Below are 124,657 nucleotides of genomic sequence, written 5' to 3' on the forward strand. Positions count from 1 at the left end.
AAATTTTAATGCCCGAAATCTAGACACTACTTTTAGAAAAAGGTCATTTTCATTTAATAATCTACCAAAATTGTTTCACAAATAACTCATATATTCGCAGTTTTTCAAGAAACACTGGATTTTGATCAATTGTTCCAGTGCTAGTCTGGTCCCTGTGTTTCTATCTTAAATAGAGTAAAATATATTTGGTATTAGAGTTTTTTTCATTAATATTACTTTAGTATCTCACTAATTTGCAAATGATTCAATTGTCTTTATTGATGTTACTTTGTTACCTGAATAATTACAAATGACTTAATTAGTATTCGAATTTTATCATTAATATTATTTTAATACCCAATTCATTTTTTTGAGATAATTACACTCCCTCCCCTGAGATTTGATGTAATTACATATAAATTCTTTATAGTTTGCAAATTTACATCTAGCACTCTTGAAATTTGCTTTCGTCTAACAATGAGTCCTCCCGCTAGTCAAAATTTATCGAGTTTACTGATATTAATAAAAAAATTGAATGAAAATTTATATTTACCCTTGATTGACTCATTACTGATTTATTGAATGTTAAACGAATTTTTTCGGACCAAATTACTCTTATATACATCTTCAAATGCTTTACTGAGTGAAGGCGTATAAGGTTAATTTGATCATAAAAATTTACATGATCTGCAATAAGTCAATCAAGGGTGTTATATGTAATTTCTCAAATTACAGTGGGTGTATGTATAATTACACCAAACCTCAGAAGAGAAGAGTGTAATTATCCCTTTTTTTATTTTAATTTTGATATTATATTTTTAGGTAATAGTCATTTTACCCTTAGGTATTAGAATAAAAAATAAAAAATATTAAGAAATAGAATTTGCATAAACTTCTGTGAACGCATGTTGTCTTTATTTAAATTAATTGACTTTCATTTCATATTTGATTACCAAAATTATTATATTTTAGTATTAACTATTTTTTTATACTTTCTACTATCTTTATTTTTTAATTTATATAGAAAAACTCATTATTGAATAATTTATATATATTAATGGTCAGATCCTAAATATAATTTTTCAACGTCAAAGGTTGCGTTTAATTTGGACATTGGAATTTGATTGCAAAACTTATTTAGATTCAAAAGTTTTAATTTTGGATTATAAATTTTTAAAATGTAGAACGCGAAATCAATTTCTCTATGGTTGAATGTGTTTTGAACTTCACTTTTGATATAATTAATTATTAAGTACTGAGCTTTCTCATAAAAGTACAATACTCAAATGTAAAATCTGAATGTCAAATGCTTCAAATTTATTAACTTTTTATTCAAAGTATGCTATAATTGTTATTTAATGTTAAAATGATCATTACATAAAAAAGATAGTATTAAAAAAAATTAATTGAATATTAAAATGATATTAATAATGAATTGTGGATATCAAATGAATGATTTATAATTATTATATAGCAACATGGTATAAATAATAAAATTTGAATGCTAATTGGGTCATTTATAATTCCTTGAGTATAAATACGAAATTTATTCCATCCTAATATGACCGATCAGTCTCTGAAATGAGCTGTTTAGAAATTGGAAGTGAAGTTGGTTTCACATTTCAAAATTTAAGTTACCAAAGTCTGCAATTATTATAAATATTTTAAAAACATTAGAGTTTGATTATGTAGGTTACTAATTAATTTTATTTTTGAAAAACAAAATTGAGATATTATTGACAAAGATTAATAAGTATATACCACTTCCACAAATTTAAATAATTATTTCATATGTTAAATAATAGAGAAATAAAAAATGTGAATATTGTGGGGCCCAAAGCGGACATTCCCGGCCGGCGGGTTTTGTCGGTAATGAGAGGCAGAATGGGGGGGTTGGGTCTGAGAAGGGCGTTTTAGTAATTGAATGCAGTTGAGAAATATAATTAAAATATTTTTGGAAGGTAGTAAAAAGGTAAGGTGTGTCCTTGTCGTTGAGTGTTGTGAAGCAGAGCAGAAGAAGCTTGCATGTTATAGTTAAACCTCGGTACTCACCACACGACGACGTTCTGACTTTGCATTTACTGCTTCTGATCCCCCCCTCTGTCACTGTCCCTGGTCCCTGTCCCTTCCCCCACCACCCAATCCACCTCTCTCTCATTTAATCACAGACATCATTACGCAATTAATTAATTAATTAGGATTTGGGTGAAATTATTTGACGCTAATTACTCTTTGCACTTATTGGAAGCAATGAAGAAATGAAAATTTCACTGTTTCAACTTTTACTGTGGGATGGAGCGTAACAACAATTTTACACTCCATCAGGGGGCGGTGCTGCAGACGGTAAGTTTTTGCAATTTCCCAGGAGGAGGGAATTTTGCTTTGGACTTTACTCAATAAATTAAAATCAGTATTTTCTTTTTTGTTAATTATAAATAGTGTTAATTATATCTACTTGATATATGATTTATTTGTCACAAATTAATTTTTTTATAAATTATTATACTATCCTCTTCTGAAATTTGGTGTAATTATGCGTAAATCTCTATAATTTGATAAATTATATCTAACGTTCCTGATGTTTGCTTTTGTCTAACAAATAAGTCCCCCGTTAGTTAAAATTCACTAAATTTGCTGATATTAACAAAAAACTGAATAAAAATTGATATTTACCCTTGATTGACTTAAAACTGACTTAGTGCAAGTTAAATAATATTTTTCGAACTAAGTTACCCTGATAACGATGAAATACCTCCTCACATGCATTAACGTGTGAAGACGTATGAGGATAATTTGATCATAAAAATACTTATTTGGTCTGCTATAAATCAGTAATAAGTGAATTGTGGCTAAATATAGATTAATTTTTTTTTTGCTAATATCAATAAATTTCGTAAATGTTGGCTAACGGAAAAACTTATTTGTTAGATGGAAACAAACCTCAAGAGTGCTATATGTAATTTTTCAAATTATAGGGTATTTATGTGTAATTACATAAAATCTCAGGGTAAGAGAGTGTAATTATCCTTTATATATATATATATATCTATATTGATATTTTAGGAAGTATATGTTTGATTCTTTAAAAAACTACACACGCATTTATCAGAAATGCCAATATTACTAATTGTTGTGAAAATTATATTATCCATGTTGTATATCGGTATATTATTAATGTGGGTGTAGATTATAAGTTTTGAAATTATTGTCCATCTTTTCATATTAATATAAGTAATTATATTCTTGGGGCGCTTATAAAATGTTAAATTTTATTTAAAATATAAAATATTGAAATAAAATAAAGTTATAAAATATATAATATGGATGAGGTTGTTAAAATTTTAACAATAAATTCAGTACTCTTTATTTTTTTTAAAAAAATAGCTTATATGCTCTTACCATGTTATCTTAAAATTCATGAGTGTTATTATTTATCTAAAATAACTTATCGAATATGTTATAAAATATTTAAAGAAATTATAAAGTTGTCCGAACAACTTTTTAATATGAAAGTGTCTTTAATATCTTCTATATAAAATAAGTATACTGAATTACAAATTGATAAATGTATATTAATATATTTATTTGGTCAGCATCACGTGTACGTGTACTGCTAATTTTATTAAAAGGAAAAATAATAAAAGTATTGATAACTCACAATTATTTGTAGATAATAAATTCTACATGAATTTTACCACACCAATAATTTTGATCGTGAAGAAGACGGTGGAGAAAATAAAATAGGAGTACTAAACGGAGGGTAACGGCGTGAAGGATGGGAATGTGGAGGAGTAAAGAAGCTGAACAACACGTGAGTACGCATACAGCCTACTGACACTGTCAAAACACACTCTGTTATTGTTAATTGTCAAATCGGGCCAGGGTGGGACTGAAGGGGCAGGGTCCGTGAATTGCATTTTTGTAACGTCCTTCACTCCTACTGTGAATGGGCGCCTTTTTCTCTCCATTTTAAAAATACATCCCATTTTCATATTTCGATATTTTTTTAAAAAATTTTATTTTATTTTCACCACAAATAATTAAATTTGATATAAATTATTTTGTGGACCTACTTAATTGTCCTTAAAGTCATAAATGAAAACATTGAATTTAATAATTCATGCCTTCCGGTGCATTAAAATGTGTACACATATGTATTTTAATTTGAGTATTCTCGAATTGACTAATTAAAATATATTATTTTCAACACATTAGTCAAGTAAAAATAAATTCAACTATGAAAATGTTGAAAATAATAATAGATTTTTAACTATAAAAAAGACAACAAGTAATACATGTAAAACTTTGTCATTTTCTATTATTTCTACATAAACAATGAGTTCTTTTTAATAATTTGACCAACTTGAAGTGGAATTTGGGTAAATGTACTAAAAATGAAATAATAGCAATAGTAATAGGAAAAAATAATTTATTGGGATTGGAGAGAGGAATTGATAGGGGGAGGGGGTGGGGCAAGAAGGTGTAGGGTGGTAGAGGTGTGAGACTGACTGGCACACGATGGAGACTAATTAAGGCTGAAAAGATTCTCAAAATATTTTTGGTTTCTTCTCTATTATCACCTCATCAATCTTTTCTCACCCACTTTCTAATTTTTACTTTTCTTCAAATACAAATATGTTGGGGTTGATTGAGATAGCTGTATTTTTTACAATCATCTGTTACATACATTAATATATTATCACAACTATATACTTTTATTTACTATATTATTGATTTTATTTTTTTATATGTCATGAATGTACCTAACATTACATTTCAACACTTAATCTTCAATAGAATTGGAACATTACAATAACCACTAGTTACTTATTGTTATCTTTTTGCTCTATTTTTATGATAATATATATTTTGTCTCTAACTTGCATGATTTTTATGGTTGAAAATGACTAAATCTCCAACACCATACTGCATCAATTCTAGAGTGATTTTGTCAAATTTTCACCATTGACGCGCCCAATCACTTTATTAAATAGGCAAATATTATAATATCGAATTTTAAAAAGTTATCTTAATTTTTTCCCTTTAAACATTTGTGTCGTGAATATAGGTCTTGCACTGTCACATAATTCTATATTTTCTTCTTCTCTATTACTCTACCTAGGGTTTTGATACTTGACATAGTAAAAAAGAGAAAAAAAAAAAAAAAAGAGAAAGAATGATAAAGACTATGGCCTACCGCGCTCTTTTGGCCTCGTGTGTGTACCATATCTGGCGTGAGCGTAACATTAGGCGATTTGATGGATTACAAAGAGATACACACATTGTGGGTGCCTGATGGTTCGAGATGTGCAGTAGAGGATTCTTAGTGTAGAATTACCTATTGCTATTAGCACTTGTGTGCTTTACCACTTATGATGGATTCCTTGGCGTGTCGAAGAAACCGCTTAAATTAAGTAAGTTGTATTGTACTATTATACTTTTTTTTACTTAATAAAAATTATCTTTACTGGAAAAAAAAATGATAAAAATGAAAACATTGTGAGAGTAATTTCAATTAAAAAAACTATAAAAACAAACATATTTTCGAATGATGAAAGATTAATATTGCATTTGAATCAATAGATTTAAAATTATGAATTTCAAATCTATGAAAGTGTTATTGGATTTTAACTTTCTTCATATAAAATTATTTAAATTCAAATCGTAATGTTCCAATATAAACTAGTCTAATTAAAAGTTAAGAATAAATACAAAAACTAAATAGTACAAATTGTTTGGCATAGAGTACTTTTTGATTTTGTCTATTCCTTGACCAATCAAAACATTATTTTATTGATCAAGAATTTAAATTATATATATATATATATATATATATATATATAAGAAGATAATGGGCGGTGGAGCATTGAATGCATCGGCCATAATCTCTTCTCCATGATTACAAGTTAATGCCTAAAGGACTAAAATTGGTTCTGCAATCTACATACGGTCATGGAATTTATTTTCAACAGCTTCCCGACTTCACCAAACACGTTTTTTATTATATAAAATATTAATGCTGAAATTAATGAAGACATAAATAATTAAGTCGTGTGAGTGTAGAATTATTGGTCACTCATCATCATGCCCATAATCATATCTGCAGAGGAAAAGGAAACCGCCATCGTTGATATGAAGAAACTTATATACATACACTCAGGAAATAACTGTTGCTAACTAACTACGCCACTTTGGGGATGTCAACTTGATAACAAAACCAAAACACGACTATTGCTAAAACGTTTAAATAAAAGGTGTGAGCACGCTCTGTTTCTGCATCATCCTCTTCCATGGGTTGCTTCTACAGGACTACCCCTCTTCACAATTAGAATACATGTAAAAAATCATTACAACTCTGACCTTCTACCATCTAATTTTATGTAACATAGACTATAGACTGTGTGGGTTTTTTTTCTGAATTTTATGCCTCTTAGGTGATTGATATGAAATATACTGCTAGCATTGGCAGAGAATTGAAATAAGTACCACCTTATTTCAGTTCCATGATCATAAGATTATAAGTTCCAACTTCATCAATGTGTGATATTATTCTACTTTAATTATAGTTGTTGATTAAATATAATTATTTGATATTCATTATTACTATATAATTGTTATAAGTGTTGATAGTTGTCAAATATAAATATTTAATTTTGATAATTGTGATCGATTTACTTAAAAATAAGAGTTTAATTTAAGTTTTTCTTTTGTTGAAATAAAAGGAAAAACTCTTCTTTTTAAGAAAACAATAGGAAAAAAAATCTATAATATTTGATTAAATATTTTTGTAATGTGGAAAAAAATTAAGGGGTTTTAGTTTTTTCGTTCTGAAATAATTTCATGTCTGCCAATTATTTTACCATCCGAAAAGAGAAAAAAGAAAAAAAAGAATCTTTATCTAAAAAAACGCCTCACTCGATCTAAGTTTTTATTTAAGGCTTATTAATTTCTCAAAGAATGACATAAGTGAAAGGTACAAAATTGGTATCAACAGCGTGACGGCTGCAGCATATTTTGTTCCCCAAATTAAGTGTATGTTTGTGTTATTTGATTAATGAATTTAATTATTCTTTTCAAATTGATAGTGGGAATATAATGGAACAAAAGCAAAAACCCACCTTACTTTGCTGCTCCTTCTCCCATTGGATGTTGAAATTTTTTGGGAGACTTAGCTCTAAAACCATATCCAATATTAATTTAAATTACTTAACCCCTTGTTAATTTTTTCAAGTAATAATACCTAATTTCAACGTCTGCCTCAAAATTTTACTGTTATATTTAAGTCACACAATCATTTTATGTTGATATTAGGATAGTAATCATTACCCATATCTCAAATTTACCTTAACTCTTACATAACAATCACTCAAACCAAATACTCATTGTGTTTTAGGAGATTCACTCAGATTGGATTTGGGTAGATTTGAATTAATTATATAATAAGTATAATTTATTTATTGTGTAATTAATATACAAAAAGTGATTAATTATATAATAAATTTATGTGATTAGTCTAAAATTAGGTAAAAATTTTGACAGTGGTTTCTATTTCTCAAAAAGTTATTTAACCTCTTCACACCAAACAAAAAGTCGCTGATTTTCACTCTATCTGCCACAACTTATATACAAAACAGTAAATCACGTGGCTCGAGCAAGTAAAAAGAAAATAATAACACGGTAAAAAAAGAGAAGAAAAATCAGAAAATGGCAGAAGAGAATTTCCGAAAAAGAAGCAGAAAGTGGTAAGGTGGCGAAGCTTAAGGCGAAAGTGCAGATCAGAGGGTGGCGTTCTATTCAATGTCTCTGCCTCTGGATATCTCTTTGCAGGTTGACTTCAATTAAAACCTCCACCTGCCGGTCATTTTTCTATTACCCAAAAACCCACCCCCCCATAAATTTTTATATTTTTCCCTCGTAGAAAACAACAGATTCCTATAATTAAATAAGGTTGGAGGAGGTGAGTGAGAGAGAGTGATTTCACATATGATAGTTTTTGGAGCTTTTTGCAGTGATCTTTTTGGGTTAATTATGCCTCCCTTCCTCTCTCTCTTCTCCTTCCTACTCATACATGTATTTTTTTCTTAATAGAGGGGAATTGAGATTGTGAAGAGAGGGCATAGTAGTAGGTGTGTGTGTGTGTGTTTTGTTTCGCTTTGTCTTGTTTGCTATTTCTATTTTTCTACTTGGATATGTCTTTCTTTTTTCCTCTGTTACCTCTCTCTTCTATCTTCTCCACCTCCTCACTCCCTTTGTCTCCTCCAATACCAAATCCAATTCCACTAAACATCTTTTACTCCTCATCATCATCCTCGTAGCAGCTTTCAGCTTAAAGAAATCAACAACCCTTCAAGCTTCTGTCTCGAATCAGAGTTCAAGATATAAAAAAAACATAGTTTACTTGCAGAAATAGAAGCGACGCTGCTGACAATATGGTTTTGGGTTGGCGACGAGCATTTTGCACTTCAATCCCCAAGGATAAAGACCCGGACTCCCCAATCATCAAAGACAAATCGGATCCCAGTCCCAGGCTGGCCTCCAGATTTGGTGGGTTTTTCTCCAACCCCTCTACGCCGCGCCTCCAGTCTCAGCCTGTGTCTGGCCTGGCCCTCCGCTGTAGAACCAACTCTGAGTCAGTGGTGGCGCAGCCTAATGCCGCAGTGCCCAGCCAGTCGGAGCCACATAGCCCAAGACTTCAATGCAAAACCAGAAATAGTCCTAGACTCTTTCACCACCGCTCCGCTCCTTCTTCACCTCGCTCTCCCTCCACCTTTTCTTTGATCAAAACCAGCCTGCGCCTCTCAAAGGTATAGTCTTTATGATATGGATGTTGTGGAAAGCTGAAGCTGTTTGGTTTTCAGTTTTGAACAGTGGATTTTAGTTGTAAGTTTTTTGACTAGTTGCATTTTTCATCATTCGCTAATTATTTTACCTGGAAAACTCTACTGCTAGCAGAGTAGGTGTGGGATATGCTTACAGAGCGTGAAAACAGGACAAGGGACGGCCATATTCACGGCGGAGTGCAGCCACAGCTTCCATTTTCCATGTATCGCGGCGCACGTGAAGAAGCAGGGATCCCTCTCGTGCCCCGTTTGCAACTTCACATGGAAGGAAATGCATCTTTTCAGTGATGATCATCACCAGAAACCCTTGCACCAGCAAGGCCAAAAGAGAGGCGATACACCGGCGAGAGATTCCAACTCCAAGAACGATAAAAGAAGCGTTTTGAAGGTCTATAATGATGATGAGCCACTGTCTTCTCCCACTTCGGGTGCCCGCTTCAATCCTATACCCGAATCAGATGAGACCGAAGAGGAAAGTGAGGAATTCCCCGGTTTCTTCGTGGCAAACAATGTTGTTCCAGCTGAGATGACGAAGACAACAAGGAATGTGGAGGTCTCTCTGTTGTCGGAAACGGCGGTGGTTTCAGTTGGGAAGACGAGCGAGACTTACGCTGTCGTTTTAAAACTCAAAGCCCCGGCGGCGCCTCTGCGTAGAGCTCCTATCGATTTGGTTACAGTACTCAACGTTAGCAGGAATGTCACCTGTGATAAGCTACAGCTGATGAAGAGAGTGATGAGAACGGTGGTCTCATCTCTTTCCGCCGCCGACCGCTTGTCCATCGTGGCCTTCTCCACGACGTCGAAACGGCTGTTGCCGCTGCGTAGAATGACCACTGCTGGCAGGAGATCCGCTCGTAGAATTATTGATGCAATCGTCTCGTTGGACGGTGGAGCCACCTGCGCCACCGACTCGCTTAAGAAGGCTGCTAAGGTTATCGAGGACCGTCGTGAGAGAAACCCCGCCGCAAGCATCCTGCTTTTCTCCGATGGTCACCGCAGTGGCCCTCGCGTCACTTCCTCACGCTTCTCCCACTTGGAAATCCCTGTGCATTCCGTCAACTTAAGTGCGTGCCTGAACGCGCCGCCCGACGACACTTTCGCAAAATGCATTACTGGTTTATTCAGCGTGGTAATGCAAGATCTGAAAGTTCAGCTGGGTTTCGTAACCGGGTCGGCTCCGGCGGAGATCTCGGCCGTGTACTCATACACGGGTAAACCATCATTTGTTGGGTCCGGGTCAAGCTGGTGCCGGGTCGGGGACTTCTACTCGGAAGAGGAGAGAGAATTGTTGATAGAGTTGAAGGTCCCATCATCATTGGGAGGGGCCCATCGGCATCTGTCCGTTCGTTGCTCCTACAAAGACCCGTCAACTCAAGAAACCATATACGACAAGGAACGCCCCCTCTTGATTCCCCGGCCACGCGCCGTCGGCTCCTCCACTAGGGACATTCAACGCCTCAGATGCCTCTTCGTAACAACACGCGCCGTCGCCGAGAGCAGGAGACTGGCCGAAAGGAACGACGCAGCCGGCGCTCACCACATGTTGGCCTCAGCCCGGGCTCTCGTTCTACAATCGGGTTCGGGTTGCGGGGAGGAGTTTGTGCGGGGACTGGAAGCCGAGCTGGCGGAGTTGAATTGGAAGAGGCAGGATGCGCAGTTTCCACCGAGGAGGAGGTACAACCACGAAAGAGAAACAGCCTTTCCGGACGAGAAAGCCGAGCCACTCACGCCAACATCGGCATGGAGGGCGGCTGAGCGGCTGGCTAAAGTAGCCATCATGAGAAAGTCCTTGAATAGAGTCAGCGACTTACATGGCTTTGAGAATGCAAGATTTTAAGTTTCTTTTTACTTTTTTTGTATTAAAATAAAATTTCAAAAGTATAAATGTATAAATATTAAAACCCAAAAAAAAAAAAAGGAAAATAGAGAGTGGAGAAAGCCCACACAGTATTATTTGATGGTGGGGTAGGATTGATGGAGGGGTCTCTCAGCTTTTTGTCTTTATTTTACTTTGCTCTATTATTTTTTATTATTATTATTTTAGTGTTTTCCGCTTTTTCTATTTAAGTTATGAAACTAAAATAAATGGAGATGGAGAATGTATGATATGATATGACATGTGATGTCTAATAGATATATAATTATTGTGCAGGTGTCTTTTAATGTAAATTTAAGTCCATGATCATATGATATGATGTGTTTGTGTTGAAATAAAGCTTGTCTTTAGTATTTTGATTAGGGTTTAGGTGCAACCTGTAGTTCTAGCATGGGGCCTAAAGTCAATTGCCAATTCAAATGTAACATTTATTTTAGATTTTCCTTTTTATATATTTGGTTCCTTTACTGAACATTTAATATTTATAGACTCATTTTGGTAAAAATGAATTACATTCAATTATATGATTGTAGGTTTTTTTTTTTTTTAATACGAGTTGTTTCATTGATAAGTAATTTGTAAATATTTCTAAGAGCAGGTATTATCTTTGAGAATGCTTTGGGTTGGTGCAGTGATTGAAATTGAAACAATTCCATTTGTTTTTCCTTTTTACAAAAGAATAAGAGTTGGTATTAGAAAAAAAAGTAATTTCTGGCTGAATTGCTTTACAGCAAACTTGGTTGATTTAGTACCCATTCCACGACTACTCTATTGATACATGGACCTGGATAGATTTTGTCACATATATATCTATTAATACATAATGGGTTCATTCTACAGTTATGCATTTATTACTGTAAGATCGCATTATGTGACCCCTATTACCTTAAACTCTGAACTGATTTAAATTTTAAAAGATTTTAGCTGAGGTGATCCTTAGCTAGCCTAATGATTTGTGTGCAAGCCGATTTTATTAAATCTGCTCGAGATAAACCTGAACTCTGAATCACCACCATGTCATCGCCAAATCAGCTCTAGGTCACCAAAGACCTCATCCAAGATTAATAAGTATAATTACATCTAGTATATAATTAATCGTTCTTCTTAAACTACATAATAATAATTGTAATAAGATTTATTTAAAATTGGTGGAATTTCAATCCAGCTAAACTGGTTGTAGAAAGCAAGGGACAAGACACATGAATCCGCAGTGGACGTACAAAAACTTTGTGAAACAAGTACTCATCAGTAATAAGGGGGGCCTTTTCCCACATACGTTAAAATTGATTGAGATATGGCAATAGACATATTTCCAATTATTGATGAAGGAAGGAACCAACAACATTATTATGGGTTTGCTGCCATTTTCGTTCTGCAAAAACGGATCTCATTTCAGATCATCACTCACTTGCTGTGGATGGAATTTCAGGCAACATTAATCTTCCCAAATCTTGTGGTTGCCACCTCAATTACCCGATACTCACCAATATCATTACCAATTCTTACACTGCTTCATGCATCATTTTCTCTTCAAACATTTCATGATTGAACATTTTTTCTAGTACCATTATAAATTTTTTAACACATCTTTTAAGAAATGTGTAACGTGATTGATATTTTTTTCTTTTTTTTCTCAAATGGGTTTATAAGATTCGAAATTAAGATGTTAAGAGCTTGTGAGCTCCTAACAAATAAGAAAGAATTTTCTGTACTTTTTGAAACTTTAACAAACTTTTTCAGTTTTATTTATGTTGATTATTAAATTACCAGTACTAATATTTTTATAGACTTATTAAATACTTCAAAACTTTAACAATATTATATATATGGGGCAAAATATTTTTTTAGTCTCATAGAATAAGAGTAGAATTTTTTTTGGTATCACAACTATGACAGATAACGCTCTTAGTTCTATAAAACTCAAAATCACGCCTTTTTAGTTTAAAAAAATGTGATTTTGGAACTTTTTTTAGTTCCAAATCACAACGTCTTTTTAATCCCGAACCACGCCTTTTTAGTTTCAAAATCACAACGCACATGACTTTTTGGAATTAAAAATGCGTGATTATGAGTTTTATGGAACTAAAAGCGATATCTATCATAGTTATGATACCAAACAAATTTACCCTTATTTTATGGGATTAAAAAAGCATTTAGCAATATATATATATATATATATATATATATGTCAACCGGATTCAAACAAATACTTAAAGAGAGAAGTGAGTCGTTTTCAATTGGTTGTGCAAATTGAAAGATGAGAGTAGCTAGGCCATGTTGCTCCTGCTCCACGAATAATTGGGTCTCTCTTCACTGCCCTATCACACTCCAAATTAGGATTGTATTATCACATATGTTTTGATTGGTGGACCATCATATCAAATCATGATTCCATGCAATTGCGCCTACACACACACACACAGAGCTTTGGGAAATCCCAAGAAAATGAGAAACAAGAATATGTTAAGTTTAATGAATGTTAGAAAATTACAGGTTAGAGATAGCATGACTTTAGCCACACGTTTGTGAAAATTAAGGAAAAGGGGTTGGGGCAACTTTTTGCAAACACCAAACACCTGAATGAGAGTGAGTGGAAGAGATCCGGAAAAGGTTGAGCAGTGCAATGACAAGTAAAAAGCTAAAAAAGAGTAGTGGTACCGAAAGCAGCTCTTTTCATGCGCTGCTCACAATATTGGATTTTTCATTGCTTTTTGAATCCTGAAATTGCGCACCTCTAAAAGTTTTTGAGTGCAACTCATGAACTCGCTGCTTTATTGGGGTGTTGCAGTGATGTGAAATTTCGAGTACCAAATGCCACCAATGTCCATGTCCATGTGGCTTCTATTATATTTTATATGCTATACATCCCTTGTCTTTTTTTTTCCCCCCCTATTGGAGGGGTTATTTTGCACTGTCGGTTCACTATAAGACATTGAATTGTGGGGATACTGCCCTTTAATTTTTATGTACTCTCTTATCAGCTATTGTTCCGATAGGTGCTCTTAACATTTTATGGACCATAAGGATAGATCTATAGGAACAACCAGTTAAAACTAAAATCATGAAACCGAAGGATTTGATAACTGAAAACCGAGCGAGGAAAGAGAACCCTGATGGTGAAATCAGTTCAATAGTATTTCTCACGCATTGGATGCATTTCATGTTGATTCCATGGGGATAAATGTGCGGGCAAATAGAAGAACTTCATGCATAGTTATTGCAGTATCCACTCTGACCCTGGATTTCACCCTTGGGCATTGCCTTTGAGAGGCTCACCGTTAATGTGGTGTGGCCTTAGATGGCATGCTTGTACGTACGCTTCACAAACCTTCCATAAGATGGAGATGTTGAAATCCCACATGAACTAAGAAACTGGATACCAACTCCCATTTTGACCCTCCCCACCCAAATGTAACGACATGCAAGTGCTTGGTGTTTCATGTGGAAAGAATATTTATTTACAATCATCCACCAGTAAACCTTCCAAGTCCAGTCCAGAACACATTAAGCAACCATACCATCACAACAAGATCTAATCTAAATGATACAGTTTACCTACGTTCATGAAGTATGTTCAATGGAGGAGCATCTCCCTTATGATCTGTTATCCGAGTGGAGGTAGGGAGGATAATCAAAGAGGTAAAAAGCTTCAATACAACCATTTTACATTTTCCAGTGGGATCAGAGATACAACTGCCTACACTGACCTGCTTCGACTTCAGAGGGACAATAAGGGCACTTGAACGGCCTTGTGCTGTTATTTTTGGACAACTTGGTGATGGATTGCTTGCACAATACATGTCCACATGACAACAGCATGGGAGGATTCTCTTCACTTGCTTGGTCTCTACTAACTGGACACACAAATACGGAATGGAACTGAAACTCCCTATCCAAATCAACTGGCACGGGTAATTGTTTCATGGACTGCCATTCCTGTTTTTTCCCAGTCATCACGTTCATCAGCTTTAAAAGGGTAGGTAATCCTTGAACTCCAGCGGCAATTGTCACGCTCAATGGGCTCTCATAGGATTGCCCAATAAGATTGCAGAACTGCCGTGTGAATTCCTCAGCCAGTTTGTCCCAATGTATGGAGGATAACAACTCTGCATATGGTGAGGAATCAAGCCTACCGGCCCACAACAGACAAGCCATAAGCTTTTGGATTTCAGCCATATGTTTGGCAGCAAATGGAGCCAAAAAGGCTCTAGCATACTTGAGAGCTTCATCTCTGCCCTTGTTCTGCAAGATTTCCACAAACTGAAGGCGGTGGAGTTTCAATTCAATGTCGGACCCATTTCGTGACAGTTGCTCGTGATTAATTGTTGCCCAATTCAGAGCAGGCTCCAGATTCCGAGATTTCATGGCTTCCAGTATTTGAAACATTTCCAAGAAAGGGGCTTTCTTTTCTGCAGCCTCTGGTTCGTTGCACTCATCCACGAAACAGTCACCAAGGTCAAATTGGCCCTGGCGGTAGAAGTGGCTTGCAATTATTTGATTAACAGTGTGGATATCAAAATCAATATTACGGTAAGCCTTCGAAATGTCAGGATTGAAAGATTTATCCAGAAGCTTCGGATACTTGCTCAACGCAATATTTAAATCCTTCTGTGTCCCTTCCAGCTGGCTGAGTGGAGCCATTTCTTTCAACTTGGCTTTTAGTTCGTTCAGGATCAATTTATGATCAGATGGAGATGCAGAATCTTTTCCAGATTGTATTCTTGATAAAGCTTGTTCTATTTCTTGCCCAATCTGTTCAATTATTTCTTGAGATTTCGAGGATGATAGTTTTTGCTTCTTTGTAACACGGTCAAAGGCATCTTTGATGGAATTCAACTCCATTTTTAAGTTGCTCAAGCACCTCAGTGTAATAGTTGTTTACACAATTGATAACCACCTAAAAATGAGAGAGAAAAATTGAGTCAACATCATCGGAAATGACTCTTGGAGGTATCTGCAAGAACAGAAACATGGGCACACTGCCTCCGATGCAATGGAGAAGAAATAGACAAAAAGGTTTCCAATCAATCTCAGCATATTAAGCAGCAGTAAATAGTGTCTTGCACTAATAAGAACTCATAAGAATTATTTGTTAGTATCTCTTGACCTTCCAGATGAACAACATCTAACTACATCACCAACAGAGCACGGAATAAGCTTCTTACATGGAGGAACGACCTAGTATAATATACAGCACTTCCCACAGTATCGCCACTACAATAAGCATTCATCATGGCTCAATCTTATTCTAGAATCCCCAAAGGGACTAGTAATAGGTGCTAAGCATACAAATCATGAACTCACCAACACAAACTCCTTCAGCTCGGCTTGAAAAGTCATACCAAACCAAGCTTAAGCTGAAGGTCAAGTCTTGAAGTTAGAGTCCTACCAAGCATGAGAAAAGGTGGGGCTGCTTATATTAGTCTTAGACTCGAACCAGTACAATAAGTACTAAGTCATGAAATTTCTGTGGAACTATCAGAAAGGGCCCTGACTCTAGGCCAGCCCCACATTTTAAGAAAATGTTCTTGGCTGCAAATGATCGATGAGATCCTTGTGTGATATCGGTCCTTTAGGATAATGTGTTCATGTCATATTCTTGTGTAGTTCCTTTTATTTATGTGAATTGCATTTGGTAATTGTTCTCCCGCTAAAAGACAAGGTGAATAATGTTGTTATTCATGGCATCATATGTAAGAGTAGCTCTACAGGGACCAAGTACTCATCCTCTCGTGTTGCCTTCTGAATCTGTTTATAAACATGATTAGCAATATTGCAAATTGCAAGGAAGTCACTAAAGAGACCAGGTCCTGCAGAAGATGAAAGGGTCAACAATTAAATCTAGAGACTCAGTTTGCAAAACTAATCTCTTTCAAATATAGTCTCGCTCAAATGGCACACACAATTATTAATATGGTTTTCTTGTTAATCTCAACCAAAGGTATTCCAGGACCTCTTATTACTGCAGAATATTTTTTGAAATTCAGGCTGGAGATTTTTATTCTAAATCCTGTTTTTTTGGTGCAGGTGTCTAATCTATAAGGATTAGCTTGTTTTCCTAATAGAAGCAATCACAGCTGGAGTTGTATATCTTAAGTCCTAAGGCCTAAAGGATAGGCTGTAATTTTCAAGATGAAGTATGGATACTTAATGAACATATGAAATACTTCAGAGGTTCCGTGAACCTTTCTTTGTGATGCAAACTAAGTATCGATGATGGTAAATATAATAGGAACTATTCCTAGAATTTTCACCAAGATCTTGATCTTTTCTTTTGATCTACTGCAAGGTCACTGTTCACACAGCACAGATCAGCTTACAGCAATTTAGTTCCTTCACAACCTTCAAAATCCAACCGTTTGAACCATTCAAACAGTTTTCATTAGTTTAGAGTTCTAGCAACAAGATCAAGCCTATGATCTCTTGTTCCATCTAAAATGAACTTATAGCAGGCCAGAGATAGCATTGACTTAAGAACATTGACAAAGTTGATGAATAACTAAGTTAATTACATTCCCTTCTTTTCTTCCATTTATTTTCATGAAAGATACATCACGAAATACAAAGAAAGCTAACTTATTTTCCTGCAAAGCATTCATCTTCAGAACATGCCCAAACACTACCAACCACCATTCATTTACACAACATCTATAGACCCTGATCCAATCAGATTAGAAATCAGGTCGTTTAAGATGGATAATCGGTCACAAGGCACATAAAAATGCCATTTGAACCCAGAATACTCATAATTCATAAAGATTCAAAACCATAGAGCCAAAGAAACCAAGGAGGTGCTTAAACAAATGCATAAAAATACATAAACACAAACAGCAAATAAACAAGAACTCGTGTTAGCGCAGAAAACAATCTTATTTTGTCTCCACAGCTAATAATTTTTGCAGTTCATCAAGAAAATGCAAGCGATTCATACTCGCCTAAACAGATTGATTTCGGTCAATCACCCATTAAAATTAAAGAAAAGTTCCACACAAATAAAAATCAAGCTAAAATGACGGAACAGATATAAGTAATACATACAAATAATTATTCAGATCGAGAAAGCAAAAGCTGGAAAGGTGAAATTGGGGAAAGAAATCAAAATCGCATGTAATTGATAGACACAAACTAGAAACGTAAACTCAAAAGACAAGAGGCAGAGGTATACCCACCAGAAGATAGCTGAGGAAGAGTGTAGAGAACGGAAAACCGAATGATGATTGATTGGGGGCACTTCTGGCAAGTTTTTGTACAGAAGTTGAAGGTGAGAAGAGGCCAGATTCCGACTTCATTTCGCTTAAAATTTGGGAATTTTTTATTCTTATTGACTATTCTACCCCTACAGCAGGAGGCCTAAGTGGGCCGAATCTGAGAAAGTTTGGTCCATTGGGCCTGAGCTCTTACAACTATTGGATTTCTGGGTGTCCAATTACTGGCCCTGTTATTGAATATGTCAAATTTGTATTTCAATTTTTTTATGTCGTTTGACCCATTTTTTAATAATCAATTTTAGAATAAAAAATTCATCGAAACTTGTTTGGATCTTGCTTTTGTAAATGCTACAACTTATAATTTTTAATCACTTTACAATTATTTTACATGTAGTTACTTATTGTGTACATTAAATAATTTTTAATTCTCCCAATTATTTCAAAATCACCATAATATTTTTGTCTAATCAACTGTAAAATTATTGATCTAAACAGCATAATACTTTTTCCAAAATCAATTATTTCAAAATCATTTCTCTCATAATCAATTATCGAAGCAAACTGGGTTTCAATATCTTCTAAGTTGGAACAGAACGAAGTCTTTTCGCTCTTGTAATTGTTATAAAACGGACCTTAATAGAAGTTCTTCATCCTTATGAGACATTCGATTCAAGTCGAGCACTATCCAATTTGTGAAACCATCATCCAACCCAAGATGGGTAATAGTTCGTCATCACTCGTAATCAAATTATTACTCTTATTTTACGATTGATTTTGCATTTAAATCGATTTGATCCATGACATATCTTTTGAGAAGTCACATTTGAATTCTGGAAAGAAATAAAGTAGTTTAATTCAAATGCTAAAGAAGGAAAAATGGTAGCTGGCCAGACTGGGATACAAAATGATTTGGAAAGAATCTCACTTTAAACCTATCTTCATGCACAAATCTTGTACAACTTGGACATTCTTGATTATGCACCGAGAACCAGCAAATGGAGTTAAAAACTCCTTGAAATGGATGAAAACCTCAACCATCACTAGCACAGACGGATATACATGTGTTGAATCTGCCCAAGTAAATGCAGCCGTCTCTCTCGTTAAGATTATATCCAAGAATCAATAGGCTTCAAGTCTCAATTATAGTCACAATAGCTTTTGCTATCCATGAATTATGATCACAAAAGATGAGGAAACACAAACAATTAGATATAGTCACCCGAACATAAGACAATTCCAAGAAGGTGATACAGCAATCTTTCAGTATAATAGATCTTTACGGCTGGCCTGACGATTGGACAATAAAACAAAATCCAAGTGAGTAATCAGATAAATGAATTTGCACAACAAAGTGGATCCCGATGTTGTCAGATGCATAATCAGCATTCATTTCCAACAGAAATCCTCAAGGGTTCAGCGTCAAGCTGTTTGTGCAAAATACATCAGGGTACACTTGAAAACTTAACTGATAATATACATATAGTACAACACACTGTTCATTGTTCCATCCAAAAGAATCACAAAATCCAAGTTGGACGAAAGAAGGTACTACTAGGAATTGATCATGCATATTCTGGTGCACATTGACTGCCTCCAACTGCAAATTGGCCATAAAACTTACCAATTTGCAGCATCATAAGTTTAACAGAAATGTGGCTATAGTAATGTAACTATGAAAAAATCAACTAAGATGGACTAATACAACATCACAGCTCTCAGCAGTTTCTGGATCAAATTGCATGGGAACTGTCATCATGAGTTTAAGCCAATTGAAATATTTGCACCATGGGTCAGAACAACCTGCACCAAAAGAGTTGTAGCATCTGTGGTTTCAGCATTAATTGCATTTAAGATGCCACAAGATGATTTATTAACTTATAGTCGCACAAATAAAGGCCTGCTGATTGACAATAGTGTAAAAACCAGCACAAGGTGGAATCCACCTCAAAGAATAGATTTAAGCAAATATTAGACAAGGACTTTTAGATGCCAAAGCTTCATGTATCTCAAAATCTGCACATTGAATTCAATTACTCAAGTTAAATCTGCCAGTCAACCTTAGGGGAATTTCTTTCTTAGGAGCATCCACAGTAGTAACATCTCATATTTAAATCAGTGCTTGAATTTCATATCTACAAAATAGAGCACACAATGGGAACCAATATCATAAGAGCACAAAATTACCTGCCACTCGGGGAGAATATTAAAATGATGTCATCTACTACCTCGAAAGGATGACCGACTTTTATTGATGAGCTCGTAGTAATTATCTTCTCCATAATGTCGTCTGAAACATAAAACAAGGCAACTCAACACATAGTGGAATGAAATAAGGACTTGCATTCTGTTAATAAAGTTCAACAAAGTGGGCACGTTCTGGCCGGTAAAGGAAATCCTAACCTTTTCAAGTTCTAAACTTTTCCTATTGTTTGAAAATGCCTGGAATAAAAATAAGTTTTTCTTAGATTCATCTGATAGCATGATAATGGTCAACATACAAGTTTCAGGATTTCTGTACTCCATTTTAACTTAAGATCCCCACCATCCTTCAGTGGTAATGGTGTTTTTTTCGTATTTTCTTGTGGAGTGTGCAGGGTGGGGGGAGGAAATCAACTTAAAAGAGGATTATACAATGCCCTTAGCACTGCCACCAACAAAACTATCGTAAAAAGGGAGAATAACAGGATGTAAAGTTCAGCGCTTTTCATGCTAATTTCCAACACCGAAGGTCCATGTTTAAGTTCTTAACAAAAAAGATGTGTGCATAATCAAATACAACACAATTTCCACTCCAAACGACTTCCAAGTGCAAAAGATGCTAATCGATACTTCCTACAAGTAAAACTGAAATGCATGTTGAGGATTGCTCACAAACTGTGGAAAGTAACACTTACGCCAGATCTGCCAGGGTGTCCGACTTTATTACAGCCTTCCCCTCTGGGAGTTCAAGACAAGAATAGTGCATTATCATTTCCTTCAACGTGTGTTTAGTGCTCTTGATATCATTATCCCATAAGATACTCTGAGATTACAAAAATATAGCTCAGTAAGTCCACCTACGTCTAGTGATCCATCAACACCTAGGAAACAAACCCAACATATTTGGATGATGAATTTAAGATGATGTAGAAACCAACCTTACTAACATACTCTCTTTTCACGTCTTCCCAGGGTAATTTTCCTTTTGGAGAGAATATAGAGGCATTCCAAAGGGCACCTCTGGCAACCATCACAGATGAAGCACCTGTGGCAGAAAAAGATTGCATAGGGAAACTTTCATCACTCAAAAGAAATAACAAAAGTGCATGATTAATGAAAAGAGAGATCTGTCTCAAGGGCCTCCACGATCAAAAGAAAATATTTTAGAGTTAAAAGTTTCAAATGCTACCTAAGCAAAACAAAACATACTGCAACATATAATGCGACTTAAACACCTGTTGGCTGAGGACATCACACCATGCATGTAACAACTCAAAGTTGACCAGCTTAAAGAAAATGTGCAGCTCCAGGTTCACAAGACTGGCGATGTTACAGTAGAAGTATGGCAAGCAAGACACAAAGTAAGGCAGATTTTTTTAATATATGCAATAAACATACCTTATTCCCCATGCTTACACTTGAAGACTTACTATGTATATCTGTATCTTTGCGGAGCAAGAAAAAAATTTCATAAATTATCCATCTAAATCTTATAAGAAGAGCCTGTCCAATCAAGGGCAAATAAAGTTCGAGCCTGTCCTGACATGCACCTGTTTTGTAGCATGCACATACACAGAAATGTTTACAAGAAATCTAAATCCACTTATGAGAAACCATGGATGTGAATGTAGACATAGTATCTAGTCAAACCCTCCAAATGCTCCAAATCTATGAACCAGAACAACTAAAGAAAAATATCATCAGGCCATCATGAATGACAGTGGATAGGAATCATAGCAGATGTAAAAGATTCTGTACAACCAAAAAAGAGGATAAAGGAATCCTAGGGATTGCATATGAGCATCCAAGTAACCCCAACCAATGACAAGATTTTGGATTTGAATACTCTACATCCATGCTTTAGTCAAATAAACAAATAATTTGCAGCTCTCAGGAGACAAGACTCATGACGCAAGAAAAACCAACTGGTTGTCAACTTGTGAGACAATTAAAATACATGAAAGTCTTAATAGAAGAAGTTAATCTATGAAAAATAGCCATCAAATGACGAAGGTTATCCCGGATTGTCGTAAAATATTTTATCAAATGAATACTACCTTCCAAAATGACAACATATTCTCTAACTTTGCAGGAAAAGTATGGCAAAATAATTAACTGGGAATGTAACCAAGCAAAACACTAATATGCCTAATCTCTAAACAACAAAGCATGCAATCATCAATTACATGAAATAGCACAACGAGAAACATCAAGAACAATATGCACGACTTCTTCGAATGTGAAAATCGCACAAGTTTTTAAAGCACAACAGATAATAGAAGAGAGCATAATCCTGTTTCTGAGAAACAAGAAAAATACCAATTTTCTGGATCAAAGAAAAATACCAGAACAAAATTTTCTCAGTGTTTACAATTACAGAAAACACACATAACCTATTCCCATGAGCATATCGACTTGTAAATAAGAACTACCGGGCACATTGTATTACTGCAAAAGATACCTGTAGCGACTTTGATGCGTTCAAAATCTTCATACTCAAATACATCGCCATTGGCAATAACTGGGATGGAAACTGCAGCTACAACATCAGCAATCTCACTCCACTTAGCTGGATCTCTTGGCCTATCAGCAACTTTCCTGTGAATATTTTTAAGGAAGAAGTATCATCAGAGCAACGATTTGGTATCAACTGAATGGTTCAAATTGAATGTAAAAACTAGCAAAAAACCCTCATACATATAGGATAAATTTGACATAAGCTCTCCAACCAGCTTTTCATACTCACATATTTGAAAGAGCTTGTGGCAATTGATACAACTACTTGAAAAGCAGAACATAAAAAATGGATACAACTAATACTTTTAAGTATCAAATAGATACATGGACATAAAGGAGACTTAAAACAAAAACTCTGTGCCAGAACTGTTTGCGATCATTCAAAATCAGAAAATTGGTGAAGATACCTTCCATGGACAGCTAGAGCAGATACACCAGTTTTCTCAATTCTTCGTGCTAATTCCACAGTGTCTTGAGTTGATTTTAATAGACGGATCTTGCATGTCACAGGTGTATTAAGGTTTCTTTTCAATGTTGTCAAAATCTAGATTTGAAAAGGAAAAAAGAATAAGACCAACAGCCTACGCAGTCACCCAAAAAGAAGTGAAATCAAATTAAGTGCAAAAATGTTCACATACATCATGAATGAGATCGGGTTTTGTCAACAGCGCAGCACCCATTCCACCACTAATAGAGAAAGACTTGGGGCAACCCATATTTATATCCACAGCAGCAACATCCATGCACCTAAAGAAAAGATGGCTTCAGAATAATGTCAAAGGACACATCATAAAGGAGTCCTTGCCACCTAACATGAATGGATCACTTATGCATCTGGTAAGTTGTGGATAGGGAGGGAGAACTTAATCCTACCAACCTATATCATCTACTCTTCTCAGAAATAAGAAGAAACAGGACAACAAACAAATACATAAATAAATAAGGAGTAAGAGGCCGTTTGAACCAGATACTCCAGTCATTTTTATCTATCAAAGTCAAAGTTCCAGTCTTCATACACAATCCCAATATATGGATTGTATATTAGTAGTCCTACATAACACTTCTGCGTCAAATTTTTAGTGGCACACTCAAGATGCACTAAAGCCTCGAATCATCAAATGCTAAGCCCTCTATCATGCTCCAACAAATAGGTAATCAAATCCCATTATGACTGTATTTTGGTACTGAATAAAACCAAAGATAAGAAAGTAACTCACACATTTTGGGCAGCACGGAGAGCTCTTACTGCATCTGAAGTTCCCATCTGGAAAACAACTCGATTTTTTTCTTCAGAGCATGTTCTGAAAACAACACTGTCTGTTCCTTTCTCCACCACATCGATAGTTCCAAGTACATCTAAATAACAAACAATAATTACCTAAGTTCCACATATGGATGAAGATGAAAGAGTTTCCATCTATAATCTATTGGGTAACTTGACAGCTGAATTTATGGCTTTAAAGCTCACAACAAAATTGAATTCCACAGGAAAGCAAAGAGAAACCACAACATAAATGCAAACAAACAAACAAGGCATACACCATTGATTCGGCGCTCGCACTTGAGGAGTTTGTGATCAATAATCTCCTCCCCATATGTGATATCAGCACCATATTCAGCAGCAAGCAGCCTGAAAGGCAGTGTGCCCTAAAACTCAAATAAAAAGCTCAGGCATCAAGAAGAAACATCAGCCGATTCTTATGACAATCAGCAAAAGGAGCAACAAGTATCCTAATTACACAAAATAATAAAACGAAGACAATAATAAATCAGCAGCTTTAAACAAGTGGCGACAGCACTCACAACTCGAACCATAGGTGCAAGGACAAGCTTGTTCCTATAATCTATCTCCATCCCGGCAATGGCGGAACCGAAGACTGATTAACCCAACAGAAAAGTGAGAGAGAGGGAAAGTACTAACTGGGTTTGATCGTGGTCCAAGTAACCCACTGTTTACAAATCAATAACCACCTAAAAGTAAGAGGCAAAATTAAGTTAACATCATAGGAAATGACTCTGGAGGTATCTGCCAGAACAGAAACATGGGCACACTGCCTCCAATGCAACGGAGAAGAAATGGAGAAGAAACAGTCAGACAAGGTTTTCCAGTCAATTTCAGCATATTAAGCAGCAGTAAATAGTGCCTTGCACTAATAAGAACTCACAACAATTATTTCTTAGCATTTATTGACCTGCCAGATGAACAATATCCAAATGCTTAAGCAACAGGCACAGAATAAGCTTCTTACATGGAGAAGAAACCTAGTATAATATATAGAATTTCCCACAGTATAGCCACTAGATAAGCATTCATCACTGGCCAATCTTATTCTAGAATCCTCAAAGGGGACTGCTAGCAGAGTGGATATATTAGGTGCTAAGCATACAAATCATGAACTCATCAGCAAACTCCTTCAGCCCAGCTTGAATAGTCATACCAACCCAAGCTTAACCTCTGTCAAGCCTTGAAGTTAGAGTCCTAGCCAAGCATGAGGAAAGGTGGGGTTGCTAAGATTAGTCTTAGACTCGAACCAGTATAATAAGTAATAAGTTACGAACTCTCTGTGGAACTATCAAAAGGCCATGACTCTAGATCAGCTCCACAATATAAAAAAATGGTTCCTGGCAGCGTGTAATCAATGAGATCCTTCTGTGATAAAGGTCCTCTAGGATAATGTGTTCATGCCGTATTCTAGTGTAGTTTCTTTTATTTATGTGAATTGCATTTGGCAGATGTTCTCCACCTCATAAACAAGGTGAATGATGTTATTCCTGACATCCTATCTAAGGGTACCCCATCAGCGACCAAGTACTTATCCTCTCATGCTGTCTTTTGAATCTGTTTTAAAAATAATTAACCATATTACAAATTGCAAGTCACTAAAGAGGCCAGGTCTTGCAGGTGATGAAGGGGTCAACAAATAAATTCAGAGTATCAGTTTGTACTTTGTAGAACTAATTTCCTTCAAATATAGAAATATAGTCTCAGTCAAATGGCACACACAATTATTAATATGGTTTTTTTGTTAATCTTAATCCAATGGTATTCCAGGATCTCTGATTACTGAAGAATATTTTTGGTAATTCCGGCTGGAGGTTTTTATACTAAGTCCTGTTTTTTTGGTGCAGTTAGTTATCTAATCTATAAGAATTAGCTTGTTTTCCTAATACAAGTAATCTTAGCTGGAGTCTTATATCTCAACTCCTAAGGCCTAAAGTATAGGCATGTAATTTTTCAAGATTTCAGTATGGATACTTAATGAAGGTATGAAATACTTCAGAGTTTCCTTGAAGCTTTGTTTGATATGCAAACTAAGCATTGATGACAGGAAAAAGATTATAGGAACTATTCCTATAATTTCACCATGATCTCAATATTTTCTTTTGATCTACTGTAAGGTCACTGTTCGCACAGCACAGATCAGTTGACAGCAATTTGCTTCCTCCACAACCTTCAAAAGCCAACTGTTTGAACCCGTCAAACAGTTTTCATTAGTTTAGAGTTCTAGCAACAAGATCAAGCCTTCAAATCACTTGTTCCATCTAAATGAACTTACAGCAGGCGAAGAAATAACACTGACTTAAGAACATTGAAAATTTGATGAAGAACTAAGTTAATTACATTTCCCTTCTTTTCTTCCATGTCTTTTCACATTTTCTTTACAGACCATGTTACATATGGCAGATAGATACATCCACAATACAAAGAAAGCTAACTTATTTTCCTGCAAAGCATTCATCTTCAGAACATGCCCAAACACTACCAACCACCATTTCATCTACACAACATCTGTAGATCCTGATCCAATCAGACTACAAATCAGGTCATTTAAGATGGATAATGGGTCACAAGGCACATAAAAATGCCATTCGAACCCAGAATACTCATAATTCATAAAGTTTCAAACCCAAAGAGCCAAAGAAACCGATGCGGTGCATAAACAAATGCATAATAATACATAAACACAAGCAGCAAATAAACAAGAACTCGTGTTAGCGCAGAAAACAATCGTACATTGTGTCCATAGCTAATAAGTTTTTCAGTTCATCAAGAAAATGCAAGCGATTCATACTCGCCTAAACAGATTGACTCCGGTCAATCACCAATTAAAATTGAAGAAATATTCCATACAAATAAAATTCAAGCTGAAATAACGGAACATAAACAAGTAATAAATACAAATAACATTCAGATCGAGAATGCAAAAGCTGGTAAAGTAAAATTGGGGAAAGAATTAAAAAACGCATGTAACTGATAAAGAGAAACTAGAAACATAAACTCAAGATAAAGAGGCAGAGGTATAATCACCAGAAGATAGCTGAAGAAGAGTGTGGAGAAGGGAAAACGGAATAATGATTGATTGGGGGCACTCCTGGCAAGTTTTGTACAGAAGGTGAGAAAGGCCAGATTCCGATTTCATTTCGCTTAAAATTTGGGAATTTATTATTTTTATTGACTATTCTAACCCTAGACAGCAGGAATCATAAATGGGCCGAATCTGGTAAAGCTTCCGTCCATTGGGCCTGAGAGCTTACAACTATTGGAGTACTCGATGTCCATTGAAAACCTGTTTACCTCTGTGATTGAGTACGTCAAATTTATATTTCTGACTACAGATGCAAATTTTTGTTTCGTTTGACCTATTTTTAAATAATTAGTTTTTGAACAAATTTCATCCAGACAGATTTGCACAAACAGAATTCAAGCCCATGGAGTGCTAGCCTTACACTCAAACAGTAACCTATTTCTGTAGCCCCAAATTCCCCACATAAGTGTCAATGCCATTTGGAAATGCTGTACAGAACATTTAGCTGCAAGATGTCGTAGCCATTGTTCAAGAGAATCCACCCAAGTAGAAATAACCCCCCAGGGAACATCAATTAAAGCCAAGCACTGCCGAGAAATTGCACAACGCAGAAATATATGTTCCTCATCCTCACCTTCACAGCCACAAACAGGACATCTATCCTCAATCTCCGGTCTGCGTTTCTTCAAGTTGGACAGCACAAGCAACGCCCCAGTACACTTTCTCCAGCGAAAACGTTTAATTTTTCCTGGAAGACGAACTTCCACAAGAAATTTCAACCCAAATTCACGTCAGATCAAGAAGATTCAACCAATGTACCTTGCAAACGTGCTTGTCTCTTGCAACCAAAAAATAGGCGCTTTTTAACACTAAAGTCACCATCCTTTGAATAATGCCAAATGAGGTGATCACCTTCAGAAGTATCAGAAACTGGTATGGATTTAATACAAGCAAATATCCTCTTCTGAAAACAACGATTGAAGTTTTGTCGTGTCCCAGCCTTCATGATTAGGAAGTAAAATCTCATCCACAGTTACATTAGTAGCACCTGGTGGCAGCGGGGTAATTGGATGGAAAAGAATTGATCGCGGTAGCCGTGGATCCTTCCAAACTCAAATACGACTCCCATCACCAACATACCAACGACAACCCCCATCCGTGGCAAACGTAGCTGCCATGATGCTTTCCCTTGAGGCTGAGGGATTATAACCAAACGATGCTCGCTAAAAGATAATCGACGGTAGTAACGGGCTTTCTGTACTCCTGCAAGGAGACTCTCGGTCTTAGTAAGCAATCGCCAAGCTTGTTTCCCTAGTAATGCCAAGTTGAACTGTTGTGTTTTCAAACCTGTTTACTGGTATACAGTTTGAACCAAACCACCCAATGAATATGCCTGCGATTCGGGGAACTCCACCAAAATTAGCACAAGCAGCTTGTATTTCATGAAGTAAGGAACCAGGACGAAGAAAACATTGGATGACATAATTAGGTATGGCTTGGAGAATAGCTAGCTTTTATGAAAACCTCTTTACCAGCACTACATAAAGACTTCTCAGACCAACCTAGCAGCCTGTTCCAAATCCGATTTCCGATGCTTTGGAAAACTTCTGATTTTGCTCTCCCAATCACCGATGGCAGGCCCAAATATTTTCCAACTTCTGCACCAGAATCACATTTAAGACCTCCAAACAACGAGGTAACGTTCAACAGCCTGAAATGTCGACCCTCCATCCAGCCCACCATTCCAAGCATTTGAAATAAGCTGGGAGCATTCAGCTACGTTGGGCCATGAAGCTTCAAATTTGAAGGGGTACTGACTAGATGGAGCCTCAGAAATCATCAGCCAAGTCAAGTGAATATGTAAAATACAGTGGTCGGAATAAACATTAGGAAGATTGTGCACCTCCTTCATTGGAAACGTAAGCGACATGCTCTATCACCCAAAATTCGGTCTAAACGGCAGCGAACCGTGTCCAGCCATAGGCCGCGATTACACCATGTGAAACAGGGGCCCTCGAAGCCCATATCATCCAACTGCACATCACTCAGAACACTTCGAAAGTCTCTTAGCTGCCATTCCCGGACAGAACATCGAATTTCCTTCTCATGATCAAAGAGCAGGGCATTGAGATCCCCACAACACAACCAAGGCAGAGTCGGTTGAGACTTTAGATTTCGTAAAATATCCCAAGAAAGATGATAACGACCTACGTTCGGCTCTCCATAAAAACCCGTAAATCTCCATTTCATAGCCTCCCAAGTGACATTGACAGTAATGTGATATTTAGAAAAACTCATTAAAGTAACATCCAGATTTTTTTGCCATATATAGTCACATTAAATCTCCGCCTCTTCCTTCAGTATCAACCGAAGCACCTGTTAAAGGGAATAATTAGTGCAAATTGTGATGTGAACTCCATGGCGGAGAATTCAAGGGTGTATATTGCTGTAGATTTGATTTACATAGACATGAAAGTTGAATTACAGAGGAATTGCTCCTCAGTTAAATACAGGAAGAGGACGGTGAACAGAGAAACAGAAAATTGAACAAACTAACAAACTATGCCATGTCAGCTTCACGTGTTGTGCACATCTGTGTAACTTATATAAGCGTGATATAAATATTGAAAGTGCATTCTCAAAAAAACACGCGTCTTCCTCGCAACTGCAGTGCTCAGCCAGGATCCCAAGCTGTGATTGCAGCAACATCATGCATCTTCATCTCAACACCCCCCACAAGTTGGACTTGGGCAACCAAAAAACAAGCCCAACTTGCACACCAAGCTATAAAACAGAGAAGGAGACAATGACTTAGTGAACAAATCGGCCAACTGCTTTTTACTTCGAACAAAAATAGGATCAAGGAAGCCTTCCTTGTAGCAATTGCGAACGATATGACAATCGATATCCAGGTGTTTGGTACGCTCGTGAAATACCGGATTAGCCATAATATGTAGAGCCGCCTGATTATCGCAATGAAAAGGAATGGGACCATCCAAACTAATGCCAAAATCACGAAGTAAGAAAGAAATCCACTTCAATTCACAGGTAGCAGCAGCCATGCTGCGGTATTCCGCCTCAGCTGAAGAACGAGAAACTGTGCACCGTTTCTTGGTCTTCCAAGATATGAGAGCTGGACCAAGAAAAATACAAAAACCAGAGAGTGAACGCCTAGTATCAGGACAGGCAGCCCAATCCGCGTCACAATACGACGTAAGCTGGAGAGAGTTTGACGCAGGGAAGAAGAGACCTTTTGAAGAAGAGCCTTTCAAATAGCGTACCAAATGAGTGGCAGCAAGCCAGTGGGAATGACAAGGACGTTGTAGGAATTGACTTAATTGTTGTACACCGTGAGAAATGTCCGGGCGAGTGAAACAGAGGTAAAGAAGGCGCCCGACCAAGCGACGAAAGGGCTCGGGATCGTCAAGGAAATTATCACCAGTAGCATGTAACTTGATCCCAGGCGGCAGAGGTGTAGCTGCAGATTTGGCGTGGAGAAGACCACAATCTGCAACAATATCAGAAATGTATTTGGATTGAGTGAGAGAAGTCCCATCCTCCGAACGAGCTATTTGTAAACCGAGAAAATAACGGGCGCACCCCAAGTCCTTGATTGTGAATAGCTTATCAAGATGAATCTTAACCTGCGAAATCAAAGCATCAGTAGGAGCCATTATAAGTACGTCATCGACGTAAACTAAGAGTCCAATGAAACCAGAATCCAACGGCTTAAGAAACAAGCAATGGTCATGTTCTGATTGCTTGAAGCCAAATGCGATCAAATTGCGAGAAAACTCCAGGTTCCACTGGCGCGAAGCCTGTTTCAAACCGTACAAAGAGCGCCTAAGAAGACAAACATGGCCAGGCTTGACATAGTACCCTTCTGGAGCGTCCATAAAAATCTCCTCATCTAAGTTTCCGTGGAGAAAAGCGTTATTAATATCAATTTGATGTAGTGGCCATTTAAATGCTGTAGCAATGGCGATGAACAAGCGAACGGTAACAGCCTTGGCAACCGGTGAAAAGCGCTCAACATAGTCTACCCCTTTGACTTGAGTGTATCCCTTGGCCACTAATCTGGCTTTGTAACGTTCAATGGAACCATCATCCCTCAGTTTAATTTTGTATACCCATCTGCAGCCAATAGGGCGCTTATCAGGCGGCAACGGAACCACATCCCAGGTATGATTGGATTCCAACGCCTGCAGCTCTTTGTCCATTGCATCCACCCACTGTGAAATGCTAGAAGCCTCCTTGTAGTTGCGTGGTTCCTGCAAAACAGATAGGGAGGCAACAAAATCCAGAAATGTGGAGCTAAAATTGATGATAGTAGGAAGTGAAGAATCAGTGGTTAGGTGGCAAACAAAATCAGAGAGCCAGGCGGGTCTTGTGTGAGTTCTTTGTGATCGTCGAACCGGAACAGGGGAACTTGAGGGACAGTCACGATCAGAGGATGGTGAGGAACGAGTAGTAACAGGAGGGAAATGAATGGGAGGCGAGGAAGAATCAACATCTATATCAGCATCTAAGGGAATGGTGGGCAAGGGAATAGAAGTAGTTGCTGGCGAGGATTGGGCAAAGGGAAAGATGCCCTCATGAAATATAACATTTCTGGAAACGAAGACAAAATTGGAGTCAAGTTCAAGCAACTTATAGCCCTTTTGACCAGGGGAATAACCAAGCAAAACACACCGAGAAGCTCTTTTATCGAACTTAGACTGATAAGGAGTGGGTTTAACGGCAAAGCATAGACATCCTATGGTCTTAAGATGAGCATAAGTTGGGGCCTTGTTATACAGAATTTCGTAAGGCGACTTCCATCCTAAGATAGCAGTAGGAAACCTATTGATTAGATAAGTGGCTGAAAGAATGGCTTCGCCCCAAAAACGTCGAGGAAAAGATGACTGAAACATAATAGATCGGGCAATGTTAAGAAGAGACCTATGCTTTCGTTCTACAACTCCGTTTTGCTGCGGAGTATAAGCGCAGCTACGTTGATGAATAATGCCAGAATCACGAAGGAAGGACTGGAATTGTGAACTTAAAAATTCGGACCCATTATCAGTTTGAAGGGATTTAACACGTTTATTAAACTGAGTGGAGACAAGTTTGCAGAAATTTTGAAACATTTCCAGACATTGACTCTTGTAGCGTATAAAAAAAGTCCATGTGGAGCGACTAAAGTCGTCTACAATCGTTAAAAAATAGTGACAACCAGAATTAGTGGGTTCCTTGTAAGGCCCCCAGATGTCTGCGTGAACAAGAGCGAAAGGTGACGATGAGTGAATAGAGCTTGAAGTGAATGGGAGTTGGTGCATTTTAGCTAATGGACAGATTTCGCAAGGTATGTCTGCAAATTCTAATTGAGGTAAGGAAGCAATGTGTCTCATAGAACTTTTGGACAAATGTCCAAGTCTTTTGTGCCAAACATCACCATTATTAGTGGTAACAGCAGCATATGAACCAAGGTTACAATCATTTTTAGCTGGTACAGAGAAAGAAGAAGATAGAACATATAAATTCCCTATGAGATCTCCTGTGGCCATGACTCTTTTATTCCTCAAGTCCTGCAGGATGCAATGAGATTTTAGAAAACGAAATTCAACTGGCATAGCTTGACACAATTGTCTAACTGAAAGCAAGTTAACGGAGAAGGTTGGAATGTGAAGAACATTAGTCAGAGTAATATCAGGCGAAATAGTAACTGATCCTACATGTGAAACTACTTGTGTTTGTCCATTTGGTAAGTGAATGGTAAGAGAATGTGTAGGTGCAGTGAATGATTGAAACAAACGAATGTCTCCACAAATATGGCTTGTTGCCCCGCTATCAATAATCCAAGAACAAAAAATAACACAAGTGGAATTCATGCTAGTACCTGCGAAATCATCCAACTGAGCAAAATTAACCTTCAGAGGGTCAAGAGGTATCTCATCATGTATTAGTCTCTTCATTTCAGTTCGAACAATATCACTGATGTTGCAAATGCCTTCTGTTTTTGTGACGCCTTGTTCAGTAGTGGCTGCAGCGACAAAACCACGCCCCCTTCCCCCTGTTTTTCTCCGTTGATCCGTCATCTCCTTGTACCAATCAGGCACTCCATGGATTTTGAAACAAGTGTCCTTGGAGTGACCTGTTCTTTGACAGTGATCACAAAAGAGGTGTCGTTTATCCACCATGGTTTTCTTCTTGAAACTCTGTGTTTTAACTTGAAACGCAGTTCCGCTATTCATTTCCAAGCCGCTCATGTTCATCTGCATCTGCTTTTCCATACGAATAAGCATAGAATACGCCTTTGTGACTGACGGTAATGGTTCCAATAGTAGGATTTGACTCCGTGCTTGATCGTAGACCGTGTTTAATCCAACCAAGAACTGTATAAGTTGGTTGGACGCAGTCATTTCAGCCATGGCTTTGTTGATATCACAACTACAACCTGTACATATGCATCTTGGAACAGGAGCCAAGCAGGTGAGTTCATCCCATAAGCGTTTGAGTTTTGTGTAGTATTCGGTGATCGACATATTACCCTGCGTCACCTGTCCAATTTCTCGTTGTAACTGATAGACCATGGGGCTGTTACTCTCACCGAATCTCGCCTCGAGCTCCAGCCAAAGTTCTCGAGAAGAGCTGACATACATGAAGGATTCGGCCAATTCCTTCGTCATACAATTCAAAATCCATGTGGTTACCATGGAATCGATGCGATTCCACCTTTTGAAGTCATCAGTGTTCCCTGGAGGTCTAACCGCAGTGCCGTCGACAAAGTCGAGTTTCATCTTCGCCGTCAATGCTCGTCGCACCGCTCTGCTCCAAGCAAAGTAATTGTTACCAGTAAGCACAGCTGAAACCATCACCACTCCAGGGTGATCAGAGGCCTGCAGCTGCATAAACTCCGGGTCTGGAGAGGTATGCGTCATACCGATATTTCCAAAACCAGCATTCGCCATGATCGAATGCTCAGATTAGTGGCAAAATAAAACTCAGAGACCTTCAATATGAAGGCTCTGATATCATGTTAAAGGGAATAATTAGTGCAAATTGTGATGTGAACTCCATGGGGGAGAATTCAAGGGTGTATATTGCTGTAGATTTGATTTACATAGACATGAAAGTTGAATTACAGAGGAATTGCTCCTCAGTTAAATACAGGAAGAGGACGGTGAACAGAGAAACAGAAAATTGAACAAACTAACAAACTATGCCATGTCAGCTTCACGTGTTGTGCACATCTGTGTAACTTATATAAGCGTGATATAAATATTGAAAGTGCATTCTCAAAAAAACACGCGTCTTCCTCGCAACTGCAGTGCTCAGCCAGGATCCCAAGCTGTGATTGCAGCAACATCATGCATCTTCATCTCAACAGCACCATGTCAGTTCAAAGAATCCCCGATTCTAGTCGTCTTCTCCTGGCGACATTTCGTTTCAGATAGGAAGAGGAGTAAGGGGTTATGAACGCAAATGAGTTCACGTAGATGTCAAATTGTCCCGAGTCCCCGATCACATGACAGTTCTAAGCTAGGCAACTCATGGCGATAGACGGAGGTGCAGTTGTACCAACATCAGCGTCAGACTGAGAGATCCCACATATTTCCTCTTAAATGGCCGAGGATTCGACCCAGGATGGAGAGATGCAGAATCTTCACTTAATTCCCAAAGACCTCAAAACGAGCCACAACAGAGCCACGTTGTCCTTGGCCACGACCTCGCGTGCGGCCCCGTCGTCCCCCAGTAGCTTTGATACCAATGAATCCATTTCCCACGCCGTCAATACACTGTTCAGTGAGTGGAACATCAATCAATGCCGGAGTCGAGAGACAGGCTGATAGCGTTCAGAGGGTCCTCCGGTCGACATGAAACAGCACCAGAAGGAAGGAACCCCTCCCCTCACCTTGGCTACTCCCATGCAGATCAATAGATCGAAGAGTGAGGCACCGGTGAAATTCCAGACAGGCCAAGCTTAGAAAAGAATCTTCATCAGATATTTGAGCCTTACCTGGATCAATGGGTTGACCACCTGGAAGGCCCAAACGTACTCCCTCTAATGTAACTCATCAATCTGGGCCGAAAAACTCTAGGAGTCCATCTGATATAGATAATTGTCTCAAGGTTAAGTAATTATTACAAAATAAATAATCTAGTACTTGCAGACTTAACACATTCAATACATACGTCTGCATGATCTAAATTTTATTGTGTTAGTTTAATTAAATAAGAAATAATATGAATTAACTTTAAATGTGCAAAAACATATAAAAAATTCTGGTTAAAAGTGATTAATCAAATTATTTACTCCAATAAATTAAATTTGAATATGTGAATAGAACACTCTGAATCGTTGCCCTTCCTCACCACCCTCCTACACAAAACATTAATGATTGCAAAAATGACAAATAATCAGAGAAATAAAATAAAAAATTTTAATAAATACAAAGAAAAGAAAACAAAAAAAATTAAATTATTTAAATATGTGGTGAATCATGTGGACGTAGACATGGAGATCTTGAATAATCTCCCCATAGCTGGGGAGCTCACCCAACAACAACAACAACAACAATAAATTGTGGGCTTATCAATTTATTGGTTCGAGAAAAGAAAAGCATCATAATAACCCCTTTCCCCGCATCCGACAAATCTCCTCCATCCCTTACCATCCATCACCATCAATGTCCATGCTTCCCACACCCTCCTTAAATCCACTTGTAATACAAATTTTGCATTGGAAATTTTACTTTATATTGCTGCAGGGTTTGTGGGAATATTGCTTCAAATTCACGGGTCCCCTCCTTTCAGAATTGGATGTTTTTTTAGTGTATTCATAATCTTTTTATCATGAGATTTTAATTTTGTTAATTAAATTAAACTTCGTTGCTCAGACTTCAAAATTGTACAATAGTACTAGGTATATTATATTGTCGTTGCTCCTTCCTTCTCAATACTTTTTTCTAATTTCAAATTTCATTCGTGTCTAATATTTTATTTGGTTAATCATTTTTTTATTTGTTTTTTACTGATGATATTAACATGTCGAATTTGATTAAATATTACTTATAATTTGAAATTAATTAAAGTATATGATAAAAACAAAAATTAATAGACATGCTTGACTTGATTTGGAGAAATTAATGATTAAGATTTAGTATGTATAGGGGCCTATTCTAAATCATGGTTGTGCAATTTTTCATTAACCGACTGAAAACAAGTTAATTGAAAAAAATTTGATTCAAATACTGAATTGAAGTGACATTTTTTTTAAAGAAAAGTTCAGGTTTGATTTTTGTATCGGTTAATGGAACCAAATTGAAATTAACAAATTAATATTATATTATTTTTTTAATATTTTTGTTAATTTGATAAAAAAATCAAATTATTTTTATAGAATCGAATTGAATATTTCAATTCGATATTTGTTACGTTATTTGAGCGTACCAAAATTTCAATTCGATGATTAACTGAAATGAAACGGAATTGTTGAGGTCATGTATTGGTTGTTCAATAATTTGGACTGTCCTTAATAATAATAATAATTTGGACTTCAGAATGTTGACAACATTTCTAAAATTACACGAACTGTGTACAATGGTCACTATTTCTTTTATATTTACCATATTCAATTAATTAATTATTATTTTAAAAAGGATTCTGCGCAAGAATCAGACTCTATTCAAGTTGGTTTTGCTATATTGCTTTCTCCCACTGTAAAGTGGCTGCTGCACGAGGGCTCTTGTCGTAGCTAGCTAGGGTTTGCAAATTGAATGTGTCTCAATTCTCATGTTCATTTTTATTTTTGTTTTTTCAATAATCTAATTTAAATGGCAGAAACTACAATTTAACAACCTTCTTTACCTGAAATAATGTAACTATTCTCCAGATTTTGATGTGGATAGAAAGTGATCTTAGAGTTCATGTGTTCAAATTTTGCTATATGTGTGAAACTATATTTTACTGCATAGTAAGTATTGTTTATATTTTATTTATTTGATATTTTTTATCAAAATATAATTGTTGTAACTATCTTGATTAGATATTGATATTTGACGAAAATAATTACAATCGAATTATTTCCAAAAAAAAAAAAAGAAGAAGAAAAGAGTGAAATATTTTTCAATCAAAACTCAATTTGTCTTATTATATCGTAAATTTAATAATAAAAACAATGCATATGTATATGAACATTTTAAAATATTTATAAAATAATAATTAAGAATTTTGATCATATTTAAGAGAATAAATTGTTTTTGGAGAATGATCAAATTTAAATTAATTATATAATAAATAAGATATACTAATGAATAAATCGATATATAGTTTAAAAAAATAATAAATTATATAATAAATATATATCACTTTATAATTTATTTAATTTGACCGCAAGAATTTTTCACTGAATAACGATAAGAATTCAGCAACCCAATGATTTGAGAAAGGAACAAACTTTGTTGAGTAAACGACAAAGGCGGATCCTAATTTAGAAAGCTAAAGACGCTTTAAGCCTCGTATTATTACGAGGGGGAGTGACGTGGCGCCAGAGTTTTGAGCCGCGTCCGAAGTTATCGGCTGGAACGGTAAGCGGTTGGATCATGGATGTGGATGTTATCATCAATTGAGAAGTTGAAGCCGACAAGGGGTGACTCCCCCATCTAGCAACCTTGTAGCTCTGGTATGGCTTACATTTGTCTCGACTACCTTACCTGGTTTCCGTTTCTTTTCTTTTCCTTTTTTTTATTTCTCATATTTGCCTATAATGTCTAATTTCTTGAAAAGAGTAATTATTTGGATAACGCACGCTTGATGTATGTGTATGATATAATAATTTTTATTATAATTATTTAATTTAATAAAATAAAAGGAAGATACAAGTACTAATTTATCAAAACTATTAAAATATGTCCATTTTAAATGTACGTGAGCAAGAAACTACTAACAAAAATAATGATTGAAGGAACGCTTTTTTAGTTGATCAACATTAATTATTTAAAATCCTCAAACTCAATAAATGGTATAAATTTCATAATAAAATCATGCAAATACGGTTGAATTTAATTTTTTCAAAATTCAACTGATTATAATACTCAATGCATCAAGATTCAAAGACAAAAATCATAAATAAATTTGTATTGAAATATACATAAAATAGAATAAAAAAATTATTATAAAAATAGACAAATTTCTCAGGTAAACAAATCTCATTTACCATATCATATATCATTTGAAATATTAATAATCCACTTTACCCATAAAACAATAACAGTTTAATATATGCAGAATCTCGGACATTAATTTTACTGGAATTCGGGAATCTTAAAATTTGTCATAATGCACATAATAATCACGCCAACAAAGGCACCACACTACAGTTTGAAGGTCCACTTCGCACTTTTTCCAGTCCTAATGGGACACCCTATTTTCGTGGCAACTTGACGCTGATTTGTTTCTGCTAGCTAGTTTTGGTAGTTAATTATATTTCTTCCCCATAATTACTAATATTTATGTAATCTTCTCCTCAAAAAATATATTTTAATTAAAAAAAGTGAAAATCCTAATATCACTCCCCCTAAATTATTATTCACAAATTATATAATAAACATAGTACATTTGTTGTCTAAGTAGTTCAATTATGACAAGACTCGATCTTGCCTGAAATTTCTCACATGTGTTGGCTATGGATCACAGAAAAGTCATCCATCGTGATGCAAAATTCACGGAATTTGGAAATCTTGAATGTTGATCTTGACTAGATAGGATTTAAAATAACCAGGGTTTACCCATCCAGGGTCAGATTCGTGGTTAATAATCGACCCCCAGTTCCTATAAATTGAACCCCTCAATACTCCATTTCCTCGTCATCTTTACTTTGATGGTCCATACATCCATTTCCATTTTCATTTAACTTCATTTCTCCAGAACCTCTGATTTCTGGTACCACATATACGTACAATTTCTTTCTTTCTGGTAAATTCCGAATTATAAAAACAAAGCTACGTGTACGTTAACAGTTTGTTTGCATTAACGAATTTCACGTCAGTTGCGTGGGATTTCTGTGTGTGTGTAGGGAGAAGCAGAAATGGCGGCCAACGGCAACGCACGGGTTAGCATGACTAACGGAGATACGGGGAGGAATGGGCTGGCGAAGATTCAGACGCAGAAAAGGGCAAACGGAGTATGCCACGACGACAGCACGACGCCGGTGAAGGCTCAGACGATCGACGAGCTCCACTCTCTTCAGAAGAAGAAGTCGGCGCCCACCACTCCCATCAATCTGATGCAGGGCTCCTTTGCCGCCGTCTCCGAGGACGAACGCCGCAAACAGCAGCTTCAGTCTATCAGGTATAGATTGCATCCTTTGTTTAACGTTGTTAAGGTGTCCATGTAATATATTGCCACGCTATAATTAGATTGTGCCCAGAAACTAATAAAATTACATGATTAGAAAAAAAGGGTTTCTATTAGTGGTTGTGTATGTCTCAACTACACAGTTTAAAGTACCTTCACGGGTTTGTTTTTATGTTTTTTTTTTTTAAATATATAATTTGTTAGATTTAAATATTAAGATTTCGTTAAGTTTATTTAATAGAATATTTATTTCTGTTGCAAATCCGTTATTACATTATGCCCATTATTTTTTTTGTTAAAAAAAGAATAAACTCTAGAGTTTTTATTTATGTAAAATATTTTAAATATGATAAAATTAAAAATACATTTAGTAGAGAACTTGTTGCATCTGATCTTAATCACTGCTTCATATTAGTTATTTGTATTATTAATTATAATATTTGTTTATAATGTTGTTCGATCAGTGCATCATTGGCATCGCTGACAAGGGAGACGGGACCAAAGGTGGTGAAAGGAGACCCGGCGAGGCCGTCGTCGGAGCCCGCCCGGGTTGTGGCCCACCACGTCAGCCCCACCATTACCGTCAGCGACAGTGCTTTGAAGTTCACTCACGTCCTCTACAACCTTTCTCCTGCAGGTACTATATATGTCAAAACAAGTCTCCACGTAATTGAAAGAATCATAAGTTCGTAACGACATTGTGTTTTTGTAAGTAATTTAGTAATGTAACATGTTGTTTGATGCTTTTTTGTGACAAGCGCAGAGCTATATGAGCAGGCAATAAAGTACGAGAAGGGTTCTTTCATTACATCTAGCGGTGCATTGGCGACCCTTTCTGGCGCCAAGACCGGGCGTTCTCCTAAGGACAAACGTGTCGTAAGGGATGAAACAACTGAGGATGATCTTTGGTGGGGAAAGTATGTTTCTAAACGATGTCGACTTTCGATCTATTTTACTGAAGTTTAACGAAATTTGTCCAAGCTATATTGAGTGTTTTACTCTTTTTTGTATGTCATAGGGGCTCACCGAACATCGAAATGGATGAGCACACGTTCTTGGTGAACAGGGAACGAGCAGTGGATTACTTGAATTCATTGGACAAGGTAATGTATTAATCAATGCTGTGATCCTAGTGTTTATGTTAGAGAATTAAGTGTAGCCTTCATTACAAAGTACTACGAGAACTGTTTAATAGATAAAGATAAATTGAAACCTGAAGACAGGAAGTTGATGAATAGTTCCGTCTTTTTGTACTTAATGGCCATTGCTCTGATCCTCCGGGAGGTGGTTTTTGGCATTTTCCTTTTTTGTCTCAATGTCAATGGCCATATCTGGTTAGATTGAGCTAACTGTACCCGGTTCAAATTTCAATAAATAATGCTAAGGATAGAAAGAGATAAATTTAGCGTGTTTTGTGATTAAGCTGTTCCTTGTTTTAGCATTTGCCTTTTTTTTTCCCTCGAGGAAGATGGAAATACGAAACAAAGAGATTCCGATGATCTGTTATAACCTGTGGAGTTTTCAAGAAGTGTATTTTCTATGTAGTTTTAGGTATTACAGAGGGAGGGTTAAACGATATGCCTTGCTAGCTTGCTGATCATCAAACAATATGCTGCTTGTCGATTTCAGGTGTTCGTTAACGACCAATTCCTGAACTGGGACCCGCAGAACCGTATCAAAGTCAGAATAGTGTCAGCCAGAGCTTACCATTCCTTGTTCATGCACAACATGTAAGTAAATGGAATTAGGTACTATCTTTTTTCAAGAACTATGATTCTCTATCTTGAGTAATATGGTCGATCATGGTATTTTAGGTGTATCCGTCCCACTCCCCAAGAGCTGGAGAACTTTGGTACTCCGGACTTCACTATATACAATGCTGGCCAGTTCCCGTGTAACCGTTACACACACTACATGACGTCTTCCACTAGCATAGATTTAAATCTTGCTAGGAGGGAAATGGTCATCCTCGGAACCCAGTATGCTGGGGAGATGAAGAAAGGCCTTTTCAGTGTAATGCACTATCTCATGCCTAAACGCCAAATCCTCTCCCTACATTCCGGTTGCAATATGGGCAAAGAAGGAGATGTTGCTCTTTTCTTTGGCTTATCAGGTAAAGTGTATCACTGGAATCAGCAATGAGGGGCTGTCCCCTGCCAACCGATATCTGCACTTTAACCCTCTGTGCATCTGTTTCTAAATTGAAAACGAATGTTTAATTTTTTATCGACGTATATCATTTTGTACTGAATGCTGGACCTTTTTCTCTTTTCTCATTCTCGTGTATGCTAGGTACTGGGAAAACTACTCTATCTACTGATCACAACCGGTACCTTATTGGAGATGATGAACACTGTTGGAGTGATAATGGTGTGTCGAACATTGAAGGTGGCTGCTATGCTAAGTGCATTGATCTCTCCAGGGAGAAGGAACCTGACATTTGGAACGCAATCAAGTTTGGGACTGGTACTATACTGTCCAATTCAATTGTTTCCCTCTGAACTCTAATTGTTAAAGAAATTGTGCTACATGGATCATCTGCTAATAGTTTGTGCATCGGTGTTTCCTGTGAATGGCAGTATTGGAGAATGTGGTGTTCGATGAGCATACTAGAGAAGTGGACTACTCTGATAAATCTGTCACGGGTAATGCCTCAGTTTCCTGTCGATCGATGAACTCTCCTATTGAGTAATTTTCAGCTTTCACATTCTAATGTTTTCTTTCCCGTTTATCCCAGAGAACACTCGAGCTGCTTATCCCATTGAATACATTCCCAACGCTAAAATTCCATGTGTTGCATCACATCCGAAGAATGTGATACTCCTCGCTTGCGATGCATTTGGTGTGCTCCCACCTGTGAGCAAGCTGACTCTGGCACAGACAATGTATCATTTCATCAGTGGCTACACTGCCCTGGTAGGCAACATCCTCCTAAATCCAGTTTTCCATCATTTCATCTGAATTAACTGAAAAATCTACAGGAAAATGTACTAACTTCTTGGCTACTACCAATCTAAACTCTTATACAGGTTGCTGGAACTGAAGAAGGAATAAAAGAGCCACAAGCAACATTCTCAGCTTGCTTTGGAGCTGCCTTCATCATGTTGCATCCCACCAAATATGCAGCCATGTTAGCTGCAAAGATGCAAAAGCACGGTGCCACCGGGTGGCTCGTCAACACTGGCTGGTCTGGTGGACGGTATGGAAGTTGTAAAAGTGTACTAAACTTCATTGTTTTTCATGGAACGAGTTTCAACTAATGGATGGACGACTACTCCTTTTTGTGCAGTTATGGATCTGGGAGCCGTATCAAATTAGCATACACACGGAAAATCATTGATGCGATCCACTCAGGCAGCCTGTTGAAGGCAAACTACAAGAAGACTGAGGTTTTTGGGCTTGAGATCCCGACTGAGGTCGAGGGCGTGCCTTCAGAAATCTTGGAACCGAGCAACACGGTGAGTTTGTTCCTAAGCTTCTTCCTATATCACTTTATCTCCTCTTGATGTTCTGTCCTATATATAAACATGGTTTCATTTGTTAATGTAGTGGTCAGACAAGAACGCTTACAACGAGACACTGCTGAAGTTGGCCGGGCTTTTCAAAAACAACTTTGAAGGGTTCGTTGCTCACAAGATTGGGAAGGATGACAAGTTGACCGATGAAATTCTTGCTGCTGGCCCTATATTCTGAGCGGCAGCTGTTGAAAGAAGAAGCGAATATCTGAAGAAATTGGAATTAAATTGATGGACATAACTATCTATGTATATGTCTATCTTTTTTTCTGTTTGGTGTAAAATCCATTTTTTAAATTGAATGAAAGCAGATATTCTGTTTCATGGCAAGAAGGTGTACTGATCAGTCCTGCAAAAGTAATGCAATATTATTACCACATAATGTCTCTATGAATGTAACAAAATGTGATCAGCAGATGATAGCTTTGAACAAGTACTGGGATTATAAAGAACGTGAAACTGCTCATGATGTAATAAACTAAGGAAGACGGAAGAAATTGAGTGGTAATAAATAATTGTTGTTTATTTTGAGGAAAAAACAAAAGAAACGAATAAAATCTTATGTAAATAATTAAAATAATAAAAGATCATTAGGTGCAGTTGAATGAGAATTTTATGATCAAGGTACTTAGTTTGAGTTAGATTAAACGAGAATATAATTACAAGACTAATGTCTGATAAATTGGAATTTATTTAGAGAATTGATATATTAATATATTCCACAAATTTATTAATATACTAAAACCAGTTAATAATAAATTAATACATAAAAAAATAAACAATAAGTTACAATAATTTTTAATTGAATCAATATATTATAATGACTCATATAAAATAGAATCTAATAAAATTGGAAACTATAACATCAAGCTTGTTTTGTAAAAACTCACGAGCCAAGCCATCGTTTGCAAGAGATAAGGAGGTTAGTTAGGAACGAGACACGGTGAAAGGCTGAAAGGAAGGTCCTTTTCCACTGAAAAATATAAAGCCTTTCGTGGCTTCATCAGATCCCAAGAACAGAAGAGATTGCTCATAAAAATGCCGTTTCTCAGTCGGCTGATTGCGATGGTATCTAGAATAGTGAATTGTCTTAAGGTGAGCGCTTGATATTCCATCTCTGCAGCGACCAAAACCCAGTGTAGGAACCCCATACCGCCTAAAAGCAGGAGAGAGATGCCGATTGTTGTTGTAGCTGCTTCGGTCCCAAGACTTCCCCTTTTCCCCCAAATTTGGAAGAAAAACCAAAATTCTGCAAGGCCGCAACTCCTTCATTGCTCCAAGTACTACTCTTTCACGTCGGATTCGACTCTCTTTTGTTTCTGTAGGCGTAGTTTCTTGTTATGGGAGTTTAGTTAACTGTTGTCAGTTGCCCTTCTCAGTTTCTGTATTCGACGTTATACGTGTGCTTGTCTGTGTTGGTATATCAACTAAAAAGAAGACGGCAGCTCATGAGTTGTTGCCATTAATCGTGATCGTCAATTCCAGAGTACTTTTGTATGAAAGAGTATTGGTTTAAACGACCTGATTGGTTCAATGAAAGAAATTATGGAAGATGGCAAGATAGAGTTTTAACCACTTATTTCACGAAATGATTGACTAGATTGCTTCACAAACGCGTGCAATTGGGAAAGATAGAGTTTTCCACAGCTTATTGACTCATTTCTTTGACAGTAAAAAGTGGTCTTGAGTTTGAGATTATGCTGTGAACTGTCGTCCCTATAAAGTGGCTGATTTCATGAGGATATCAATTAGCTAATAGACATGGTCTTGCTAAGTATTACGATAGCTCACGTGGCATTGAAATGGATGAGTGAACTACAGATTGAATCTTTAATTTCAACCTTCTTTATTTTCCAATAGAAGGTTATATTTTCAATATATTAAGCGTCGGATCTGATTTGAGTTGAAACCTACCGTTTCAGGAACATTGGAGAGAGCACCAGCCTATCTAGAGATCCTGAGCCAACCGAGTAAGTCCCATTTCTATATGTATATATTTGGATGGAAGGGGATAAGTCGCTGTTGTTCAGTTATGCACTTTTGTGAATTTGTAAGCCACACATTTCCTTCTGCAATTTAGGTTGGGAAGCCCCAGGGATATGGAGGTGCATCAGGTATCATTTTTTGTTTATGATGGTGTGGCTTATGCATGTTTCAGCTATTATTTTCTGCTTTATTTTGTTACTGCAGAGAAATTTGAAATCCATTGATAATGAAAAAGAAGAGAAACCGAATGACATATGGCAACTATTTAAGGAAGCTCAACAAAGTAAGTCAGACTACTTTTCTCTACATGCATCACATTAGTTGTACATCATGGGAATTTGATTTAGCAGGTGATATGTTGCATTGTGATTGTGATTCAGATATTCTGTACTTAAACAAACAGTGTCTACTGGCCATGGAAGAGCTTGAGAGGCTAAAGAATGAAAGGACCTTATTGCTTGATAGGGTAGAGCAATTGGAGATGAAAAATCAGGCAAATTTCAGAAGAGGTTCTTGCACTTGCATTTGCAATTTCTGTGGACCTCCTACAAATGTGTGGTGTTACTCTCAGCATTACAATATCAAATGGACATGTTTCGATTATTCTTTCTTCATAAGAATCTGATATGTGCGAACTTTAAGATTTATATTACTTACAGAAAACAAGGGACTAAATTTTTCAACTTTTTTCTTAGATGTCACAAACTGGCCTTTCTCATTAATTGCAGTGAAGCAGCATGAATACATTGAATGTCCCATAACTAGGGACAATTTTTGATAATATGAAAGTGCGAGCAATTTTATACTTAGAATTTTTACCATCTTTTTTTAAGCTTCAGATTTCTTTATTTCTCAGCAGGAGAAATGGATGCTACTAGGTCTAATTGTAACATTATTATTGCATTGAATAACTAAACAGATAAATTTACAATCAGCTCAGAGTTGCTTCTTAGAATAGATTCTTTGGTTCTCAATGGCGTGATTAGCAGTATGGAGGCATCTGATTTAAGAAGGTTAATAATCGATGCAAGGGGCAGTTCGGCTGATGATCTATATGGCCTTAATTGCAAGAATGATGCTGAATTTCTGGTTGAGCTGCACCACTTTTCAAAGAAGAGCAAAAAGTAAGGTCTTTCACATTTGCTGTAACTACTAAGTCCAAGATCTCTAATCATTTCTTGTTTGCAACTTCAAATGTACTGCCTTATAACCAATTTATAATTCAAATTTTTGTGGAATAACTTAAATATGCTTGTTTTCTTGGCATATTCGTTTGAATGCTATAGTCAAAATGTTTGATCTTATTATTAAAAAACCCTTCTTCAAGATCCTTTGATGCACTATAAAGGATGTATTATATAAAGGAAAAGTTACTTAGAAGGAAGAGTTTCATATGACTAGCTTTATGTGTTTCTGAATAACAATGGGGCCTTGACTCTCAATACAGACTCTATGCTTGGAGACCTAAAACCTATGATTAGAGCATCACATTTGCAATATAGCTGTGGTTAAGACTTCTCTATATGCTAGTGAGATACTGGCAAAAAGAGTTGACGCTTGTGCTGAAGAGTTGTAACCCTGATTATGAGGTCCCTGGAAATGCTAATATTTAGGACTCTTTTTTACAGTTTCTCCTTTGCTTTTATGCTTGTCTGTATAACCTTAAATTCAGGATTCTGTTCCCTACTATTATGCTTGATTTGTAAAGAGGTTTGTCTTTTCAACACTATTAACTTGTTCCTGTCACTTGTATAATTTTCTTTTGATATTTATGATTCAGGAACGGATTTCACATAATCCACATCTGTACAGAAATGTCACCTGTAGTCTCTGAGGGACCTTTGGCATCATATATAACTGGCTTATCTAGTGCTCTACAGAGGAAGGGAAATCTTGTGGAAGTTATATTGCCCAAGTAATCAAGAAATTTCTATTTCCTGGTTTATGTACTTTTTCTTTCTTGTTGGTGCATGGAGTCCAAAATTTGCAGTTTCCTCCTCCTTTATGGTTGCCATTGATTTGAGGGTTACTGTTATGAAAATTTCTATGGAAAAAATTTCAATTGTAGTTCTACTGCACTGGTTAATAGTTAAGTGCAGATTAGTTCAAAAAATAAGTGCTATGATAATTCACATTTTGGACTTGCAATTTTATGCCAAAAAAGTAAAGGAGTAATTCTAGAAACTTGAAAAAGTGAGAATTTTCAGAACTTCCATAACTGGTTTGACAATATTTGGTTTAAGTGATCTTCCACCAATGTTTCACTCTTGTTAGCAACTTTGAAATAGGTATTCATGCTTGAATCTAGAGGAAGTTCAAGGATTACGAGAAGTTGAAACAGAACTCCACTCATATTTTAATGGTCAGTTGCATGGGAACAGGATCTGGACTGGGTGAGTTTTCACTAATACTGTTTATATGTGTGTTTACTGACTACAATGAACTGGGAGCTGAAGGATTTATGAAGAAATGATGACACAGTTCTCAGGCGGAAGCAATGTCCTGCATTAGCATTTGTTCTTCTTCTTATGCTTTGGATGTTTGCATACAGGGTTGTCTACGGCATTGGAGTTACCTTTATACAGCCTGTCTATTACTCATCTTTATTTAGCCACGACAAAGTATATGGTTACTCAAATGACTTTGAAAGGTTTGTGGACATGTCCCCTTTATTTCCTTTTAGTTTCTTATGGGGTTTTTAATTGATTGATCTTCTGGATGCTAGCGCTGCCTGAAGTTTTCATATCTACATCACATTTCAATTGAGATGTGTACATTTTCAAATGAAATGTCATAAAAGTGTTTGTCTAGGCCTGCAGTGTAACTGCACCCATCTTTTTCTAGTTTTTGCAGTTCTTGGATACTATGAAATATTTGTTTGTTTATGAATGAAATCACTCATAGGGAACCATAAATGTATGAGGTTGATAAAAGTGGGGCTGATGCCTGCTATAGAGTTCCAACTTGAGAACTCCATCACCCCACCTGCTGAGCAGCAAGTTATAATTTTATTATTATATGCTTTTTCTTTAATAGGAGGATTCCTTTATTTACTACATGCATGCCGCTGTTTATGTTCTGCTAATTACTTGTGTAACCCAATCATGTTATCTCTATGTTGTCAGATTCACCTATTTCTCTCGTGCTTCACTGGACTATCTAGTTAAATCAGGAAAGAAACCTGATGTGCTTCACGTACACAATTGGCACACTTCTATAGTTGGGCCACTTTTCTGGGATGTTTTTGTCAGTCAGGTGTGGTTCTCAACAAATTTTAATTATTGAAATATATATACTGAACAACCCAAAACTTTCAGCTAGTATTTTGTTAAAACTCTTTTTCCGATGAATAGTCTGTTCATCTTTATATTCTGGTCCTCTCTGCATACAGTCTCACATGGAAGGACTGTTTGATTTGGACAAATTGCGTAATCATAATTCTATTTCCTCCCAAATTTACCTTCTATGGAGGCTTATATTACTGAGTCAACCAGATTATATCTGACACTCACGCCCTTGGGTGCTCTGCTGGTTTAATGTTTCCTTATATTAGCTGATTCTAATGATTATTTTGTTTCTGATGTCCCACTGGAATCAACAATATATTTCACTGTATTAATTTGCAGGGGTTTGAAGGTACTAGGATACTGTTGACCTGTCAGGGTTTTAATTCCCAGGTACGCACCTTCTTTTATGTTTTAGGGATTCTTAAGCTTTATTTTTCCATTCTTGTCCTGTCAGTATGATGCAAGAGCTGTGAGCGTCTGCTTATTGATTTTTTTTATTGTAGTGTCTTGAACAACCAGAAAAGCTAGCATTATGTGGGCTTGACTCGTCTAGATTGCTTCGGCCTGATCGTCTGCAAGATAACAATAAGTCTCATCTTGTCAACATACTCAAGGTAATTATTTATTTCCTTTATTGACATGTTAACAATGTCCTTGCCTATAAAAGATTCATGGTTTTGTAAGTATTGCTTAAATGAGTCTTTACATTTTTCTTTCTTGTAGAAAACTTCATTATATTTAAAAAATTTTACATACAATTTAACAGTATTATCTGAATATGTAGTCTCTTAGTTGATCAGAGAAGTCAACAAAATAAAGTTTAGTAATTTTAGCCCGACTTCAAATGCAACTCTACTGCTTATGTACATTTTAGTCATGATCTCTATATGCGTCTTTTCATCTTTGGGCATTCTCATATCTTTGCTTCAATCCATCCTCCATCTGTTTTGGAGCATTTTGTCATAAAGTTTATATTCCTTTGGTTATTTTTGCTAATGATCCTGCTTTCATAATCTATTTATTGTTTTTTATTACACTTTTAATCACTGACTTAGTTCACTTAATCCTTTTTCATCTTTTCCCCTCCATTATCTTCTATACTTTTGCAGGGTGGAGTTGTTTACTCTAATAAAGTAATCATAATGTCATCAATACATACTAAAGGCAGAATAGTTGGTGCATTTGGACATGGACTGGAACCCACTTTAGATATTCACAAGTATGTATTGCTTTTCGAGAAATCCTATAGATTGGTTCATAGAAAATGAGATTTTGCTCCCTCTCTGACCCTTTCTCATAATCAAGTAGAATTTGATTGTTGGAAGTGAAGATTTGGTTGTTAGTCCACTTGGCCTTTATTTAAATTGCTTTGTTTTCTTATTTATAATCCTCGAGTTATCTTTTGATTTGCATGTAGAGAAAAGTTGGTGATTGCTCCTCGTGGATTCGATAAATCAACTTGGGATCCTTCATGTGACAATATTCTTCCACAGAGCTATAGTGCAGATGACATGAAGGGGAAGTCTGTGTGCAAAGTCGTATTGCAGCGGCATCTGGATTTACCTGAAGGGGCATCCAAAATTCTCGTGAGTGTACAGCCCATAAAACATTGTGCTCTCAGGACCCTCTGCTAACAACTTTCAAATGTGATATGAACTGTCAGCAATTAGTCCACATTATGCGTAGCTCTTCTATAATACTTTTTAGGGCAGTATTTCCTTGTAATCTAAAACTGATGAAGTTTTCAGGTTGGATGCATTTATCCAGACATCTTAGATGCTGACATTGAGAAGTTAAAGACACTTGTTTGGATGGCTTCTAGAAGGGGAGTTCAGGTATAAGCTTCAGTCTTGGGCACTTTCTCTTAGTTACGATAAATAACAATGTATACCTGCATATCAGCTGATGACATATTTTGAAGATCTGTTTAAGGTAATGAGCTTTATCTTTGCTGGTTTCGATCCTTTGAGCAAATAAGATTGAAATCCAGCTTACTTCGTGACTTCATCTACCGCTGTACCTTGGTTGTTCTATATATCTGATTTTGGATGTGTTAGCTGCAGTTTATTTTCATGGGATCTAGCAAAAGCCCAGGCATGAGGAGGGAGTTGGAGATTTTTGAGGAAGAAGTGGAGGTACATTCTTGGATTTTCTGTTTTTCCTTTTTTTTTTTTAATTATTTTTTATTTATTTAAAAATTAAAATCTTAAATCACTTCTCTAAGTAGTGGTCAGATTCTAACCGACCTGTCTAATTTGTCACACTTATTCTTTCCAGAATATGGTGGTCTTTTTCTATGATAATATCTATACTTATGATTTGACTGCATTTACTACATCAAATCAAGATATTTTTTTAGGTTCCTATGCAAAACTAAAAAACCCATCTGATTCTTCGTTATTGCAGGATGAAAATGTGAGATTCATTGATGAATATGATGAAGAATTATCACATCTGATAATTTCAGGATCCGACATCCTGATATGCCCATCTTTTGATGATCCTCTGCTTCAAGTGCCAGTAAGTGTCTCATAGATGCTGAGGTTATACAGAAACGATAACAAAGGAGGGTCACTTTATTCCCTTCCAATGATTGCAGACAAGCTCTGAAGGAAATTACTTGACTTTAAAGAATTCCCCTATTAACTGTTGACGAAATTACAAGCTAGATATTGCATGCAGAGTGACCTACTGACCTAGCATGGTTCCAAGTGTGAGGAAAATGACGTTGGCGAACATAATCATAGGGCTGTGAGTGGTATACCATAGTCTAAGAGGTTATGCAAACTCTGAAAGTCTCTTACAACATTATTCAGATTGAAACTCCGATGACAGTTAAATATCTAAACCGTCTAAACCAATGGCGACATATTGTGATTATCATTGACATGTGCTGTCTGAGATTTTATACGATGTCAGCATTATGTCCTAGAAGGACCTCGGGAAAGTCAGCAATGACCTACTTTTTTTGGCTGTTTTAGTGGATTGTAGGAGTAAATTTGTGCTTTGTCTTTGGTAGAGCTTGGAGGTCTATTTTGGTCAAGATGGTGGTTGGTGAATTTCCGAAGGTGGAGAACATCTATGTAATGCAGGGTTTTGTGCATGAAGGCTTAGCCATTGGTTTGTCTTCTAAGCGTGAAAGGGAGAACAGAACTTAGTTACGAGTTGCTAAGCTTATTGTGAAACTCTATATAATCAATGAATTTAATTCCTTTCCCTATACACATGTGAAAAATTCCCAACTTTCTAAAGACTTTTTTTCCTTTCCCCAATTATATAGCTCAAGGCCATAAAATATGGAGCAGCTCCTGTTCCTCTACACTCTGCCGACAGCAGATTCAGGTAACGTGATTTGTTATATCATACATGTCAACTGAGCAACATTTTATTTACTTTTTTACACCTGAGAAGCTACAGATCTCTTTCTTTCCCTATGCTAACAGGCTCTTTGGTGATGATGAGAGCACTACATTCTCACAGTACATCAATCAAACCTTTGGAAACCTGTCTCTAGGCCAAGCCATCGATGAACTCGTTACGTGTTTCTCACCCTTGACAAAAGCAGAAAATCTCTTGGACTTGAGTTTGATTAAATGCTTTATGTGATAATCCTTCATATAACTCGAGGCTTAGTTTTGCTTTTCTGTATCTGCAGAAGAACAATCCATCACAATGGAATACAAGGATGATAGATGCCATGGAGAAGGATTTTTCGTGGGATTCAGAGTGTGCGGACGTGCATATTTCTGCATATGCAGCAGTGAAAAGATTATAAAGAGGTCGTAAACATATGCACCAGGCATTGTAGAAATTGATATAGAACAGGACATTCTTGTACATAGAAAAAGTCTGCAATCATCCTGGATTAGCTACAGCATAAAGTTGAGCATTCTCGGTAATTAATTCTTTGGTCCCTATACTTTGAGTTAAACTTAATATTTTTCAAGGTAGGAATTTTTTATAAATTGTTATGATTTTGGTGTATCCGCTTTCCTCATTCTTGACATCTTTAACTCTAATTTTGACGATGGGACCAAGATTTTATAATTTATAAAGATCAGAAACCAAAATTGTGTTTAAAAAGATTTAGGGATCAAAATATATTTCGCCCTAAATTATGGAGATTAAAAGTACAATTTACCCTTCAAAAATTAGTATGATAATAAGTTCTCTTTTGTAGTAGTAAATATAGATAATATTAAAAATTCACAATTTCTTTGACGGAACTACATTTGATCATTCAATTTAAGATTAATTAAAGGGAAACAAATTCAATCACCCTAGAAATTATGAACGGGAATGGGAAAGCGGATTACACAATTCGGTGATATAAAAGGGGAAAAAAGATCTGTCTACAAAGAAATAGAAAAAAGAAAAGAGGGAAGGTTTTATGGTAAATTATAACAATTTTTTCTTAAATTTAATATAATTATAAATACTTTTTGTTATTTAGAAAAAAATGAACACCCCTAATATTTGATAAAATTTTAAGCAATTCTTGGGTGGGATGTGGATGGTCAATTTTATCTTTATTATATTTTTTTAAATTAAAAATAATAAAATATCAGATGAGATGAATAAAAAAATTATAAAAATTATAAAAAATATTCACTTAATTAATAAAAAATTAAAAAAATTAAATATTATGTAAAATTATTTATTTATATTCCACAAAAATGTTTTAATTATTTCACGATAAAAGATAGATGAAAATTTAATAAAAATTAATAAATTGAACTAGTTATTAAATAAATGTTAAATCAAAAGTATTAATAATATTTAGAATAATAAAAAATATTTATAATTATATAAAAAATGTTAAGAGAATTAATTGTAATTTGATCTTTAAATTGAAAAAAAATGGCTATAATAAAAGGAGTTTTTTTTTTTTCTCTATTTTCAAGAATTTTCATATTTTCTCTCTTCATCAGCAAAGGGAAATTTCGTCTGTAAGAACCAAATAAATTATATTTTTGATTGCATAAGTGAATTTATTTTTAATTTTGGTTTGATACTTTAGTTAATTTATACATTGAGTCCCATATGTGTTTTTTTTTTTTTTTCAATTTGAGGACACAAGAGGCTTTTTCATTAAGAGGCTAAACGGCAGCTGTTATTTCCATTAGCAGTCATATTTTGTTATGTTTTGGAGCTGGAGCAATACATTTGGTTCCATTATTTTGTTTGTTATGTTCTCGAGCTGTAGCAACAAATTTGCCACTGTTTTTGTTATGTGTTAGAGCAGAATAATGAATTATTTTATATTTTATAAATTATATTTTTTATCCCATAGTGTAATTTACCGGCAATACAATGCCTATTATATGGGATAAAAAATGTAATATACCCGCAAAAACCCCAACAGAACCCTGGTGGTGGTGGAAGACACAGACCCACGGATGGCTTCAACGACGGAGCCTGCTGAATCCTTCAAACCCTATCGCCTCAAGCACACCCTTACCGGCCACAAACGGGCCGTCTCCAGCGTTCAATTCTCCGAGGATGGCCGCTTCCTCGCGTCCTGCTCCGCCGACAAATCCGCCCGCACTTACTCCCTGTCCTCTCCCGATGCTGTCCACAACGAATTCCATGGCCACGAATTGGGCATCTCCGACCTGGCCTTCTCCTCCGACGGACGTTTCCTCGCCACCGCCTCCGACGACCGCACCGTCCGTCTCTGGGACGTCGCCACTGGCTCCCTCATCAAAACCCTTACTGGCCACACCAACTACGTTTTCTCTGTCAATTTCAATCCCCAGTCCAACATGCTTGCCTCCGGTTCCTTCGATGAGACCGTCCGAATTTGGGATGTCAAGTCGGGGAAATGCCTGAAGGTGCTTCCCGCACATTCGGACCCTGTCACGGCAGTTCATTTTAATCTGGATGGATCGCTTATCGTTTCAAGTAGTTATGATGGGCTTTGTAGGATTTGGGATGCTTCCACTGGGCATTGTATGAAGACTCTCATTGATGATGAGCATCCTCCTGTTAGCTTTGTCAAGTTCTCGCCCAATGGGAAGTTTATTCTTGTGGGAACTCTTGACAATACTCTGGTTGGTTTCTATTTTATTGTCTTTATCTATGATGAAAGTTACAATCTTTTAAGTGATATGATTTGTTTGTTTACTTCATTTGGTTGATGGGGGGGGGGGGGAGATTTAACTTTTTTCTTGATCGAGGAGCACTTGTGAATTCTGATCCAGAGGTTGGAAATGGTGCTGTTTGGAATTGTCATCGCTCGATGCCATGTTTTAGTTGCTTTGAGACTGTTATCTTGTCAAGTGGAATGTTAAATTCTCCGTTTCTGCGTAGTGATTCAATGTGTTAGATGATTCATTGAATAATAGATTCAGTAATTGGACATGTTATTGTCCTATTTTCCATTTGGTTTCTTAGAACTGTTTCCATGTAGACTCCTGAGAAGGATATACAGTCCAGCCATTACTCCTTTTTTTTTCCCCCTTAAGCTGTATCTCTGCTGATAATGACATTAAGTTAGTCCTTATCATAGGAGGAACTGATTAAATGGTAGATTATATTGCGGTGATAGAAACATAAGATGAAATCTTGATATTTGTCTTGTTGTTCTTTTGAATGGGTAAATTTATCTGCTTGACTGGCGAGTAGGTAATTTTATCTGCTTCCTTGATTTGAATAGCTCATGTCAATTATCAGATGCTAAAGACTTCAGCTGTATGATCTATATATATGATTTACTTGGGAAGCTAATATGAGGACTAGTGTGTGCAATGTGTATCATGTTTGATTCGGATGAGAATTTATGAACTGCTTGACATCTGCACTGAGAGAGTTGATGTGGTGGTTTAGAAGATGCATATCTTCACTGCTGAATATAGGAGAACTAATTTATGGAAGGAGGTTATGATCATAATGGCATCATGATTGATTAGAATGGTGAGAATGCATGACTTGATCTTTACAAATGCTGTTCTCAAGTGGCAATTCTCTAGTCATTTGAAATTTCAGTTCTGGAAATTAAATTTCTGGCTCTATAGTTGAGTCTTGATCTGCCTTCTGCCTTTATAAGTTTCACCATTCCTGCATCGCCATCTATATGCCCCATGATAACTTGAAAAGACATCTTTGCTCTTGTTAATTCTAGTGAGGCATTATATTACTTTAAGTTTTACCTCGTGTGTCTAAGTTACTGATATAACATTTTGAATTATTAGTATATGACTAATGACCTTGTGTACAAGTATGGAAGCTGTACCTCATTGTGTACTCTACTCTATCTAGGAAGTAGGAACCTCATATACTTATCTGAGAAGATATATATGTATATATAGTGATCCCATAAACATATTGATCTTCAGTTGAGACTTACTAACTAAATAGCAATTAAATAGTTGTAGCATGCACAATACACTTGATGAAGTTTTGGTGATGTTCCCCATGTTTATTTCATTATATTTTCTTATTTTAATCTTCTTGCAAACACTTTAGTACTAGTTGAAGACTTGGCTCACAGAAATGACTTGCCGCACTTTGGAAGCTTCTACATGAGCTTCTTCTTAGTTGTTCTCATGTACTCATGTGGTTTTCTCACCTAAATCATGCACAGAAACGATGTAACAAAAAGGAGGTTGCCTGGCATTAGTGCTGTTGGGGAGGTCAATTTTTTACTATCCCTGTTGATTGAAGTCCAAAAGAATATTAGTTTTATTGCATGCAGACTAGAACTTGGGTTGCAGTTATGCTCTGGATGCACATTGTATCACGGGAATCATAAAGCTTCTTTCTTCCTCAAATATTGTCGTCATGGTTGTATTATACAAATAATCTCCTATGTGTGTTAATTTGAGTTTTTTTTTCCTATTCGGATTCTATTCACCATTTGCCATGGCGTAAGAATTTATTAAATAATGGATGCATAAAATTGTCACTGTACATTTTAATTTTGTTCAATTTTTTGATTGTTGCTGAATACCTAACACGCAACAATATTTGAAACCTGAATTGTTGTTTTCAGACGAAAGAGAGATATGATCTGACAAAAGTGGGATCTTGTTGAGTGTTGACTACTTATGGTGTTCATATCTCTTTATAAACTCAGGCTGCTAGTGGCTTTACTGTTAGTTGGAACAAGAGTAGTTTTATCAGCATGTCTTTTGAAGTCTGAGTTTCTATCTGGTGGTTTATGAGCCATAATACCACCAGCTGCTAGATGAAGGACTTCAACACGTAGAGTTTTTATCATTCTAATTTTTATGTCAACCTTCTTATGCATCATTTGATGTAATTATGTATGCGCTCTTTGTGCCAGTTTGCTAAAACCTGGCCCCAAGGCATGTCTGTGGGACTCACTGTATTTACAATATTTCCGGAGTCTGCAAATGTATTCTTTTACTGCTCTCATGTTTATTCCTGGATGGTTGTGTTGGCAGCGGCTCTGGAATTTTTCCACAGGGAAGTTTCTGAAAACTTACACAGGCCACGTGAACTCAAAGTACTGCATTTCTTCAACATTTTCTATAACAAATGGGAAATACATTGTGAGCGGATCTGAGGATAATTGCGTGTATTTGTGGGAGCTGCAGTCCCGGAAAATAGTTCAAAAGCTGGAAGGTCATACAGATGCAGTTTTATCAGTATCGTGTCACCCAACGGAAAATATGATAGCTTCGGGTGCGCTTGGAAACGACAATACAGTGAAGATTTGGACCCAAGAGGAGGATTAATGTTATGTTTTTTTTCTTTTTTCTGTGGCTATCATAATATAACTTTGGAATCTGTGCAGGCATTCTTAGATGTAATTCTTGTGGCTGTAGAATTTCCTGTCTTTCTAAATCCAACCAAATTCCTTGAGGTTCATTCACTGTCTTTTAGCGCTTTCCTCTAACTTTGTGTTGCTCTGGCGTACAATCTCAGCCTTACATATTGGATATCCATCTTCAGTTTGTTTCTGCTGTGTGATTTTTCTAGTTTCTTGAAGTCTTGAAATTCTGTGAGTTCCCTGGATAACCTTGATCACCAGTCAGGACGGTTGCATAAAACAATTCAGGGTGATGCACCTACAGTTTTTGTACTATTTGGCCATTAGTAGCTGAAAACTTTAACATGGATCTGTACTAGTAGCTGTTTGTTACGTTACGCCACTTAAGTATTTGTATGGATTCTGAATCAACAGCGATGATATTAGCATTTTACTTCATAGCCATATCGTGTTCATTTATACTTTATAACAATATTATTATTATTGCATTGATAGTTCATAATCCAAGCGGGGTACCTACCTAACTACATGGTGTGAAATATTCTCCTATATTAAAAATACTTTTAATACAAAGAAAAAGACTTTGGTCATATAGTTTAAACCAATTTGAGTTAAGTCAATTTTACTTTTTTCCTTGTAGAAAATAGGGAGTGGTGATCAATGCAACAGCTCTCTTTAATCGTGATTATAGGCTCTTGTGTCCATAAAATGACCTGTTTTTTGAAAATAAGCTGTGGTTTCATGTAACTTCGAGTTTGACTAAATATGTGGATATTTAATTTATTTTATATAATTATTACAATTTATTTATCATTGTTAATTATATTAGCATGTATACAAAATAGACCAAAATCAATCCTCATAGTTTTAATTATAGATTCAATACTATTTTAAGTACTTGAATAATCTGGTTGATAAAAAAGTTACAGCAAGTTTGATTTGATCCACCCAATCTTACGTCCCCACATCAACGTAAAAAGGAGGTTGCTAGGACTAGCTAGCTAGCAGACATTTCTAGTAAACCACTTGCAATTAAGAACTAGAGTACAAATTTGTCTGCAGTAGGTATTTCCACCCACAGCAACTGACAAGAAGAATACTGGGTACATGCCCTTTTCTGTTAAATCATTAGCATCATTTCAATTTGTTGGTTGGCGTCTATGCCGTGGCCCTGATATGGTCATAAAAAGTAATTTATCACGCTAAAACATATTTTCTAATATTATGACTCATCTAAGTTAAATCTTATTGTGAAATAAATCTTAACATTAGTTAAATAATTCATTACTTTCTTTCCCTCTCATCCCAACTTTATCTCTCTCTCTCTCCCCTCCTCCTCTTTGTTCTCACCCGGATATTAGTGTTTGAAACAGTATTGGCTCTTACTAATGATGTTTTAGCATATTCATTAAAGTTAAGATTAAAATTTCATGAATAAATTTAGAGTTATTGATTTGAATTTCATTGAATTTGTGGGTATTCATTTTGTTTTATGTGAATTTATTGTAATATGATTTATACTATATGGTCATATTATTGTATTGATCGATATACTGTTCAATTATTTAAATTATTAAAATATTGATATAATCGAATGCAGAGAAAAGAAGCAATATTGACTCTTTGCTGAGTCGTGGGGGTGGAAGAGGAGCAGCTTAGAAAGTGAGAAAACGATTGTGCAACACATGCCAAACTCAGAACCAGAAATTTTAATTTCTTTTTATTTGTTTATTGGGATAATTATATATATATATATATATAAGTTTTTCTATGTGTGAATCCAAATAACACTAACACCCACCTCCCAAGATTTGTTTTATTTGTTGGATTGGTTGGAGTTTGGACCCTAACAGTCGATTTCATAAGCGCTGAAACAAACACGGATACGTTTGGACTTTAATAAATGTAAGTAGGTTGTGTACTACGTTAAAGATTCTTGATACAATACATTTTCATCTGTACTATAATCTTTGATAAGATATAGATATATATATGTTTTTTGTGAAGCTGAGTTTTCTGTATCACATTACAGTTTGGGTTGGATAGGCTACTTCCAATGTAAGCTAAATATATATGAGGAATATTGTAGATCACACACTTTATTTTCATCGCTTTTTAAGCTTCTTCAATTGATTTAAAAACGAAAGATTCATCGTATTCTAGTATTATTAAAACTTTTGATAAAAAATCTCCACTCTCTCTCTATATATATATATGATTATTGATGATATGTCCGGATCCATGTAATCAAATTTTTTATTAATGATTGCAACTTGACGATATATTAACTTGTAAAGGTAAAAAAATAATTTAATATATATGAGGCACACATTAATAAATACAACACCACACTATGTAATTTTCAATACTATTATAAATACAAAAAGTAATTAATTTTTTAAGGAAGACACTATTCATTGATTGAGACCCTTTTTCTTGAAAATAACACCTCTTTCGAAAATCCCATTTCACATGGTGTGCAATTGTGTCATGATAAAATTTTTGATTTTTTCCCTTAGTAAAAAAATTCTCGACCACATCTCATATATATATATATATATATATATAATGTTAAGTAGTTCTAACATTGACTATCACTAGAAGATTTATAACATTTTATTACGGTAATTATCATGGTTAATAACAAATAGCTTATTGAATAATTAGTGATTTTGGCCACGCAACGGTTGTTGGTTATGGTTTTTGCAAGGGTGACTAAATATTTTGTAAATGTTTTGACCATGACTTTTAGCCGTGACAAATAATTTTTTCATGATGTAAAAATTAGTTTTTTGCATCGATTTTATTTAATCGTAATTAATAGTGGTAATTTATCATGATTTTTAACCATAATCACTAATATTATAGCTAATAGTAATTCTTTTTTCTAATGTATTTCAGTTATATGGAGTAATATTACAAATCGTGCTATATTTTGCAACTAAAATTACAATTTTCTCCTCAAAAAGAGTAATCATCTCATTAAACTATCTCAAAAATTCTTCTGATAATTAAAATGGATAGCCATTTTAACTTGTGCTTGTTATATTAAATAATACTAATATGTATGGGGCTAGAAATTTTAGTTATTTAACAGATATTACGGTAATTATTTGGGTAAATTACAATTACTTATCATAATTTTTGATATACAAATATAATTATAGATATCTCCTCATTATTTTAAAAATTATAAATGCCTCTCTAAAATGAGTTCATTTTGTTAGTTTTCATTCAATTTTGTGATGAGTTCCTGACCAAAATGCTTATTTGAATTATAAATTATAATTTTATAGAATTTTTTTACAATTTTCTAAAATGTTTTTTTACATACTAACATGCCTTGTGAACTATTTATTTTCCCACCTTCAATTTGTTTTTTTTATATTTTGACCATTATTTATTTATCGAAATCAGTAAGGGTAAATTAAATAGTAATGTATATTCTACCGTTTAAAGGATTACATAATTATTATTCTATTTGAAGAAAGTATTTATAATTTTCTCAATCAATAATAAAATTTTTATAATAATGTTAAATCTCAGATAAGATAGTTGTAATTTATCTTAATCAGTAAATTGTTATTTCATTTCCACACATGCTCTAAATCTCTTCTATTTTCCAATAGTTTGAGATATTATGCTCTGGCTCTCTATCGCTCCTCATCCATGTGACTTGTGGAGGACCCATTTGGCAATAATTCAAATAATAGGACATGCGCAAGAAAGCAAAAAAAAAAAAAAAAAACAAAGGCAAAATAAAAATGGTGGAACAGAATATCTGGAGCCATATATTTATGATTGCTGTATGTGTGCAAGTCTCGGAACGGACGGGCCTCCCAATATTAAGCCCGGACCCTACCTTGGAATTCAATGAAAATCTCCACTCTTACATCTCAATGCAGCTATTACTACACAGCAACATCGTAATTCGGAAGCAAAATGATCGAATTTGATCCCCGGAGAATGCAGGAAGACAGCAGAATGTCCAGCGATCAATGTGAATTTATGGACTATATGGATGAGGAATTGGCTGCAATACTAGCAGAAGATTTTCCGGGGAGCCTGTCCCCGGCAGGAAGCGACTCTTCGTCTTCATCCACTTTGATCACTGCTCCAGGAACCATTAACTCCGCCGCCGCCAACTTGTGCACTGAACCACCGAAAGTCCTCGGCCTCGAACAGCCAGCCAAAGAGCGAAAGCCTAACAACTTCAGCAACTTTTCATCGGTGAAAGATATTGATGGAGCTTCTTCTGCTCCTGTCATTCTCAATTTCGGAAATGCAAATTCCCCAGAAAATTGCCGACAGGCGCCGCTGGTGGTCCTGGATCCTGATAAAGAGGCAGTGGTATCAGAAGTTTTCATAAATGAAGCTTCCAGGATAGAAAAACGTGACGGCAAGGGAAATAAACCACGGCGGCTAAGGCCGCCGTCGCAAACATATGATCATATTATGGCGGAGAGGAAGCGGCGGGAGAAACTGAGCCAACGGTTCCTTGCTTTATCTTCCATGGTTCCGGGACTCAAGAAGGTAAGTTTTCTGCATATTGATTTTGTGACTAGTGCATGTAGTCCTAATTGTTAATTAGCTTACATATTGATTAAACTACAAAGATATGGGCAAGTTATATGATTATCAATAATTTTAAAAAAAATTAGCTCAGAATACGATGTATAAATACTTGTGATTGATATATTATGATGATATAGAGATACACACACGTCTATCTGTGTGATTTTTTTCAGCTATATATGATTAAGGCCGGGAAAAAAAGATAAATTGTTAATTTTTTCCAAATACCAATACCTTTAGAATTTCTGAATAATATTATTAACAAAGATAAATTATTTGCGTGTACATATATATATATATATATATGAATATTCTCATTTTTGAAATATTATAATATTATACTCTTCTTCTTATTTATCTTTTTCCTTTCCCCGAGGCTGCATTAAATGGACAATGCAACTTCTGTATGAAATTTCTACGTTTGTTTATCCACCAGAACTACATAATTAGTTATATTTCTCACATTAGTACATAAACTAGCCTTTTTACTAAGACTTACTTCATAATCCTCTTATGAAATCAAATCTAGTGTGTATGTAAGAACGTCGGGGAACAGGTTCAAATTTGTAAGAACTGTTATATGAAAAAATACTAAGCTAGAGTACTTTTTCAGAATATTGATGCAAAAGTCTCAACATTCTTCTAACTACAATCTTGCTTGTCTGGTCTTGTTATTCCATCCAGAGCTATAAGTTAGCGCAAAGACAACTTGTTGGGCTGGACAATTACAATAATACACACTTCAATTTTCGTCCATAATTAGAACATGTCGCAGATGTATGTTCTATTCCCATATTGCATAATAATTAATGTAGATGGTTGAATGCAACGTCCAGTGACAAGTTTGGCCATTTCAGGACCAGTAGCAATCTACTTTCTTGAATTTGGACCTAGAGACGCGCCAAATACATCTCTTTCTCCATTCATACCTTTAATTTTGAATGGACCCCGATTCTTGTTTGGTCGCCTACTGTGTCGTTACAACCATTAGAATTTGTGGGTTGTAGTAATTTTCAATGCCACACTCATGTTGCAGTTTCTCCTATGGTTTTGAGAATAATTAATTATGGCACGTTACTATAGTCGTTGCCGATTATTATGTTTTTCCAGCAACCTTCAATGATTAAACAAACTTACTGTGACGTGAAATATTATTTGTTTTGATATTATTATATTAAAAACACAAAATAACATCCATATTATTTTGATTTTGTTACATGGTTACAAACACATACTTCTGACCTCAAAGACATACATGTGATACTTTAATTTTCAAAACAAATGAACTAATAGTTTTGTGCCATACATGTAATAAATTCATATATAGATGGACAAGACTTCTGTCCTGGGGGATACCATCAAGTACTTAAAATACCTTCAGGAGAGAGTGAAAACGTTGGAGGACCAAGCCGCAAAGCAGACTGTGGATTCGGTTGTGTTTGTGAAGAGATCACGCATAATGGAGGACGAGGGATCTTCCTACGAGAAAAACCGGGAGTCTGACGAGCTATCATCACTGCCTGAAATCGAAGCCCGAGTCTGCGACAGAAGCATCCTCCTCAAAATCCTTTGCGAGAAAAGTAAGGATGTATTGGTGAAAGTACTTGCAGAGGTCGAGAAGCTTAACTTGGCTGTGGTAAATACAAGCGTCACGCCGTTCGGGAGCTTGGCTCTTGACATCACCATTATTGCTCAGGTTTGTCAGCATTCCATGCAGTATGTCCCAGTTTTTTTCATAAGATGTTTTTAGAACTTATAAAATTTTGTTCGTTAGGTTCAGAAAGCTTTAATAAGTTGAGTGATGTGAAGTGTTACTTGTGGCAGATGGACAAAGAAATGAGGGTGACGGCGAAAGACATGGTGACAACTCTTCGTTCTGCTCTCCAGTCTGCTGCTAATTAACTAGAAAATATTCATGCCATTGTAAATTTTCAATCATCCGTAATATCAATGTAAAAAGTTCTTTCAGTGGTGATTCTACTTTTCTCTAGTTGCTCGACTAAAGATTGAGGGTCAAGACCCACAATTAAGAATGACAAGGGAGTTGGTCTGGCCCAAGTCTACTGGCAGCCATCCCTAATAAAAAACCAGCCTATGAAAATCCTGTAAATAGTACCGGACTTGATTGTCTGATTTTGTTTATATAATATGGTGCTCTGTTGGCCCAATGCTTGGACCCCGTGAACCGCACTTTTTTTGGTTCTAATAGCATTTGTTTGGGTTTGTAGCCCCATCCCATAATGCACGTACTTCAGTCCAGCTTCGGATAAATATCGAATATGGGCACATTTTGAACACGTGTTAGATACATATTTATGTGTTTAAAAATATAAAAAGAAAGAGATAAAAATAGAAATATTTACTTTTTTTTTAATTTTAAAATATTTTAGATTGTCTTTAAAAGAAAAGAGTTTTGGGTTAAATAAAAAAGAAAAAAAATTAAGTCACTTATCTTAAACTAAAAGTTTTAGGATGAAATTATTAAAAATTATCATAATGATTTACTTAATTTGGATAATTAAAATTTTTTCATCGTGTACATTTTAAAATATGCTGATTATATACACATTTTTGAAGCAATGCTTTTATATTTTATCTTGGTAATTTTTATATTGCATAGTTTCATCTTATGAAAACTTAAGAAATAATAAAAAAATATATTATATATAGTTGAGTCAATGTTGTGTTGTAAATTTTTGAAATTTTCTAAAGTTGAGTACACCCAGTGTCTTTAGCGAGTTGGAGTCCCCTTGCTATGGCGTATAACTCAGCGTATGTATTTGTTTGAACACCCAAGCCATCTGCGAACCCCAAGACCAAACGACCATAACAGTCCCTAATGATCCCGCCCGCTCCGGCACAGCCCGAGTTACTCTTTGAGGCTCTATCGGTATTAAGTTTCCACCACCCTCCTATAGGGTGTCTCCATCGGATTACCTTGGGGCTTTGAGGTGTGGTTTTTGGGAAGAAGAAACCCAATTTTGCTGCTACCAGTAAATCGCCTTTCCAATTCTTCGCCTTCATTCCTTGAGCTTTATGTAACCGGCTCAAATAAGCACAGACGTTGCGGGTTATCGAAAAACAAATGCTATTGAATTTGGCGTCATTCCTCATCCGCCAAGCAAACCACATTATAAGAATGGGGATCAGTATTCTGATATGACCGTGACCAGAGGTGATGAGAGCTTCCAAAATTTGCAACATGATCAGTGAAAGGCGGAACTAAATGAAATAATGCTCCAAAGTAATACCATACTTCTCGTATCACTTCGCTTTTAAGGAACAAATGTTGAGTCGTATCACACTGCTGACGGCACAAACATTTACATACCATGGGAAGGTCTTTTCCTCGAAGCCACTCATCAATGGGAACAAAACTATGAATCAATCTCCACACAAAGATGGACATGAATGGGGATAGTCTGGTGCCATAATTCCTTGAGAAGTGGACGCCTGATTCTCCCATCCCGTATAAGTTCCCGGAGCTGTTTTGACGCTGAAGCTTCCCATTGGATTCATCTTCCAACAAGGGCTGTCACAAACTGCATCATCAAAAGGGGTAGCTGCCACTTTACGAATTATATTCAATTAGGGTATATTATACTCCTTCCTCCTTCATCCTTATTTGAAAATTTATAAATATCTTTCTAATTTTCAGGTTTGTTAGCCTCATTAAGTTTTAATTGAATTTTTATGGTGAAAAATGTCATTTTGAATTATGAATTATAATTTTATATATTTTTTAGAATTTCTAAAATATCTATATTAACTAATATGCTCTATGGATTATTTACTTACTCATGCCTTCAGATTTTATTTTATTTTTATATTTTCTCAAATATTTTTTTTAAAAAAAAATTCAACAAGGGTAAAAATAGTAATTCTATCTCACTATTTAGGGGCTACATAATAATTTTCATTTGAGAGGATATTTATAATTTTTCAAATAATAAGCAAATATTCGTAATTTTGACTAATTCTACATTACCATTTAGGGGTCACATAATAATTTCCATTTGAGAGAATATTTATAATTTTTTAAATAATAAACAAATATTCGTAATTATAAGGTCAAACCTCATTAGATAGCTAGGTTGTTGTTGTAATTTACCTTATTCAATTTTTATATCAACAAAATAATATTACTTAATTCTATCAAAAATAAATAAATAATATTACTTAATTCTATAACACCTGTTGATATTGAATCATTTGTATGATTCGTCACCTTTTTTTCTTTTTTTTTTATTTAAATAATTTTTCACTTTTTAAATTGTACATCAATCACACTACAAATCGATTTGAGTTAGAATCTCCAACATTGACCAATAATATACTGGAAAGCCAGCTCCGCCTGGAACCACCACCTTAACCTCTTCGCCTAGACCACGCAGTTGTACGAGCAAATCCTGGATATATACATACTTCTCCATGTGTTCATGTACCCCAACAGGGTTATATATGTTGTCCCTGATAGAGCTTCTTCCACTCCTTCCCTGTTAAAGAAGCAACTTCTAATCAAAACCCACGATACAAAATTACCAAGAGAAGGCAGCGCGAACAGCTCAGCCAGCGGATCGTCGCTCTCTAGAACATACAATATGGGTTTTAATTACACAAAAGTATCACAAATTCCCTTACACTAATATCCTAAAGTTGATGTCTTTGTCTCCTCCAGTAGTGCAAGAGTAAGTAATGCAAATCAACGGCCAAAAACAACACAAGCAGAAATTTATGGGGTCGTGGATCTGCATCACTTATCTCCATGTCTACCTAGTTTCTCCTACATTAACCTTAATTCTGAGCTGCATGAAGAGCTCTTTAAATAAAGCTTGGGGTTTGGATTGTATGCACCTCACGTCCCACGCCAGCCACATAGTTTAATTGAACGGTACGGCCTCGTGCACAACATTTTTGAACATTCGAATTTAAAAAGGGAAAAAATGTAGTGAGGGGGTTGGCCGGTCATGACACATGCTCAAGAAAAACAACAAAAAAGAAGAAACAGTAGTTCCCCGTGAATGGTGAATCGGCATTCCGACCACACGCTCGTTCTCCACATGTATGCTAAAAAACTGATCATATGGTGCTGGCTGCTAATTCCCGGATGTGTTTGGAGTATTAATTTTGCAACATTTATCATTTCAATCATACATCCAAAGTCCGGGATAATTTTAGATTACACTGAAACATATCTAAGTTTAATTCCTATCAAGATAAACCAATATCGGTTCACACTGTGAAATTATACTTTTTAGTCTCTTGAATAGGGAGTTCAACACTTTTAGCCTTTTATTTTGTAAAATTTTAAAATGATCCAAAAAATATTGAGAAAACTCTATACATTTATTCATATGCTTTACAAAATTGGAAAAACTCGCCACCTAATATCATAAATTTCATAAAGCAGAGAACTAAAGGTATCGAATTTTCTTAATTTTGAGATTATTTTAAAAATTTTGTAAAGTAGAGAATTAAATATGTCAAGTTTTCTTAATTTTGGGACTATTGTAAAAATCCCGTAATACTATCAGGTTGTCTATTCGTTTTTGTATATATATTTGTCTCGCTCTATGTAAGTTTGTAAGTCTATTACCTTTATTTCATTATTTTTTAATTATATCGATGTATTAGTCAATTTGTTAAAATATTAATATAATTTTATAAGTACAGTTTAAGAAAAAAGAAAAGAAAAGGATTCGTTGCAATTTCACTAGTGGAAAAGATGGATAAAAATATTTATAAATATTTTCTCTCAAAACTGATGCTAATTAAGTCATTTTAATGTATAGAAGGGAAAAATTGTAATTTTAGTTTTGTAACTTAAGAGGTGGTATTTTTATTACCGTACGAATTAATTTTTGTAATTTAGTCTCGTAATTTTATAATTTTGGCAATTTTAGTCCCTTTTCAGCCAACTTGGCTAGAAATTGCGATTTGCTTGCAAATTTAATCCTGCAAATAAATTCATGTAGGATAAAAAATGCCAACTCTTCTAAGTTATAAGATTAAAAATGTAATTTAATTGAGACATGTGCAAATCACATGTAATTTTCCAGCCAAATTGGCAGGAAAAGGATAAGAATTGTCAAATTTTTAAAATTACAGGAGTAAATTGCGAAAATCAATTTATGCAGGACCAAAAATGCTACCCCTATAAGTTACAGGACTAAAATTATGTTTTCCCTATATAGAAGGCAAACCTAATTAAATCATTACAAAAAATTAATTATTCCCTACAATATTGTAAATCACCGCGGTTTAAAAATTATAATAAATCAGTACTATCTACCACAGTCGGACAAGATCAATGTGAAATTTAAGTTTGACTACTGTTAATTAATATTTGTTATGATTTTACCTATGATCAAAATATAGATTATAGTTTTTAGTTGTAGCTAATATTTTGGTCCGCTTGCAGAAACAACGATCGATAGCCGTTGTGCAGCTATAATTAATTAGCATCCACTACGATTTTTTTACTTTTAGAATCATCGTAATTAAACATAATGAAAAACTATATTTCTTCTAGCTAGTGAATATTCTTGTCTTAAAAATTGAGAATAAATATAAGAATGAAGCACTAGGCAGTGACTATTTATCGACATCAGCAAAAAATGACGATTGGCTATAAATTTAGTAATTATGGACTAAAAATTATGATAAATAAATTTTATTAACTACGATCAAATAAAATCAATGCAAAAATATAGATTTTTCATAAAAAAAAAAAGTTATTTGGTATGACTAAGAGCCATGGTAAAAATACATATTTTAGCCATTATCGGTATGGCCAACAATCCGTTGCATGATCGCGATTAATGACTATTTGCTATCACAATTTTAAATTTAACCATGACAATTACTCTAGCATAATTAAATGTTACATTTTTTTGTAGTGCGAAGGAAAAAAAGAAGTAATTTTCTTTAAATATCACTAACTATTGTGAATTATACTCATAGTTCTAATACGATATAGGATCCATATATATGTTTTCAATTGGTGAGTGTGGATTGAACTGGTGAAATTGAGGTTAGGTTAATTAATTGTGGTTCATAATTAATAATTTTTTTTTAAAAAAAAGTGGTTAACATTAATAGGTCCAATAAAGTCTGGGAAAGGATAAAAAAACAAATCTAAAATTTTTATAACTTTATTCTATTTAGCTTTTGCAAATCCTCATACATACACCCATATATGCTATAATTGAATTAATTAATTGTTAATTTAAAATACGCACATCCATGGAGTGATCTTATAATGGCAAATAAATAGCTTCATAGCTAATTTATTAATGAAAACTAAATATTAGGGCATGATAATTTCCCATAACAGAAGATAAAGATGTAGATATAGTCTCCTTCCACAAATTAAATACAAACAAGATTGTGAATTTCCAAATTAAATAAACTTAAATCCCATGCACATCATCATCAAAACTGCAAATTAATTAAGCTCCCTATTACACATAGTTAGCTGTCAGCATTTGCTCTTGATAACCAGATAGCGTTGTCGGATCGTTCAGGCTGGCTACTGGAGAGATGCACGAAGCACTGTTGCTACTTCTTTCACTGTCATGTTGAACTCTTTCTCCATCTGCCACAAACAAAAACAAAGCAAAGGCGAAATTCACTAGTCCATTATAAAATGCTACTGAGAAAGCAGTGATTAACTGTTGTAATTTCTTTATATTTTACATGGAAAATCTTACCCAAACAGGTTCTGTCGAACCAAATTAATATGTCACTTGTCATGTGGTTGATTACTTTCCATAAACTATATACCAATTACATAATAAATATATTGCACTTGCCATTAGAATTTACTTATTTTACATAAATCAAAGCCAGATATATAGAACAACTAAATCACCTCAGCAATAATGGTGATGTCCTGGGCAGAACTCCCGAACGGGGTGACACTGGTATTGACAACCACCAAATTTAGACTCTCCACTTTGCTAAGCAAATTGGCAAGAGTTCCCTTCTGTTTCCCACAATGTATTCTGAGAAGGATTTGGTTGTTCATGACTCTTGCTTCAACCTCTGGCGCCTGGGCCTGCTCGCCGGAGCTGCCGCTTTTTTCGTCTGAGGATCCCTCGTCCTCCACCACGATCTGTGATTTCTTGACGTGCACCACCGGTTCCATTGTCCTCTTTGCTGCTTTTTCTTCAAGAGTTTCTGATAAAATCAAATATAAACTCCATGAATACAGAGACACAGAGCAAGGAAAAATGGAGGACTGAAAATCTGGTTCATTCATTCAAACAAGAACCGATATAGTCTCAGCTTAAATACAGATACAAAGCTATAACTGTGTAACAAATTGAAAACAGAAAAACAAACCAGCTGCCACCTAAGCTATTAATGCTAACTAATGAAAGTGTAAAATGTAACTAATAAAAACGTGACCAAGAGAAACACGATTTCCTCCTTATTGCAGAAACAGAGCAGTAGAAACAGAGCTAGAAGATGAGGTTGCAGTCAGTGAAGAGGATGGTGGAACTTGAGCTAAATTCAACATGCCCCCCTCAAGTTGGGCATGGGTAAAAGAGCATAAGCCCAACTTGGACAAGAATGTGGTGAACGACGGACCAGGAAGAGACTTGGTAAACATGTCGGCAAGTTGCTGCTTGCCTGAGATATGCGAAGGAAGAACAAATCCAGAATTAAATTTGTCACGAACCAAGTGACAATCAATCTCGAGATGTTTTGTACGTTCGTGGAACACTGGATTCGCGACAATGTGCAAAGCGGCCTGGTTATCGCAATATAAAGGAATTGGCGTTGCAACAGAAACATGGAAATCCTTTAGTAGGTAAGACAACCATTGAAGTTCGCACACAGTGGCACCCAAACTTCGGTATTCCGCTTCAGCCGTTGATCTGGAAACAGTGGACTGTTTTTTTGTTTTCCATGAGATAATGGCATCACCCAAGAAAATGCAATAACCACTAAGTGAGCGACGAGTATCCAAACAACTTCCCCAGTCAGCATCACAGTAGGCAGTAAGAGTAGATGACACGGATGCAGGAAAGAAAAGACCCAAATCTGGGCAACCGGCCAAATAGCGCACGAGGTGGAGTGCAGCATCCAAGTGTGCTTGGCAAGGTTCATGAAGGAACTGGCTTAGTTGTTGCGCTCCATAAGATATATCCGGGCGTGTGAAGCCCAAGTAAAGTAAACGGCCTACCAATTTACGATAAGGTGCAGGATCTTCCAGTTTTGGAGAGGACTGAGAGCAGAGTTTCAAGCCTAGTGGAAGTGGAGTAGGTGCTGGTTTGCACTGATCAAGGCCTGTGTCTGCCAAAAAGATCACGGACGTACTTATGTTGAGTGATCCAAGTTCCAGCTGGAGAGCGAGCAATCTCCAAGCCAAGAAAATACTTGGCGTATCCCAAATCCTTAATGCTAAAGGCATCATCCAAAAATTTCTTGACTTCAGCAATCAATGATTCCGATGGTCCTGTGATAAGCAAATCATCTACATAGACGAGCACAATAACAAGCGAACTGTTAGAACCTTTAACAAACAGACAATAATCATTCAAGGACTGAATGAAACCAAAATGAACAAGCTTGGCAGTGAGCTCCTGATTCCACTGACGAGACGCCTGTTTCAAGCCATATAAGGAGCGCTTTAACTTGCAAACCTTGCCCGGCGGAACATCATATCCGGCTGGTGCCTCCATAAAAATGTCCTCATCGAGGAAGCCGTGAAGAAATGCATTATTAATGTCACATTGATGTATAGCCCATTTGAAAGCAGTAGATACAGCTAGAAATACTCTTACTGTAACCATTTTAGCAACGGGGGAAAAACGATCAAAATAGTCGACCCCTTCCACTTGGTCATACCCTTTTGCAACTAGCCTCGCCTTGTAGCGCTCTATACTCCCATCAGGATTAAGTTTAATTTTGTAAATCCATTTTGAACCGATTGGTTTCTTACCAGGTGGTAAATCGGTAACCTCCCATGTGTGATTAGTTTCCAAAGCACGAAGCTCATTCTGCATCGCCTCCCTCCATTCCTCATGATCTTTAGCCTGATTATAACAACTTGGCTCTCGTACTGTAGACAAAACAGCTAAAAAATCACAGTGAGTGGGAGTAAAGCTATAAGGAGGAAGATGTGAAGTGTGACAAATGAAATCTCGAAGCCAAGAAGGCGGTTGTATAGTCCTTTGAGAGCGTCTAAGTTGAGTGGAAGGTATAGATGGAGATGAAGATTCCTGTGAGTGGATGTTGGAAGGAGGAGGATCAACGTTGGTGGAGGAAATATCAGCAGAAATAGTGGTGGTAGAAACAGAGCTAGAAGATGAGGTTGCAGTCAGTGAAGAGGATGGTGGAGATGGTGTTCAGAATCCATGTTCGCACCATACAGTCCGTAGTCCTCCACTGTCTGTGTTGAGGAGTTCCAATCGCAGGCTGCAGGCCTGTGCCGTCGATAAATGCCAACTTGTCTTTGCCTTCTAAAGCCATCCTTACCGATCTACTCCATGATAGCCAATTGTTCCCATTGAATGGGGCAGAAACCATCACCATGTGATCATTTCCAGCTCCAGTTGTTGTAGAAGAAAAGCTAGATGTATCAGTCGATGAGCTCGCCATTCTCATCAAGTGTAAGACTCAACAGAGTGAAATTGATCAGCAAACTTTGTATGCAGAGACCATCAAGATGATGGCTCTGATACCATGATAAAATCAAATATAAACTCCATGAATACAGAGACACAGAGCAAGGAAAAATGGAGGACTGAAAATCTGGTTCATTCATTCAAACAAGAACCGATATAGTCTCAGCTTAAATACAGATACAAAGCTATAACTGTGTAACAAATTGAAAACAGAAAAACAAACCAGCTGCCACCTAAGCTATTAATGCTAACTAATGAAAGTGTAAAATGTAACTAATAAAAACGTGACCAAGAGAAACACGATTTCCTCCTTATTGCAGAAACAGAGCAGTAGAAACAGAGCTAGAAGATGAGGTTGCAGTCAGTGAAGAGGATGGTGGAACTTGAGCTAAATTCAACAGTTTCCACTCTTTTCTGGAGATGCTTCAGATACTTGATGGCGTCTCCCAGAACAGAAGTTTTATCCGTCTGTAGGCATAAAGAGCTCAAGCTTACATGTGACATATATACACCCACCAAAAACCCTTTTTCATATTCTTTTTTTTCAACCTTTTGTACGTCGGCATGCGAAAATCGAGCCTATTTCTTTATTGCTAACCTAGTAACTGTAAATTGTACGAAGTAGAGCGACTGAAGTATATTTTTCGGTAAGCATGTGGGAATCGGGCGTATTTGTTTATGATATATATGCTCACAAGGTAAAAGCACGAGGACCATATATTTTATTACAAAAAAATTACTGTGTTGTCGTAAACGATAAACGGACAACCTAAAAGTCCCCACAAGCATATCGCACCTCCCATAAAAGGAGCCTTCACATAGAAAACTAAGATGCTTTGATGTTATGCAAAACTGAAGTACCTTCTTCAGGCCAGGAACAATGGCTGATAGAGCAATAAATAACTGGCTGAGCTGCTCTCGCCGCCTTCTCTCCGCAATAATATGGTCATAGGTTTGTGATGGCGGCCGAGTACGTTTTTTCTTAGTTCTTGGTTGAGACGTCAACCTCATCTGCTTTGCATTTTCGGAATTTATATCGTACGAACCTTGAAACCTCAAAACATCAGAAACAACATCCCGGCCATGTTCATGATTCAAGTTCGTCTGTTGTCGGGACGGAGTTAAAATTTTAGATTCAGAGAAAAGAAACTTTGGGTAATTAACCAAAAATGTCATACGTAATTGCTCCTAATTCTCAGACCTGTTGGAGGTTTTCTGAAGGATTCACGTTCCCAAAACTTAGAACGATGGGAGCAGAAGAAGGCTGATTGGAATAAATCACACTACTGCAAAGTGTTGGAAACTTTGAGTGACTGATAGGTTTACGGTGTTCCAGCGGTGCCTTGCCGCGACAATTGAACGAGGAGATAATTGAGTTGCTGCTTAGAATATTAATCCAAGTTGGGCAGGAGAACGAGTTACTTTCCTTGGACATGTAGTTCTCATGAAAGCTTTTTCCCTCTACCACTTCACCCAACTCTCCGTCGAAGCAATCCATGAAAATGACACTGAAAATTCATTAAAGATCAACTGTCAAGCTATCGGAATAATTTGATCTAGCATGCCTGAAAAGGTTAGCTGATATTCTTACTTCTGCTAACTGCTGTACCCTAATTTCTATTGCGTTCCTGTCAGGATTTCATTCTCACATCCATTCATATGTGTGCTATGCATTAACCTGTGCTATATATATATATATATATATATATATATGAGTTTCTGACTACAGTCTGATGAAAATGGGCCGACAACCTTAAATTAATTTTAAATGAAACCGAACAACAGAAATTAATGAAAGTGGTGGTGTAGATAGCTAGACAAAAGCAAAACAGATTCAGATGGTTATCACGAAAACAGGCTGCATTGATTTTGTTCCTGTGTAAGAAAGAAGCGCACCTTCTAACTTGCTTCTACGCTCAAATCGATCTCTTGGCCAGACCAAACAAGCTGCAGTTTGTTGTTAGTTGTGTTGCTGAAATTTGAGCACTCTGTTTCTTGATAGCCATTGGAGAAGTATAATGCTGACGTGTTTATGCCCATCACTAACGTCATCTTCGCTACCCGACGAAAGGGGACCAAAATCTATCAGCAGTGGGAGGGACGATCAGGCCAAACATTTCGTTTTCGAGTACCCCACTCCACTGTAGATTCTTAGAATGTCTGGAAATTGTACACTAAGTTTGGTTTCATTTTCAAACAATTTTTGTGACAAGATAAAGCACATCAATGTTTGTCTCTTTATTTTTACATTTTGTTTGTGTGTTTCATTATTTTTGAACTTTCTATATATAATATATATACACACTTATATATATAAATATAATATAAAAGAATGATGATTTGACAATGAACAGTAATTTTTGTCTTAAAAAAATACAACATTAAACATACAATATCTATATATATAGATATTTATATATAAAATATATAAAAGAAACGTGATTTGACGATTAATAGTGACTTTTGTCTCCCAAATCCCAACAACAAACATACACCATTTATTTTAAATTATCTCTAAAAACGAATCCAAACACACTTATTTATCTCTTTTTTTTATCTCTCTATCTCCAAAACACAAAACAAAACACTCCAAAAATAAAACCAAACATAATGGTAATGTTTTATCTTTTAGAATTAAAATAATAGAAAATTATAATTTTAATCCTGTAATTTATATAGTGATATTTTTGGTTCATAATTTTACAATTTTGGTAATTTTAATCATTTTTCGGTTGATTTAATCAGAAAATTACATATGTCTTGTAAATGACTCAATTAAATTATAATTTTAATCTTGTAAATTAATTTGTGTTGGACCACAATTGTCAACTCCCTTAAGTTAGACTAAAATGCTAATGTCCCCTAAATTACAGAACTAAAATTATAATTTAATTGGATCGTGTGTATTTTTCAGTCAAAGGATGAAAATTACAGAATTTTAAACTTACAGGACTAAATTGTAAAAATTAATTCCTACAGGACAAAAAATACCACCCTAAATAAATTACAAAACTAACATTACATTTTTCCATTAAAATATTTTCCACAAAAAACCTTTTCTTTCTTAAAATTAAAATATTCTCACTAATAAAGAGGAGTTATTTTCTATTTTGCTAATGACATGCACTACAAGCGACAGAAAATTTTGATAGTAAAATCAACGTTCAATTGATTAGCAAGTAATTATCGTTGTTAATCTATATTATTTAATATACATTTTAATCAATTCATTGCTAAATTTTTTAGCAAGTAAAATTTTAATACTAAATTCATTAGTAAGTAAGTAATTTGTATTAAATAATTTAGATTGCAACAAAAATTTTACCGCTAATTAGCTTGAAATTTTTTTTTTTTTATAGTTATTGAGTCATTTCCTTGTAGTGTGATATGAATGCATTGAATCTTAAATATTTTACTTTAAAGTCTCATTTAGAACATCATATAGATATATGCAGTCACATGAGACAACTAATATTTGAAGAGTGTGGCATTTATTTGAAGTGTATTTCAAAATCATGAGAATTGAGTCATGGACTTGTCTTGGACCATAGAATGAGTTTGATGCATGCAAGACTGTCGGAGAGGGATGGACCCGGAAACAATATGCATATATAGATATTCTCTGTCTCATTGGATGTTCTGTACTTTTTATGTGTCCATTACTTGTTCCTTTCTATTATCTTTTTTACTATGTTCACATGTCATCATACCCAAATATTGCCATTTTTATAACTAATTAATAATTATTATATAGTTGATCAACTATATAGTAATTTCCTCCGCCCCAACTTGAAGATTTTATTATTATAGTTGATCGATCGACTGTATTATATATATATATATATATATATAATTGTTTTTGGTAAAACAATAATGACTGAATTAATATTTTATAAATTTATCTAAATAGTATGGATTGTCATGATATATAGGTATATTAAAATTTTCAGACTTTATACTGTAGCATATGGAGCTTTTATACAGAGGAACCAGAATTGGTGAAGAAGTATATGAAATTAAAACACAGGTGTAATTGGAGGCTTCATGGGCCTTCAGGACAAACCAAAAATGAAATGAAGGCCTAGAATGGTAAATGGGAATGGAGAAATTTGCCTTCTTTTGCTCGTAGTCCATTTTGAACTCAACTGTTCAGGTCCAAACCACCTCCATCAATTCATTTTTTACCATAGAAAAATTGATGTACTATGCAGGCTCAATCATAGGATTTTGTACTTACATTCTACATTTAGAATTTTGACAATTTAACGAGGTTATTAATGAACCTATTTGTCAAACTTTTTACACACACACAAACACATACATATGTAAATGTAAAAAACAAATTATTATTTTTGATTTTATAGGATAGAGAATTTGCACTTTTAGTATCGTGTTTTATGGGATTAATGTTTTTTCATACCAAATTAAAAGACCTTACAGAATGGCCCCATGCACTAATTCAATCATATCAAATCTGCTAGATGTTGGGGCTACATTTACAATGCTTTTAAATCATATGGGATGAAAAATGTTGTCCCTATATAATGCGAGACAAAAACTGCAATTTTTCCTATATATATTTGGAATTTTTGAATAAAATTAGATCTTAATATAGGGTTTCAAGCTTTGGAAAATGTTGAACTATGAGGTTTGACAATGTTAGTTCCTGAATTGACCATTTTTTTAATAGTTTTTGTCTCTATCATTAGATGTGGTGTTAGAAGTAACGAAACATTGGAGGAAAATTAAAAAATCTCCCTTTTTCGCCTTAGAGCTTGACTGCTTCATGAAATTGGTTAAAAACATTAACTTCCACCATTTTTGTTCAAGCTTGAAGCTTAATTAAGATGAAGTGTTAGGATATATTTTGGTGCGGGCGTACGCAATATAAGTTGTGTTTGTAATTTTTTTTGTAAATGATAAGTATTTAATAAAAATCTAAATATATGAAAACATCTAAAAATACATAAATGTTGTGAATTTATAATTAATTTAACATTTCAAAATAATATTTCTCATGTAATGAGATGTTCTGAAGTTTTTTTCTTTTTAAATTTTATTACTATTTATCAAACAAATAAATGAGTAATTTGAAAATTTTTTATTTAATTCTTTGACATATGTACCAAACATAGAAATAATATATTAAAATCATTCATTTACTATCTTTATTTCATTCATAAGTTTATTCTATTTTCCCATAAATTCATTTGTAATACCAACACCCTCTAAAAGCATTCTGGTGGAAATATGATATATAAATTAGACAAATAATTTAATTTTTTTTTTAACAAAAATCACCTATAAGTGGGGAAGCTTTTCGGAGTCCCCAATCCTTTTATATTAAATTAAATCTTTTAATATAGAGAACAACATTACATCTCGTACTTTATTTAATATTTATATATATCAGAAGAATAAAATTTATATTATGTGTATATTTAAAAAAATATTTTATATACATGCCTGAATTAAATTATCACCAACCAACATTAATTATTAGTCAATATATATACATACATATATATATACACATATGGTTAATGTAAAAAACGCAGAGACTTTATCTACTGGACGCAAGGAAGTTCATAGTGGGAAACGTTGGGTCAATCGGCTGCATTCCCTATCACAAAATTATCAATTAACTAAATGAGAAAAGTGCCTGTCGTTGAAGGATCTGCTTCAGGAGCACAATGAAAACTTGCTCGGTGTTAGCTAGCCCGACGTTGGATTCCATGGTAATTATTAATTATATTTTTTAATTATTTAACTTATTTTTATAAAATTGGGATATTAAAATGTGCAGGTCGAACATATAAAAACATTTATCCCTATGATAAATTTGTTATCATGTAAAATATATTTTAATAATAATTTTCAAATTATTATTTAATTTTTATGGTTAATATTTTATAATTTTTAATAAATTGTGTTATCGCGTATGTTGGTAAAATATTGGAGCACGAAAAAAGGGAGGTTTTTTCCCTAATTCTATCTCAAGCAATCCTTGAAGTTTGAACAAAAATGATGGAAGTTCATTAAGCTCCAAGGGAAAAAAGGGAGGGTTTTTTTTTCCTTTAATGTTGTCTCCGTCAATTCCAACGTCATATTTAATGACAGAGACCAAAACTGTTAAACGATGATCGATCAACTTAAAAACTAATATTGTCGAGCTTGATAATTTGAAAACCAAAACTGAATAAATGATTAAGTATAAGGACTAAAATCGTAATTCTCTCTAAAATATTCTAGTCTCCGTGTTGACTGTCCAACGGAAAACGTGGTTCTGATTTTTATTTCTGCATACTTAATGTATTGTGTGATCGCCATCTTTATTTAGGTAATTGTTCATTAATTAATACTCCTTTTAACTTTACATTTTCACTAAGGTAAATTACAATGATTTTTTTTGCCATAATTACAAATACTCCTATATTGTTTGAAAAATTACAAATGCCAAATAGTATTTGATGAAATTATGTAATTTATTGGATGAAGATATAAAATTATCAACTTTGCCCTTACAGTATTTTTTATTTTTTTTGAAATTTTTTTATAAAAATATTAAAGGGGTGATCGAAAATTTTTTAAAAATTACAAAAAAATTATCTACTTAGTCCATAAAAAAATCACAAAATTTTAAAAAATAAATCAAATTATAATTCTTAATCCACAAGGGCATTTTGATCAGTTCATCAAACCTAAAGAATTGGATTAATTGTTAGACGACATTAAAATTAGAGAGATATTGATAATTTTTTTTAAATAATAATTTTTTTTATAATTATACCAAATTTCAAAAAAATAGTTGTAATTTACCCATTTCACTAATTGGAAAATATAAGACTCTAACTCGTGAATGTTAAGTCGCTTTTCCTTGTGCAGCTTTGCATCATACCGTCACATATTATTCCGTCTAGTCGTTTGACATAATAGCTCCAATTGCAAGGTCCAAATAAACAGTGACAACCGTTTGTTCTTTTTCCTATGAAAAGTGTCGCCTTAGTCACATGGCACTTTTGTGCATATTTTTATACTTTACACTTGGACTCAATATTTTTAAATTTTAGTGAGGAAAATATAATTCTTGTTCAAATAATACAATAATTTTTATGGTAAATTAAAATGAGTTTTCATAAAATTTATTGTAATTATAATTATCTTCGTATTATTTAAAAAATTATATAAATTTCTTTGAATTAACGGTCATTTAATCAATACTCTCTTTTAGAAGTATTGTAGGAGGTATTTGTTAGACGGCTATTAATTTAAAAAAGTATTTATAATTTTTTAAATAATAAAAAGTTATCTATATTTATGACTAACATCATATGAACTCGTTATAATTTATTGTATCTTTTAATGTTTTTCCGATTTGTAAGACTGTTAGCTTCTTCTTCCGCTCCAGCCGTCCGCAAAATCCAGTAATACGGCATACAATAATAGAGCCCGTCGTACAAAAGTTATTATCTATTTTGACTTTATATGTATCACTAATTTTATATGAAAAAGACATTTCATTACGGAGAAAAGACGAGAAGCGCAATAGCTTCACCAGACTCGAAGAGGCTGCAGTTTGTCAAAATACTGAAAAATCTGGGAACTCCAGCTTCAAATAAAACTCTGAACAGGAATAAAGAGAATGGGTGCAAACGATGAAGAAAACAAATGGGTTCCAGCTGCAGTCATGGTCCAAAGTATGATGTCGGCCTATATGTAATCGGCCGATTCGATAAAAACAATGAGTCAACAAATTTTAGTGGCATGATGCAGATTTATCTTAAGTATTTCTATGACTAATTTTACTGATGTTTGATATATAAAACTTCTTGTTTGTTATATAATATAGCAATTTGTGATACTTAATTTGTTTTATAATTTTGTATCCTTTTTGGATTTTTTTTAGCTTTTTATGATAATTATTTCGTATCACTCGATAATATTTCGATATGCAGTAATTGATATAAAATAATATCTGCGATATTATCACTGCTGCGACTTTCAACCATGATTGCAATGGCTAACCAATCGATGATATATAATAGTTTCGGATAATATTTAGTATCAATCGATTTTCTGGAATCAACAAGGGCCAATACGGATGTGTATATGCCGATGTCATTGGATACCATGGTGGAGAGAGCAAATCGGACACTCAATTAATTCTGGTGTTTGGCGCACGCAAAAGAGCATATAACCTCCTGATCCAGACCAATCGCTATCTGCTCATCTGCTGATCACCAAATTTATTGGACGTGTAGTTTCTATCCAAGATTTTATTACAAATACTTTCTTGCCCTTCTCATTTCTGCTCGTGATGTTATTGCCCTTTCCAGTTGCGCTCTTGATGGACCCAGATTCTTGTTCCGATACAAAGTCAGCTTACAAGTTGGCAGGGCATGCAATATTCTCGTGCAACATTTGGCAAGAAAATCAATGGTTCAGATGGAACAACGAACAAAATCATCATTAAACAAACCCATAAATCTGTCGTACGTATGACTTGTCCAGTGGTTTCAAAACGTTCCTACAAATACACGGCGTTCTTTGTTATACAGCAGCCCTGAATATAACGAGTCAGTCTCTTGAGTCTGTTCTTGGCTCGGACTAAACCAGTCGCTTTTATGCCACAACAAGGTGCAAATACTTTTGCATATTTTTCAATGTTCGTTTCCTAATTAATCAGTAAATTAATTCGTATGTTACTTAACAGATGGATAAAATTCTGGGTGATACCGTGAAGTACCTGGAATATCTCCAACAACGAGGGAAAATGTTGGAAGAACATGCAGCAAACCAGGCCACGGAATCTATGGTGGTTGCCGAGAAATCGCAGATGACAGCAGGCGAGGAGGGGTATGCGGACGGGAACAACGGAAACTCCAAGGAGCAGAGATTGCCAGAAATTGAAGCCAGAGTCTGTAACAACAATATCCGTCTCAAAATTCAGTGTGAGAAAGTTAAGGGAGCTATCGTAAAAATTCTTGATCAAGTGGAGAGGCTCAATCTGGTTGTTGTCAACGCTAGTGTTGTACCGTTTGGAAGTTTGGCCCTCGACGTTTCGATTATTGCAGAGGTTAATTTTTCTCTTTTTTAGTTCTTCACAAGTTTTCTGAAAGTTCAAGTTTAATTTTGAGAATTTAATTAAGCTCTTCGGTCTCAGATGGAGAAAGAATTCAGCTTTTCTACGAACGACGTGGTGACAGCTCTTCGTTGTGCTCTTCAGGCTACTGCTTAGAATTATTCGACTCGATTGCTATGATGAAATTGTTACCTCATGTTTAAGGAGCTTAGTTCTCACCAGTTCTGCCAATTAGGATTAAGTTTTAATGTTATATAGATTAGTTTAGTTTATTTTTCATATTTTTTTTCACTTCACCTAGTTTAGTTTGATGGAATTCATAATTACGTAGAACACTTTTTTCTTGTCCAAAAGGTGAATTTTTTTAAAAATTACCAGGTGACGATAAGTTAGGTAAGTTTTTTTATTGCAAATTTTATTACATCTGAAATTTACTTCCCCTATCATTGATAATGATAGTATCTACATATATGTGTGAAGGAATTAATTCCAATACTTATATGGGTAAATTCATAAGATTCTTCTAAAATTTGATATAATTATAAATATTTTGTATTGTTTGAAAAATTATAAATACCCTATTGGAATTAATAGCCTAACAAATATCCCTACAATGTGCTGTCACAACTGGGTATTTGTTCGACCCCCATTAATTTTTGGGAATATTTGTAATTTTTTAAATAATGAGAAGATATTTATAATTATGATAAATTTCAAGAAAGTCCACTGTAATTGACATAGTTATATTCTTTATTTGGGTTTTTTCTTTTAAGTTAAAGATCTCAATATCAGACAAATATTTATATGTTGGATGAGATTTGAACTTAAAACTACATTTTTAGAATTTTTGAGTTTTGAATCATCTTTCCTCTCAAAGTAAGATCTCATTGATGTTTAGATACAGTTGAATTGATTCACATTAGTAGCCCTAATTTTTTTTGGAAACCGATACTTCATTACTTATAATCAGTATGTCTGGTACAAAAACTTGGGGAACAGTTCTTCCATAAGATATATATGCATCATCATGCAAAAAAGCTTTATTGTATTGTGGGCGGACGTGGTGGATGGTGTTGTTTGAAGCCATCCTTTTTGCTATGAAGTCTGCTGCCCTGTTGGTTTCTCTGTAGCGTAAAAGGTAAGCCTTATGCAGTCAAAAATTTAGTCGAGATCCTCCAAAAGTCTAGCAGCATTTGGTGAGGAGCGTGCATGGGAGGATTCGCCTTCCTGTTTATGAATCCATCCCATGTTTCAGCAGCATTGTTGCTGTTGATTGCAATATTTGTTTCCAGAGCAGCAAGAACTTGCATTGTCAATCTCGGATAATACCATCACAGCCTGCATGCCCCAAGCAGTTCATCAATGTTTAGCTTGAAAGACATTTGCAAGTGGCCTGAGGCGCCCAATGCATACAGTGAAAGAGTATTGTTGTCTCTCTAATTTGGCTGAAGGCAAAAATGCAATTTTTAGTTTGTAATTTATGGGGTGGTATTTTTTATTTTTCATAAATTGATATTCGTAATCTTCATTATTTTTAATCTAAATTGACTGAAAAATTATATGTGAATCGCACCTGACCTAATTAAATTACAATTTTAATCCTATAACTTAGGAAACGTTGGCATTGTTAGTCCTGTAACTTAGGGGATTTGGTATTTCTGATCCTACACGAATTGATTTACATGACTAAAATTGCAATAATTGTGTCATGTGTAGGTCACATATAATTTTTGGGTCAAATTAGCCAAAAAAAGAAGACTTAAATTATAAAAAATACAAAATTATAGGACTAAAATACCAAAATTAATTCTTACAAGACAAAAACCCACCTTCTAATTAGTTACGGACTAAAATTGGCATTTTCCCTTTGGCTGAATGATAAGATTGGGGCTGACTAATTTGTTCGAAAATATTGCTTCATTTCTTGCGAGCCAAATTTTCCAGATAGCCTGAACCAGAGTTAGTAGTCCTAATTTCGTTCAGGAAAACTACCTCCGTTTTGTGAAAACTCTTTCGCTGCTACAGAAAAATTCTGCTTTTGGATTGTTCAGGAAAAAAAAAAAAAAAAACAAACAAACAAACAAAAAAGTTCAGAGACAGTGTGGACAGATTTTAGGTTTGGCACAAAATGGGTTCAATGCAAAACAATTATAATTTAGATTTTTTAATTAAAAAATATTCATTTTGAAAAATAATTAGTAAGACTATATAGACTTCTCTAGATTTTACTTTCATAATATCATATTTCAGTTCAATTAAAATAGTGTAACCATTGTGTATATGTGTTACTGAATTTAAACATTTATGAGTGTGCAGTAGCTTCAAATTTCCACATCACTTTTATGCAATGGATTTTCTATTAGGTCTCTATCTATTATTTATGATAAATTGACCAAAATTACCCATATCTATGAATTATGCTTTTACTTATTTTTCTTAAATTTGTTGAATTTTTTTTTAATGATTAAAGTGATATTTTTTTTTTATAATTTTTTCAAAATTTTCCTTCCATTCCATTCATTTTCTTTCACATTTTTTTTTAATTTTTTGTTAAAGTTGAAAACCACAAAAAGAGCAAAGTTGATAATTTTAGATTTTCATCCAAAAATGACATAATCTTATCAAACATTAGGGGGTATTTATAATTTTTCAAATGATAAAAAGTATACAAAATTACCTCAAACTGGAATTTACCCTTTCTTTTTTCTTTTTTTTTTTAACTTCATCGCAGTACTTTTAGTTGTTTTACAGGAAAAAAAAATATTTTTTTGATAACATTAAAAAAGGTTATTATTGCGTTGGATACCACAACCCCAACGAGTATTGCTTTTGTTACTAAAACACGTTAACTTGAGACTAAAAATTTAGTATTTTATGATATTTAAAGCGATACGCATCAAAATTGTGGTACCCAAAGCCATAATTTATTTTAGATGTTCATATAAGATTTTAGATTAATTAATATTATTATAATTGACCCTCCATTTCTCTGGGAAGTGGACAGTAGTTGCATGAGATGTCTTCAGACAAATGAGATTTCATAATAGAAAATAGTTTTACATAATTAGTTTAATTGTCTACGCTAACATTCTTCAATCTCGCTACGCTGCATCTCCCATCCTATGTGGCTTCTCTTTCCTGGTCCAAATTTCCTATTCCCGTCTGGCCATGTAATGTAATAAAGCAACTGGATCCCCTGTCGGGTCATTTCCAATTGTTGGGCCGAGGTTCAGTCGAGCGGGTAGCTTTACATTCTTCGGATAGTTTCTTCATCGTCGTACCGTCACATATATTTTAATTATTGTGCAAGTCTGATATAGAAATAGTTGGATTGTGTTGAGTCCATGTCCATGCATCCCAATCCCATTTTGCCACCAATATTTAGTAAAGTTAGGTATACTGTTTCAAGATGCCCATGCTTTTATATATTTATATATTTATTTATTTTGAAGTGAAATACTCAAAACCATCATCCTGGTAAATGACATTAATGTAATTTAAAATAGTTTAAAATTAATAAATAAAAACCTTATACATCCGAACAATAACATATAATGAATCTAGTAGTAAAAAATATTTTTAAGAAAAAAACTCCTATGCAATCACCATCCCCAATACTGTTCTTCGTTTACTCCTTCCTCTAATTCATCTATAAGACTATATTATAAGAAATGAGCGACTAATCGCCCAGTAAATGACTTTTCATTTCTATTAATTTGAGCATGCACAATCATATAATACCATAAACAAATAAAACTCTTTGATCAAGAGTTTCAAAGAATCAAGTAAAGGAATAGTTCAAAATAATTACATTTCATGCACAATATACGTTTACATTGAATAAAAAGGATTGAACTTGCAATGCACTAAATTTGGTTTAGACGTGACAAAACTATCATAATTCGACTAAACGAGATTTCTTTATGCTCGAAAATATTAAAATCAATTGGTTTAACTGATCAGTTTCTTAACTTTTGATCCCGTTAAGTTAGGAGAAGATGTCGTTTTAGCCTACAGTGAGGCCCACTTAACACCAGAAGGTTGGTCAGAACATATTATCATAACCATAACCATTTCTTACTTAACACCAGTAGGCGGGTCAAAAATATTGTCACTGCTAGTACAGTAGTGCCCCACTTAACACTTGTAGACGGGTCGAAAAATTTCGGGGCTAGCCCTAAGATCAACTTGGTCTTACTAAATTTTGAGCAACAATTAATTTATAATTCTACTAAATAAAACAGCAAATTTTCATGATTCCAACATTATATATATATTGACAAAAATAAAGACATATTTACATAAAATGCAAAAATATCTACATATATATTATTTATATATATATATATATATATATCTCTACGTTCCTGTCATAATCTAACTACTCTACGGCAATTGCGGAAGGAAAAAATTATCTTATTATTAACCATTTAACAACTCAATAAGCCGACAAATATATAATAATTAATTAGTTTGTCAAAAGAACAATCAAGGCTTGAAATAGGAAATTCGTTTTACTGTTGCTAAATCCTAAATCAATTGCACAAATTCCCTAAGCGTGATAGTATTTGATCTATATTCCTTTCATTAATGAGCCCATTATTATTACACCCATTCACATGCTTGTCTTGATAGAGGATTTCATATCACATTTTTGTCTTGATAGAGAATTCATGAAATTGCTAAACTAATTACCTGACTACCACTACGGCCGCTGCTCTGTTTCTTCTTTCTTCTCTTTCCTGCGACGCGGTTAATCTCGTGCTTTTGATTTCTAGTGTAAAGAAGGTAAAGTATATGTAAATATTTTTAGTGTATTTACCGTAGTTTACTTTTATATAATTTTAAATACTCAACAACACTTATTCTTCTCTATTCTTTTTAAAATTAAAAAGAGGTCTATAATATGTGTTAACTAATGAATTTAATGATCTAAGTGAAAATTTTAACTTATTTATTTATAGGACTCTCCAAATATAAGAAGAATATATATTTATTATGGAAACAGTAAGTACATAGCAGTACATCTAGATACAAAGCGTTACGGCTCTAGTTATTAATTAACAAAATACAAAATGTCATTAATTGACAACGTGCATGCGCACATATGGTAAACTAGCATCCGTTCAATATCCAGATACATGATAAAAACTTGCTATAGTTAATTACACTAACTTCTTATCTTCATTTTCATCTAGAAAGCAGGCTGGAGAGCCGCATGAAGGGCTTTCACCACTTCATTCACCGTCAGGTTGAATTCTTTCTCCATCTGCGGAAAAGATGTGATCCTAAGTAGTAGCTTGAAGAAAATTGATTGGCGATACTGAAAATGTTGTAGAGATTATGCTACCTCAGTAATAATGGTAATGTCAAGGGCCAAATTTCCAAATGAGGCGGCGTTAGCATTGACAATCGTCAGGTCGAGCTTCTCCACTTTGCTAATTAAGTTCGTCAAAACTCCCTTTTGATTCTCACAAAGTACCCTAATAAGGATTTGGCCGTTGCAGACTCTGGCCTCAATTTCTGGCAGTGGCTGCTCATAGGAGTTTCCCTTTTTCTTATCCTCATCGTCCATCATTTGTGATTTCTTGACAAGCACGACTGATTCCATGGTCTTCTCTGTAGCTTTTTCTTCCAACATTTTCACTCTCTCCTGGAGGTACTTCAAGTACTCGATTGCGTCCCCCAAAACTGAAGTTTTGTCGGTCTGTAAATCAAAGGTAAAAATCACATAAATGGGACAAGTAAAAGGGTCCTTTATTTATGATGAAGAAGAACGAATTTACCTTCTTCAAGCCAGGAACAATACTCGAAAGAGCAACAAACCGCTGGCTGAGCTGCTCACGCCGTTTTCTCTCTGCAATGATGTGATCATAGGTTTTCGATGGCTGCCTAACCCGACTTGGTTTTTCCAAGTGTTGGGCACATTTCCTTTGCTCCTCAGAGCTCAAAATTTCAGAAACAATATTATAAGCTTCTTCGTCAGGGTTCGAGTGCCTGGCATTTGCCTGTCGCGGATTTTCAGGAGAATTTGCAGTCCCAAAATTGAGGATGATAGGGGTGGAAGAAGTCTGATCAGGATTAGGTAAGCCCTGGATTGTCAAAAAGTTGGAGAAGTTATTAGGCTGTGGCAGTTTGGGTGGTGGTAATTCAGATGGAGATGGAGTTTCCACCGAGGTGATGATCGGGGTAATGTTAATCAAAGTTGAGGAAGAAAATAAGTGGTTTCCAGGGGACAAACATGTCCCAAAGTCTTGTCCAAGAACTGCAGCTAACTCTTCATCAAACGAACCCATGAAATCAAATTGATCAGTGAAACATGGATCGTCCAGCCCCTGTGGATGAAGTAATGTTAAACAGTTACCAATTTCGCATGGTAGACCCTAGAATAAGTTTCTGCTTATAACACTTAATAGTTGAATTGGTGCCATCTATACAGGACTGCTCTTCTCACTTATGATCCAACATACTGAGGGCTTTCAGAAATTTGGAAAAAAAAATACATATTTTAGTTTTGTAATTAAATGGTGATATTTTTGGTCCTACACAAATTTAGTTAATACAATTTAGTGTTGTTACACTTGAGGTCTTTGACCATTAACACGGACATGCATGAAACTTGGAGCTGTACAGGAATAGTTATATATTCGTCACAAAAAGAAAACGAAACATGCATGTAATCAACATGTTCTGCCGGCGAGTAAATCATATTTGACAGAGCAAAACATATCATTGTCTCTGCATTATTGTAGGAAAAAGGAGTGGAAGTGCACAATGCGCTTGTGTAAAACACACCTTACACAGAGCCACGTACCCTCCTCCTTCTCATAGTATTATCTCATGTTCCCATTTCCCAAGTATATCTCCAGCTTCTTGTCATAAAAAGTTTATCTCACGTTCCCAAGCAAGCAATTTTATATTTTTTTTCTTCTTTGCACGCATCCCACTCTTACTGTACCCATGAAAAGTACTTGATGTACAAAAATTGGCAAGTAACATTCAAAATGAGATACAAAGATTAGGAAAAAATTCCGGAAATTAACGTTAATAGTGACACCGAGTTCCAAATTTGGAAAGGAAAATAACGATCTTTTTTTCACTTAACCAGGAAACAGAAGAAATATTCGGTATTTGGAAGGCTAATAGATTCACACGGCTCAACTTTTATTGAAAATTTTAAAGGTAGATGCTATTAGAATTACCAGGTTCCATGTCTAGTGGTACAGAGTCTGTTTTCTCTCTTAATAAGATGAAAAATGTCGATGAAACTTGCACGTGCATGCTTGTCTGAGAAAGATGTATTATATATATATATATGTACATACTCCAATAATAATTGATCTCAGTCTAATTAACAAAGAATATTAATTCTTCAGAAACATGTCCGAGAAGGAGCTCACAAAGATGGATGAGATAAACATGAAAACTCGAATATCAATGAATAGGTACTAAACAAAGAGTGAGGTATAGGATGTAAAGAAAGTTACGATTTCAGAGAGCCATGAAACTGCCGAGGAATCCATAGTTGATATAATCTTCCAGCTGCACTCTGCGTGTTTGAGCTCCAACTTTTGTGCGCTAACCCTATGGTATTATGTTCCAGTTTCTTTTATAGACACGTGTGTCCTGTGTCTACTGTTTCCCTTTACGAGAGGTCCGAAATTTATCATGCGCCCCTTATAATTTATTTGTCTAGTAACATCAATGGACCCATTATAATTATATATATGTACTCAATGAGGAAACATGAATTACTCATTATATTTTTCATAAATTTACCATAGTTTTGTAGATGTAATAATTAAATTTACAATAGTTAACTGCATATTCTTTTTTTTCTTGGATAAATTGTCAAGTACTTAGAAGATGTTTGCCTAATCTTATTTAAAAGATTGGCTAAATTATCTTTTTCGTCCCATAAAGAAGGTGTTTTTTCTTTTTAGTCCCACAGTTTACAGGATTTATGTTTTGGTACCATTTCTTACCAAAAAAATTTCAACTTAATTCCAAGCCCTATTTTTCATTAAATTTTAACAAAAGAATGGAGATTCCATTAAGATGCTATTAAAAATAAAATTATTATTTTATACTTTTAATTTCTTTAGTCTAATTATTATATTTTTAAAATAATAATAATTTTTATAATTTTAAATTAATTATGCAAACATATATGATTGTGCCATAGATGCTCGTATAATTGACTTGGCCAATAGCATCGTGGCGTACTCGTTATACGAAGCACCCTGGGAACTGCCCTGCATGATGAAATGCATGCTAGCTCACGGTCTGTTGGAAAAGATCGGAAATTGATTGTAAAGTAACCGTGTGATATGTGTTCCGACGATGTTTCAACTTACATTTCTTGTTGTGCTGCTTCTTGATTAGGATAAAATTTTTGTGTGAATCGGAAAGTTGGTTCATACGTGTCGCAAAATAAATTGGTCAATTCATTAATAATACTAAAAAAAAAAACACAAACAAGTTGGTCCTAACAAGATGTTTCTACTTCGAGACCACAAAACAATTTTGAAAATGCATTCCAAATAGATGGAACCCAGACAGACATTTGTCTGCCAGAAAATTAGGACCAATTTCCAGAACATGTTTCTTGACTGACAAAGGGAACAACTATATATGCCTCGATGCCTGCAACCACCTTGAGATAATATAATAAACTCTATAAATGAGAAAATTATCAGGACTAAATTAGTAATATTCGATTGGATCAATATACGTACAAGAACAAGCCATTTTTTTTTAATTAAATTTGTTGTGAGTTCTGATTTCTTTGTTGATGCCTGTGTTGTATTTATGAGTAATTTGTAAATCTTTTCATAAGCAGTTTATGGTCGTATCCCCTAACTTATAGTCGGAATCGGAGTAGACAAATTTGTATAACTAAATAAAATAGTTTAGCAAATACTATAATTTTAATCTTGTAATTGAACATGTATTGATATTTTTGGTTTTTCACGAATTAATTTATATAGCAGAAATTGCAATTTCATTAGATTATGTGCAGATTATATGTAATTTTTTGCTCAAATTAATGGGAAAAAAAATAAATTATCAAACTTTTAAATTTATAAATCTAATTACAAAAATTAATTCATGTAGGATGAAAAATACTATCCCTAAATTCCAGTGCTAAATTGCATCTTTCCCAATTAGTTTACCACTGTTTTCTGCCATCCCTCACTATTCCATGCATCTATCATCCCCATCCTTTCTTGTTTTTTCCGTTGTTCTAAGCGTTATTTTTAGTAAACAATCAAACAAAGTTGATTTTTTTTTTTCGGTTTTGTTTTTCTTTGCCCTATTATTTTCTTTTCCTTATCAAAATTATTGAACTATAACGAATTTTAATATCAAAATATCCTTTAGTTTGGCTATGCACTAATTATTTTACAAATATTAATTTTCAGGCATGCCTAAAATCAAAGGAAATGTTAAGGGAACTATTAGTTAATATATATTTAGAGATAATTACACTGTATTTCTCTGATTTGATGTAACTATACATTGACGTCCTTTTATAATTTGGAAAAATATTACATTTAGTATCCTTTGTTTCTATCCAACAAATTAGATCCATCTGTTAATAAAATTCACAAAGTTTGTTGAAAACAACAAAAAAGTTGAATAAATTCATATTTATCCCAATTAACTTACAGACTTAGTGTAGGTTAAATAATTTTTTTTTCTGAGCAAAGTATCTTTATAATGGTGAAAATGTATTGTTTTCACATAGATGTAGAATAGAATCAGTTAGTCTTTTTGCCGTTTTCTTTTTTCCTAGTGATTTAGACATGATAGTCTGGTTAGAAAAGATTTATTTGATATGCGATAAGTCAATCGAGGGTAAATATAATTTTTCGTTCAAATATTTGTTGATATCAACAAATTTTAGTAAATTTGACTAATGAATGGGTCTATTTGTTGGATGAAATCAAATATTAAAAATATTAGATGTAATTTTTTAAATCATCCAAAATCGATATATAATTACACTAAATTTCATGAAATAACAGTGCAATTATTCCTAATAATACCTGATTGATGAGGAAGCAATAATTTGAATCGCATGTGACGAAGCACGTGATTTAAACTGAAAGCTGCAGTCTTGCAAACAAGGATAAAAACAAATGGGGTACATTTGTCCTTGTATTAATATTGATAAGATTCCGTTCACTAAAATGATGCCCCGGCACCTTACAGCCGTTGGGATTGTATGGATATCCTTTTACATTGTCAACAATATCCCTTGCTTCTTTGAAATAACAAAACCAATACATGGATACAAAAGGAAATGAAGCAAATATCAACCCCTATTTCTAGCAATTTTAAAATATTTCTATATTGTATTTCTTGAACAAACAATTTAGAACCTTCCTTTAATGCCTGAATTTTTAATTAATTTTTAAACGATCGATTATAATATTATATTAATATTTTAATAAATTAATAAATACATTGATTCAATTAATACATCGATATTTTTTATAAACGGTTCTCAATCAAGTTTAGTTGTGGGACATATGAGGAGAACCATTTTCATATGTTGAAAATAAATTATCGTTAGTACGTTAATTTTTCAATTCATGAATGATAATATGAGAATCCTCACTATCCATTTCTTTCCCATGTAAAGGAATTAGGGTGTTGGCAAAACATTATGATTTCAATAAAATAAAATAATTATGCTTCAAGAGCCGCTAAATCAATATATAGTTTTCTTTTATCGTATTTGGGCAACAAATCAAGCATGTATAGAGCATGCATGTTTCGATCGATAACTTTAAAATGTTCAAGTTGCTCTATATTCACACTACAAAATAATAAGCTCATTGTCAGAGATTTTACCATAATTTTTTGCAATGAATTTTCAAAAATTTCTATTTCATGGCAAAACAATAATAAAATTTTGAAACGGACATCCCATTGCAAAAAATCATTGCAAACCGATCAACTTTAGGGTGGTCCAATTTCATTGCAAGTCGTTGCCAAAGTCTTGGTAAACGTTGCCATGGAACACATGATTAGCAATGGATTTTGCAACAGTTGCTATCTGTGTCACCATTCACAATGAATTTTCAAATCATGTCCGTTGCTAAAAATTCGCGTCAGATATTGTATCAGAAAGAAGTTGGAATTTAATTAAATTTTCTGCAACGACTTTCAAATACATAATTTTTAAAATAATATAGCAATTACTTTTGCCACAAATTTTGTTGTATATTTTCCATTACAAATTACAGTATTGCAATTGGATTTTGCCTCATAAGCAAATCCATAGCAAAGTTGCGGATAAATTTGCAACTTGTGATACCCGACTCTTTTCTTCCCATAAGAACATAAATTACTAGCAATATTTATTAGGGTAATAGAAACATATATATATGTATGTATATATACATATCGTACTCTATCAATAATGTTTTAATTTTTAAAATAATAATCCACTTAACATAGTCCTGTATTTTAGGAAATTCGGATGATTCCAAAGAAGAAAATTCGTTGGAGGGGATGACTTTCATTACTCAGGAGGTAGGTTTAATTTATATGTTGTCGTCATTTTATTAAGAAAATTTCGTCATAGCCTCATATTGTTAGTAATGGAAAAAAAGTACGAGTCCTATATTAAACAATTTAAAGTTTATATTTTGTGTTATTCATTTAAGCATGCTACCATGTAATACTCATGTTTCTTATAATAGAATATTTATGACCAGTTTTTCACTCGAGCAATTCAATTAGTAAATTTGTACTAGGGATGTGCGAATATTAAAAACCGGGCTCTTTACATCAATCCGTCTCAGCTGAATCCAGAGAAAGGAGTAGAACCAATCGAAGGCGAAAAGCAAGCAAGTTTCTCTGCATATTTTCACTGTTCATCTCCAATTTAATCAATTCACTGTCTGTGCTGGATTTACTTAATAGATGGATAATCAAAGTTGTCACTCTAAGAAAATAAAAATTAACGACCAAAAAAAAAAAAAAATAGTGACAATTTTAATATTGATTATATATATTTAGTAACATGAACTTTATTTTGTTATGATATCAAAATTATTTTAATAATAATAAGTATTTTGTAAAAGTTGTAATTAGCAATACAAATTATTGTGGCACAATATAAATTATTATCATTAAATATATATTTTTTGTGATAACTTTAAAATTATTACTTGATATCTTATCATTGATATTATATATATATTGTAGTGTCTGATGAGCGATGCACTCAAACACCTGGAATATCTCCGACAATAAGTGAAAATGCTGGAGGAAAAAATAGCAAATTGGAGACCTTGGAATCTGTGGTGATTGTCGAGAAACCAAAAACAATGGTGGAGGACAAAGCGGCTGCTGAGGGGAACAGCGGAAGCTCCGGCGAGCAGAGATTGTGAGAAATTGAAACCAGAGTCTGTAATACAAAAACTTGTTCTCACCAAGATTATGGAGATTAAGATTAGACTAATGTTGTTGTTATTATTATTATTCATCTGATCTAATTTTAGTCGGATGAAACTTATAAGTGAATACTACTTTTTGAAGGTGAAAAAGAATGGAAAAGATTAGCAGGTGATAAGTAGTAATTTCTCTTAAAACCATATATATATGTATTGGCGCCAATTTGCTTTCCCCATTCTCATTTATTATATGTACGCATTATATGTCCTAGGAATTCGCTAGCTTGAAGGATCATATTGGTTCTCCTAGACTCAAGATCCCAAGTGAAAGAAACTATTATTTACATTTTAGGGAAATTTTCAATTTAATTAGAATTTCAATCTTTACTTCTATGCCAAAATTATGTATAAAAGCCATACACAATGTAACATTAATATTCTTCGGGAAGCGATTAGGCATACTTGAATAATCCCACAATCATACAAGGAATTTTTCCTTTTCAACTTAGTTTTTTCTCCATAAAGTGAAGGTAATTATATTGTGGGGCTCAATTATTTTGTCTGAGGCCGAAAATACAATTTTATTCTCTAATATATGACTATTATCTTATTGTAGAGGGTATTCCGATAATCAATCTGGTGAATCCATATATATGGCTTTTCTTAGGTTTTGCTTGTTTACGAAAGGTCCATCTTGCCCTTTTGAGTTCTCTTTTAGTCCATCAACAATCATCCAATTTCTAGATATTCTCTGAGAATATTTAGTAATTAAGTCAAAACTATGCAATTTTTGGGTCCGCCGACTAGGCTCCCTTCAGATGCCACCAAGGCTTCATTAATTTCTTGGGAATGTGCTCTGGTCAAATCATTATCATGGTTAGGAGAGGTGTAAGGGATGAGGGCTCTGTGTCGAGGGAGGTGCCACTACAGTTGAAGGATGGGGGTAGTGGTGCGTTGGTCGACCAGCTTCAGCGACCGATTGGGAAGTTGTAATTGGGTGGTTAAGGTTCCTCCTCGACTACCCTCATCTTCGATTTTATTGTATATATTTGTCGGATGATTTTACGATTTTCGCCCGAACAAGGTGATTGATTTTCAAAGTGAAGTCATACCGGCCATTTGAAATTGCTTGGGAGTCCCTCTGATTTCTTAGAAATTTAGAGCGAATCGGATTTATCTTCAAAGATATTTCGAATTCTGCCCATCTTCAAAATGATTAATTTGAGTCATCCATAGTGCCCAATTCAAATCTAATACAGGTCGCACAATTTTGGGGATTAGGTCGTTGGACCTGATACAAATATTATTAATTCCCAAATAACTATTTCTAGAAAGCAAGTCTAACATAAAGATATATCGAATTAATAGAATAGAAAATATAAATAAAATTTAAAATAAACAATCCCATCCACTTACATAGACATATGTACATACGAGTTTCATCTTAAACGCCATGCTGATATAAATATCATCCGCCTTAACCATCAACAGAGGGCCAAATATTAGATTTTTTATTACAAATTCATATTATATTATATATTCATGCTCAAGTCCTTAAAAAAACTACTTTTGATAGGCAAATTGTGAATAGACTTAAATACTCTGACTTATACTATTCTTTCAAATAATCATTTCTTTATTAATTTAGTTATGTCAATTATTTTTTATCCATGTAAATTCAAATTTAATCTTGTTACTAATTCTGATTAGTTATTTATTAATTTTCTTTTCTTTTATTTAATTAGATAAAATATAATAAAAAATTAAATTATTCATACTAATTGAGTGTCTTTCGATCACTAATTTATTAATAAATATATAGCCCGCTTGCATAACATAATTCATCAATAAGTTAATTAGGCCTGTAGCTGGACTTGAACATAACTAAGAGAAAAAAAACAAATTGGTATATGTATTGTCTATATCACTTCTCCATTTTGAGTACTATCCACAAGGCTGAGTACACGACCTAAAAGAATGGGCTGGATTTTGACAAAGCATATGTAGTTGTTTCCCGTACGTTGCTTTAATTTCCATCTCCACGCAGGCCACAAGATCCTTCATGTAAGGCGTAATGTGTAGGAAGGACAACGGTTCGGGGTTGGGCGGGTTTGTCGAAATTCGAGATCCAATCGGTCATTAACTTTTTCGGCCTCAGGATCAGACCCGCACTGGACCTGAACTTAATGGGGTGGGATCTAATAGATCAGGTTAAAATATATGTTATTTACAGAAGAAATAGTATTTTTTGACCCATAGTTTAGGGTTTATACACTTTTATTTTATTAATTACGAAATTATAACTTTTGATTTAAATTTTAAAGTTCTTATTTTTTTTTATCTTCCAGTACATTTCTGTTAAATATTCAGCGAAAAAGGTCGAGTGCTAGCGAAATATTTACCAACTTTCTAGTAGTACTTTGTTTGCCATGACATATTGACTTATTTAATAAACTATAGTTACATTCATCAAAAACTTATGTATTTATTTTTCTTTATTTTCTTTAGTAATATTGAGAGTCGAATTGGTAATTATTTTTTTGTAGCTTACGATGTGCTCAACATATAATGGTATTCAAAATCGAAATTAAATTTCTATGTACTTAGAATTTTGTTTTATAGATTTCACAACAAAAACAAGAAAAGAAAATTAACGGAAATATAAAATTAGCGATATTTTTAACATTGTCACTAATTCTATATATATTTAGTGATAGAAACTTTTATTTTTGTCATAATAATAATTTTTTTATAATTTTAATAATTTCTATTACTCAAAAAAAATTATTATATAGCAAACTTAGTGATAAAAAAATGATGTATAAGTTGTCACTAATAAAAAAATAAGGTTAATTATATTTTACCATTTGAATTATGACTGTTTTTATATTTTGACATCTAAAATTATAAATGAGACTTAATTAAAAAAGACCCTAAGGTATGAACCAAAAATGAAATTTTCCCAAAATAGATAATACTTATATTTAGCGGATCAAAATTAATTTGAAGCAATATTAGAGGCAAATTTTTTCTCCCCAAATGATATGAAGTTTGTACTAATTCATAAAGTAACAAGGTCAAGCCATCACCGGCTAGTATGGCCCCCAATACAAGCTTTGTAGAAATTAGGGTAATTACAACCACCTTACGAGGTTTTGTATAATTATCAATACCTTTTTATTTAAAAAATTATAAATACTTCTCTAATGTTTGATAAAATTATGTAATTTTTTTACGGAGGTATAAAATTCAACTTTGCTCTTACTGTATGTATTTTTTTTTTGAATTAAAAATTTATAAAAAAATTAAACAGGATGGGATGAAAAAATTTTAAAAATTATAAAAAAAAATCTACTTAGTCTAAAAATTTTTTTTAAAAATAAATAAAATTATAATTTTCAATCCACAAGGAAATTTTGATCAATTCACTATAAAAAATAGACGAAAACCTAACAGATTGGTTTAATTGTTAGACTACCATTAAAATCAAGGCGATATTGATAATTTTTCAAGCAACGAGAGAGTATTCGTAATTATGTGAAACCTTAGGAAGATCGTTGTAATTTACCATAGAAACTAATCATCAATGGTGTTCTATTCGACTTGTACCTGTTACGAAGGACGTATAACATAAATTTCATATAAGAGAAGTAAAATGTATAGAATGCACAAAGATTATAACAATTTGCTGTTTCGACTTACACGGCGTTTAAACTATCCTTTTAATGAGGTGCATATAAATTGTTCAACAATTAGATCATCGGTCTAATGCTGCTCATATATATAAATAGTTCATTTAAGAATGAGTTGTTACGTCAAAACATCACCATTACCTATCCGCCTATATTACACAAAATCTCCAACTAGAACCTCACATGCCCAGCTTTTCATTCAGTCTAAGAAAGTAGAATGAAATTTTTTTCTCTAAATTGCACATTATCAGGGTTATATAGTCCTCCATTTCCTTCGCCTTATCGACATCAAGCGTTGTCACTTGAAATAGAAAACTGACCAAAGTTTGCTGGCTCCAAACTCATGAAGTTTTGCATCAAGATGCGTTGATTAAGACATACCGATGACATTGCTGCTACATTGTTAATTGGGTTGTGTTTAATCGAAATTAATCGCCTTCTACTAAAAAAAAAACAAAAAAAATACCGACGTTGCCAAATTTGATATAATTAATTAAGAAATAAAAAATAATTCAATGATCAATAAATAGATTACGAGCTTGTTTGCGTGGTATAAGAATGTAGAAATGTAAATGAGATAATGCTTTCAATTTATATTCAAAATTGCGATGGACATAGCTATTGATTTCAATATATATACTAATTGTTAAGTTATGATCAATATATATATGTAATATAGTGATGTATATAACAAAGTTGCACTGGAAACTAAAAAGCACATAAAGGCATATATGCACTTGCTCCTGAGGATACTAAGAGGTTTTAGATCCATTCGGAGGTCTGCTTCTTTCTTATCAGAGGGGGCAAAAAAAAAAAAAAGTTTATTAGAACTCTGATTAATCATTTAGCGTTCTGTATACTGCTATGTCTTTTGCGCACAACTCTTCATTAGTTTCGGTCTTGGTTTAGTTCCATCTTCATCTGTCTATCTCAGGACAAGCGAACAATTTAGTATGAATTCGCCAGCGGTTTCATGGATCTCTCCCCCGGTATGTTTCTCTGCTAGTCTTGTGACTAGTTCAAGCAAAACGTTGCAGAACCCGCTCGTGTCATGTCTGATTTTGAGCATTAATGTCTCAATCTTTTCGTTAACTCTGTAACCCTAGTTTCTGAAAATCTGCTGTATATGTATCGTGTATGTATATACGTGTATTTCCTGTGAGTGTGTGCGTGCGTGCGTGCGTGTGTGTTTTGGTCAAGATGACTTCTCTTGTTTGCCGCATGGGGGTGATACTGCTGACTGCTTCCACGAATTTTATCAACGGGGTTGAAGACATGCATGGTAGAATAGTGAAACTAGCGGTGTAATAATAGTATTTCTAGTAAATAGCGTTGATGATCTGATCAATTAGTTGTTGTAATAAGGGTGTAATATGTAATAATATTCCGCACTCCCTTCAGAATATTTCTCAGATCTTAAATTGTAAATAAAAGCCATAGTAAGTGAATACTATATATATATCCCAATCAACAAAACTAGACATACAACATTGTTTTAATTTAATTTACTTCTAGCTACACATCTTTTGGAAAACTATTTATTACAACTTTTGTTTTATACGAATAAAAAAAAAATCATGTATAAAAGTTCCATTTATACTACGATGAATTATATGCATCGTATTCTCATTCTATATACTATAACAGTAATTTGACCATGTCTGAGTTGCAAACCGCTGAGCATGCTATTAAAGCTACTTAGACAAATTGTACATTTGCAGTAACATCTTGAACATCGTCCCCCATATATAATATAGCACCAACGCAATTGCACCCGTGTCCATTGTTGCATTTTTTTTTTTTTTAATATATCGGTTTTGTGTGATTTTGAAAAATCAAACTGAGATTTTAAAATCGTGAAACAAATAGATAAAAGTGAAACTTTGAAATAGGCACATTCGTGTGAAACGAATAGATGAAAGAGAAACTTCGAAATAGGCCAAAATAGTTTTTGCCATAGCAATATCGCAGTGTTTATGCATGTGGGCACTAGATTACAACATTCGTAACATAGGTCATAGTAAAGAATATAAACTGAATGTTCTTTAATTTGAGCAAGACCATCATCCAGATAAACTGTTGATTGTAGGGAGTGGACAACTCCATTTCCATGAATCAGTGGGATTTCATGGATCTCTTTGATGAAGACATGGCCGCAGTATTCAGACAGCACTTTGAGAACTATTTGCCCCGAGGAAGTAACTCATCTTCCTCTACTTTGATTAGCATTCCCGGCAGTTTCACTGCCCCCATTACGGAACAAGCGAAGCATCACAACCCTGACAGCTACTCCTGTTTTCCAACAAGCGACAGTGGTGATTAATCCTGATCAAGCTCCTTCTGCTCCCATTGTTCTAACTTTTCGGAACTAGAATTCTCCTCGCAATCTCCAACGGGTATAGTTCTTATTAATTAAGATTTCAATTAAATAACATGAAACTTTTGGCAAAAGTACTTCCGTCAATCTTAAATCTAAAGTTTTGTATCTGTTCCTGACTAGGTGTACCCCGGGCCCGCATTGAATCCTGAGAAAGAGGATGTACTACTTCCACAAACTTCCAACTCCAAAGGCAGCTCATCCATTGAAAATTCTGAAGAAGCTATGCAGAGGGTTCAAACAACGAAGAAGAGAAGTCGGATTCGGCCACCGTCGCAGACCTACGACCACATCATAGCGGAGAGAAGGCGGCGCGAGCAGCTCAGCCAGCTATTTGTTGCGCTTTCAACCATTGTTCCTGGGCTGGAGAAGGTGGAGTACTTAAATGTTTCCACGAATTTTTCTTCACTATAATTTTATCCAAAGTTCCTTTTGGGCACCATGCGTCAGTGCGACTCAATTAATTGTTTTCCTTGTTTTCTATGCCTGTTCATAAAGCCGTGCATCTCTCTTTGTTTTTTTCCTGGAAGCATATACTAATAAAGAAATAGCCCCGACCTTCGCATGCTGATAAAATTATTCGGGAAAATGAAAAAAGCTTTGTTTAAAAGTATCTCTCGACGCCTCTGCACTATCACAATTGATGTGTCTGTTTCCCTTCTTTCAATCGCACAGATGGACACAAGTTCTGTTCTTGAAGATGCCATCAAGTACCTGAAGCATCTCCAGGAGAGAGTTAAAAAGCTGGAGGAACAGGCGAAGAAGAAGTCCGTGGAATCGGCGGTGTTCGTCAGGAAGTCACAAATCGTGGCGGAGGATGAGGGTTCCTCTGACGAGCAAAGCGGCAGCTACGACGAGCAGCCACTGCCGGAGATCGAAACCAGAATCTGCGACAACCGAATCCTTATCAAAGTACATTGCGAGAATCAGAAGGGCGTCCTTGTGAACTTACTGTACAAGGTAGAGAGTCTTAATATGACAATCTTTAATACAATTGCCACTCCGTTCGGAATGGCCCTCGATGTCACCATTATTGCAGAGGTACTTTCCCCACTCTCTCGCTCTTTCAATCTGTCTCTCTCTATACATACGTATTGTAAATGTGTATATATTCAGCTTTTAGATGAGTCTTGAATCAATCAAATTAGACGTATATCATGCTATTGGTGTCTCAATGGCAGCTGGAGGAAGAATTCAACTTAACGATGAAAGAAGTTGTGACAGCTATTCGCTCTGTTCTCCAGCCCCCTAGTGCAGCTGCCTGAATACCAATTTCTACTGCGTGTTTACAATAAGAATGCGTAACATAATATATTATGTAGGTCTTCCGGAGTCTTTTTTCCTGTATTTATATCAATGTATATAAGATCATGGTTTTATGGGCGATTCATTTCAAACTTCTCAAAAACTATTTTTCGTCCTATAAATTAGGAATGACAATTTGATCCACTCCAATTTTAATTTTTCAATTAATCATCATAATTTGATAAAATACCACATAAGATTTAATTTTGTCATAATTATATTCTCGCGTGCCAAGTATATGCTTTTCTTAGCTAATTGGTAGTTTCCAACAGAAATTGGACTTCATATGCTAATTTTTTAAACTAATTAATGTTCTCAATTATAAAATTAAAATTTCAGTCGGTCAAAAGTGTTGGTATCCCAACATAATTATAGGACGTAAAATGTATTTTTTTTGTTCAAAGCTTAACACAGACCTGCAGGTCCAAAAGAACAGGTTATAATGCTAAATTGAGCTAGTTAATTAAGAAGTTTGTAGTTAATTAAGGTAGATAAGCATAATTATACATGAATCGTATGATGAATGCATATCGATCGATTTTACAAATTGATTAAAAATAGTAGTATGTTTTCCCTAAATTACAAGGACACTTACCAGAAATTGTTCCATCAACCGTACACATTATTATCTCAAAAACATTAAATGTATGTTGCACCATATGCATGTCAACATGTGGTGGTTGCATGTATATGGAACTGATTCTTCAGTAATTTAATTGCATGCTACCCATGTGATGAGAAGTCATATAAATTAGTGTTAGGTCAAAATACTATGATATGATAAATGAAATATTAAGATAAACAAATATATAAACTGTCGATATAGTGTTGCCAAAATATGGATATATAGCATCAAACCTTCCTCTTAATAAAGCCCATTTCGAACAGATATATTTTGCATAAAATTATTAATATAGACTACAATAATAGAATTAATTGGCATGGCAAGTTGCAAACAGAGATAATCAGAAAGACCCATCGCAAAAAAGAAACTAACAGATATTTCGACAACAAAAAACATCTCGAAAACATCCGTTGTGCTATGGATTGTGTTGCTATTTTTAAATTATATATATGCATATATATATATATATCATTATTTCTAAATCGATGAAAATACGATTATTTCAACATCCAATCAATAATTTTAAATTAATTAACAAATTCAAAATAGACTTAATTGCATTTAATACTCTATATATAGAGGATGCAAAATAAGGACAGTATATATAGTAGCAAATAATACTTCGAAATTAATTTTTTTTATTTTTGACCACCACAAATTTTTGAAAGTGGTTTAAATTTGATGATGTATACAAATCTAGGACTTTTTGAATTGAGAAAAAACTGACTGGGCATATTATAAAAACACCCTTCCACATAAACAATGACATGAAAAAAATTGCACACAAAAAATTTTTGAATTGTATTATGTATATAATTATAGATAATAAAAAATTATTATATAGTATAAACTTATAAAAAAAAATCCCTTGCCTCGCCCCTCCCCCACCAATCCATCCCCTTTGTCGAGTCTCCCAATTTCCCTCCTGGTATTTTAAAAAATATAGGAATTTATCTTTTTATATTTTAAAAAATGTACCAATTTACCCTCTTTATAAAAAAAATAGCAATTTACCTCTCTCTATTTTTAAAAATATAACAATTTATGTCCTATTGCTTCATTTAAAAAAAAAAAATAGGAAGGTAAATTGCTTTATTTTAAAAAATACAGGAATAAACTGCTATTATTTTTTTATAAGTAATTTGTTCATTTACAATATCACCGAAAGGTAAATTGTATTAAGCCCATTTAATAAATATAAGGCCACAAACGACAACCACAAAAAAAATATAAAATTAACTAAAATGATCAACTGATAAATGAAAAAAAATTAAAGAAACGCAAGTAAAGTAGTTGAAACATAGAATTTTGTGACGAATGATGGAATTTCGTAAAGATTAGGTTGTCCTTGAAAAAATATCAAACCATAGCTAGATTCGCATAACTCCATCCGTACCCAAAGTTATTTAAAGGGTTGCTTTTTACCTCCGTCGATCAAATAATTTCAAAACATATATTTGCCTCTTGTGTTTTTTCCCTGCACAGGCCGTATATTTAGCTCTTGTTCTTTATCAAGTTACCAAAAAGTTTACGATGCTGATAAGTTTGGCATGTCTAAAACAAGTGACAGAAGGAGACAACGTGAACACGGGGCACGAGCTCATATTATAGTATTATTTAACGTCGTTTGCATGCACTATTTCAGTTCTTTGTATCCGTCGCAAATCGGCTTTTGTCTTCATTCAAAATGTTATTGTGGCTTTATCCCGAGAGGATCTCACGAACAGGAATACATCACCCACTGATCTTCACATATATATCCAGCATTGGATGAGTGGAGGCAGAGGTTATTGATTAGATCTTTCTCTTGTTTCTGATTCCATAAAACCTTTTAGCAAAATATCTATCCATTATATACATTTCTTGTAACTTGTCAGGTTTCAATCTTTTCGTTGATCCCGGCGGAAATAAAAAGTTACATTTATCATTTTCTGAGTTCCCTACAACAATTTTAGATCACAATTTGCCTTTGAAGATAATTCAATACAATCAATGGATCATAACCGCCATGTGTTAAGCATATTATATTACCGTTAAATAATTAACTGTGGGATGAATTGACTATTTTGAAAAATATGAAACAAACTTACAAAAGACCCTATAATAATTTGGAACTAATATTGCAATTTTATGGCAAGTCTTCTGTCAATCTCGACCACTTTATATTCCACAGCATCTTGAAAAAATGTAAAGATTTGTCCGTTGAGAGATATATATATGATAAGTATACTATTTCACTAGCCTCAAAATTATATTCCATGTTTAAATTTGTTCAGATTTTTTAATTAACTTAAGAAGTAATTAGTGTGTCTTTTACACAATATCTCTATATAGCCAAATCTCTTTTATCACTTATAAGGCCAATTTGGTCGAAAAATATTCTCATTAATAGATTTTTAACCACAAACGGCCTCAAATAGTGTTACGATGATCGATATTAATCGGACTCGGGCAAAATCATCGGAACATGATTATTTTGTTGAATAATCTACTGCACAAAATTAAGGACTGTAATTTTGCGCAGAACCAGACAACCAGCGACTATTCTTCTATGTTTGTGTCTTACAAAAGAACATTGCGGAAGTCTCATAATCGGTAATGGCCCCAAAAACTTCATCAGAAATGACCTCATCAAGATCGCAGGCCATATTTGTAACCAGAAGGTATGGGAATTCCCAGAATAATACTAATTTCCTGCTGAGGAAACCTGTCAAGTGTATTTTCAGGTAAAGTGAAAATTGTTCGAGTTGCAGAAGACGGAGTCTGAGTGTGCTAGCTAGGCTAACCCCAGAGAGCAACTCATCATTTTTCCTCTCAACTTCAATAAACACTGCAAGAAGCACCAGCTCCCCCCCCCCCAGCGGACTGTCGCTCGGAGTCTCTGCAGCGGTGCAAGGAAAAGTAATGCAAATCAACAGCCCAAAATAACCTACAAGTTTTCCACTACATCAGTAGTAATACTCCACTGATTTTGATTTTTCTGGGTCGTTGATTTGCATTACTTATCTCTGCATGTTGCTCTCCAAACTCAGACTCAGCCTCTCCGCACCCGCAGCGTGCTGTTTATATATATGCTTTTGGGTGTTTATCTCCTCTTCTTCTTCGTCTTGCAGAAGAACCTTATGTGTTGCAATTATTGCATTACCAACATTTAAGAAAAATAAATATTTTAATGGTCCTCGACTTGCACGTGTACAACCCACAGGATAAAAAGGAAAGAAAGAGGGAGATGATAATACAACACCAAAACCACGATTCTTTCGGACTCTCCGACGCGACTCCCGATAACTTGACAAAAATTTACAAATTTCAACGTTTTTTTCAGCAGAAAAGCTTCCCTCCAATAATAAGGTGTGGGAAATAATTTTGGGTCGTTTTTCGACGAAAAACAATTCATAAAAAAAAGCGTGCTATAATGAAATTAACAATTTTCGATAGAGTTAAGATGTATTCTTCAACGATTTTTATGATGGAATTTTTTCTTTTTTGGAATAGAAATGTTCCGATAGTTTGTCCTAAAAGTCGTGTTAAATTCCGTTGCAGTATTTTGGAAGACATTTTCCGATGGCTATTGTCTGAAGCTTTTTCATTTATTTTTTTTTAAAAAACTTATTTTTATTTATGGTATTAATATTCCATAATGAATAATTATGTTACAGTTAAATGGAAAATAAAGAAAATTAACTTTTAATAAAAATCAATTATTATTAACAATATTTTATAAATTTAAATTATATTACAAAATACGAAAAAATAAAATATAATTCTAATATAGTGGCTCCACGTCCGATCAAATATTGAAAGAATTGGGGCTGGTGGGATGTCAGGGGTAAGGAGAAGGGTCACACTGGACAGCGGGCGATGGCAGTGGCCCGTAAGGTGATGCAGGGACAATGGGCCAGGGGATTCCTCTAGGGCTCCGACACTGCTACTTAAGAAGGTCAGCATCAACTTACCTTTCCTCTCCTTAAGAACTCAAGAACTCGGAGCTGCCTGTAAGCCCTAACTCCGAACTCTTTACTCATTAGGTGTACATGGATGGAGGGGCTGGGAAAGGGAAAGAGGAGAAGTGGGTGAAACGTCCAGACACGTTTTATGTACAGTAAAAAAATTTTAAATTAATACTTGATAAATTAATATTTTTTTAAAATAATAATTTTTTACTATCACAATTTGAACTTAAAGTCTAAATTAATAATTTTGATAAATTAATAAAATAATAATTTTTCAAAAAATCTTTATATAAATTTGTGGTACCTTCAATATTAAAAATTAATAATTTTATAAAATTATAAATAATTTTTCAGAAGATCCTTACATACTAAGCATTATGCATAATGGACTTTATTTTTTTTTAAGGAGTGTATTATATTTAATTAGCCACATTGTACATGAACATCATTCAATTAGTCAATATAAAATATATGTTCTATTCATAAGAATAATATTAGTTCGTTGAATCGATTTTTTTTTTAAATTAATAAATATCTATTAATTTATCAATTAATGAATACCTCTTTAAAATAATAAAATTACGTGGTCCCAACATTATTGATATTTCGACCACGGTAGATCTTTTGGAAAATTATTGAAAACAAATACTTTATTGAAACGGTAGTATCTAAAGGCTTTGGTTAGTGTCCTCGAAAATTTATAATATCCGTCGGACATTTTAAAACCATTCAATATAATCACATTGACAATATCTCACTTGCTCAAAAGTTTAAGGTAAATTCAGTTAAAAATTGTTTGATTTTTCCAACAAGTTTTTGCTGAAGTTACCTGCAAAATTTTGATGAAGCCCGATGTCCTATTGCTCAGACCTCGGCCGATGTTCAATTCAGATTTGCTTGTTTCTTCCTGGTGTTTGATGTTTTTGGGGTTTCACCCATCTTTGTGGGTACATTGGCTACACCTTAACCCATTTGTCCATGCTGTTTGGTTAGGCCTGTTGGGTCTTGGGTGGCTGATTACTGAAGAAAAAAAGAACTGGGCTTCCATTCTTTAAATTGGAACACAATTTACTTATTATTATGAATCGACTTTTAGTCATTGTTATTTATCATAATTATAAGTAAAAAGATCAAAGTGAATATTAATAATAGTGCACTTCAAAACATTAATTATAGTTAAATATTATGATAAATATTTGATCATACTTAAAATCATGGTAAATGTAATTAACAGTGATTAAATAAAATATTCTTCCAAAAAACAACATATTATTATTAATATATTAATATATTTTTTTTTAACAATAATAAAATAAATAACCCACCTAATTATGCTGCAAAGCTGATGGAGCATAATATAATCGAGAAAGAGAGGAAATTCAAATCTTTCAATTATTTGCCTGTAATTGAAAGAACTAAAACAAACCTAGGGATAAATTATCTTTTTTTTGTCTCTAATTTAAGATTTTTTCATTTTTGGTCCTATTAATTACAGGACTCCAACTTTTTGTTCGGTAACTTTTAAGAAACAACACTTTTTATCAAAAAATGCCGTGCTTCGTAAGTAACAGTTAGGATCTTTACACTTTTAATCCTATTAGTTATAGAATTATCACTTTGACCTCATAACTTTAAAAAGAAAATAGCACTTTTTGGCCTAATGAACTTAACGGCCATAAAGCGTTTTCTATAAAACATATAACAAAAATATCCTATGAGACCAAAAGTATTACTTTTTAAAAATTAGGAGATAAAAAGTGGAATCTTACAGTTAATGGACGAACAATAAAAAATCCTAAATTACAGACGAATAATGTGATTTTCCCAACTATTTGTATAAGCGGAAAATATCTTGAGAATCTAAGAAATTTGCTTAATAAATAGACAATGACGATGTAATATGTGCAAAACTTGTCATTTAGCTATCGTCTGTGGTAACAATATATATTGTAAGTTTTGCCAGGATCTAAGACATTTGAATGTTCTCAATTGAAAAATCACAACCACCAACATTATCCGTTGTCACTTTATTAAAATGATAGAAAAATAAATATAATTATTTCAGTCACTGATTAACAAGAAAGAAAAAACACAAATAGATTTTTTCTTATTGTGTGCTGGCTGCCAAAAGCACATATTATTATGTAAACTAGCGACAAAGCACGCGTTATTTTATTATATTTTGACTTAATTAAGTTGGATCAGATGGAAATCATAATTATTAACAAGATAATATCTCTATTAATTATCACTCAAATCAAAGCAACATTTGCGCTGTGCTCCCACTTCCCGCAAAAGCATGTCGTTTTGTACATATATTAGATACAAATATAAATTTTGTTACATCGTACCAAACAAAAATAGTGACTATATTACGACAAATATTATATATATATATATACTGACAATGATATATTAAAGAATAATTTCTATATTTGAGTTTATTGGGAATCATTTAAATCCTTCACGTCCATTTCTTGATTTTAGGATACTTAAATTTTAATTTTGATCTCAATTTACTTTTTTTTATCATTTTTTCGATGAAAATGTAGTCAGATTTTGGTCTTCTACAGGCTAAATTGGTCAATTTTGCTTTTCTCACGTTAATTTTGTAAATTTATAAACTATCAAATTAGTCATTTTCTTAAGCAATTCTTTTTTTTTATATTTTTGTATGATGAATATGATGTAATTGCCTTGTGTGAACAATGATAACTTTGAACTCTTGTAAACATAATAATGATATATTGCTCAACTTAAAATAGAGGTCCTCTTTTTTTTTTTCAGTTTTAGAAGTTACAAATCTAACTGGTTAGTTAATTTAATTCATTACTCGATTGGGGACTGTCAACTCGATCCTATCAAATTAACTAGTAGAAATTTCAATAAACCTAATCAATCTTTGGATTAATGTCAACAAATTAATAGAATGGAAATTTTCTTATTTAATCAGGTCTAATTAAATGAGTTCAGATCCTAATCAGATGTAAAACTTGGACAAACGCTGCTGTTCTAATCCTTACCTAAATCATCAATTCTTACACAAATTAGTTCCCTTGGCCATTCGATTACTTTTAAAAATATGTCGTAAAATTATTAGATGAAATCAGCTGCTAACAGTTCAACAGCTCAAACAAGCAACTCACTTAAGATACTTACGAAAATATTTAAACATGAAAATTTATTTGGAAACATAAACTATTTGATATTGATACAATAAATTATAAATATTAAAAGTACGTGAAGGCCTTTCATATTAGCTCTGGAACAATATTTATTACTAAGGAAAAATGCAAACAACCCACTTGTGATATTATAAATAAGCAAATTACCCCCTTATGAAAAAATAAAAAGTGATTCACCTTCCTATGTTTTTTAAAATGAAGCAATTTACCTCCCCATATAAGGAGGTAAATTGCTTCATTTTAAAAAGTATAGGGGGATAAATTGCTTTATTTTTTTATAGAGGGGTAATGTGCTCATTTTCAATATCATAGGGGATAAATTGGTATTCATCCTTTATTATTTGATAGATATATAAGCACAATCTAACAAAATATCAATCCACAAATTTTAAAACTTTTAGAGTATTATCGCAAATAAGATCCACCAAAAAGAAAAAATTGGTTTACTTTATCACTAGAAAAAATATGATTTCTCGTCATAATTAATTTCCAAGACCAAAATTAAAAAATTATGGAAAGTAAAATGACTACAAAGCACATCAATCGGTTATTAACATGTTATTTATACTAGCGAGACCAAAATATTAATCCTGTCTAAAAGCTAACAAATATCTTGATCATAGTTAATATCAGAGTGAATGCTGATTAATATTGACCAAAATTCAAGTCTTCAATTTATTTGATTTTGGAACATAAAATTAATTTATTATTAACTTTCTTACCATAATTATTTATAACATATGAAAAAAAATTAATTGTTTTCAGCATATGGTTAATTATAAGGCTACTATACTCATCCTGGACGGCGCCTGAAAAAGAAAAGGTTGTGCTCCACGTTTTAGGAATAATTAAATGTCGGCAAAAAAGTAGCATAGCAGCATTGGTTTTATTTGGAGATAATTACATGTATACCCCTTATCTAAGATCTATTTATACAAATCATTTTTATTTTTTATATAAGTACAAATATTACCCCTGACAGCAAAAAAATAAGAGTAATTTGTGTAATGATGTTAATATTTTTAAGGGGTGTGTTTGTAACTTTTTCAAAATAGTAAGGAGTTGGTTGTGTAAGTGATATTGATATTTGATGGGTGTATTTATAACTATCTAAATAAATAGGAATAATTTGTATAAACAAATCATAGATCAAGGGGTATAAATATAATTATCCCTTTTATTTAAGTACAAAAGCTAGGCTTCCGTCAGCCACTGCTTTATTTTGAACACAAATGTGGCATATTTAGTAGTTAAGTTTTATATACTATTTTTTTTTTATTGAAAAAGCTATTCGGGTGATTTTCATGTGAAAAGAATTACATACACGACAGCAATACAATATATGCATGCGTATGTATATAGGGTTAAATTCAAGCTGCCCCATTATTAAAATTGAAATAAGCACAAAATTTTGTAAATAAAAATATATATTTTAATATTTTGAAAAGGGTAAACTACAAAAGATACCCTTTAAATTTGTCATAATTATATATAAATACCTCAATCATTGCTTGAGAAATTGCTTCCGTAAAATTAACGATTTTATGATAAATGTACCCTATAATATGCTGTTACAAAGAATTTTTGTTGGATGATCATTACTTTTGAAAATATATCACTACAAGAAAACAGGGTATCAGAGACCAAAATTTAGAGATGGAACAAAATCCGTCTTTATCAGAGACGGAACTCTTACATATGATAAATTATTAATAACTTTTATTTTAGAGACGGATTTAGAGACGGATTTATAATTTCGCGAAATTCCGTCTCTATTTCCGTCTCTGATACTGTTAAATTATTCCTTAAAAATCGAGATGGCTGAGAATTGGTTATTTCCGTCTCTGTTTCCGTAGCTAATTTTTTCTTTAATTTAGCCACGGAAATTTCCGTCTCTGATGGTCTAAATAGGAATTTTTTTATTTATTAAAGTATTAAAACACAAAATAAGAATTTTTATTTATGTAATAATAATTAAGTTGTAATTATATGAATTAATCTAAAAATAATAATAATAATAATAATAACAACAACAATAATAATAATGATGATGATGATAGTTGAATAATTATAATTATTATTTTATTTTATATATAATGAGATTAAAAAGTTTAATCAATAATTACGATATCTTAAAATCCGGGCACCTGATTCATACAAAATTTAAATATATACAAGACTATGTCCATTAGATCACATCGCACGGTATGATTTAAAATCACATGGTCTGATTCAACGATACACCTTCTTGAATGATTACTCTTATGTTTCGAGTACGATATCTCGACATCCGTATGTCCAATAAGTCTAAAACTTTACCAAATGTATTTTTTTGTAAGTTTTATCATATCTAATGGTCTGATCTGAATTTTGATGGCCAGATTAACCCATGTTGTTCAACAATATATGATAATAGTTATATCAATGTTATACTAACATTTATAAATATATAAATTTTGCAGGTTGTGAGCATATATTAATTTCAACTATATCTATGTAAAAATTTTATGATTCGATTATCATGATTTAAAATAATAATAATAATAATAATAATTATAACTATTATTATTATTATTATTATAGTAATACTAACAATAATAATAACAACAATAATAACAATAATACTAATAATAATAATAATAATTCTAATAATAATAACAGTAATAATAATAATAATAATACTAATAATAATAGTAATAATAATAAGAATAATAATAATATATTAATAATAATAATTATACAAAAAGTTAAAACTCAAAAACTGATCTCTTTCTCTCTCTTTCTTCCTCGTTCTTTCTTTGTTTTCCATTCCTTCTCCTCTCTCATTTCTTCCTTCAAACCCATCTCCATTTCTTCCCCAAACCCATGTCTTAGAACCCCAACTCCAAACTCACGGCAACAAGGACGCAAGGTCGGCAACGAGAACACAGATTTGTACGGCTTCCATCTTTCTCCTCTCATTTTTTCTACAAACCCATCTCTTAGAACCCTAGCCCTAAACTCACGGCAACAAGGACGGTAAATCGGCAACGAGGAAGGCGACGAGTACGGCTTCTCCAGGTAATTCTTATTTCTTTGTTGCATTTTACTTATTCTTCTTTTTTTTTTTTTTGGGTTTGGGTGTGTTTTTAGCATCTTATTTTTAGCAAAATTTCTGAAAAATTGAGCATCTAATGTTGTATGTAATGTTGTAATTTCTGGAATTTCTGGAAAATTTCTGCAATTTCTGGGAAATTCTAGTCAATTTCTGCAATTTCTGCCATTTCTTCAATTTCTGCAATTTCTTCAATTTCTGCAATTTCTGCCATTTCTTCAATTTCTGCAATTTCTTCAATTTCTGCAATTTCTGCAATTGTTGTTCTTTTGTTGTTCTTGTGTAATTGTTGTTCTTTTGCTCAATAGGTAAATGCCTGCATGTCTCTTATACTTTGCAAGTAATTATTTTATAAATATGAAAGGCTACAGAGTTTTGTGGAAATATAAAATAGATGTAGATATGCACATGTGGGATTTGCACATTAGACCATTGGAGCAATCTATCAATTATATAAAGCATCACAGCTGAGTCTTGCCCTCCCAAAATTATATATAGTTCAAGCTCTCTTCTCTCGTTAACTTTTATGGGGTGCATTCTTCACATTAGACATGCATATCTGAAAGATTTGAAACATTTCTTATGTCATTAAGCCTACATTGTACAGTTTGTACCTTATTATTGTTAATTGACATATATTTTTCAAACTTATTTATCTTCCAACTATTATCTCTGTGCAAAAGATCCTTTCTAAAAATAGTATCAGTATTATAATTCAGAAACTAAAGTTTTATGTATCTTATATCAACAATTTCAAATATTGAATTATGATGCTTTCAAATAGAGATAATCACGAAGGATTGCTTGTGATATGTGTTTCTTTATAAGAAATTTTTCAAAACAAATCTCAAATTGGTAAGTTTTAAGTATATATAAGTTTTTAGATATCTTTTATGCAATTTATTGACATGTGAATTAATATTGTTTTGTAAACTATAGAAAAAAGAACTTGGTAGAGAAGTGACTGATCTTGAGCTATTTCAAAGATGCCATAGAAAGAACAAAGGAATTGAGGAGTTTATCGACAACAAATCCAAAAGAATTAGTGTAAGTATAATTTGTCATTAGATTTAAATATTGGTTAGTATATATATTCATTGAGAAATTTTATTAGACTTTTATTACATAAATGTTCCTTTTTATCTAATGTACTTGTACAGGAAGAATACCTTACAAAAACGGGTTGTACTGATGTTTCTTCACAGTCTTCTTTCGATATCTCAACTTGGTATGATATCACTGGAGGTCCTTCTAAAGGACGCTTATATGGATTTGGATGTAGCTCCTCATCTACAAGTTCAAGTTCAGTTAGTTCTACTGTTAAAGCATCTGACCAAAAGATTAATGAGTTAACAAAAGCTGTGGAGGATTTTTCAAGACGCGAACAAGAAAGTAGAAAGTTTTTTGAAAATGCTCTTGAAGAAGCTCGAAAGAGGGAGGAAGAGGCTCGGAAGAGGGAGGCAGACCTACAAGAATTAGTTCGAAAACTAATTCAAGATGTGGGATACACAAACCATCAATTTCCTGGTGGGTCTGGACAGCAGGAGCAACAACATTCCAGGAAAGATAATTAGTTTATTTTTTCTCTTTGTTGTTTATGACTTAGTGTATGTTGCTTTCGGTTGTACTTTGACTTATGTGGTTGACTTATGAGTGCAGACATTGATATTATTTGATAGATTTGGATGATGAAATTAATTATATTAGTGGTGTTGTATTATGAGTATCTTTTTTGTTAATATTTGTTGTTCTTGTTTGGGAAATTTAAATTTTGGTATTGATGGAATGTATTTGATGATATAATGACCAGTTTGGGTACAGAAATTAAAAAATATATTAAAAAAAAACCATAAAAAATTAGAGACGGAAAATTTGAAAAATTAGAGGTAGAAATAGAGACGGATTAGAGACGGAAATTTGTAATGTTTTAGAGACGGATTAGAGATGGAAAATTTTCTCCATTTTAGAGACGGAATTAGAGACGGAAAATAGCAAACAAATACTTTACCTTTAGAGACGGATAGAGACGGAAAGTTCTTTTATTTATCGACTGAATTAGAGACGGATTGCCTACGAAAATCAGAGACGGATTACACTTCAACTTTCTTCTCCTTTGTCGACGGAATTAGCTACGGAATTTTCCGTCTCAGAGACGGAATGTTTCCGTCGCTAATAATTTAGCCACGGGGCTTTCAGCCACGGACTTCGGCGATGGTTTTTTCTGTCGCTAATTTGCTTTAGAGACGGAAATCGACTTTCAGAGATGGAAATTTCCGTCTCTGATACCTATTTTTCTTGTAGTGGTATATTATAATTTTTCAATCAATGAGAATTAAGCATTTGATCTTCCTCCATCTTGTTGTAGCATGTCTATTATCTATTTTTCCCTTATTTACTAATTATAAAAGTTTAAATATTCAACTATCACTTAAATTTATTTTCTTTATAACTTAAGCATGCTAAAGAATGAAAAATTTACAAAATAAAACTAAGTGCGAAATAAATATTTGAACTCTTATAATTAGTAAATAGAAAGAAAATAAACAAATTCCAAATGAAAGCATAAAAATCTATCAAAAATTGTTCGAATAACTAAAGAATACAACCAACAAGTAGGGAATTAGATGATTTTCTTTAAAAATACTAAGGTGTCTTTTAAATATATTTCTTAGTTTATGGTGATTTTTGGCCTATTTCGATTTTCATGAGGGGTAATTTGAATTATATATAAATATATACATATATACATATATCTAATTTGATAGATAAGAAAAAAATACACATATATAATATGATATAATTAAGTCTTTATAGAAAATATCGACCAAAGAATCCCAACAAGATTGGAATTAACGGTCTTAAGAAAAAACTTCACAAAAGGACAAATTTGGAGGAAGCATTATTGGCTATATATCGAGCATCAGCAGCAGTGTTAATAGACCTCAAATCAATCAAAAGCTATAATAATGTCAATGAACGAAGTGGTGCAGTGGAAGTTCATGATTCATGCAGCATTGTATACAATCATCAAAGTCTTTCTCGTATCCTTTAATTTAATTAGAACGATATAGAATTTGATTATAATATTTTGCAGGGCATGTGCGCTCAAAAACACCTTTTTTCCCTATATAAAGTGGCCCACTCCATTCTAAGGAATGTGTAGAACTCATCACTTGCGGGCTGCAGAACACTCCGGCGGCCACAACTCATCATATTGGTATACCATTACTTCTATTCCCTTTCCCTGATTTAAATCTGGATAGAACATTAATAGTTTCCATTAGTTATTGTTCCTTAATTGTAATGAACCTTTAATTTGCTGCATTTGCTCATCTTCCAGGTCCGGATCATCATCTTTTGAAGAAGAAGAAGAAGAAGGAGTTATTAATATTCAACATGGATTCCCTGGATACGTGGTGTATTCATAATCTTGATGAACAGGTTTCATTAATTTTAAGCTCTTTTGGATATTACATTATTACTGAGTATTAATGGTAATACGTCACCATATATACATAAACTGATGCATGCATTGTGCATACAAGGTAAAATTATACTTTCGGTGTCATAAGATAGGGATCTATATAATTAGTCCATGCTTTTTGAGATGCACATTTAATTTTAAAATTGAGAATTTTTTACACATTTGATCTCAAATGATGTTTCCTGTCAAAAAACAAATGGCACATGCACCCATTATACTCTTTGGAGGTAAGCGTGGGTTTAAATGTGTAATCTAGAGAAAGCGTGGAACTAAATGTGTCAACCCTCGCTTACGGGGCCAAAAATATAATTTTATCTAAAATTTGTAAAATTGTTTTAGGTCACATTTTGTTTATTACTTTTTATGTATTGATTTTTTCAAAAGAATTACAGAAGTTCTCCATCTCTGAATGCTAAAGCAATGACATGTTGACAAAGGATACTAATAATTGTAATTTTTAAAGTATCATTGTACTACTAAAATCAACTTATATCCAATGTAATAGTCTTAATAATATCAAATAATTAAGAAAAAAATATTTTTTTCGTCCTTTAATTTTATCTTCTATTAGTTTTGGTCCTATGAGTATGCCTTTTGTTTATTTAGTCCTGTAAATTATAAAAATGATTAAAAATAGTCCTCCAATCATCAAAATGTTAACTTTTGGCCGAAAAGATGACATGACAGCTAAGTTGGACAATTGAAATTTTAATCCTATGTGGCTTTGAATATGAGTTGCCGACATGTTAGACATATTTTAAAGGGAATAAAAATTAATAAATTTAAAATTATATTATAATATCTAAAAATTATATTATTATTTTTTTAAAAAAAATAACTTCTCGCTCAATCTCCACCCCCCACCGCGCCCCCGACATTCCCTCGCCTGCATCTGCGCCCCCATCACCAATACTTGTAAATCTGGTAGATTTGTACCTCTATTACTTTATAGATTTGATGGATGCGAAGATCAAATCTTCTCTGATCTTTGGCTTTCGAATGTCCGTGGTTTTTCCCTTCTATTGTAGAAGAGGTACTGTTTCAAGAGCGTCCTTAATTTGCTCTTGTATGAATTTAGATATTTCGGAGCCTTCCATTTGGTTTCTCTTTAGATCTCCAATTTCTGACTTCAGATTTATAAAATCCTTGTGTAGATCGGGAAGGATCTTAAGGATTTCGTTCATCTTTTGGCTCTAGGTTTCTATTTTCATAGGTATATAAATTAACCTATGTCAATTGTATTGAATTGTCGTTTTAATTTCTCGTAAATCTTGCGAGATCTTCGAGGCATGCAGCTCGAGTTCTTTCCAATCAACTCCTTTAATCATAATTTGTAGAACTGTATTTATGAAAGAAATTACCCGTTCCGATTCTCCTTGTTGTTAATCTACCATGGACTTCAATTGAATATATAGTTTTCACTGTTTTTTTTTTTTTTTAGTTTTCACTGTATTTCCTGGTAGCACCTTTTGGATTTGATGAATTCTCCACCATTCTTCTTGTTCCTCCTCAGTAAGAGGTTCATGCTCCGGCTTTGTGGCTTTCTTTAGAATTCCTAGGAGGAAATTCTTTCTTTGTTTTTCTAAGATTTGGAAATATTCCTGGTTGTCACTCAAACCCTCATTCGATTTTGGAGATAATTTTCTCCCTTTTCTAGAATTTCCATAAAGAAATTGCATTCTTGATTTTTCAGAATCCGAAAATATTTTCTGTTGTACTCGAACTTTCGTTCGATTCCATTATCTTAAAGAGTCTCCTCTGTTAATGAAAAAATATCTAAATACAATATAAACAGATATTTTTTCTTCAATAAACCTAGGCTCTAATACTATTCTAAGAGAGCATAGTACAGCAAAATGCTAAAATAGCAAACAGGACTAAACTGCTCTTTTTAAAGCTATTGAGGGGTAAAGCTGTCTATAATTTGTTCAGGTCTAGACGGAGGGCAAGAATTGCCACATTTTTTAAAGCTATAGAGCAAATTTTGCCAGAATCTAAATTACAATTCTTAAAATACTCTGCTACCCCTAAATTATGGGTCCGTCTTTGTAATTAACCCTTCATAATATCATTGTTGAAACTTTTATTATTTTGAAGTCACTTGTGAATCAACAGTTACCTTAGAGGTGAATTTTCTTTGGTATGTCTGAGCAATTCTTTTTTTTTTTTAGTGAAAAAAGGAACTTCAGTTTTCAAGTTCGTTTAAAGTTTGCAAAAGATGAAAACAAATGTTGCTTGTAAATAACATGCAATATGCTCCTCAAGAGAGTAAAAGATGCTGAAATATTTTTCAAAAATTTTTAATATTTTTAAAAGATATCCTAAATAAACAAATATGGTATGTACTTTCCACCTATTAAAACCTACCTAAGGGAACTAAATCTATGCAAGTCAAGATTGCGAAATGTACTTAACACCAAGCTCGTCAATGCTGGTATTGAACCCTCGAGAAGCCCCTTCTTGCTCAAAAATCTATCTAATGTACAATCTTCTTCTTAAAGAAAATGCAGCAAAACATATAGTTCAAATTTTTAGTCCCACACTTTCCTCCAAAGAGTCCCATTAATTTATCAACGGAAAGTGTCATTCAGGACCAAATGTACAAAAAATTCCCAAATTTTAGGATAAATGTGCAATCTCAAAAAGTGTGAGACTAAATGTTTCAACTTTTCTAACATGTGGGACTAAAAGTGTAATTTTGCCCATATATAATTAGTTCTTAAATCAGAATTGTATATATATTGATTCTTCCAAAATGATTATTTTACAGGAGCTGGATGAGCCGATCTTCATGGATCAATGTGATTTCATGGACTGTATAGATGAACAACTGGCTACCTTAATTGGAGATGATTTTGGCAACACTACTTTCCCAGCTGCATGCAGCAACTCTTCATCTTCACAAACTTCGTTCTATAATATCCCAAGCTCCAACACCTTCTTGCCCAACGAACAACCACAACCTGAATCTGAGCCGCCCGCCAAGCAGATGAAGACTAACTCCAATAATTGGACTTATTCAATTCCGATACTTCTCAATTTTGGGAACGGTAATCCCACTCCTGAAAACCCTCAGCATGTGCCCGAGCCCTTGAATTCTGAGGAAGAGGCCGTAGTTTCTCAAGCTCTGGCAGCTCAAGGCTCGGAGCCAGCGAGGAGAACAAGCCGCCCTAGGCCACCGTCGCAAACCTACGACCACATAATGGCGGAGAGAAGGCGACGGGAGTTGCTCAGCAAGCGATTTGCAATTCTTTCAGGCATGGTCCCTGGACTCACCAAGGTATATATCAATTATTTTAATTAATATTGGATATGATTTCATGTGCTTGTCTGGAATTTACTAATCCTCATTTCTACTAACAAATTGCTTCTTTCTACCGCCTTGTTCGACCATGCACATTTGGGTAGTTGTTTTGCTTCTACGAACCATGTAAATCTGGTTTTGGGCAAACCTCATGACTTCAAATGCAAAGATTTTATTTGTTTCTTCAATAGTATTAATTAAATGGAATAGCCATTGCACGGAAAAAATACTAAACATGCATATGGTAGACGGATAAAACTTCTGTTCTTGGGGATGCCATCAAGTACTTGAACCAGCTCCAGGAGAGAGTGAAGACATTGGAGGATCAAGCAGCAAAGCAAACAATGGAATCGGTGGTGCTTGTCAAGAAATCACAGATCACAGAAGATGACGAAGACAGTGGATCATCTAATGAAAAAGATGATTGCTCTAAAGAGCAGCCGCTGCCAGAAATTGAAGCCAAAATCTCCAATAACCAAATCATTCTCAGGATCCAGTGTGCTAAACTCAAGGGTGTTCTCCCAAGTTTACTTGTCCAGGTTGAGAAGCTCAACCTAACTATTTTTAACACTATTGTCGTGACACTTGGAAATGATCACATCTTCGATATTACCATTATTGCTGAGGTATGTAATTTTTATGTAGTTTAGAAATCAAAAAAAATTTATTGATCCTGTTATAGTTATTTTCAAATTTGTTACACTGATTTTGTTAATCTTTTCCTACAGATGGAGAAAGAATTCTCAGTGTCGCTCAAAGAAATTGTTAGGGTTCTTCATTCTGCTCTGCTCGGCGACTATTAAATCAATAATGTAATTATCAACTAATGTTGGATGTTTTCATGCCTAATACCAGTTTACTATATATTTCATTGATTATATGATGTACACAATTTCATAGACATTTTCTTATGAAAACCAAGGAAAAAAACATATATACATTATTCAAACAATTGAGAAGAAAATAACCAGGATTTCATTCAAACTTAGTAACTATGTAAATGAAAAGGAGAACAACAACGACAATGGAATGTCGAAATCAGCACCCACAAATTAAAGAAAAAAAATACCATAGTAACTAAATCCTCTGCAACCTACAAACAAGTTGCTTGGGACTAAAAATGCATTCTGATTTTGGGACTAAAAAGGTGTAATGTTGAGTTTTATAGAATTAAAAACGTCACGTGTCATAGTCGTAGTTCCAAAAAAAATTCTGCACTTATTTTATGGGACTAAAAAAATATTTACCTCATTTATAAGATATCAAATCTTATTTTTAAAAAAAAATCTTGAAGTATTTGGATGAATAAAGAGTTAAATTCAAATACTCTCAACATATAAATTAAATAGAATAGCCAACGAAAAAAATACTGAACACTTGTGTTTTGGGGGATGCCAACAAGTACTTGAACCAGCTCCAGGAGAGTGGAAAACGTAGGAGGATCAAGCATCAAAGCAAACAATAAAGTGGGTGGTGCTTGTCAAGAAATCACATATCAAAGAAGATGACGAAGCCAGTGGATCATCTAACGAAAAAGATGACTGCTCTAAAGAGCAGCCATTGTCAGAAATTGAATCCAAAATCTCCAGTAACCAAATCGTTCTCAGGATCCAGTGTGCTGAACTCAAGGGTGTTGTCCCCAGATTACTAGCTCAATCTAACTATCTTAACACTGTTTTCGTGACACTTGGAAATAATCACATCTTCGATATCACCATTATGGCTGAGGTATGTAATATTTATGTAGTTTAGAAATCAAATAAATTTATTGATCCTGTAATAGTTATTTTCAAATTTACTATTTTCAAAGAATTCTCAGTGTCGCTCAAAGAAATTGGTAGGGCTCTTGGTGCTGCTATCCTGCGCTGCGCCTCGGTTAAATCAGTGTACTCTAGTTAGGAGTGGACATGTGATGCCTATTGCCAATTTACTAAGTTTGTTGTTGCGTATTTCAAAGAATATGTCATTGATTATGTTATGTACACAATTCCAAGGATATTTTCTTATAAATGGGAATTCAGTGGAAATCAGCACCAACAAATTAAAACAAAAATGCCTCAATCACTAACTGTTTTTCTGCAACCCTCATATGAGTTGCTTGACTGTTGTGTAGCAAAATTTATTTAAAATATCTTATAAATTCATAATATTTTATAATTTTAAATATATAAAATATTAGAATTTTTTAATTAAATTAGAAAAAATTAAAACCTGAAATTCAAGAATTAAAACTTGGAAAGTTTTTACTGAATTAAAATTAATTAATACAGTTAAAGAAAAATAAAATTTATAAACTAAATGTAACAATAAAAGGACATATAATTCAAGAAACATAGCGGTAACTTTGTCCCAAAGTAGACTAAAAGTTAAGAGTACTGTTTTCTTAAATGAAAAGTTGATTAAATGGATGTTTTGTATAAAAGTGTTTTCATGGATTTTTACCTAAAAAATATACTAATTTCATTTATTAAAAGTAGGATTAATTACGCTTATATTCTTTTTAAAAATACGAAATTATAATTTTTTTTAAAATAATTAAAATTACACTTACACTCCCTCCAAAAATTATTCATTTGCACATGACCTCTTCCCACTAACTTTTGGACAAAAATTGCTGAAATTAGCAAATGAAATTACATAATTTTTTAATTGTTTTTTAGTTTCCCTCATTTAACATTCAAATATAAATTTTATAGTTATAAAAGGATAAGTGTAATATATATATATATATATATATATAGTGACGTATATTTGAGCGACGTCGTCGCCCTTACAGTCGCCATCGCAACAGCGATTGCACCTCTATTTCTGGTCGGGCAGATGGGGGGCGACTGGCGGTGAGAAGGAGGGTAGGTGGTTGGGGGGAGGGGGAAGCTAAGGGATTAAAAACTCTCAAAAAATATTCAGTTGGTATGTCATATTATTTTTTTTTATAAAAAATTAAGATTTTGATCATTAGAGGATTAAATTTTATCAATTTTAGAAGTTAAGGACTTAATAAAAAAGTAGGACATAGTTACATAACTAAAATTCATATTGGCGCATATATAACGAACTAAAAAAATAAATTTTTCAAAAAGAATTTTAATTCAAGTGGAGATTAGAAATTAAGTTTAATTAATTTATTTCATTTATGAAATGTGACTTCTCATACTTAGTCTTATTGAATCACAGCCAATACAAGAAAATAACTCAAGAGCAACGAAAATAAATTAATATTGAGCTAATTAATATGTAAAATTCTCATTGTTAATCTATATAAATTGTTGTCACTTAATAAAAAATTTTAGTGACAACTTAAAAATTGTCACTGATATTTTGTCACTAAAATTATATTTTTTTTGTAGTGTTATTTAATACAAGAAATTTAGTTGCTAACGAATTTAGCAATAAATTATTTAAAATATATATTAAGTAATATAAATTAACAACGAAAATTTTATTTGCTAATTAGTTCAACCCTGATTTTAACATAAAATTTTAGCTATTGAATCATTTTTTTATAATGAGCTTTTTTATTCTTTTTTACATTTTAAGAAGTAATTATTATTTAATATATAATATATGTATCTGTATTAATAATATAAATTTTTTTATGTGATAAAATAATCACATGCTATGAACTATTAATTTATATATATGTATTAATATTTTAATTTCTGACACATGACATTTCCATAAACATGCACTATAGAATCCATTTTGGCATGCACTTTAAGGTAAAAAAAGCCAAAAAGAGGCCGCCGGTTTTGACATTAATAAATATTGAAAAGCCAGGTGCAAGATATTTTAATTAAAAAAAGAACCCCTGTGCTTGCCATTCTTGACCATTCTCTTAATTAATTTCAAAATTACATCAAACTTATATCTTGTGGGGAATCATACCATACCCTTCTCGGAAATAACCCATATTCAAGATAATCATATAAATAACTTTTTAAATCTGATATATTTACACATACAGGTCTTAACTTTAAATAATTATGCTGACAATTTTTACTAGATTATTTTTTATACATGAAATATATTTGTCATATATATATATATATAATTAAATCTAAAAAAGAATGATTAGTTTATGAGAAAAGAGATTTAGATATTAGTTTCTCATCAAGTGCCTTGAAGAGTAGAGTAACACAGATTTAAGCAATTAATATGTTGAAATAAGTAAGTGTATGTTGAAAATAGATGGTATCTTTGATTTTGTATTTTGAAATAATTTAAAATATTTTAAAATAAATGGTGTAGGTTTAATTGCAAGAACTTATACTGTTTACTAATAATTCCGTTCTTTAATTAAGATGCGAAAAATTGCTTGTGAAATCTACAAGAAATGTCACTTGAAGAAAAAATTATTATTGACAATATTAGTAATTATGATTAAAAATTATGGTAAATGACTATTATTAACTAAGGGTAAATAAAACTGATGTAAAAAATTAGTTTTTCTATATAAAAAAATTATTTGTCACGGCTAAGAGCCATGGTCGGAATATTTGCCTTTGCTTTAGTTATAACAAATGTTTTAGTCACCCTCGCAAAAATTACGGCGTTGTGTGGCCATGGTCAGTAACTATTTACTACGACTATTTATTATTAACCATGATAATTAACCGTAGTTAAATGTTATAATTCTTCTAGTATGTGCCTAATAAATAAAATCTAGTGTGTAAACTAAAACATGCAAAAGTTGTCCTTTAAGTGAGAAATTCTAATCCAAACCCGACTCAGTCGAATCTAAATAAATTATATGGCAAGTATAATATATTTATTATATAATTAATGTACAATTTAGAAAAAGTCACCAATCACATAATAAATATGATACACTTATTGATTTTATTAGACCAAAACTAATGCAAATAAGGATATGTACAAAATATTATATTATCGTATTCAGACACGTAAAAGTTCTCAATCAGAAAACTCACAACCCACCACGTGTTGTCAAAGCGGACAAAGTATTAAAACTAAATAAGATTATTTGAGTCACCAACATCTATAGAATGATAATTGTTATATATTCTTCACATGGTTGGGTAATTAACAAGAGAAAAAAATAGAATTTTTCTTGTCCAACGTGCACCGCCCACGCAATTATTCATTAGATCACATACGAATATAAATATCTATCGTGAAAAAAAAATATAACATCTTTTTTCTGTAACTTTACAAATTGTTGCACCATTTAATTACAAAGGTTGTCGCCTGGGTACATATCAATATAAAGGTATTATAAATCAATATAAGATCTCATGCGCATCAAACTTTATTATAAATTAATATTCAAATAAAATAGAGATAATAATACAACATTTGTTTATTATATATCTCTGAATAAGATAATATAATATATTATCTTGTATTAAAATTATATATTTTGGATAAGCATGCATAATTTAAACAAATCAAATAAGAGAATCTTTTGTAGGCAATGGAATAATTAGAAAAATTAATTTTCCTGGTTTTGTTGCCAATTGTTGAATGGGAAACACTATCAAAACTGCACTGTACATATATATTTGGGAAAAGACTTAATTGCATTTACTCTCCCGTATATTAGAAGTAGCAACATAAAGAATTTAAATATAGGGGTAGCAAAAAGTATCTCAAAATTATTATTTTTTTTCTATTCAGGCCACCAAATTTTTAAAAGTGGTCGGAATTTGCTCGTGGACAAAAATTAAAGTTTTATTTGGGGGCTTTTACTGACTGGAATTCTTTTAAAAAGAAAATCAACTGTCAACTAAGCGTTTAAGAGGAAAAAACCTGCATTTGAAAAAGATTTTTTTTTATTTGAATTTTTTATTGATTGAATATCTTTTATTTTCTCTTCGGCCGCATAACTGATCACATGAAAAAAAATATCAAATTTTACACATTTTAAATATAAATACTTAAAGTTATAAAATATAGATTATAATATTATAGAAAATTTTAAATCATAAAAATAAAAGAACACAAATTTAAATAAAAAATTGACCCACTCCCCCCCCCCCCCTTTCTCCCACCCCCTTGCCACTTGCCCCCGCCACCATACCCTGCTTCCCCATCGCCGGCCCGGAGGGGGGCGAGGCGCTGGGCAATGGGCGCACATTTGGGCGACAAGGAGGTTGCATCCCCTCTCCTGGGGCATCCACCCTA

General features: G+C 33.9%; 11 protein-coding genes and 1 long non-coding RNA gene across 23 annotated transcripts; 7 read left to right on the top strand and 5 right to left on the bottom strand.

Moving 5' to 3' along the window:
* The first annotated feature begins 7,906 nt into the window (after positions 1-7,906).
* LOC105177867 (putative E3 ubiquitin-protein ligase EDA40) lies at positions 7,907-10,857 on the top strand. The gene is made up of 2 exons (XM_011101149.3): positions 7,907-8,783; positions 8,932-10,857. Exons 1-2 carry the CDS (start codon positions 8,409-8,411, stop codon positions 10,654-10,656), a joined length of 2,100 nt encoding a protein of 699 aa, XP_011099451.2. The 5' UTR covers positions 7,907-8,408; the 3' UTR covers positions 10,657-10,857.
* A 3,273-nt stretch (positions 10,858-14,130) lies between these two features.
* Positions 14,131-17,983, bottom strand: LOC105177866 (LisH/CRA/RING-U-box domains-containing protein). 3 transcript variants are annotated; one of them, XM_011101147.3, is made up of 2 exons: positions 17,865-17,983; positions 14,131-15,592 (listed from the first exon to the last, which is right to left on the bottom strand). In XM_011101147.3, exon 2 carries the CDS (start codon positions 15,535-15,537, stop codon positions 14,377-14,379), a length of 1,161 nt encoding a protein of 386 aa, XP_011099449.1. In that variant the 5' UTR covers positions 15,538-15,592; positions 17,865-17,983; the 3' UTR covers positions 14,131-14,376. The 3 variants fall into 3 exon arrangements, with proteins under 3 accessions (XP_011099449.1, XP_020554847.1, XP_011099450.1); XM_020699188.2 differs by having other exon boundaries at positions 17,861-17,979; XM_011101148.3 differs by lacking the exon at positions 17,865-17,983 and adding an exon at positions 17,734-17,863.
* A 1,368-nt stretch (positions 17,984-19,351) lies between these two features.
* LOC105177865 (Aldolase-type TIM barrel family protein) lies at positions 19,352-27,069 on the bottom strand. Of its 4 annotated transcripts, XM_011101145.3 has the most exons (11): positions 26,929-27,068; positions 24,423-24,590; positions 24,161-24,266; positions 23,837-23,975; positions 23,258-23,366; positions 23,027-23,163; positions 22,564-22,700; positions 21,041-21,147; positions 20,798-20,925; positions 20,088-20,190; positions 19,352-19,703 (listed from the first exon to the last, which is right to left on the bottom strand). In XM_011101145.3, exons 2-10 carry the CDS (start codon positions 24,471-24,473, stop codon positions 20,118-20,120), a joined length of 987 nt encoding a protein of 328 aa, XP_011099447.1. In that variant the 5' UTR covers positions 24,474-24,590; positions 26,929-27,068; the 3' UTR covers positions 19,352-19,703; positions 20,088-20,117. The 4 variants fall into 4 exon arrangements, with proteins under 4 accessions (XP_011099447.1, XP_020554770.1, XP_088740841.1 ...); XM_020699111.2 differs by lacking the exons at positions 24,161-24,266; positions 24,423-24,590 and having other exon boundaries at positions 26,929-27,055; XM_088884715.1 differs by lacking the exon at positions 26,929-27,068 and having other exon boundaries at positions 24,159-26,903.
* A 5,761-nt stretch (positions 27,070-32,830) lies between these two features.
* Positions 32,831-33,876, bottom strand: LOC148787000 (uncharacterized). Its single transcript, XM_088885036.1, has 2 exons — positions 32,916-33,876; positions 32,831-32,835 (listed from the first exon to the last, which is right to left on the bottom strand). The coding sequence occupies exons 1-2, from the start codon at positions 33,874-33,876 to the stop codon at positions 32,831-32,833; spliced, it is 966 nt and encodes a 321-aa protein (XP_088741162.1).
* Positions 33,877-38,754: 4,878 nt separating this feature from the next.
* On the top strand, positions 38,755-43,110 carry LOC105177864 (phosphoenolpyruvate carboxykinase (ATP) 1). The gene is made up of 13 exons (XM_011101138.3): positions 38,755-38,881; positions 38,982-39,256; positions 39,727-39,899; positions 40,026-40,179; positions 40,281-40,365; positions 40,892-40,992; positions 41,077-41,375; positions 41,555-41,728; positions 41,842-41,907; positions 42,000-42,178; positions 42,292-42,461; positions 42,552-42,720; positions 42,812-43,110. The coding sequence occupies exons 2-13, from the start codon at positions 38,994-38,996 to the stop codon at positions 42,953-42,955; spliced, it is 1,977 nt and encodes a 658-aa protein (XP_011099440.1). The 5' UTR covers positions 38,755-38,881; positions 38,982-38,993; the 3' UTR covers positions 42,956-43,110.
* A 550-nt stretch (positions 43,111-43,660) lies between these two features.
* Positions 43,661-52,034, top strand: LOC105177863 (UDP-Glycosyltransferase superfamily protein). Of its 5 annotated transcripts, none has more exons than XM_020699291.2 (21): positions 43,662-44,057; positions 44,700-44,747; positions 44,858-44,891; positions 44,968-45,046; positions 45,144-45,272; positions 45,683-45,887; positions 46,544-46,678; positions 47,052-47,156; positions 47,315-47,413; positions 47,889-48,018; positions 48,390-48,440; positions 48,554-48,664; positions 49,160-49,269; positions 49,468-49,636; positions 49,799-49,885; positions 49,953-49,982; positions 50,108-50,185; positions 50,457-50,570; positions 51,331-51,392; positions 51,494-51,584; positions 51,706-52,034. In XM_020699291.2, the coding sequence occupies exons 1-21, from the start codon at positions 43,951-43,953 to the stop codon at positions 51,823-51,825; spliced, it is 2,094 nt and encodes a 697-aa protein (XP_020554950.1). In that variant the 5' UTR covers positions 43,662-43,950; the 3' UTR covers positions 51,826-52,034. The 5 variants fall into 5 exon arrangements, with proteins under 5 accessions (XP_088741259.1, XP_020554950.1, XP_011099436.1 ...); XM_011101134.3 differs by having other exon boundaries at positions 50,114-50,185; XM_088885133.1 differs by lacking the exon at positions 45,144-45,272 and having other exon boundaries at positions 43,661-44,057.
* A 1,336-nt stretch (positions 52,035-53,370) lies between these two features.
* WDR5A (Transducin/WD40 repeat-like superfamily protein) lies at positions 53,371-56,977 on the top strand. Its single transcript, XM_011101133.3, has 2 exons — positions 53,371-54,103; positions 56,459-56,977. The coding sequence occupies exons 1-2, from the start codon at positions 53,450-53,452 to the stop codon at positions 56,750-56,752; spliced, it is 948 nt and encodes a 315-aa protein (XP_011099435.1). The 5' UTR covers positions 53,371-53,449; the 3' UTR covers positions 56,753-56,977.
* Positions 56,978-60,590: 3,613 nt separating this feature from the next.
* On the top strand, positions 60,591-63,530 carry LOC105178334 (transcription factor bHLH18). Of its 2 annotated transcripts, none has more exons than XM_020699007.2 (3): positions 60,591-61,320; positions 62,690-63,058; positions 63,137-63,530. In XM_020699007.2, exons 1-3 carry the CDS (start codon positions 60,730-60,732, stop codon positions 63,158-63,160), a joined length of 984 nt encoding a protein of 327 aa, XP_020554666.1. In that variant the 5' UTR covers positions 60,591-60,729; the 3' UTR covers positions 63,161-63,530. The 2 variants fall into 2 exon arrangements, with proteins under 2 accessions (XP_020554666.1, XP_011100103.2); XM_011101801.3 differs by having other exon boundaries at positions 60,594-61,320; positions 63,187-63,530.
* Positions 63,531-65,559: 2,029 nt separating this feature from the next.
* Positions 65,560-66,140, bottom strand: LOC148787001 (uncharacterized). Its single transcript, XR_016067534.1, has 2 exons — positions 66,004-66,140; positions 65,560-65,858 (listed from the first exon to the last, which is right to left on the bottom strand). It is a non-coding gene; the product is annotated as an uncharacterized LOC148787001 (long non-coding RNA).
* Positions 66,141-80,085: 13,945 nt separating this feature from the next.
* LOC148787002 (transcription factor bHLH25-like) lies at positions 80,086-81,453 on the top strand. Its single transcript, XM_088885393.1, has 3 exons — positions 80,086-80,636; positions 80,713-81,075; positions 81,163-81,453. The coding sequence occupies exons 2-3, from the start codon at positions 80,713-80,715 to the stop codon at positions 81,235-81,237; spliced, it is 438 nt and encodes a 145-aa protein (XP_088741519.1). The 5' UTR covers positions 80,086-80,636; the 3' UTR covers positions 81,238-81,453.
* Positions 81,454-86,067: 4,614 nt separating this feature from the next.
* LOC148787003 (transcription factor bHLH18-like) lies at positions 86,068-88,707 on the bottom strand. The gene is made up of 4 exons (XM_088885298.1): positions 88,569-88,707; positions 86,868-87,416; positions 86,432-86,788; positions 86,068-86,350 (listed from the first exon to the last, which is right to left on the bottom strand). The coding sequence occupies exons 1-4, from the start codon at positions 88,602-88,604 to the stop codon at positions 86,276-86,278; spliced, it is 1,017 nt and encodes a 338-aa protein (XP_088741424.1). The 5' UTR covers positions 88,605-88,707; the 3' UTR covers positions 86,068-86,275.
* A 10,986-nt stretch (positions 88,708-99,693) lies between these two features.
* On the top strand, positions 99,694-100,953 carry LOC148787004 (transcription factor bHLH25-like). Of its 2 annotated transcripts, none has more exons than XM_088885304.1 (3): positions 99,694-99,935; positions 100,239-100,604; positions 100,680-100,815. In XM_088885304.1, exons 1-3 carry the CDS (start codon positions 99,789-99,791, stop codon positions 100,695-100,697), a joined length of 531 nt encoding a protein of 176 aa, XP_088741430.1. In that variant the 5' UTR covers positions 99,694-99,788; the 3' UTR covers positions 100,698-100,815. The 2 variants fall into 2 exon arrangements, with proteins under 2 accessions (XP_088741430.1, XP_088741429.1); XM_088885303.1 differs by having other exon boundaries at positions 99,706-99,935; positions 100,745-100,953.
* The last annotated feature ends 23,704 nt before the right edge of the window (positions 100,954-124,657 follow it).

Source organism: Sesamum indicum, linkage group LG9 (assembly GCF_026168435.1).
Source record: "Sesamum indicum cultivar Baizhima isolate 11 linkage group LG9, ASM2616843v1, whole genome shotgun sequence".
Classification (NCBI taxonomy): Eukaryota; Viridiplantae; Streptophyta; class Magnoliopsida; order Lamiales; family Pedaliaceae; genus Sesamum; species Sesamum indicum.

Bases quoted from the DNA above. Each gene is read 5' to 3' on its own strand.
- LOC148787000 (XM_088885036.1), bottom strand. From the start codon at position 33,876: ATGGCGAATGCTGGTTTTGGAAATATCGGTATGACGCATACCTCTCCA.
- LOC148787004 (XM_088885303.1), top strand. From the start codon at position 99,789: ATGCAGAGGGTTCAAACAACGAAGAAGAGAAGTCGGATTCGGCCACCG. The intron at 99,936-100,238 runs GTGGAGTACTTA...TCAATCGCACAG, and splicing joins TTGTTCCTGGGCTGGAGAAG to ATGGACACAAGTTCTGTTCT. The intron at 100,605-100,744 runs GTACTTTCCCCA...TCTCAATGGCAG, and splicing joins ATGTCACCATTATTGCAGAG to CTGGAGGAAGAATTCAACTT.
- LOC105178334 (XM_011101801.3), top strand. From the start codon at position 60,730: ATGATCGAATTTGATCCCCGGAGAATGCAGGAAGACAGCAGAATGTCC. The intron at 61,321-62,689 runs GTAAGTTTTCTG...ATTCATATATAG, and splicing joins TGGTTCCGGGACTCAAGAAG to ATGGACAAGACTTCTGTCCT. The intron at 63,059-63,186 runs GTTTGTCAGCAT...TACTTGTGGCAG, and splicing joins ACATCACCATTATTGCTCAG to ATGGACAAAGAAATGAGGGT.
- WDR5A (XM_011101133.3), top strand. From the start codon at position 53,450: ATGGCTTCAACGACGGAGCCTGCTGAATCCTTCAAACCCTATCGCCTC. The intron at 54,104-56,458 runs GTTGGTTTCTAT...TTGTGTTGGCAG, and splicing joins GAACTCTTGACAATACTCTG to CGGCTCTGGAATTTTTCCAC.
- LOC105177865 (XM_011101145.3), bottom strand. From the start codon at position 24,473: ATGGAGATAGATTATAGGAACAAGCTTGTCCTTGCACCTATGGTTCGA. The intron at 23,367-23,836 runs GTGAGTTACTTT...TCTTTTCTTTAG, and splicing joins CTCCGTGCTGCCCAAAATGT to GTGCATGGATGTTGCTGCTG. The intron at 21,148-22,563 runs GTATCTTTTGCA...TTTCTGCCACAG, and splicing joins ACGCATCAAAGTCGCTACAG to GTGCTTCATCTGTGATGGTT.
- LOC148787003 (XM_088885298.1), bottom strand. From the start codon at position 88,604: ATGGATTCCTCGGCAGTTTCATGGCTCTCTGAAATC. The intron at 86,789-86,867 runs GTAAATTCGTTC...TTTGATTTACAG, and splicing joins TTGTTCCTGGCTTGAAGAAG to ACCGACAAAACTTCAGTTTT. The intron at 86,351-86,431 runs GTAGCATAATCT...TCTTTTCCGCAG, and splicing joins ACATTACCATTATTACTGAG to ATGGAGAAAGAATTCAACCT.
- LOC105177863 (XM_020699291.2), top strand. From the start codon at position 43,951: ATGCCGATTGTTGTTGTAGCTGCTTCGGTCCCAAGACTTCCCCTTTTC. The intron at 44,892-44,967 runs GTATCATTTTTT...TTGTTACTGCAG, and splicing joins GGGATATGGAGGTGCATCAG to AGAAATTTGAAATCCATTGA. The intron at 47,414-47,888 runs GTTTGTGGACAT...CTATGTTGTCAG, and splicing joins TACTCAAATGACTTTGAAAG to ATTCACCTATTTCTCTCGTG.
- LOC105177866 (XM_011101147.3), bottom strand. From the start codon at position 15,537: ATGGAGTTGAATTCCATCAAAGATGCCTTTGACCGTGTTACAAAGAAG.
- LOC148787002 (XM_088885393.1), top strand. From the start codon at position 80,713: ATGGATAAAATTCTGGGTGATACCGTGAAGTACCTGGAATATCTCCAA. The intron at 81,076-81,162 runs GTTAATTTTTCT...CTTCGGTCTCAG, and splicing joins ACGTTTCGATTATTGCAGAG to ATGGAGAAAGAATTCAGCTT.
- LOC105177867 (XM_011101149.3), top strand. From the start codon at position 8,409: ATGGTTTTGGGTTGGCGACGAGCATTTTGCACTTCAATCCCCAAGGAT. The intron at 8,784-8,931 runs GTATAGTCTTTA...TACTGCTAGCAG, and splicing joins CCAGCCTGCGCCTCTCAAAG to AGTAGGTGTGGGATATGCTT.
- LOC105177864 (XM_011101138.3), top strand. From the start codon at position 38,994: ATGGCGGCCAACGGCAACGCACGGGTTAGCATGACTAACGGAGATACG. The intron at 39,900-40,025 runs GTACTATATATG...TGACAAGCGCAG, and splicing joins CTACAACCTTTCTCCTGCAG to AGCTATATGAGCAGGCAATA. The intron at 40,366-40,891 runs GTAATGTATTAA...TGTCGATTTCAG, and splicing joins ACTTGAATTCATTGGACAAG to GTGTTCGTTAACGACCAATT.